The 131,501-nt window shown below is 38.3% G+C and overlaps 3 protein-coding genes across 6 annotated transcripts in view; 2 read left to right on the top strand and 1 right to left on the bottom strand.

Annotated features, from left to right (window-relative positions):
• The window catches only part of FGG (fibrinogen gamma chain), a 5,814-nt gene extending 3,513 nt beyond the window's left edge, over positions 1 to 2,301 (bottom strand). Inside the window, exons 1-5 of the mRNA XM_083834424.1 lie at positions 2,136 to 2,301; positions 1,998 to 2,042; positions 1,371 to 1,554; positions 1,179 to 1,272; positions 86 to 216 (exon numbers count right to left, since the gene is read on the bottom strand). Of these exons, the coding sequence (XP_083690550.1) occupies positions 86 to 216; positions 1,179 to 1,272; positions 1,371 to 1,554; positions 1,998 to 2,042; positions 2,136 to 2,207 (526 nt within the window). The 5' untranslated portion in view covers positions 2,208 to 2,301. The remainder of the gene's footprint in view (positions 1 to 85; positions 217 to 1,178; positions 1,273 to 1,370; positions 1,555 to 1,997; positions 2,043 to 2,135) is intronic.
• An 8,126-nt stretch (positions 2,302 to 10,427) lies between these two features.
• LOC310898844 (uncharacterized protein) lies at positions 10,428 to 72,488 on the top strand. The gene is made up of 20 exons (XM_083834407.1): positions 10,428 to 10,780; positions 10,923 to 11,023; positions 11,322 to 11,391; positions 12,147 to 12,277; positions 13,449 to 13,537; positions 16,234 to 16,333; positions 17,634 to 17,677; positions 18,839 to 18,916; positions 27,695 to 27,891; positions 30,925 to 30,989; positions 32,608 to 32,714; positions 35,562 to 35,673; positions 39,932 to 40,034; positions 51,588 to 51,627; positions 51,863 to 51,914; positions 55,396 to 55,507; positions 59,084 to 59,167; positions 60,685 to 60,808; positions 69,236 to 69,326; positions 70,429 to 72,488. Exons 1-20 carry the CDS (start codon positions 10,618 to 10,620, stop codon positions 70,501 to 70,503), a joined length of 1,938 nt encoding a protein of 645 aa, XP_083690533.1. The 5' UTR covers positions 10,428 to 10,617; the 3' UTR covers positions 70,504 to 72,488.
• A 3,183-nt stretch (positions 72,489 to 75,671) lies between these two features.
• On the top strand, positions 75,672 to 112,469 carry LOC310898845 (putative RNA-binding protein 46). 4 transcript variants are annotated; one of them, XM_083834411.1, is made up of 6 exons: positions 75,672 to 76,288; positions 76,399 to 76,486; positions 94,600 to 94,761; positions 98,994 to 99,461; positions 100,095 to 100,868; positions 110,920 to 112,469. In XM_083834411.1, exons 1-6 carry the CDS (start codon positions 75,740 to 75,742, stop codon positions 110,943 to 110,945), a joined length of 2,067 nt encoding a protein of 688 aa, XP_083690537.1. In that variant the 5' UTR covers positions 75,672 to 75,739; the 3' UTR covers positions 110,946 to 112,469. The 4 variants fall into 4 exon arrangements, with proteins under 4 accessions (XP_083690537.1, XP_083690534.1, XP_083690536.1 ...); XM_083834408.1 differs by lacking the exons at positions 75,672 to 76,288; positions 76,399 to 76,486 and adding exons at positions 91,923 to 92,079; positions 93,617 to 93,787; XM_083834410.1 differs by lacking the exons at positions 75,672 to 76,288; positions 76,399 to 76,486 and adding exons at positions 91,923 to 92,079; positions 93,617 to 93,791.
• The last annotated feature ends 19,032 nt before the right edge of the window (positions 112,470 to 131,501 follow it).

Genomic DNA, 131,501 nt, shown 5'->3' with positions numbered 1-131,501 from the left:
CTACGTATACTTCATTGCTGTGATGCCAACTGGCAATACACGCAACTGAATTAACCCTCTACCATACAAGAAGCATTTTGTGCACCTCTTCCGGTCGTCTCCTGTATTTCAGCAGTATCTCTGCATGGTTCCTGACAGCTTGACTCAAGCTGAGCAATCTTCTGTTTCAGTTGCACGATCCTGTTGGTGTTCGTTATATGTGCGTCTGTCAACTGTCTGGAAACATAAAAATGCCTCGTTGCTTCAGGTGTTTCTTATTGACAGTAATACACATTTCTCTGCACACATGCCTGACTGATGTAGTATGCTGCAACATACATCCCTGCAAAAGGGGAAGACTCTCTTAGCACTGATATTTAAAGTTAGGAAACTAGCCAAAATGGGAAACCATAAACTTAATCTTATGCAAAACTTGACTTGCCTCTAATCAGCAAAACTCAAATCAGCAATTCATGCATGACTGTAATGCTATGGAATGTTTTTCTTCGTTCTCATTAGTAAATGATAAATTATTCTTCCTTAATTGTGGGCACATTTGTAAAACATAAATTATGTAAATAAACTACTGCAATAGTCAGTGTGCCTAAGCCATATTTGATATAGTGTTACAGGTGCAGAGATTTTGCTACATTCAGGTCAAAAAACATATCCTCAAGTTTTAGCCAAGTTAATGGTGTTTTCATTTATATTTTCAACATCAGCTTACAAAAGACTACCATTGATTTTATAATTACTTGTGATTTATGTCTGTGGAACTGAGCTGATATTCTAGGATATATGCAGAAAAACTAGCCAGAGTGAATGACTGTACAAATATTCCATACACTCTGCATTACAAAGCAAACTATATTAATAAATTCTCCCAAGCCAATGAAAAAAAAAAAAAGTTAGAAATAGTTGGCACAGCAAAAGAAACATAAAAACATTGCCAGGCTTCATGACATTCTTATCTTGCACTTCATGCACAATTAATAGATTACGCAGATGACCAAAGAATGTACTATCAGACCCTTATGATCCTAATGTATCTTGCTAGGGAGCTAGTAATGACAGTGTGGGCATAGTGGTGCACATAAGCACAAAAACCCTTTCTGAAGAAGCCTTAATTGCAGTTGATAAAAGTAGAGAAAGAAAATTATTTGGACTGTCAAGTGATATAAAAGGTGGGAGATACCTACTGTATAGTACTTTCATGAGACAAAATAGTGTTTTCATATCTGATAATTTCTTCAATTATTTTCTTGGACTTCTGAGTCAAACCCTCAACTGACTCTAAAACAGACAAATGGATAAAATAATTGCAGTTAGGCAAATTAGAAAAACAATTGACATAATATTTTTCAATTGTGTAGTTATTTTTATATTCTCACGTTGTTGTGGCTGCTTATCTGGAGGATAGAGGGTTTTGATGTGTTGAATCAAATAATCTACTTTTCCTGTGGAGTTAGTAACTTGCTGCAAAATTCTCTCAATTTCCAGCAGTTCGTTATCCGTAGTGAGACGATATTTGTTAAAGAAATCTGCAATGCCACAGGTTGTTGGGCAGTAGCTACCCTAAAGAGGAAAGAATAATAAATTATAATGTTTCAGGAGCAAAAAAAGGACAGCAGAATATTTGGGCAGGAGAGCTCTAAGTCATGGTTTGTACAAATGACTGTGGGTAAAAAAGGGGTAGGCATTTGCCACTGTCTGTGGTGTTTAAATTTACAGAGACAGTTTAGTTTCACACTGTGTATACATGCACACTTAGCAAGAAAACAGTGCATGCTGTTACTTATAGCGTCTTCTAAAATGCTTTTATCAGCAGCGCAGCTGCCTTTTTCAACATATGTTTATAGCTACTAATCAACAACGGGTTTAACCACAGCCAGTTTAATAAGTACTGAAAATAACAATGAGGATCTAATGAAGCTACAAAAGATAATGGCAGTTAATAATCAGTGTAGGAAGGCTTTGTTTAGACTCTTAATATAAAAGGAAATTGTTCATGTACTTACAAATCGTTCATCTAATATGCAGCAGTTTTCTCTGGTGGGAAGGTACTGAAGAGAAGAAACAAGATCATTTTCAGTGAATTTTCTCCAGCAGCATTTTCAGCGCTGACACATTTTCTAACACTCTGCCTCTCCACTTACCGCCAGGCTGGTAGAGAAGAGCAAGGAGAGGAGATACCCCAGTGGTGTCCATCTGCCTAGCTTCAGCCCCATCGTGCCTGCCCCACCGTGTGCTGCCAGCCGAAAGCGTTCAGCCCGGTGCCCGAGGTAGCAGCACCTTTATCGGCAGCCAGTTTTGGCTCAGCACCCGGCCGCAGCGGTTTAAGGGAGCAGGCTGGAGCTGGGGGCGGGCTCCGTGAGGTAGCGGGAAGAGGTGGGGTAGTGGTTTGAGGTGGATTCCCAGAATTTGCACTCATCTCGTACTCCTCCCGTTTGCAGAACTTGCTTCCTACTTGTCCACTTTATCTTTGTTCCAGCCAGGCCCTAAAGGAGGCAGAAAGGTGAAACAAGGACTGGAGAAGCTACTTCTAGTAACACAAGTGTAAGCAGATTCACACGTGGCTTTGGGATGGGGACTGGCAGAAGTGTCACCCAGGTAGCATAGGTAGAAGCCACAGTAACTACGTGAACTGTGTGCAACACCTACCCATAGCCTAAGGTGAAATAATACTAAGAATATTTTGCCCGTATGTAGTACTTTCCCTATGCAGAGTTGAACATGCTTTGCAAAAAGGGCTCAACATCATTCCCCCTACTTGGCAGATGATAAAACCGAGGCAGGTATAAAGCCACATTGAGCAGTGGCATAGCTGCAGAAGATGCCAGTGATATTTCTCACAGGCAATCGAAGCATGAATCTTCTCTATCCTTCATTTCAGGGAGTTTGTTTGAATGACTTTGATCAAAGCTGCCTTGCTGGGGTATTAATGCTATCAGTATCCTGGGATAAGAAATGTTTTCCTTCCTATTGCAACAAGTCTGGAACAAGTGTTTGCAGAAACATGCTCGTTCTAGATAAAAGTGCTATCTCTCCAGGGACAGAGACCAGCTCTGAGATTGTGTTTGTACTCTGCCTCATTCAATACATTTTCAGGACAAGACTCCACCTTTTACGTGGCTAGTTCTATTTGCTAAATAGTGAAAATGGAGTAAATAAAAATGGATAAAAGTCAACTGCTCTTGTGTTTTCTATTATCTCTTTATTAGTGCTGTTAACATGAGCTCAGGAAACTACCAGTGACTCTCCTTGCCATTACAGCTTGCACATTGCTCAAGCTTGCTTGGCTGTATTTGTTGGTGTGAGAATGACACGGGATTCAGAGGATGGTGGAAGTTCAATTTCAGTGGCTGTGCACAACCAGGGCTCCTTTCCTATGCTTGTATAGCACGAGTATGTTCCTGGTATGAACTTTCTCCAATAACTGGGTCAGGTTCAATCACAGATGTACTCTCGAGGGCAGGTGGGCACATAATGTTTGTGACACAATATGTGAACCACATAACACAATCCAGGTAGCCCTTGTCCTTTAACAGAGTAAAGAACATGCCCTTCCCTTTTGTTACTAATAGTAGTACATATATATTGGAAACTCTTTCGGAAGAATATTTGGTAACAGAACATGCAAAAATTTGTCTTGCATCTCTAGGCAAAAATTTCAGGACTCAGAAAAGATGATAACAGTCAACATTGGCACTGAAATATATTTGTTCATTCTGAGAAAAAAAAATCCTAACTTTTTAGAATTAACACACGACAATAGCTGTAATGAAATAATTTCAGTGTATAATATGATAATTTTTGCTAAAGTCACCCATATCTCAGATAACAAAAACAAAACAGAGTTTTACTGCTCCAGATAACTGGCTAGTTGGGTTTGGAAAAAAAAAGGATCATTATGACTACAAAAGGGCTAGGAATGGGAAAACTGAATTTTCACCACATTCATGAAGGAATCAGTTTGTAACATTTCTTTAATGATTACCAAATATCTCTATACTGCATTTATAAGAGCTGCCTAGTTGTATTTCTGGTTCTAAACTCTTTTGCTTCTTAGCAGAAAATGTAACTATTTAAACCTGACAACGTCTTTGTTTGTTTTACTGATTACACGGTCATGGTGTAGCCTTGAATAATTAGTCCTTTCATCTCTTTGCTTCATTCTCTTTAGTTCTATGGTTTCACGTTGCATTGTTTTGAAATAACTTATTCCCACTTTTCATTAAGTCAAAACCAGTACGTGTTCTTAGTGAAATGGCAATGTGATAGTTTTCCTCCTTTTCATACCATTTCCTCTTGGTTGGTCCTGGCTGCAAAATAGCTGACCCTTTTACAAAACAAACGTGTTAGAGACCTTGTTTTACCCAAAGACGTGCCCAACATAAGTTAGCTGTGTTGATTTTCTGGCCAGTTTTTTTTCTTTCCAGTAAACTTATTTGCTGATTTGCTAACAAATGAGGAATGATTAATGTTAGCATGGGCAGAAAAAGGAGTTCTCAAATTCAGTTTACTTTTTTTCTTGCAATTTATTTTTTTAAGCAGATAGTAAAAGTGAATCATTTATTTAAAAGAGTCTTGTTCAATTCAATTAGTTGATTAGTATTTTTGTCAAACAGCCACATGGAGAGTATCCAACACCTTCCCGTTATTCACAGCATATTTTCCCTCAGGAATATCAAGCAGAATATTCTTGTATTTGTAAATTAGTCCTTGAATATCAGATTATTCTTATGACCATCTTAGAAAAACAACAGTTTTCCAAATTTATGACTCCTACTCATGTACTTTAAGAGTCTAACTTGAAATATCAATCTATACAATTTCAGAAATGCTACAGTGATTTATTTTAGCATTTCCATCTTTTTGTTGTTGTTGTTTTAATGGAAACTTAAATGTAAAAATATTTATTTTTAGAAGTGTTGAAAACCCCCAAAAGTAAATATGAAACCTACAACCTACTACCAATATGCGCTACCCTGCTTATACTACTGCCAATAAACTCTGAAGATTAGTGGGCACAATCTCCTTTGCTAGGAGTGATAATTAGGCTGAGAAATTGAGGTGATTAAAAAGCTATCTACTACTAAAGCTATGCTTCTCATATGCTATAAAACCAACTGCTTTACAAATAGAAAAGTGAAAATGAAAAACAAAAAAAAAAAGTTGTGTAAGTCATTTTTCGCTTTTTCTTTCAATATTTAAATCTTGGGCAAAATGCAAATGGCAACATTTTTGCCAATTCAACAGTCCACTCTGTGCAGCAGTCATTCTTCCTCGCACTTCCTGAAGTAAATACCTGGAGGACTGGTTAGTCAGTAAATATTAGTTACCAGTTGCTCTGTGTAGGAAAGGCTTTTATTTCTTTTCACTTATGAAACCAGCACAGATTCAGGCTGTTTCTGTTCCAATATGGGCTGGAAAGGGTTCTGGTTCTTTAAAAGCTGAGTGAGGTCAAATACAATATCCACATGTTTCATGTCAGCTATGGTTGCATTTGGAGTGTTTTGGAAAGAATTCAGAAGATATTTTTCTGCATGCACACCATGGATACGGAAAAGACAATTTCCCTCACTTTAGAATATATTCTTAAATAATGATGGATATTATTTATTTATTTATTTATTTAATCTAAGCAGGGAAACTGCTATGATGTTTGTTAAAAGTCATTTGGCATGTGACTTATGCTATTGTGGTCATCTTTTTCCAGCACTTTTTATACATAATATAGCAACATAAAATGTAGTTCAGATTACATGATTACTTGCTTTATCACTCTTGAGGTTTTTCTGCATCCCAGAACACAATGTTATACTTCAACATACTGAAAATCCACCAAACATACTAAAAACCCCAAACTATCAGCTGGGACAAGTTAAACATCGTTATTTAGCTTTGAGCAGCTTGTGCCTTAAATAGGGGTATTAGGTGCAACATTGCAAATCCTCTCCCTTTACTGATTTACAGAGATCATTTTCAACTGTTGATTTGGTTAGAAAACGTTGGCTTTTAGACTAACTGAAAAAGAGAGATTACAATGTATGCTTTACCTTGAGGGCAAGAGCAATGAACTCCATTTGTTAAACAAAGACATCCACTAATTTGTGGGGAAAAGATAAGTAATAAATTCAAATATTTGCTGAATATTTTGTAATTAGTTAAGAGGACAGAACTTCAATAAATTAAATAGACCCTCCTCTATACAATGAAAAATATTTATTGGTATCTGCTGATAGTATTGTTTTGGAAAGGAACTTATTTACAATGGTGTTAACAGAAATTAGAAGAAATGTAATGTTTCACAATAAAAAATTGGCCTGTGAAATACTTTGCTTGTACTTTTTTTAGTCATTTTTTAGGATGCCTGACTGCCAAAAAAAAAAAAATCCTAGAAAAAGCTAATTTGCTTTGGAACAATGTACTCTGCATTGTCTGCCCTGACTTCCAGGATTACTTCAGGATGATGGTAGAACTAATTTCACATTTCCTTTACACATCCTCTGTGCTCCATGCTGATGCACAAATCTGTTTACAAAGAGGGAAACACAGGCCTAAATTTGAAACGTTAATGGCACTAACATAATAGAATTAAATGGAAGCATTTAGTGCCACTGAATGAAATTGTGAATCTGAGACTGACCTACATTTGTCAATACAGTCAAATACATTTCCTGTATTTGATCAGGAAAATAATGATATTCCTTATTTATTTATTTATTTATTATTTTATTTTTAACTCTGTAACCTTTATCTTTCTCCAGCACAAATAAATAAATAAATAAATAAATAATACAGCCAGGTTATTTTCCCTCTCTTCCCACAATTTACGAGAGGAATTCAAAATGCATATTGTGCTTAAAAGCTGTACATTAAGCAGTAGAGCCAATGGACATGGCTTTTTACCATGCAACAGAGCTATGGCATCTATCAGTGTTAGCCTGCAACACCTATCCAGGCTACAAGTAGAGACATTTTACTAATACCTCCAGGTATGTATTTCACATAGGCTTGTTACTGACTGGCAGCTCCACTACAAACCCCACAGTGCCATCTGATGTCCTCAAAGAGCAATAAACTTTTTCCAAAATCTGTTTAATCACACAAAGGCCAAAATGTCAACACGACAGGACATTGTTTCCCAAGTCTATATGGAAAGGGTCCTCTAAATAACTTCTCTCTGTTTTCATCAAAACAATCCTAAACTCACATACAAAACAATGGGCTCTGAACTGATCGTTACTGCTCGTGATAGAGACCATTGGGATGTGGTAGGTAACTCTATGGAAACATTGCTTCAGTGCTTATTAGCACCAAACCCCAAATAAACCACTGGAATTGCGAGGAAAGGAATTCAGAACAAACCAGAAAATGTTATCACACCCCAGTGTGTACCTGGTTCATTGGTGCCTTGAAAACTGTGCTGGTGGTGGTCCCTATGGAATATATATATATATATATATATATATATATATATATAAACTGGAGAAGGCTCAATGAAGGGCAGCAAATATGGCCACAGGTGTTCAGCATGGGGAACAGTGAGTCAGCTGAGACTCATCAGTTGGGAAAAGGGGTGATTTAGATGGGCTAAGACTGGGGTCCCCAGAATGATAAGTGGCACAGGGTGATTTTTCAGACTGTTTTTTCTTGAGAGAAACAGAGGATAGTGAAATAAGCTAGTAGGAGTCAATTTCAAAACAAAACCAAGAGGTTTTGTGGCAACAAGTAGCAGACCAGTGGAACTGAAGCATGTTCTTCTGGATACAGACTGTTTGCAGGAGCACAATTGAGGGTTAATAAACAGATAGACAACAGCTCAGTTGAAACTAGAGGGTGCCAATTACTCCACAGAATCATCAGCTGCCAACAGTCTCAGTAACCTGCAGTAAACCTCAATAAAATGCAGTTTTGTTCATCTGTGTTAATTATACAGAAGAACAGAGTCTCCAGGACTACGCATGCCACCACAGCTGGATACAACTGTGTTCCCAATGTGAGGAACGTGCCACCATATAACTGCTTCTGGATGACAAAACTAAGACACCCCATGTGATGGTAATGTGGGGTGAAGTAGTTTCATACTACCCTGCATAACCTGCACCCGCATGGACTTTATCTTGATTTTAAGAAAATCATGTCTAATCAAATGAAGAGAATCCAGGGAGTGTATAAATTACTCTCATCAACAAAACGGATAATTTGTTGGAGCCTTACCAACCCTTTTAAACAGCCAATGAGTCTAACCTGAGTAAAAAAATACATTCACTGGGGAAAGGAACAGAACAGTGGCCTTCATTTCTCCAATGCACCACTTCAAATAATGGAAACAACCTAAATCCTTTCCTCATATTTTTGACAGAACCATTGACAGGTGGGTTTTAGTATCTTATATATGTTGCATATTAATTCTCTCAAGCACATGTGCAAGTATTCATATGTAAATTTGATGAAATGGTAATCTTGTATTCATTCGTGAGGGCCTTAAAATGTCTTTTGGCAAAGCACAATCCAGCCCATCACTGAGCCAGTTGCTGCCAAAATCCATGCCAGAAAAAATACCTGAAACAAAATTGAAAGAATAAAGTACCTTTTAGATCCCAAGAGTGTTATACCAATATATGTGCGTGTGGATATTTGTATGTTGATACAGGTAAAATGTGCGAACAAAAAAAATGTGAACAAAGGTTTATCTGGGAAGAAATGCACCCATTTGCCCCCCAGGACGGGTGACGCTGGCTGGACAAGACCGCTCCCCCCGAGGCCTCGGGGCAGGGAGCGGCTCTGCTTGCGGGCAGACACGGCCATCTACCGGCCGCAGGGCGCTCGGTCCCTTTCGGTCAGTAGGGTCAGCCTGTCCCCGTCCAGAAATCCGATTCTGTAGCGTGAAACCTTGGCCCAACCGATTTTGCCGTTTTACTGACATTCTTGGGCTATAAATTATTATGTTTGTCAGTGACTGGCATTCCTTTTTGCATATGTTTAAGGACAGAAGTGAATAAGGACTGCAGCACCTTCACTCCTGGTTGATTACGGAGTCTCAACAAAGGTAAATTGCATTTAAATTTCACTGCAGGGTCTGAGACTTGCAACCTAGGGTGACCTTACCAGGGGTTAGCCCCACATCTTGCTACATTGGAATTATGTGGGAATCTTACTGAATGTATTCTGTACTGAAATGCACATGGACAACACTAAAATATAGCTACAGAGAGTGCTTGGCTTTACGGCTGTATTGATGGCTGTGCATTTTGTACCAGAGTGGTCTTTCTGGTTCTTGCTGTAAAGCTGGTATTTTTATTTCTTTACTTAACGAGCTACAATAAATATACATTGGCGTAATTAGGAAAAAGCTCTCTGTAGTTAGCTATGGATACGTAACAAGGGATTTTTTTTTTCCCTGTTGTGATTACTTGGATGTTTACTAGTTCATGTTTTCAATGTGATAATTAAATACTTTAATACTCAAGAATTAGTTCTTCTCTATGTGTAGGGAACCAATTTTTCTTTCTCTGTGGCCTCTCCTTGTTTCTGTCTGTTTAATAATTTAGGACAGTAATTGTTCATCATTCTTTTAGGCACTGAGAAATTTGAAAATTAGAAGATGGTGCTTCCTAATAACTAAGGTAAGGAATTACAAAAATGAAGGAGTCTCTGGAGATCTTCTAGACTAACTGCTCACCCCTGTACTGTACCCCAGTTGTTTCACAGTTGGTTTGTGTTTCATCATCTTGTCTTTTTTAAAATGTATTTGTGTAGATTTGTGCTAGGTGGTATGTGACTTTACTGCCTTTTTGCAATGGGAAAACACAGCACTTCCCTAAATAAAGAACCAAATCCTAAGATCACAGCATGATTATTTTCTATCTCAACTGCATCATCTCTCATTGCAATTAGAAATTAGACTAACTGAATGCTTTATCAACAGTTTTCAAAAGTACTTAATTAAGTACTTTTAACGTGGCTTTTTCCATCAGAAAATCTACCTCCTAACTCATTATATACTTGGAATTGTTAATGTCTCACCGCATGACATATTTTTTGGTGTTTCTCCAAAGACCCCGGATTTTCTTAGTGTTTCATTTGCGAGAGATGACTCGACACCACCTCGAACCAAAACGTATGTGTCAGGACAGGCCTAGCAGTTATTACACCAGATTTGCATGCAAAACTTTTGGATTTGGGCACAGTCCTTGCTGTATCGGAGAAATGACGTGGGCTCTCCCTAAGCAGGGAGCCTCTGAGGGCCCTGTGCCTTGAATTTGCTGGCTTGGTGGGATTTACCCGACGGTCACTGGCTAGAAATTCAGCCTTCCTGTCAGGACTGCGATACGAACTCACACACACAGTCTTATTTTTTAACCAATACATAGGCACTAGGAACTTTGAGGCCGTGACAACCCTAATGTGTGTGGGGAGAGGGCTTCATAAACCCCCTAACGGGGCCACCTGACTCTCCGCTGCCGCTACCACAACCCTGCCCCTGCTCTCCTCAGGGCTGCCCCCCACGGCTGCCGGGTCCCGCCCGGTGCCGGCTTCTCTCAGCCCGGCCCCTCGGGCCGGGGCGGGCCGCGGGGCGGGCCGGGGCCTGGCGGCCGGGCGGTGCCCGGAGCCCTGCCCGCCGCCACCACCATGAGCTGCGCCGCGCTGCTGGCGCTCCGCGGGCCGCGACTGCTGCGGGCCGCCCGGCCGCCCCGATGGAGCAGGCGGCGCAGCAGCGGCTGCGAGCCCCCGGCGGGGGCCGCGGTGCGCATCGGCTGCGCCTCGGGCTTCTGGGGGGACACGGCGGCCGCAGGTAGGCGGCGGCTGCCCGCGGGGGTGGCGGGGGGAGCCGGGGAGGGAGCCGGGCGGGAGGGCGCTGGGCCACGGCGCCGCAGCCGTCCCGGGCCGGTGGCCTCCGTGCGGAGGTAACGGCGCCTTCCTCCCTGCCCCGGCAGTGCCGCAGCTCCTGTACGGCGGGAAGCTGGATTTCCTCGTCTTCGATTACCTCTCCGAGATCACCATGTCGCTGCTGACGGCCGCCAGAGCACGGTCCCCCGTGAGTAGCCGCCCTGAGCTGCCTCCCCAGCTCTTTTCCCAGCCTGAATCACCCCAATCCGCTGCTTGAAACAGACCAGGCGCCTGCTTTTGTGCTCTTCTTGCCTGCGAGCTGCTGTTTTTATCTGAGGGACGCGTATTTTCAGTGTCCCGCTGTAAAAAGGCATTTTGGAGTCTTTTCCTGTAGCACTGACTAAATGCTTTGAAAACTTGTTCTTCCCTGTTTTGTCCATTGACCAATAAAAGGGGTTTGGGTTGACTCACTCATGACAAACAGCTATGGCTTTTAACTCTTTCAGGATTTGGGTTACACTCCGGATTTTGTCTCCACTGCCATGGCTCCGTATATAAAAGACATTCACAGGAAAGGTACGCTGCCCTTCACGTGAGTGTGTATGTTAATGACCTTCAGCTCTTTGGATGGGTGCTTTTCACCCCAGTGTTTTGCCGTCTTCTGTGTGTAATGCTTAAAAAGTTAGCAAAAAATCCCAAATGTCAAATCATGACTTCAAATGTTTGCCTGTAATTAGAAATATATATATATATATAAGCATACATATGTCTCTGCATAATTGTTACTATATCTTTAATTTCTGAATGGAAGATCACTTTGTAAATCTTAGTTAAAAATATCTAAATCTGACTTTTAAGGCAATCTAAAAATTTGGCAGCATTCCTAAACAGCTCTAGAATCTTGTTTATTTTCCTAAAACTTGCATTGTTTCTGTTTACGTGAGTATACGTTTACAAGTTGCTGAGCTTGGGAGGAAGAAGGGAATTCTTTGAAGCACCCAATACCTTGCTAACAGTTTGGAATTTATAGAGATGAATATTTCTGGTAAAAATGGAGTTGTTTGGAAAGCACAGGTGCCTTGAGTGATTGGTCTCAAATGTCATATCTGTAGGAACTGTTGTAATGCTGTCAGTTTCTGTTAGGTTTGTCTTTGTGGTCAATTTCCCACCCCTTACTTGCGGAGAATGTAGGTGAAATGTATCAGTAACAATTATTTTTCGGTAGACAATTCCTCCTTGGCTTAGCCTGATCCTTTCATTTCACTGACTTGATAGGGTTCATAGTTTAACGTAATTCTAGTGTTTTACTTGATTAGATCTCTTTTGTTTAGGTGTTCGTGTCATCAGTAATGCTGGTGGAGTTAATCCCCTCGCTTGTGCAGCTGCCCTTCAGGAGGTGGCGAAGAAAGCGGATGTTGATTTGAAAATAGCTGTTGTTGCTGGAGATGACCTAATGAGTGAGGTATTTTACTTTGTCAATCTATATGGAGTAAAAACTGTCTTATAGGTGGTTACTTTTTGCATATGTATACAGTATCTTTATACTGTTAAAAGCATTTAAAACTATTTCTTCACTTTGTTTGTTTTTTAATGCATGAAAACAATTCTTGATACTTTTTAAATGTTTCATATGTGAAGGGGGTGAATTTTATAACACTGTGGATCTGCTGTTATTTAGCTTCTTTAAGCAAACTAAATATGATTTAAGGTCTGTACTCCCTTCAGGAAAAGATGGGATGTGCTGTTACTTATTGTTTTTGGCGAAGTTAAATAACCCTGAATGCTAAATATCTTACATCCAAATGGAGTGTGGTTACATCTCAAATGTTTATTCCTTTCAGCTTTTTTTAGTAATTCCCAGGCATTTCAAGTTGTTGCTCTATTTACAGGTAGCTGTTCTTAAGTTTATGGTCTGGAAGGTAGCTTTAACTGGGAGGATGGAAGGTTTACTTTTTTGTTGGTGAAATCTAGGATGAACTATGGCTTTTCTGGTCTGTCTTTATGCATTACAAGAAAGTTGTTTTTTTTTTTAAAGTCTGTTTCTGAAAAAAAAAATGTTTGCCATACATGCAAAGATACTGTGAAAACAGTTTATACGTTGGTGGTAGTTAAAAGGGGATAGGTTTGCATTATAATTCAGTCTGTACCTGCAACGTGAGATTTATTAATCTGTGCAGGCCTAGCATGCTACTGAATGATGAAGGCTGAGTAAATTTATTTGCAAGTTATACCCATACCTCCTTGGTAACCTGACATACTGAGTTTAATCACCTTGAGCTCTGGTATTAACCTTGTTTTCTGGCTGTGCCACCATTGCTGTTATGGCAGACATTTCTGTTGGCAGGGTTTGATTTACTCAGTCCTACAGGAATTAAAGATGATTTGAAAGCCTAAACTACCCATTCATTGTAGTTAATCATCTGTGAATAGAACAACATTGAAGACTGACTTCTTTTTCTGTGTGCTGGAAAAGGAGTATTAAAAGTATCTAGAACTTTTAGTCATTCAACTGATTTATATTTGTTACTAATTAATTTTCTTAGAGTTGTTATGAAATAGATCTATTGTCTGATATCAATAAAAGGTTTACAGTAGGTATTCTAAAATATTTGGTCGTTTGTGTTTTCTAACAGAAAGAAAACCTAAAAGGAGCTGGTATCACAGATTTAGAGAGTGGCAAACAATTTCCAGAGAGCATTCATAGCATGAATGTGTATCTTGGGTGAGTTGTTTTTAACAAGTTGTTTTTAGTATGGAACAAGTTTCATGTAGTCAACATGTTAAAATTCTGTTTTGATTTGCAAGTGGTACCTCGGTACTTAAGGTTCACCATTGTATGATTCAAGCAATAAGGAAAACAAAAAATGCCTTTGTTGTAACCTGTAAATACATTTTTATTTCAGAAATTTGCCAGTTTTGACTTTAGCATTACATCACTTGAGATTCCTCAGGTTTTGATTCAAGCCAATATAGTTTAATTATGACAATTTTTAAAATCCTTTTTTTAAAAGTAGAGTTTGTAAATAATATTTTAATAGTACCAGTGCGTGGATCTGTTAACGATTGTCGTTGGCAGAGTAGTGTAGGAGGAGTTAAGGTGTTGTGATGACGTGCTTTGAATGCTGTGGGAGGTCGCATTAGACTGTGTTGAACTACGTGTCAGTGTTCATACTGTTGAAATTTCAGAAACTGGCTTTCTGGGACAGATCACTGTTCTGAAAGATTTCCCTTGCTTCTTTTATGATACTAAGTACGTCCTATAAACATCTAAACACAGATGTTGTAGCTGCCTATTTGAGACCAGTTATATTTTCATTGTCACCATCAACTTCCTAAGGGGAATCAGTGTCAATAAAGTCCATGGAAGGGGGAGAACTGAAAAATGGGAGAATAACCAGGTGTTTACAAAAGCCAAGCATATCTTCCAATTAATGATCCTGGGATCATGTTTTTGCTTTTCCATCTTCCATGTCATATATGTTATCCTCCTGTATAGTTCTGAAATCTGTGCATGCAGTCTTCCTATTTTACATTAAACATCATAAAAAAAAAACAAAACAGCTGTGCTCTCTCTAGTACCATTAGTATTGCACTTCCAAAAAATGTATCAGTGCAAAACAGCAGGGTATAGCTGTACTTAATGTATATTTTTCTCTGTAAAATGGGGATCTTTTAATAGATGAGTCCTTAAATCTGTATTTAGTGTTTTCTGTTGTAGTTCTTTGATTTTCTTTTAAACCTTCTCTTAACCTTTGACTTGCAAGATTTGCAGATCATGAGTAACTAACTGTAAATTAAATCTAAGAAATAACGGTTAAGGTTTATAGTTACGAGAAGGTGTTAATTAAAGTTTTGGTGATTCATGATTTATTCACAATTTTAAGGAAGTGCAACTGAAAGCAGAGAGAATGAAAGCAGACTAATATGAGAAAGATGCCTTTTAAAAATGTTTTATATCTAGCTCTGCTTCATTGATGGAGGCTAGAAGAGCAGAGTCTTGAGGTTGGTTTTCTAATAAAAGTGGTATTTCTTCATGGGCTCATTAATCTTGGATGTCTTCAAGTGTAAGTTACTAACTAGCCTCTTAAAATGCAAGTTATGAAACTGTTAATTTTCTTTTGACGGCATCTGCTGCAGATGCTTACTCACAAAACAAGTGAGAAATTTATTTATATATATATCTGTAAAAGGAGTCAACATCTTGATGTATTGGGTAAAATCACAAAGTTGATTATTGGTTCAGTGCATAAACTACATCTGAAAACTTAGCATTGAAGTATAGATCCTGAAGTATTTCTTCTGTCCCTCCTGAATTGAGATGAGTTCTATGGATTGAGTTTTTAGTAAGATGCAAACTGCTTAATTTACTGCTTTTTAAAGGTAGCTATACAGGTCTAACATGATCCTGCATATTTCTAAGCAGAAACCCCGTTTGTGCTTCTTAGGTGTAACTTTTAGTTAACAGTATGCCCAGAGGTGTACATTGTTCCTGTATGCTCTGTATGTGATTGTTTCTCTAGCTAGCATCCTTTAATTTATATCATATTGAGATACACAGCATATATATAGCACATATATATTTATTGATATGTAATTTCTTTATATCATTAAGAACTTCTGTGCACTTTTTTTTTCCTTGGCAAAAGCAGGACTAAGTCTATTAAAACTGTAGAAAAATGTTGTTCTTAGTTTATTTTTTAAAGGCACACAGTTTATCGAGTTTGAGTTTTCAAGCTGTCTAATTCACAAAAAATGGAGGAATCTATTATTTGACCAGTGAGTATGGCTCCTTTTGCCTGAGGCTAGCCTGGTTAATTTTGACTGGGCCAACTTCTACCTGACCAGTCTGGAAAACCTGTTGCCTGAGTTTCTTCAGAAATAATGACTGCATAATGTTTTACTTGAAGTTGGCTGATATTGCAAGTTTTATAAACACTTAATTGAGGTTGACCTGAAAGGTTTAAGTTTGGAGGGCAAAGTCACCAACCTTTGTTTGTGAATAACATGTAATCACAGAATGGTTTAGGTTGTAAAGGACCTTGTAGAGCAGGTGCCCTGCTATTGGTCATTATATACTCATCCACAAATGAAATATGATTGATTATTCTTCTCTCTGTAAAACATTTGGTATTTTCTATTTTTGATGATAAGTGACCCTCTATTGCACTACATTCAAGACATTTTCTATGAGCATCAAGGAAAGTATTTCAATCATGTAATGAATTCGATTGGGTATTGTGATGCTTCCTTTTCAAAATTCGCATTGTTTATGCAACAGTGACTGATTAGTTGTTAAAGTTGATTTCATTGATTTTGTGCAGGATTTTAAAGTGATTTTTATCCTGTTTGTGGCAGAGAACTGACTTATAAATGATACATTAAAAAGTTAGAATAGTTATTGTTCTGTTTTCTTTTTAGAGCAAGACCAATAAGCAGGGCTCTTGACCTTGGAGCCGATATTGTTGTTACTGGCAGATGCGTTGATAGTGGGATTGTGTTAGGACCACTCATTCATTCTGTAAGTACAAGTTAATTATAATATGATGAACACATCTGAGTGAATATTTAGGTGTCACTGTGAGCCGTTTTTTGCTACTTCAGAAATTGTCAATACTAAGCTAAAAAGGGTGAGCTCTTTAATTTTTGTTTCTTTTTTATCTATATGCATGAAACTTTGCCACCTTTCACTTCTACTACATTTGTAGCAGGGATATTTACGAACTTAAATGTCATTTAAATATAATGAAAATGGAAATAATTTCAGTGAATGAAGTTGAGGAAATTTTGCCATGTTTCATCACTATTTCACTTTTTTTTTTCCTTCCCAACTTTAAAACTTGGTGCAAGGTTAAGAAACAAGTACTGTATTTTCATTACCACAAGGTGGCGGTAGTAGATCTCACTTTGTGTTGTGTTGGTCGTTGGGTGGTCTAATGTGCTTGTCTTTTTCAATGCGCAAGCAATTTTATTTTAAGAAGTTGAGTTTCAGTGCAACATGTTTCAAATTCCAGGAATTTCAACAAATAATACAAGCAGGATATGTGGTTTGAATAGGTTGTACGTTTTGTGAATGACCACACACTGTGGAACATGAAAGCTATTTTTGATGTATATTTTAAAAATACGTGAGAGTATGCATTACTGTCTAGTTAAAAATGTGCTTTCTAAAACCTAACACTCTTCTGACTTCATGTCTATAAATTATTCTGATGTGTAATTAAACTAAATGAATTAAATGCTATTATGTTATTTTATTTAGCGTGTGTTTTTTACACCAGAGATACCTCATCTAATCTATTTAAAAGTTTAAGACAGGTTTCTCTTACAGGCATTGGGTTTGTTTTGTTTGTTTTGTTTTTTGATTTATTTCTTGCTTTGTGTTGAACTTGGTAAGAATAACCTGTAGTTAAACAGAAAACAACACAAGGATGACTGGTAATAGTCCAGGAACTGATAATCTTCGAAAGTTGGAAAATCACAGTGCTTTGTTTACGTGATGAAAGGTGCTAGACTTTTAAACCTCCAGTGTATGGAAGTTTTGAATAAGATGTATATTACATTTTGAAACTTTTTTGAAGGGGGTGTGACTGTGAGAATTTGTTTGCGTGTATTTAAAAAGAAGGAAAGCTGAAATACGTCAGAACTCTTTTAATGATTTACTGTTTAGCAGCTCAAATCCACCTACAGCTCTTGCTGATTAATTATATTGTTCTTTAGATTTCTGGAGTTAAGTACGACCAATGTATTGTTACTCAAAGCAGTCTTCTGTGCTGTGTAAGACTTATATATAAGTAATATATTTGTATTTTTTCTTCTAGTTTGGCTGGAATAGGGATGAATTTGATTTGCTAGCAGCAGGAAGGTAAATAATATAAGAAGAAATGGGTAAATAAATATTCCATCTCTTATAATGACAGGATGATAACTTAATCATTTAGGGATTTTGCATATTGTTACTGAACTCATTTATTTGGAAGTTATTTCAGTAAAGGTTTTGGGTGCTTTTTTTGATGCTCACTTAATATTCTTTGGAACTGAAAGAAAGTTCATTTTTTTGTAACCAACTTAAAATGAGAGGAAACAGTGAATTATTTAACACTTTCTTTTTCTGTCCATTTTGTGTCAAGAAGTGAAATCTTACGGTGCAGACCAGTGATACCCAGCTTTTTCTGTTTGGCCATCAGTGTGGGTAGTTGAGCAACTCCTATCTTCAAAGATATACAGAAGGAGATTGGGTCATACGTCAGCATTCTTGTCAGGTTTTGCAGAAGCTGAGTATGAATAGCCCCATCTGCAAACCCGAGTTGAAAATCATAAGGTTGAAAAGTTGTTGCTGAAAGCACTGGGTTAATTTCTGGCACCTAATTTAACTTTCTGCATCATCTTACTGCACTGAAGTCCATAAAAATGAGTGACTACTTAAGTAAGCCAAGTGCACTTAGTAGTAGTGTTCTTGGACCTTCCAATGCTTGAGGGGAAAAAATGTGGAAAGAAACTCCCACTCCACTGAACTGCAGTAGAAACGTGTAACCAATTTAGAGAGATCAGGATTTTGCCTGTAATTCTATTGCACATTTATGGAATATTCCAATAAAAGACTTGAAAATCATAATACCTTCTGTTCAATGATGTCCTTCACATTGGAAGGAAGACACACCTCTCGATTAAAAACGGACTTTGCATATTTAGTTACACATAATGCAGACAGTACTGTACTGAATTTAGATCGAAACTTCTTGAAATGACTAACGAAACTTGATTTTTGATGTTATGTACTAAACTCCTAGTTTTTTTCATGTAAAAGTCTACTCCTTGAAATTCTCGCTCATATTTCAGAATCCCTACTTACGTTTAATACAAAGTTTATAAACAGATGTCTATGGAGTAAAAAAAAAAAAAATCAGAATGTTCTTTTATTTAGCTTTATTCCCATTGTACTATTACATGTACTGTTTTTAGGCTGGATTTGTTATACTTGGTTTTACAGAATATTTGGTTGTTTGAATGCTTGCTGTTTTCCCAGCCTTGCAGGTCATCTGATTGAATGTGGTGCTCAATGTACTGGTGGAATATTCACTGACTGGCATGCGGTACCAGACTGGTGGGTATCTGTGACATCAGCATGTATGTTTGTAGTAGATCAAGTATAAGGTTTCCTACTGTTTTTGCATTTGTAAAATTGGTTTCTACTTTGTTCTTTCTGGGGAGGCAATATGTACCCTTTGTTGCTCCGTCCTAATTTTGTTCTTCAAGTTTTATTTTCCCTGTTTCAGTTTTCCTTTCTGGTCAGCTGGGGATTTCCTTTGTTAACTTAAGCAGCTGATGATTTGAAACAATTTTTATCCCTTCGATATTTCTTTTATATATATATATTTTTTTCTGTTTCCTTCTTTATCTTCTGCTTTTTTTTCTTTTGAAAGACTTGTTACTGTTTTAACATAGGATTGCATATAAGACAATACAGATATTTTAGGTGATATTTTGTCAGTTAGATCAGAGTTGAGTACTGTTGAGTTACAAATCTTACACAGCTTACTTTGGCGGGGATAACTGTATTATATAGTCCTCTCCTGCTGTATGACCCAGTCTTCATAAATGTGTTGAGCTGTCAGTGTCTGCATATTCATTACCGTCCTTTCAAAAAGTGTTGCATATGTCTCATTCAGACCTACTGAATTAGACCTTCATGTAGGTAGGTCTTTCTGCCTGCTGAGAATTACCATGAGAAAGGACTAATGTAGTCTGCTTTGGACCAGCTTGTTTTTTAACAGTAGTTTGATAGTAGTCAGTGAACCTGTTTGGCACAAAATGACTGAGTCTGGTACCAATTTATTCCCATTTTCCTTGGGATAAAAGGGAAAAATCTTGACCTGTGCTTTATCAGAGAAAGGCAATACTTGCTTGATTTGATCAAGAGAAAGGCTGAAGAACAGTAGGAGAGATGGAGGAGCAAAGAGTGTCTTTCATTTGGCCCTGTTCCTGGTCCCAGGTTCTCCCTAAGGAGGAGGCAGCACGTAGTCCAGGTGCATGAAGTAGCCACCGCTCTACCAAGTCAGTTCTCTAGGGCTGCCAAGCTTTTTCTCCTCCTCCTACTGTCAGTTTCTGATTCAGATTGTGATACTGAAAGACGCATTCTTAGTTCCTGAGTGCCACTGAAATGCAGGGAAGGCACATGCTTGTGGAAAGAAACAGGTTTAGACAGTTCTTAGGCCACTGCCCCTGAACAAACTGCACTCACTCTTCAGTGCGGAGTTCAACAGGAAATCAAATGAGAGGGTCTGTAGTGATGAATGTGTTGTGTTCAGTTTGGAAAGTAAGTACTAATTTTATTCCTATTCTGATCTATCCATGAATGGTTTTATTATGCAGTATCATTAAACTTCTTAATCTCCTGCAACTGTGACTCCCAACTTGCTTTATAAAAGAAAGAAAGAAAAAAAATATCTTTTCTCATATTAAAATACTTGGTAGCTCCGTATTATTTAAGACTTTCTTTTCCATGAAAAATGTCTGTATGGTTAAAAAAAAAAAAAGAGGATGTTTGAGTGCATTAAGCTATAAGCAACTGGAGTGGGAGTAGTTAATTTTACAGGCAAATATGCATATGCTGTATATGGATAGCTAATATACACCCCCCCATATATACGTATATATACACACACATACATGCATATGCAAAAAAAATAGGTATCTTTATCTAAAATAATAGTAATCATGTAACTTAGAGCTGAATGGTGCTAACTTGAATTGCTGCTAGCAAATGTAGGAGGGCAGCACCTAATACTGCACTGTCAACTTATCCCCATCTATGCATACTTCTAAATCATGCGTGATAGTGTCTGTGCTAGTATAACAATTTGTTTCCCTTCAGTTTAAGGCTACTGAAGCATTAATTACAGCACCTTAAAACTAGTGACTATTTTGGTCTGCAGCTTCAAAAAGTCTTAGGAATTTAATTGATGAAATTCTTAAAGTACAGGCAGAGATGTAACATGTTTTTTTGTAATTAAACCGAAACTAGTTAAAATAAAATAACCTGTAAGCTTTAAAATTATATATTTGGAGAGGCAGAGTAAAAGACTGACTAGAACGGACTTTTAACACGTCTGTTTTGGGAGGAGAGAAGAAAGACTTGTTATACAGCTTTTTCCGGTAGTAGTTTGCTATAATTGGGTCCGAATACATGAAGAGGAAATATTATGAAAGTTGTTGGCTTGCAGATAATTGGCTTTTCCATTTGATAGTGTAGTTAGTAATAATCTGACTTTGTTTAAAAAAAACACTTGATGATATGGATCTATCTGTTTATTTGGGCAATCTGAATCGGTTCTCAATGTGTACAAATCCATGTGATCATATGATAATTCATAGTTTCAATAATGATCAAAACCTGTAGTACCTGCTATCTCCAACATTATTTATATAGCCAGTAGGTCAACAGAGTTCTGAAAGAGTTTGCAGAAGTTACTTGACTATATTCTATTAATAACTTCTGCTTAGTTTAAAGAGACTTAAAGATGTAGCTCTTTTTAAAGTAAAACTATTTCAATAAATCATATAATATGTGGTATTAGATCCATACCAACCCCATGAAGTCATTAAATGCAGGAGGAAAAAGCCAGGTCAGACCTCTGTTGTCATTAACGTGCCTTTCACATACAAATTTCTTACCACCATGAATATATTCATGCAGCCAAGAATGCTTACCATTCAGCTCTGCAAACATTTACTGGACCTTTACACTAACTAGAGTTTGAGAATACCCCCCACGGTATTTATACTGTTTTCTGGTGACTGAACGCTAGAGGGCATCTCGGTCTTGTTTCCTCGTGTTTTATTGCAGAAGGTAGGTTTGGTTATGATTAGGAGTCAAGTCATTTTTTGACTATCTTCCTTTTTGTGTTACCAAGACCAGTAGTCCATGTTGCTGTTCTTTGGCTGCTGAAAAAGGTCTAAGTGTACTGCTAAGAAATACTGATTATGAGCGTTTCTTTTAAATAAAAAAGGGAAGAATTTATCAAATTTTAGGCCTATAAAACTTAACTATTGTTTACGCATAAGTAAAAAGATTTAACTATGTAAACAAGAGCACTTTAATTTGGTCTTTAGTAAAGCCATGCGAGTCAGAGCTTACGCTCCCTGTATATATTATCATACCTTTGAGTATTAAGGTACTGGGTTCGACCTACTTCATTCATCCACTATAGACTTTTTTAAAGGTTTTTTTTTTTTTTGAAGTGTTTGGTGCAGACTGCTTCTGGAAACTTAATCCTACTGCAAAAGGATGCTTTAATTAAGTTAAGGAATGTTCATGTGGCTATATTGTGGCAATGGAATGATTAGCTATTAAAACTTAAGGTAATCCTGCTTTGTTGTCTTGGTAAAGTAGATTTTTAGTGTAAAACAAGCCAAGTGCCTATTCTGGCTCATGACTCTCCAAGTTACTTTAGTTAATAGAAGCTAGGCTTGATTTTTCTGCTGTCCAAGGCAGAATTTCTCTAATTGTGCTGGGTACATCTCTTTAGGTTTTTGACTTAGAGGCAGGAATTGTGAAACTAAAAGGTTTATTCCAGTTTTAATGAAAACAGAGAGAGAGCTAGAGGGGATAGATGCTATTCAGTTTTCCACTGAGAGAGAGGCTGCATGAGTTGATTCCTTGTGTGGATTCTCTGATTAGCAGAGACAATTCAAAAACCCATTAAGAGTGCTCATTAGTCTTCTATCAACTGTTAAGTTACTGATTTTTAGGTAAATGTTATCCAAAAAAGCACTTAATCCTTTTCTGTTTTTTGTGCAGTAATATATATTAGATGGAGAAAAGAAGTGCTTAACACATCACCGCTCCCTATTTAATATCCAGTGCACAGCCCCAAGTAGGGGATTCATGCAGAGAGTCAAAATGGACTGTGATGCCAGAAGTATGTTGATAATGCACGGCTCTGTATTTCATTTTCATTAACCCCAGACACTGCTGTCTCTTACTATTATTTAGTGCCAGTGGGTGACTAGTACGTTGTTTTGTTTTGTTTTGAAATGCAGGAGAGAATAAACTAATGCTGATCAGTAGAGTAATCATTTTGAGGAGATGGTAAACACTGACATTTTGCCCTAAGCCAAGAGTGTACAATGGTTGAGACTGCATAATCCTCTGGCCTGGGATGACCAAAAGGGTAAGTCAGTAGCTGTAGTCTCTTAAGGGCTGGATCCAGATTGCTGATTGGGATTTGCATGCTGGATTCTGTTCCAAGTCCCCAGTTAGGCAATGTGGAACGCGTTTTTCTCTGTAATACCATCTATCTATTCCAGGCAGCTGAAAATGCCAGGCAGTCTGTCTGGCCTGAAATTCTCTAGGCATTTGGAGTTCACATAGTACGTATATTGTGGAATACCCTAGGTAGAGGAGATAGCAAAGTGTATTGATCACATCACCTGAAAGTGGAATTGCAGCAGAGCTTGAGGAACGTGTTGTTACCAACAGGTAGAGATGCATGTTTTACCCATCCCTAAGTACATGCTGACCTTGCCTGACGCACGTTAAGTTTTGAATGGGTTATAAAAACATTGCTGGAAATGGTAGCATTTCCTACTTTTTGCCCAGTAACATTATGCTCAAATAGGTGCCGGGGGAGTTGAGACATGTGGCTTAGAGCTTTCCTCAGCATGGTGTTGGTCGAATCACATCCCAGGAAACTACATTAACTGTAAAGCTAAAAGTTCATATCACAGCTTGTTTGGCCCCTGGTCTACTTACGTGTCACGTGCATCATTGTGGGTTCTTTGTTTTCTTTCTTGCGGTATCTTCCTCTGCAAGTAAAAGTTACACAGTGTGCTGCCCCATCCTTTGTTGCTAGTAATCTGTCCAGTCTACCAGTAGTGACATGCTTCAGGGGTTTGGTACCTTATATAAAATTATGAGGGAAGAAATAACCATCTTATCTCAGACAATCCTATTCCCCTTGAGCCATCCAGGACCTAGTACTAATCTTTTTTTATTTTTAATGCAAACTGTGTAAGATACTGAGCAAAACAAGAGGGAAGGCAGTCTTCACAGCTGTCCAGAGATTGAACAGTGCATTGTCCACAAGTAAACTGAGAAGTCAAGTTATCTGTGTAGATGGTTCTTGTTAATCACCTGCAACGTGCCCGTAAGGTGTAACATTTCTGAGAGCCAGAAATTAAGAAAAACAGTATTTTACATAGGGGGAAAAAAATGACCTAAGAATACATTATTGGCAGGGCAGAGAACTGACAAGAGACTTAACTTCAGAGCCCTGATTCCTATTCAAGTAGGACAGCAGCTGGAGATGTAGGTAGATGAGAAGGTGGCTTCTACAACAAAAACAGTTTGGGGACTTTGTTACCCCTGGAGTCAGTGAGGACCTACTTTAGCTGTTAACTCCTCACCTGACACCAGTTTGGAAGGGGTTTCTGAGGATTAATCTTAGCTTGGATTTATTCAGTTCTGTGGTTTACTAATGCATATAACTGAACTGTAAGATACCAAACCCACAACCTGAAACACCTATTTTGGATAAAGAATGCTGTCATCGTCTTTTATAAATTGATGTATATTACTACTTCTGTATTTTAACTGTTTAAAAGATCTGCTCAAAATGTCTTGAGAGTGGTACTTTCATATTTATTGATGGTATTGTATTCTGTTAATTACATGATCATACAACTTAATTAGAATTAATTTTTGGAGTTTCAGAATTACTTATATAGCTTGATATTGCCCCATCCTACTTTGGGACTTTATCTCTTCCAGTACCTATAACGGGGGCAGTCAAGCAAGCTGGGGTGGGACTCTTGGTCAGGGAGTGTAATGATAGGATACAGGGTAATGGTTTTAAACTAAAAGAGGGCAGATTTAGGTTATATATTTGGAAGAAATTCTTCACTAAGAGGGTGGTGAGGCACTGGCACAGGTTGCCCAGAGAAGCTGTGGATGCCCCATCCCTGGCAGTGCTCAAGGCCAGGCTGGATGGGGCTTTGGGCAACCTGGTCTGGTGGGAGCTATCCCTGCCCATGGCGGGGGTCGAGTGGGGTGGTGGGGAGTAAGAACTAAATGATCTATAAGGTCTCTTCTAACCGAAATGGTGCTATCACTAAACTGATGCAATCCTTTTGTCATTGAAATGTGCCGTTTGGCCACTCTGCTACTTCGGATGTGATGACAACTTGGCTGTGGGTTGTATTGGTTTATGTTGTCATGCTACAGAGCGAGTGTTACATGGTCCATAATCACTCAGCATAGTGGTAAATCAGTCAGTTACTTCTTTCAGTGGAAATAGTGATCAAGGTGACGGTGCGATGGTAGTACGTGCAGCATGTGCTAGAATACCCCACGCAGAAATTTGCAGCTAGGAAGCTCAAACTCTAGGTTTAGATAGCTGTCACTTGACATAGCCTAGTTTGTTTCCAAGCTAAATACTAATTTTTAAGTAATGACTTATGGCAATATACAAAATACATTTTTATTTTAAAAAGGTACACTTTAATGTAAATTGTTACTAGCATCTATTATGAAGTAATACAGGATGCATGTGTTTTTCCTGGTTGTGTTTTGTTTGCTAATGGGTCAGGTCTTTAGAGAGTAAAGGGTAAATCTGAAGTTTAGTCAGTAGTTTAGAACCAATGTTAGAAAATCGAGTGTCTGCAGTTCACCTCTTTTTCCTTCAAAACAAAGTTCACTGGGGAGAAGGTATAGGCATGTGTCCCAGGAGTTGTCTGTGCTGATGACTTAAAGTGGGCTGTAGCAAGGACGCCTGTTCTCAGTGCAGTAGGATGGACTGCAATGTAAAATCACTTCCATCCAGATAGATTACACTTCTGGGTAAGTGATACAAATAAGCTGCATTCAGCCTGCTGGCAAGGCACCTGATGCTATTGGTTTAAGAAAGACAAATAGGCAGTAGGATAAAAGCATGCAAGCGTAGCGCTAAGCATTTAAAAACTCCTTAATTGTAGTCTTGTTCAGTTGCTGATCTTGCTGTGTAGCACTAGGCAAGTTACTTTGCTTCCCGAATTTCTCATTACCTGTAAAATTGGGATCGTTACAAATGTTAGTCTATTATAAGTCTTGAAAGTTATTGTACAGTAATTGAGATGGCTTTTTGGTTATAGTTTTCTCTTGTGTCACTTGTAAATGGCAAGTGTTACATACTTGTTGCTGTCAACTTTCATCCCTTTTCTTTCCCTCCAAAGAAACAAACAAAAAACTCCTACACTAATTGTTCAGAATAAACAATTTTTTATACATTCAGTTCTTTCTATTCACAGGATTTGGTTGGTTGTGTGTTGTCTTTACTTTTTATTTTTTTATCCCCTCTGTTTTGTTTAAATAGTTTCAAAGACCAGACTAATGAAATATAATCCTTACTGATTCATGGTGGGCTTTTCTAGGTGTCCTCCAGCTACCATAGTTTCAAAGTTTTGTATACTAGCGGCATTAAAGTTGCTGATCTCTGGTAACAGAGCTTCTCTCTTAACTCCATTATTTAAAAAAAGGATTAAGTTTTAAGCTTCCCAATGATAAGGAATCTGTTCAAACTCCCATGAACTTTTGCTAATGTCATTTAAGAGTTCACTGGTTTCTTTGCTTACTTCCTTTTAAAACTTTGTGCATTTATGTTATGCAAACTATGGTCATCTAAGCTTTGTTAATAACCAATTTGGTTGTATGTTCAGCACATGGTTCCCTTTAGCACCCAGGAGTAATTAATTTCAGGGATGAACAGATTTTGTGTGTATGAATGACCTGAAGATCATTGATTTTGGGAATGGTGATGTTGAGCACCTTTTTATTAGCTCCTTTTTAGAACAGTTCTGCTTTTACAAGGGGCTGTATCTCCTCTATCTCCTATCTGTGTTCTTTTTCTCACTCATTTGCTTCATTTCCACAAATTTCCAACTTCTGAGAGAGCAGCGAGCCAGGTAGCCTTTTTATGAGAGCATAAAGACTCTGCTTTAATTTTTTGGTGCTTCTTGATTTTTAACTTGTTGCTTCTGCTTAAAGAAATTATCTGTGGATAAAAACCTTTTAACTTGGAAAGCAGATACCTAGATATCTTCCACAAAACCTTGAAAATCCTACCCTACTACTGTAACAACCAGCATGAACATCTTACTCTGAGTTATTTGATCATAGAGAGAATATGATTAGGAGGAGTGTTTTAATTTACAAACGATTCTGTAATTTTCTGTCTTACTGCTTTTATTTTTGTTATGCTTCATAATTTTGCTCTTAATTCTTGCTCTTATTATTGTTTTGAGCTAGAGCTCTTACTTTCATGTATTCTTCTGTTTTCTGATTATAACTCTTGTACGTATAACTTATCATAAATGGGAAATTGTCTTAACATAAGTGATTTGTTTCCTACTTCTCTTCTTATCTGAGACTTCCAGCACAGTTTGTTCTTCCCGCTTTGATATCCTTTTTATGAATCCAGACCGCAGGATGCATTTACATGTCTACACTATCAATGCTGTATGTATTGCTGTAGCAAATTAGGCTAGAATTAGCAGTTATGTTTTTCTTCTGAATTTACCTTCTTAATCATAGTTCTCTAATTCTCTCAGACTCTACTCTACTTTTATTAATTCCATTAGTGTCCTTCTCTGCTCCTGTCTGTTTGCTGTTGGTATCTGATGTTGTGCACTCCTTTGCCAGGCAATAAAATGCATCCTCTCATTATTTTGGTTACCTGATTCAGTGTATTTTCTTGTGCATGTTTCTAAGAAAAGAACCAGCTATGTTCTAACTCTTAATCAATTTTATTTAATTATTCATTACCATAAAATTCTGTTGTGTCTTACTCTTTTATTTCCACTTTCCCTTCATATTTATGGTTTGTTTTCAATGTTTTTAATGTTACAGGCATAACATAGGCTTTCCCATTGTAGAGTGCTCCTCTGAAGGAGACTTTATTATTTCCAAACCACCGGACACAGGGGGGCTAATCTCATTTGGCACTGTGGCTGAACAGTTGGTGTATGAAGTGGGCAATCCTCAGCGCTATCTTTTACCAGATGTCACATGTGACTTTTCTGAAGTTTCCATCACTGAAATTCCAGGTTAGTCCGCTTACATGTTAAGAGATCTGTGCCAATGAAATAGGTTATCAAACTAAAGCTGTTACTTCAGTTTCCATGGTTGTTTTTTTCTGCATATTTCTTGTTGAGTTCTCAAAGCATGATGCTGTAATAAATGATTTTTTTTCTGAGAAATTTTGTTAGAAATTGTTTTAAGAATTTTAACCATACTTTCATTTATCTGGACTTCTGTAAGGCCTTTGACATGATCCCACATGACATCCTGATCGCCAAATTGTAGAGAGATGGATATGAAGGGTGGACCATTCAGTGGTTAAGGAATGGGCTTGAAGGCTGCACCCAGAGAGTTGTGCTCGATAGCTCTATGTTGAGGTGGAGGCCAGTGACCTGTGGCATCCCTCAGGGATCTGTCTTGGTGCTGGTACTGTTTAAAGTCTTTATTAGCGACACAGACAGTGGGATTGAGTGCACCCTCAGCAGGTTTGCAGATGACCCCAAGCTGAGTGGTGCAGTCAATACAACAGAAGGTAGGGATGCCATCCAAAGCGACCTGGACAAGCTTGAGCAGTGGGCTCACACAAACTTGATGAGGTTCAACAGGTCCTAGTACAAGATGCTGCACCTGGGTAGGGGCAATTCCAGACAAGAGTACAGACTGGGAGGAGAACTCATTGAGGGCAGCTCTGCAGAGAAGGACTTGGGGGTTCTGGTGGACAGTGCTTAGGCAGACAATGATAGGAATTGCTTTACAGTAAAAGAGGGGAGATTTAGATTAGAGGTTCGGAGGAAATTCCTCACTCAGAGGGTGGTGAGGCACTGGAACAGGTTGCGCAGACAAGCTGTAGATGACCCATTCCCGGAGGTGTTCAAGGCTAGGCTGGATGGGGTCCTGGGCAACCTGGTCTGGTGCGAGGTGTCCCTGCCCATGGCAGGGTGGGTGGAGCTGTGCAATATTTAAGGTCCCTTCCAACCCAAGCCACTCGATGATCTTGCTGGTTGACTCATCTAAATCTTTTGTCATTGTTCTTTTTGCTTCACTTTTAATGCATGACTAATATCTACTAAGTTTTTAAACTGTTTTCTTTATGAGTAACATTGAGGCAGCTCCACTATGACTTCGCTATTTTGTAAACTTTAACAGCAGTTTATTTGCTCAAAAAGGTGTATTTTTATACATTTTCTTTTGTATGTCATTTGGAATTTAACAATGGATAGCCATGTCTTTCAGAGCATTATTTGATAATGGTGGTTTTCCTAGACATATTTAATTGCATCATCTTAAGTGGTAGAAGCTTGCTTAGGTACATGATATACACTAGAGAACCTCTGTTGGGAAATTCTCTTTTCCATCCTCGAAACTGCAAACAGTCATATGAACAGCCAACAAACTAAAGATACATATGATGTTTGTTCTGGGTTTGATCTTGAAAGCGTAGCAAGAAAACAGGACGGCAAAAACAACTCAAAGATTTGTAAGTTGGGAAAAAGAACTTTTATCAAGCTGTTATCAAAATGTTTAGCTACAGTTACTTGACATTTGTTTTTTTACTGCACCTGTATTATAATATATATTCCTCATTCTCATGGAACTTAAGCTGTGACAATATGCTGATCACCTCTGTAAAACTTAAATAAAAAAAAATAAAAAAATAGAAAAACTTTTATGAAAGTCCTGTCAAATTGAACAGTGGACCGTCTGCTCATGCAGTATAACAGAATGGTTTTCTGATAAGGCTGGCTTGCTCCTCTTAGCTGCTAGTCTTTGTTTAAAGGGGGGTGGGTGGGAAGAGAACCCTAACCTTCCTGTGAACTTTTAGCTTGCAAATGACCCGATATGACATGTTTGAACTTAAAATGAACTTTCACATGAACTTTCAGTTAGTCCTCCTAGAAATATAGCAGATGGAAAAAAGACAAATTTCTTAAATATTTGTAGTTTGAAGTGCTTTGACACGTACACCAGTAAAAACAGGGCATGCTATCTGTTTTTGCTGTTTACATTGCCAATTTTATTGTCCTGCTGGGTTAGTTGCAATGTTTGCACTGAGAGGTGCTTCTGTTTTCTTTTGGTCAATGGATGTCATGCATTTTGTTTTGTGAGTTTTATGTTTGTATTACTCCTTAATCAGGCATATGAAACTCTTCCAGATTTTTACTCTGTCTGTAGGGATATTGTTCTGTATTGACAGAGTCAAGCTAACCTTATGTCAACCTGGTGGAGAGAGTGATGATGTTATTTACGAGTGATACATAAAATTTGTCAGTCTGATTCACTTTTCAAATATGTTCTGAAGGAACTGCTGTTTTAATCTCTTCAGAGTACTTGTGTAAAGCTTTAAACTTGTAAATATTTGCGATCACAGATTAGCTGCAGGTGAACTACAGTATAATTGTTTGTTTGGCGAGGTGTTGATCCTGTGCTGCTAATTTTCAAGAGATTGCACCTATTGATTTTTGTCCAGTTCAAACTCGAACCTGATGACATGGCAGTGTTTTTTCCACTTTATTCTTGGCATTAATATACCTAATACTGAACACGGTAGTCGCCCTGGTGCACACACTCACTCTGTTCTGTTTCTGTTATCAACAAGGAGGCTCATGTTAAATTATTCCACTCTTTTCTAAGCTATCAGTAAAGAAGCTGTCACAGGTTTCTCATCCTTCTTGTTTTGTTTCTTTGCCAAGCAAGGTACTGCAGTCCACTCCAGCAAGATACAGTAAATGTGTGCTGTGTGTGTGCGATAACTGGTTGTTAAGTGGAAAATAACTATTTTCTACTGTAGTTCTAAGGCTACATTCTGTGTCAAGTATTTTTAAGTACACAAATAAACATTTCAAGCATTTTGTTAAAAGGCTCATTGAAGTCATAAATTTAGTCACCAGTCTGCTGCTTGTGTTTCTAAGTCAAGGAGGACTGTTATGTAAAAGATTCTCTTCTGTGGCAGTACAGCTATCAATTACTATTTTTAAGTGCATTTGATTAACATGTATCATAAAAGATTGTCTTTGAAGTTATACTGAAGAAGCTAAAGTATTGATTTTTAACCGCTGTAGGTTTTGAAGGTGGGGCAGTGAAAGTTCACGGAGCAAAAGGATCACCTCCTTCAACGTTTTATAAGGTATTAACTCTTACTATGGAGTGTAAAATGTTTTATTACTTAGGAGAAAATGCTTAATATTTTTCTGCAAAAAAACTGTTGCCACTTTAAAATCTTCATAATCAGCTGGAGTGGGCAGAGGGGTAACAGAAAGCTAAAGACCAAACAAACCTTATTTGATTCTTAAAATCATGTTTATTTGTATAACAGGTAAATCCAAAAATAGTCAGAGAAGGCGGAAATGGTTCTCTTACAATAATAATGAATCTGTTAGCACACTGTCACTTTCATAATACTTAGTGAATTTTGTACTGGCATACCAATCATACTCCATTTCATTATGAAATTTGAAAACCACCTAGCACATAAAAGTTAAATAACGGGATTTATGTGAAGAGAGAAAATAATTGAGATAGATAATTGATTGTATAGTTTCCTGAAATATCTGTTGAAAGAAACCTGCACTCCTAATAAAAGTGCAAAGTTTTATATTTGCTACTAGATTATTTTTTTCCTAGTGGTCTCCATTTCTTGAATGAATTCTAAGATAGTACACTTCTGGCAGTGTACTGGTAGGGGGCTGGATCCTTTTCCTGTTTAAGCTAATAGTAAATCTGACTTTTACAGGAGCAAGGCAGAGTTCAGCAATTAACTGCTTAGCATAGCCATATCAAAAGTGAGTTAACTTAAGTAGTGAATTATGCAGATCTACCAGTACTTATTTGAGTAATATGATATGTGTATAACTTAAAGAAAAACGTTTACTGCATTTTAAAATAATTGTGACACTTTTAAAATCCATTTTATTTAAGATAGAGTATCAGTTTTTAAAAAATAAAATATTTCAAGGATAGTATCACCAAAGAAGGTTTAGTTTTGGCAAATTGTAAAGTTAGCATAGAACTCCCTGCAGGTGCTGTAGCTGGAACATATTGACAAAGCATTTTTAGCATTGCAGATAATTAAGCAGGAAATACTTTTCTTCCTTGGTTTGAGCATGCAGTTTGAAGCAAGACTTTTTTGCTTCTGCTCAGCAAACGTCAGCAACTGTCTTGTTCAGCAGCCTTATCCACCTGTAGTTTTTGTTTTTGACTTTACACTTGTGTACTTTTGTACAACTAAAGGAAATAATTGAGACTTGATACTTTGAGCTAATGAACCATGAAATGGAGTAAAGTAAATAAGCAGAATGAGAGTTTTTTTTATATAGCAGTGAAGTAAGTTTTTATTATTTTATTATCATCTCTTATGTAGGTAATTTTAAATATATCTGTTCAGGAATCATTTTGAATATATCTCATATTTAATACATTGAATGTTGTAATATTCTAAAATATGCAAGTTAGACTTACTGTGAAATGTTTCAATTTTTTTGAAACTGTTAATAGGCGTGTAGTGACAAATGGACATAATGCTTTGCACACCTACTTTAGAAGTCTTCCTTTAGTTTTCAGTTTTACAGTTTTGCAAATCTGAATCTTCCTCTAATACCATTCTGAATTTTAAATAATAGAACAAGTTTCCTGATGATTGTTTCTTATTATTCCACTCCGAGAGCATAAGGAAAATAATTGTCAGAGGCCATTTATAGTATATCAATATTGTCTCCTATATAATTCTGTAATCCCTCTATCGTTAGGTAAGTGCCACTTACCTTGATGGTTTCAGAGCTACTGCTGTCTGTCCTGTGGGAGGTCCAAAGGCAGTACAAAAAGGAAAACTTACTGCAGAAAGTATTCTCAAAAGGTTAGTATTTGAGGCTGGTAAGGGGTTTTGACTTTTTGACTTCAGAAATAATGAAAATAGAACAGTGACCTGATGCTAATCATTAACCTCGTAAGAACCATAGAAAATTATAATCTTCCAGTTAGGAGGACATTTCAAGACATGAACAGTCTGACAACAGGTTTCCTAAACAACTTGTAACTATACTTTACTTGACAGAGGGGGGAAAAGTTGTCAAAAACTGTTCAAAAATAGACAGCTGGATAGTGGAGGGAGACCCAAATTTATATTGAAAAGCTATGGTTTAGACTAAAATTTATTAGATGCCAGTGAGAAACCTACATGAAGGTAAGTTTCATTGATATTTTTTTTTTTCCCCTCACAGAACTTATCAAAAGTCTTGATGCTAATAATATAGGCAGTTTACCAAGTTTGTTTGAAACAAAATATCCTAGTGCCTTGTAAAATGAGACTAATTATTTTGTTTGCCTGAATAATTTTCAAAGACAGCATAATAAACCTTTAATCATATTGTTAGTATATGTCAGTACATTTGGAGGAGGGATTCCTCTTAAATATAATTCCATGTCCTCACAGAAGTCTCTAAGTATTTATTCCCATAGCACACAAACTTTCTAGTTATGTGAGCTATTTCTTTCAGCAATGTTTTAGACTTCTCCTCCATTGTATTATAGACCTGTGGAACAAGCCATGTAGGCTAGACACCTCTCAGAAATGCAAGCTTATTTGTGGACTTGGAGTAACAGAATGCTTATATGCCCGTGTACAGTGCCATGATGAGAGAGGAGCTGTGTGATTTCCCTCAAGAGACATAGCAGATGAGAGCAGGCTGATGCAGAATTTGTAATTAAGCCCTGAAATCCCTTTCTTCAGAGGGCTGTGGATGCTAAAATGGTACATCTCCAAAAGCTACTGAGAAAACTGATGAGAAGATGGGGGGTGGAAGAACCTTCAAGAGTTGTTAAATACAAAGACACTGTGACTCAAATATTTGGAAGTTGGGGTAGGGGGAAATTGGAGGGGGAATACAGAATATAATACATCTAGATTGTATTCTAAAAACACACAATAGCATATATCCTTTTTTGAAACTTTCATGTTTACTCTTGGACACCATTTTAGATGGGACTACACACATCTTTTGTTGGATTGAAACAGATTGTGGTGCTGCTGCCACTGTGAGCTCTAGAAAATTCAACCTGCTTGTTGTGCTGTCCTGTCCTGAATAACCCCTCAGAGAAGGGCTGATGGGAGATAGTCATAGGCTGGTTAACTGGCGTAATAACTGACATCCAGCACATGAGGCATGCCTGGAGCAGCTGTGGCTTGTTATGTGTATTAAAAGTCACAATATACAATATTGACTGTCAGTATATTCTCCTTCATTTCAAACATGTTTGTAAACAATTCAGCTTCTTTATTACAGTAGCAAGACACATTAAAGGGCTAAAAACTACCCACAGAATATATTTGGGACTCTGGGATCTCTAATGTTTTTAGATAAATTATTCTGCCTTATTACAAACATTGTTTTTGCATATTTAGATACCTTAAATCAAGTATTTTTTCCACGTTAATTGAAATAAAATGGCCTCATTTGCAGTACACTGATCACCTTCATCTCTTTAAAATGCATTTCTTTAATTGTTGCGTATTTAAGTCCCATATACTGCTTAAATTTTCAGGTGCCATGTTTAATATTTGTAACAGTGATGATATCAGGATCTTCAAAATGTTCCATTGATGGAAAATATTTTTTTCATCCTAACATAATTCCAGCATTTCAACTGATTAGATCTTTGAAACAGCTAGAAGGTTTCCAGATAAAGATTACTGGAAAACTAGTTTGTGCTTCAAAATTTAACTTATTTTTCCAACATATTAACATTCGCATACTTCTAACAGTTGGATTATTTTAAAGCTTTTTTTTATGTCTCATTTTCTACTGTGACTATTTTGGTTTTTGGACTTTATATGACTATTTTTAAAAGACTGTAAGGGTCATTCACAGTTTATTCAGTGCTTGTGAATTGGACTGTCTTTTAAAAGTTGTTGCTAATGCTCTAATATGAGTATAATATTTGTCAAAAAGTGTTAATTGCTGTCTCTCTTAAGACAGTATGTGTTTTTATAGTGTATTTAAAAAGGTAATGGTCATCCCCATTACTAATCATGACTGGACAAGCTTGGCATTCTTGACACAACATGCTTTTGGTGGAAATGAACTTACAGAACGAGTTTCGGGGATTTCACAAGATGGCAGGCATGAAGAATGAGGAAAAGTTTTCTTTAAAAAACTTTATCTAATTCTTAGCATGTGAGTTGTATGTTCATTAATCCCAACTAATTACCTTTAAGGTTTGAATACAAATTCCTTCTTCAGTTAGATTTTCCTTTGTTGGTGCCCGTGATGTAATGAGGTAGTTTCATGTGTTTATTGGTAGGTCATAATACTTTATAGGAGGAATGAAGATAAGGGCTGAATTACCAGTGTGAAAACCAGGAAGACTGCATGTACTGTAATGCCATTTTCAGCTGCTCTCGTTTTAAAGATTAAAAAAACACCTGAAATTGATTTGTCTTTGCCTGTCATTTTAAAAATAATTTGAATAGAAAAATGGCTCAAATTGAAACCGAAGGATAAATTGAGAGGTGTAACTTTGTAATTATCACTTGATTATATGATTGATACTGCATCACTTGATATAGTATTCAGATGCATTTGCTTAGTGAAAAGTGTTCATAGTCCAGTTTACATCAGAGCTAACCTCTGTGGACCATGTGGGGCTACTTCAAGATAATTACCTCGAGGCAGTTTACTAATTAAAAAACAATCATTTGTTGCAGGACTCGTCTTCTTTTCAGTCAGCTTGGGTATGAAGATTACAGTGCAGTTAACATACAGGTTTTAGGGTCTGAAGATACATATGGACCTCATGCTAGAAGGAGTAGAGATGGTGTAAGTATTCAGTGGAGTGTTCTTAAACTTTTACTGACCTCTTTTAATCTTTCCATATTGTTATCTTTTCCATAACTTTAAAGGAAGTCACTGTCATCTTGGGAATTTCACCCCACCATCTTGCAAAGAATTCAGTGTCATACTTAGTGTACAAAATTATACTGACAAAGACTTTACAGTTTTGGATCTTCCAGAAGCGCTGATAAGAAATCTTACAAAAATGTTATTGTAGTCTGTTCTAATGTTATTCATCTAAAGAAATGTCTTATAAAAGTTCTTATAAAGTAGACTTAAAGTTGTGTCTAGTGCAATTTAAAAGACCACATTATAAAGGTTGTTGAGTCTGGAAATAGCAGAACTATTTTTGCCTGTGCAACTTTAAAACTGCCTGTGGGTCCTATCTGTGAAACAATCCTCAACTACATAATTCTGTGTCATGTTTTGTGACTTGTTATATTCATCTGTAAGAATGTGAATGATGGCTGTAACTACTGCAGCTGTGATACCCAGTTTGTTTTCCTAATCTAGAATGTGAAAGTCCTTTTTAAAGGAAGAAGACTGTAAATCTTGTCCCCACTTACATACACTTAAAATATTTAGACAGCTTCGCTTGTTCTAAAACAGTAGGATTTAATTCTTTTTTATTAATTGCAGTCTTGCAAAAGCATTAACGTACTGGCATAACTCAGCTCTGAGTTGGATCTTAGGAATGCTAACATGTAAAATAGTTGAAAATTTGTATGTATAGAAAATACTGAAAAAGGTAGTGACGTTCTTATTATAGAAATTGTTCATGTAAATGGGGCAAGTTACATATGCAGCTGCTTACTTTAGTGCTTGGACTTCGGTTTCATTCTGCACAGCAGCAAGAGTTGCTTCCTGATGAGCCATCTGTATGATGTGGTCTCTTTCCTTTTAGGACCATAAACCCTGCTGTGTTACTGAGATTACAGAATCAAAGTTTTGGAACATAGGAACAGATTTTCCAGATGTTGAACTTGTATGCGTTCTCTTTGTACTAGCTCCTTATGATTATGAATTGTATTACATTCTGTAATGTTGTATTATGTAAAGTTTTCTGTATTACTTGTTGTATAGAGTGAATAACGACTTGGAAAAGAACAGTTTCTCTGTTCTTACTGTTCAGTTTGCTTTTCTTACAGTTCACTGAATATGTCTGCTCCTAAGTCTTACATATGTTACAAAAGTAGAGCAGAGCATTATCTATGTTGTATGGAAAGCACATACATGCCAGCAATAGGAAGTGAGAGTTAAGGCTGAAATACAGGAAGATGCTCTACTGCTTTACCCCCTTCACCCTGGTCCTTCAACAATTAGAAGAAACCAAGAGTTAGAAGAAACTAACCAGAAGAGTTTTCATTTGGAAAGCGGTGGTAGGAGTGTGAGAAGAATGGGGGAGGAGTGGGCATTGCTCTGCCATTTCAAACAAAGTTGTAGGCTCCTAAGGAAAACATCTGCCCTTTGGGGTTTCAGAATCATGTATTCACTTTCTTATCATGTATTTCCATACAAAATTAAATGCAGTTATTTAGATTGCAAATAACAGTGCTTAAAACCAGAGCCACATTAGGCTAGGCAATGTATTAACAGCCACGGAAACACTCCCTGCTTTGAAGATTCTACCATCTAAACTTAAGAGAGGGAAATATGTCTGTGAATACCAAGACAGGAATTGGGTACCAAACAGTATTTGGAGCTCAGTGTAAATGTCCGGTATGGCTGAATGAATTCCCACACACGTGTTTCAAACTGGATGCAAAGGTATTCCTTTGTAACTGTGAAGTTATGTATATCCCAGACCTAGGTAGACCAGTATAGCATAGTCTGAGCTGATGTGTACAGCATCGACTATTGCTGACAACAGAAAGTAGCCTTGAGGAAATTCAGAAATGCTTGCTTCCTTTCCTTTTTCAGTTCCCCCTGTTTACATAGTTGTTCCTTGACACTCTAATAGCTTGCTTTGTCAGCAGGAGCAAGGGACCTGAATCAGCATGGAGTAGCCCTGGTGGTATATAATTTTTAATACCTCCTGCTCTGTTTTTCTGTTCTTGAGGAAAAAGGGGTTTATGACAGTGTCACAGTATCCACAAGTTCACGATTTAGAGAATACTGGATGTGTTTCATGTGAAAGAGACATATTAATAGGACATCAGATTTTAGTTCATTATATAAAAACTGCGCTAAATATGGATATAAGTAAATTATTTTACTCTTAACAGTACAAGAAGAATGCTTAATTAATTAAAATATGTTAGTTTTTAATAACCCTTTTACAACATATCTTTAAACTTGAAATATATCCTTGGTTTGCTATTTGTGTGTATTTTTTTTAAACTTATGATCCTGTAAGATAAATGACTGTAAAATAGTCTGCGTCTTCAGTTCTGATACTGGATTCACCTCCTGAGAACAGGACTCAACTTACTATTTTCTTAGACCATAGTATCATTCACCACCTTGCATCTGTGGGCATGGAGGTGAACATAGAACTTAGACTACTGAAGACATGGTACAGTTTAGAAGCAGGAAGCAGATGTGAACTGAATGCATAAGCATGCTTTCTGCAAGAGTATTTCCTATTACTTGTTAATAGTAGTAATTAATGAATCTCTTGATAGCTTTGGGAATGTTTTTTAAAAAAATAAGTTGAATTTGTATCATAGCCATATTCTTCTGTGAAGGCCCTTCATTAACTGGGTTTTAGCCGGTCACCAGTTATGATAAATTGGTAAATATCCCTACATTGGTATGAGCTGGCGTCAGTGAGTTTGTTCATTTGGGGATTTTACCATATGTTTGAGTTGGAATACAGAATTCAGTAGTCTGTTCATATAGTCCCCCTCTTTGGGATAATCTTACGCTATCCAGAATGCTTGGTGTAGGGTACTCCAGCGTTTATTATAAACACACCGTTTCAGCAGCTGCCAATAGGAAATGCATCCCTGTTCTTACATTGTTGAAGTTACTTAAATTCCTGAAATTGACTTGAGATTTTCTGATGTTGACAAGTTCTATAGTATCATTTTTTGTGAAAATGTGACAGTATACACACAGGAAAATGATCCTAATGTACAAGACATCAGCATTTCAAAAGCTAAAATTAAATTTGCTGTTTAATTTTACATACCATTTTTAAAGAATGCAGCTTTACAGAAATGTGGGCAATCCAAATAAGTAGCACTAGAGTTAGGAAATGTGTTAAAAGGCAGTTTCAGAGTTCAGATCCAGCTTGGAGTTTCTGTAGTTATTTTGAAGAGGAAAACATATACCTGTGTGTGTGTTTTTGAGTTTAAACTGTTTACTGAAGTCTTAAAATATGAAAAGAAAAAAGGTTGTTTTGTTATGCTATGATTAAATTTAAGAGGACTCTAATGCATAAATTCATATTTTTATTTTTAGGCCTAATGGTTTAGGATTTTTCACTATGCCAAGCTGTGTAAATTGATAATTGCTTTAAGTAAGTTTGGAATTGTATATGATGGTAACAGCTATGTTTGTTTTAGGGAAAAGGTAGGAGATGCTGAGGGACAGACCTAGAATTTGAAACCTGCTTAAAATACTAGAGTTAGAAGTTCACTCTGAGGCTTTTGCCAGTATATGGTTTCCAGTGGTGAATTTTTTCAGTGGCAAAAAAGAGATTTTTACAGAAGAAAAATCGTAAGAGAGAGTGCTTATCTACAGAGGGAATTGTATTGGCTGTAGAGTAGGGACAGTAGTGGTTGGGTTTACATTTGGAGGGGTGTCCAGTGTTTTTGTTGGAAAACTGCTGGTTTAAAAAAGTTCAGTTCTCCTGTTTAACTCCCAAGGATTAGGTTTGATTTCTTTTTTCCTGAGTAGATCTGTTTGCTTTTTGATGATGAGAGAAGTAAACTTGGCAGGCTTACTTGACCCCCAAAGTATTCTCAACGTGCTTAAAAATAAGAGGACAATTGGTTTGCCCATCCCACCGAGTACAGCAAAGTATTTCTTTTCTTACAAATTACTGTTTGTTATAGTGCTTGGTTCTTTGGGATGGAGAAGTTACTTGGTGTTGTAGCAGTCTGAAATTTCCAATAGTTGATTTCATGGTAGCAAAAGAAAAAGATGATAAAACATTAACCAAAATTATAGTGATGTTGGATAAGCACTAAATGTTCCCATTAGATGTAATTTGAATGCTGAGCTACAGTTACTTTTTGATTTGGCAAATATAATAGATGTTCTTCAAAGCAAATCTTACTTATGCTTTTTTTCGAAGCAGGGTCCTCGGGAAGCTGTTATTTGGCTTGCTGTACATCATAAGCGAAAAGAAGCTTTAGAAATCTTCTCCAAAGAGATTGCACCAGCTGGAACTGGCATGGGTAAATACTCACATCTTTCTCTAAGAATTTAAAGTTACCTTTTCTTTTTTCCTGAGCCTGACTAGCACCCAAAGACTTAGTTCCATTCAGTTTCATTGCACCCATAGTGGTAAAATCGTATTTCCTTTTTAATGTATTTGTTGTAGAGATGAGACATACAGACATGTTTTTAAAAAAGAAAAAAAAAAAAACACAGTAAAACGGAAGTTTTGGAAGTCCACTTTTTCTTTCTTTGAGACTTTTCATCCATCTGCTGTTGTCCCTTTCTACATTTTTTTATCATTCGTTTTTATTCTCCTACTCATGGTTACACTGATATGTGACAGTGTTTTTATTCTGGTTTATGTTATTAAAACTCAGTAATCCTATTTAGAACTCACCAGAAATAGATGTTAAAAATGGTAATCAGCTGGCAAAAATTTATCACAATGACTTTCTGTAACATCACAGTACATGAGGAGCTGTATAGTTCAAGGGTTAAGATTCTCTTCAGCACTTAGTTATCTATGTTACTGTAGTGTGTTTTTTATAAATACTACTGTACTTCTAAGCTGTTTAATGTGTAGCTGCTTATGTAGAGAAGTCAAACTTTCAGATCTAATTAAAAGCGTTTTAATATGATACTGCAGTGAGAATCCTAATGGGCTGCATCTAATTCTTTATTCACGCTGTGCATATTAGCTCCCCAACTTAAATTCTGATTCTGCACAATTATGTCTAGCCTCAAATTAATGACTTTAACGTTTGACTTTGAATGAATGTGATGTCAGGCAACCATTGCAAGACATTTTCCATGGACTTGAGAGAGAAAGATAAAGTACCAGGATTTAATTATAAGCCAATCTTAGTTTTAAGTGTATGTAGTCTAAGTATTTGCATGGGGTTGTGAATGATGTATACTTCTTTTGTTTATTAGATGTTTGTTCCAAAAAACTTTCACATTCGTTCTTTGTAAATTTCATTGTGTTCTTGTAGCTTTCAAGAAGGATTTACTATTTGATCACTTTAAGCAAACTCTTCCTTTTTTCTCCTCTCTGTTCTCTTCCCAAGTCACACCTAAGTGTCACCACTATATCCATCTCAGTTGTAAGTAGCACGTTCACATGTTGTGATTTCACTGCTGCTTACGCTATGGACACTTACCCAATTTTTAAAAAATCCATTTTAAATTTGGGCATCTTAATTTTGAAGATGAGAGCTCAGATACGTTGCAACTGCTTCTCTGTAACTTGTGGAGAAATACACGGGATTTACATGGATCTTCAAAATCGAATTACTTGAGCTTAACCTGAATGTCAACTTCCATAGCACATCTAGCATCCTGATTAATGGGGGCTACTTGTTGCCTTGCAATTAAAAAATTAGCCAATGCTTTATTTTTATTGGATTCAAAATTGTATGGAACAAAGCACATTCTGTGTTGCAATTTTTACAGTGGTATCATGGCTGTAGATAATGTATGTTTTTTAAAGCTGTGTTTATAGAGGCGGGGTCGATGAATGGTCACATCTTTCTTCCTTTTTTTCCTTCTCCCTTCTAAAGGATTGAATACAATTATGTAGAATTAATCAGGAATATTTGTGGAGTTGATTTTAAAATATTTTGCACTTTTGAAGGTTGGTTAGCAGATCAGCATTTACCATAGATACACACTGTTTCCACAGTCGGTTTTTCTAATGAATGAAAAGTTGTACTGTCTCAGTTAGACCAAGCTAGCATTTCTAAAACTAGTTAAGGATTCATAACTGAAGTAGTTTCTCCTTTGTCATTATTTATGTAGGCTATGTAACATTGCTGGAAGTAAAGATCTATTCTTGTTCTTCATTTTATATATGCACAGACAATCCCTAGCAGATATCTCTGTGAACAAAAGAAAGCTGCTTGGATTTTAAAACAAGTGCCTACTTTTAGGATCTGATGTTAATGCATATGTTCTTGTCTATCCAAATTCTTAATGTGTGCCTCTTCGTTCACAAGCAACTACTGTGCAAATAAACCTTGTTTGATGTCAGTAGGTGCTAGGTTTGTTAAGGTTTCAGTTTTTCCTTTCTCTACTATTGTCTAAATTGTCTAAAGAACAAGAAAGTCAAAAATCTGTGCTACTCAACTTGGATAGTACAGCATAGTATTATAACTGACTTACCATAGTATGTGAACATCTATTCCTTAAGGTGGCTGGCAAGCTTTCAGTTCATGTTTTCAGAGCTCTTTTTGGAACCGATGTTTTTCTGGTAGTGTCAGGTTAGACAGCCTGAATGTGCGATTGTGGTGATGCTGGCTTTGTTTTGTAAAGGGATAGCTTAAACTTTATAGAATGTCTTGCAGCATTTGTTAACTAAAAAGTCTCCTTCACTTCATAGGACTGCTGCTAATGAGCAGTAGTGGGAAGGAGCGTATTCCTGGAATTATCTGGGGCATCTGGTGATAAATAGCACTTTTGCCAGGTACAGGAATCCAACAAAGTTTTTGGCCTCCTTGAAGTAAATTACTATTATCAGAGGGCATCAGAGCTGTTTACTAGAATGCTTCCAAATCCTTGAACACATACGCATGAATAGTCAGTTTTCTAATTTGTAAAGATTAAGATTGCTTCATACAGTCAATTCTTTCAGTTGCTGTGATGTAGCAGATTTCCATATTGCTTGCACAGATAAAATGTATGTGTAGAGAAGAGCCAGATTTGGGATTTTAAATCTTTAGTGGGCTGCTTGTTGATGTGGAATACTCCTAAGGCAGTAGTTTTGAAGCTTTTTTTTTTTTGCTAAATCTCTGCAAAGAGAATAATTAATGCAACACTGCCAGACATTTACTAGTAGTGTGCTAATCAATGAATCATCTTCTGATGCTTAGTTTCTGACAGTGGTGTAGGTTGCCAGAACATGCTGTGAAGAGCAGAACAAGGAATGCCTGCTGCTAAACCAGACGGGTCCATTAACAAGACTTAAATTTGATCTTTTGTTGGACAGATGTACAAGTGATGTTGGGAACAGAAGCCAGAATTCAGATTGATGTTTCCCTTAGGTGAATTCTCTAATAGCAGGACCTGATGTTCATAGCTTCCTCCCCCCTTTCCCCAAGCTTCTCTCCCTTCCGTTTCACTCAAGGGCAGGAGTGTCCATGGACAGAGGAGGACCCAGAATTCAAAACTCCTGTACCTTGAGTAAGGGCTCTGTGCACAAGCACCTGAGGCCCCATTTTATACGGTGCTGCTTTGCTTTCTCTTGCTGGGCATTAAATGAAAATAGCTGTGGATGCTGCCTCTTATGTGTGTGCAGCATGCCTATCAGATGTGGTTTTGCACATCCCACATGAGTCTGTGTATGTATGTAGAATGAGTGACTTAATTCTACTGAAATGGTGACAGTTGAGGAGCTGCACACCAGCTGAGGTTTTAAGCATGTATTTTTCTTATAAAGAAGTACATGCTTGCACTTTGAGCAACAAAGCTCTGGGTTTCAATGATTGTCAGCTTTGTCATGGGCCCCTGAGCTCTTCTGTGTCTTCCAGGAGGACAGGTAGTGATTATAAGAGTGATTGACTTAGGGGGTGGGCAGGAACAAACACCTTCTTTTTGTCGGCATTTTCAATGAAAAATAAAGAAACAGGAACAAATTAACCATAATAACCAGCAACAAGGGGAAAGGAGGAATTGCTGAATTGCAGGGTGATGTCACTTGACCTAAAACACTTAATTCAATTTTTTGAACATTTTGAGTGACCTAAGGAAACAACATCCATTTGGTCTGTACTAGACAGAAAGTGTGGGAGGGGAACAAATGAGCAACTAGAAAAGTTTGCCTCCTCTACTTGGACTGTATCTAGTGACTGTGCAGTATGGTTCATAACTTCTTTCTTCTTTGACATAATTGTAATATATACCACCTTTCATCCAGGAATCTTTAGAAGGCTATATAACATGACCAAAAAAGCTTTGTAGTGCAATAACACTGCAAGGTGGTCTGTCTGCTGTACAGATGGTTTCCTGATATAGTGGAAGGAAGCATGACCACAAAAGAACTTCAATCAGGATCTTTGGTTCTGCTTTCCCTGTAAGAAATGCTAGAGAGGACCTCCACTGATATTTAAGGGGACCAGATTAGCCGAATACTCTTCATCTAGGAATGAAGAGTAGAGAGAGGAGCTTTAATAGGTCAGAGTAAGGATGGGGAGTCCTAAGAGTTCCTTCTCCAGTACATGAGTTGTTTTTTTGTTTTTTTGTTTTTTTTTTTTTAATATCTTTAGAGGAAGGCAATGTCAAACCCAGGCTCTTAAATTTAGTGGTGTTAGTCAGCGATATCTTTTCTGATGGAATCCAGGAACACTGTCAGTCCAGGTTGTTTCAGCCTGCTAGTCATTTCTTATGGTGCCTTGAGCTAGACTTGGTAGGTAGCTTTAGTTTGGTAGTAATACCATAATATGGGAATTACAAATTGTAGTTAATAAAGGTATTAATTTCATTAGTGGCCAGCAATAAAAACCTATTTTTGGTGGCTTTCACTTAGTCTAAGTTTAAATCACTTTGGTCAAAATTTTTTGAACTCTGCACAATAAAATTTTCAAGGAATTTTCAGATAATTTCTCAGTCTTTGCAGGGAACAAGAGCAAGATGAAAATAAATTCTTGCTGTGATTAAAAGGCATATTGCAACAATGTTGATGAAGAATGATCTTCATAATGCTTCACAGCAGAGACTTAAAACTCTGTGCTCTATCTTGTCAGACACGTGCTTTTTAGTTGTCATAATGAATCTTAAGCCTTAATGTCAGTATTTATTTTATTTTGACTCATTTTTGTGACTTCGATTACTTTAAAATGTTTTTCAATATATTTTTGTATATTCGTATATATAAAGAGTAATAGAACTTAATCCTTATAAAAGGAGAGCTGTATAATTTTTGATCAGTTTGGGATTGCTGTTTATTATTTTTTCCCCTTTATGGTAGATTTCTGTTTCAGAAAATCAGTAGAAAGACAACCATCCCAAAGCGGTGTGCTGATTTGAAATTCCCTGTTTCTTATGAACTCTTTCTCAATGTCAGAAAGAAAAAATAAAGGAATTTTTTTTATGTATGTTGGAATGGGCTGAAGCACGTGTGGTTTTCTGCTCTGCAATATATACAAGGTGTTAGATCTGCAAGAGAGAAGTTTGGTAAGGTGGCATTAAAAAAAAAAAAAACAAGCTTACGTAATAAAGAAAACTAGGATTTTTATAGCTATCTTGTAACTTTTTTTTACTAATGTGTTTTAAATTCCCATTGTTTTTATTGAAGACCACTGAGGCACATAAGCATACTTGCACAGTGCTTACTGTTCTAAAGTACAAATATCTAGTTCATATTATTCAAATTGCAGATGAGATTCTTAAGCCTAGAGAAGAATCTGAAGTAACTGTATATAGACATGCCATACATTAGCGTGATTTGTAGTTTATTTTCTATTTGGGATGGAACGCTTTCATTGTAAACTTCTCTTGAGCCTGGTATTTAGTTTTCCAGTTTAAACACTTAATCAGTTCTCATTTGGATTATGCACATTTAAAGGGCTTAAAGTGATACTTAGTATTAAAAGAAAACAATCTTATCTTTTTTACAAGTAGCACCCGAGATTACTAAACTTCCAATTGGTGAAATAATGCTTTCAGTTTACTAGGTTTTATTTCCCAATACCTTGAAAGTTGTTGTTTCTTTAACATAATAACAATTTTGTCTGATTTTTAATGCACATATGGTCTCCTGAAAAATAAGTTTGTCTTTAATGTTGAGTCTTAATAGCAGGGTTTTAGAGCTGTTTTCTTGTTCTGTGTTTTATCCTTTGCAGTGAAGAATCTGAGATGCATAGGCTCAGATTTTTAAGTCTGTAGTAGCCTCTAGGAGTTCAGCACAGTCCTGCATAGCCCAGTCTATAGAAATGCATCCTCACTTCATAAAAGGTAGTTAGCAGAGACCAGGCTTGTACTGTTCAGTGAAAGTACTGGCGAAAATCACATACAGTCCAATCAGCCTTATGGTTAGCATTTAAACAGTTTTTTGTTGTTGTTGCAGTGTATTTTATATTGTATTTTTTTTTAAATTTGTATAGATCATTCTGAGTAAAGCCTGGTGTAGAAGAGGCTTAAGAAGAGCCTTGATGAGGGAAACTGTCATTTATAGTTTAATAGTTCAGTAGCTAAGAAATGTTTTATTAATAGCTAAAATCATGTGCTGACCCTTATTTCACATTAAAATGACCGGAGTTTGACACTAAGATGACAGCTGGTTAATACAGCTTGAGATTTTAAAGTGCTTGAGTGTATGTAAATATTATGACTGATCTCATAAGCGTGCTGGAAGATACTTCAAGAAATGTCCTAGTCCTAGCAGTTTATTACAGGCCCTGTTTTTTTGAGAATAACATTGCAGAAGATAGTGTATCTGCTGTATTCAGTGGACATAAAATAATTAGAATGTATAATTGACCACGTTGCAGAAGTACATATTTTGTACTTAACTGTATTGTAGGAACTGTTGAGTTACAAATATATGCCACATATATAATTCCTTAGAATATGAAGTAAATACATTTAATAAGCTGTTGGTTGAACTAATTGAATCACCAGAAAAATGAGGGACAAACAGGTTAAGGTCAAAAAACATAAGTTGGTGAACATGAGACAAGATTGTCTTTTGGAACTCAGTGAAGTTTCAAAGAAAGAAGTGTCACCTTTCGTATTTAAACTACTTAAAGCTTTTAGACTTCCACTAGTCAGACCATTTTGATGCTTTTTACTCCAAAACATTTTACAAAAAATGTCATGCAGTATAGCATCTTTCTTTCATATACTGTGTAATGTTTTATTCTGTTGAAAAATACACAGAATTGTGCAGAAATAGTATTTTTGACAAGAGTAAAGGATAAAAAGAAATAAGAAACAAAAATTAGGTGTGGACTTTAAGGTAGGATTTGAATAGGACAGAACAACTACTAAAGAGGGCAAAGTAATAAGGCTATCCCGCCATCAGAAAATCCAGTGGGGAATTATGAGAGCTGTAATTAATGAAGCTTGTTTTGCTGCAGATTTCTCTCTCTAATTGAAAGGTTGCAACAGAAACGTTTCCTGCTGTGGGTGTCTTACAGGCTGTCATATCTCTGGCATGCATTAGAATATCTTAGAACGTGGCAGTTATACATGTTGAAATAGGTGTTCCTTTGGGCCTGTGTTAAGCGCTCATTATTGCCAGGGCTGGTTTTCAGTGGATCCACTCCCTCAAATGCTTGCATGAAAACAAGAGGTGGTGCAGGGGAGGAGAGAAAAGTGTGTGACAAAGGATGAGGAGGGTGGTCACCAGCTGTTGGAGTCATGTGAGTCATGGTACTCTGTGTGATAGCAGCGTTCATGAAATTAGTTGGAAACTTGCTGTCTTTTCAAACATGCCAGCTTTAAAAGCATTGGTATTTGCAAGACCATCCTTCTACAAGTTTTGTTGGGTGAGAAAATAAACGCAGAGGCAGGTGAGGAGTGAAAACATGCACAGGGGATCAGAAATGGTGGAACTGTTGTATTAAGAAGTATATCTTAAGTGGACTTCACCTCATGTTGCCTACATGCACATCCGTCAGCATACTGCTGCTGAATCACATGGGGATGGGAAGGGAGTGTTAGTATACTTTGATATACTTGAGGTTCTTCAGATTTGGAAGAAACTGGCCATTTGGCCCAAAATTTAGCTTGCAGGTATGCTGGAGAATCATGAACACAAAGGAAAAACATTGATAAATATAAAACATATATGTGTACACAGAGAGGATGACATTTTTCCTAAGGTAGTTGGGCTGAAAATTCATAAAATTGAACATAGGCTAGAAGAAGGAGTCAAAGTGAAAAGACAGGGCAATACTGTAAAGATTTACACAGATCAACAGAAGAGCAGGATTTGCTGAATAATAATTTATTCTTTATTTATAGATTCAAACCTTTTTAAGCACCAATACCCAAAGGAAGGGTACTAAACCAGTATGTAGTCACCTAGAAAGAAGTAAATTTAGTGGACGTAGTGCCAGACACTTCTCCAATCATGCCATGTATTTAGGAGTTAATGAAATCAGTGGAGCTTAAGTGGCAGAATCTCCAATACTGACTCACTGCTTTTAGATGTCCAGTCACCTGAGGAATTTGTAGTGTCAGGCTAGGTCCTCAGGCATGTGAGGGGAAATGTTCCTGGAAGCGGCAGGCTACCTGATCAGACCCTTGAGGCAAAATAAATATCATATTCAGTATGACGATTACACCAGGCAAATCCTATACCTACAGATGAACATGAACAGAATATAGATGGATTAAAAAGGTCTCCAACTGTTTTATGAACTGAAAGGCATTCAGCTCCTTTTTGAGCTGAATTTTGTGCGGTTCCGAGACACAAGAGGCTGACAGCCAGACAGCGATGGTGAGTGAACTTCAAGTGAAAGGTCTTGTTCAAGTGGATGACTGGTGGCAGATAGGATGGCACCATGCTTAGTGATACCTTATCTGCCACCAGATATCTGCCTTGAGGGACTAACGAATGGGGTTCTGATAACAGAAGGTGCTCCTGTAAAGTTTCTGGGAAAGGAGATCAACAACTTCAATTTAGCTGAAGATCTTATCTACTTGATGGTGCAGCCTGATGGATGTTCTCTACAAGTATGACAAATTAGTCATACCTCATTTTGAGATAGACCTTCCTCCAGAAAGGAAGGAGGGAGAGCATCTGCACGGATGCTTAAGTAACCAACCAAGCAAGTATGAAGTACAGCACAAGTAGATCTTTTTTTATTTAAAAAAAACCAAAACAAACAAACAAAAAAAAAAAACCACCTGGAAAGTGTCTTGTGACAATTGATCTGAAGAATTTGTAAGTAACTCAGGAGAAATATGTCTGGCCACAGCAGTAAGCCTGCTCTTACAGAGTTGTGCTTAATCTTCCATTGCCTTCTTTCAGTCTTATTTGAGAAACATGATAGGGATCGAAGCCCTGAGATGCAGGAGAGGTTTTGAGCTCTCGTGCGATCTGTTTACACAAATAACAAATCACCAGCCATAAGCCATGATCAATTTAAGATTTGGTTTCTCTTCTTTGCGTGAAGAGAAGAGGAATAGGAGTTACATATATACACATACACCCCTTTATAGGGGAAAAAAAAAACATACTTATGTGTGCTCCCAACTTACTTACATTAATATGAACAATGAATTGAATAATTGTAAGATAGAAATAAATAATCTTGTTGTAGATTTGGTCTGCCATTGCATTTATGTGCAGGGGTAGCTGTAATATGTTTACAGATGACTCTGCTGTTACAGAAGCTTTTGCGCTGCAGAAGTTTGCAAGACTAATAATAGCAAGTAGCAGTACGAGGTTACTGTAGCCTCAAGGTGTGAGTAGTTGATGTTTTTAGATGGATCGTTTTCTTGTTAGTTTTTAGAGAACTGTTTTGTTGTAGAAGCCAAGTTCCATTGTATGAGAGCAGGCAAGTGAACAGCTTTCTTTGAAACCTTTCAGGAAGCTGAAATATATTTTGGAGCAAAATCTGGTACCCTTAATGAGCAGTTCAGCTGCCTAGCAGGAAGTGAGCCATGTGACTATCCACAGATAATTTAAATTAACTTTCTGAACCTATGTTCAACATGACCTTACCATATTCCGCCTCCTCCCTCAACAACCTAAATAAACAAATTAGGAGCATGAATCCATCAGTAAAATAACCCAGTTAGTTTTTAATGTTGAATGGCAATTTTTTGCTTGAAAGAGCACAAAGGTAATATGTGTAGGGCTGAATCTTGCCTGCATCACTTAACATTATTATGTAACTGTAATGTAAGGGGTTAGTTTCTATTCTATCCACTGCCGTGTTCTTTGCAGCAGAACTTTGGGTAGAGAGGTGGTTATTCATGGCTTTTTTTGACAGGGACATTCTTTTTTCCTGTACAAAAAAAAATTTTTGAGGGAGAGAGGGGAGTTGATACTAACCCCCAATCCCTTCAGATTGTTCTCATATATCACCTCCTGAAGCTTGCTGTGGGTTTTTTTTGTTTGTTTTTATTTCCAGCCTCTAGCTGAAGATAGTTCACAAGATAACCATATTTCACTAACTCTAGTTGTAACGTGCAAATACTGCAGTAGCATACTGGCCAAGCTTGCAGAGCTGCTATGGAATAGCTTCAGGCAAGAGATCTCTTCTGTAACTTTAAGACTTACATACTGTAATCAACCATCCCTGAATCAGTCATTCAAATGTGCGCTGACTTTAATTTTTGTTGTATCAAAATATGTCTCTGATTGTAGAACAGTGCAATCAAGGTAAGGACTATATGATTGCATGTCTCTTCATAGACTTCAGTAAAGCATCTTATTAAACACTATTTCAGGGAAATCACTTATCTGGTGAATGTAGATATGGCTAGACTCTGTATTCTGGACCTATGGTGTGTTGCACCAACCAGTGCTGCCAATGTAGTGTGTCTGTCTTACCACGGCACTGAATCCAAGTTAAGACAGCTTGCTGAGAGGTGGAGGTTACTGGTGCAAGCTTAGTACCCTGTAAGTGTGATTACGTGGCATTTGGTCTTTTTGGAGCACAGGTGGAGGAGAGAATTCACACCTGGAAGAAGCATGAATTAAAGTGAACCCGTGTTAGCCAGGATTAAGCTGGGTAAATGCACCATGTGGGTGGCTTTCCACAGCGTTTGTCTCTAGGGGTCTGCTTACAGGCTTGTTAATTCCTAGACTTACCATACTCACTTTACCATTTCTTTCCCCTGCATTTCTGTATGGATTTCTGATGTATCATGTATGCATATTGTTCATGCCAGACAGAAGGGCCAGAAGCTATGCTAGGGAGAGCAGAACTGTTTCTTTCAGAAATAGTGATCTGTTAGGTGGGTTTAATGTCAGTAAAGTCTGGCAACCTGATGTTGAGAATAGATGAGTTTGACCAACGTATGATCCTAGATTTGCAGTAAGTCTATAATAATGTCTTAAGCTCCAAAATTGCCTATGTATTGAAGAGAGAATGGGATCTAGAGTACAGAGTACTGTAAAACCAGCTACATTAGCCTGTGAAAATGCTCAAGAGATGCATATGAAATAGTAAATCTAATAAAGCTGTACTAAGCAAGTGTATGGATTGGGTCAGAGTTGTTCCTCTGCTTTCTTTAAAAGTGAACAAAACAGCACCACCACCACCCCAACCCCCAGACTAAGTTGTTCTTCTACCAAATGAAGACTACCTGACTGACATTGGCATAAAAAAGAAAAATGGAAAAATCTTCCGGTGGTTCTTCCAAAATAGTTTGATTTGCACCCTTTGAAACATGTATTTTTATTTTAAGTCACAGTAATTTTTCACATTTTGCCCTTTTCACTGCTGTATAAAATGTTTGGTTGTATTAATTTGATACCATTTTTAACTTTCCAGATGTTGCCTAGTATTTATTAAATCTGTATTACAGGAATAATTCAAATTATGTTAAGCTATAAGCTTTGGTATTCTGAAAATGTTTTTAACAGTTATTTTTGTGAATTTCTTTTCAATTTCCAGCACCCGGCCTCACTGGAATAGTTGGAGGGCGCCCTAGAGTGTAAGTGAATTTTTTATTTTAAATCAAAGTCTTGCTTTCTTAATAATGAAATTTAAGGAATTTCTGCATTTCTTGGACTTTCCAAAATTGTTTAGAAAATGATTGCTAATCATGGCTAAATAGCTTTTAATTTTCCAAGTGTTTGCCAGTTTTATGAATAACTTAAAGATAACTGATCTGATATTTTCATTGATTTCTGATAAAAATGCATTTATTATTCTTGTTTTGTGTCTAGGTCTCCAGTTTTGAAGCCATTTTTCTTCCATTATCCAAAAAGTGATGTCCAGGTAAGACTTACTACTTTTTAAAGCCTGTTCTATTTCATTTGAAGCCATTTGAAAAAAAAAATATGCTGACTTTGGCATTTTTTCAGCAACTTTGAGTCCTAAAACTGCAAAATATACTGGTAACTTTGAAAAATATCTTTCCAGATATTTTTCCAGAATGTTATTCACACAATATTTTAAAACAGTTGAACTTGCCAACCTTGCATTGTAATTGATGTGACTCTACTCTTTGTATATGCTACTGGAAATAGCTGTTAAATTCAGTGATCTTCCTCTGATTAACACAGATTTCATCAACAGAGTTGGTTGAACCTTTTCCTTCTGAATACCCTGTCTATAAAAATGGGAGTAGTGACTTCTACTTATATTGGAGAAAGTGTAAAATTACAAAAGCCTTAGACACTAATGTGCTGTTGTGATGAGTGTCGTGGAGGAGCCTGTGAATGAGATCTGTGTGGCCCTATTCAGTTCATAAGAATAGTTTTTTTCAGCCTGAAACACTATCGTTTGGATGACTGTGCAATCCTAGGTGAGAAAGTACAGTGTAAGAGGAAACATTAAGCTAGAGCCCTACTTCTTTTCCATTATGCTTGTACCTGTGTGTAGTTTGAAGTTTTCAAGATAAACCAGAGGCAGAAACTGGCTTTACTGAAAATATAAAATGTTTGGATTTTTAAATGTCAGTCCCTGTTTTTCTGAATATCATCCCACAATTCAGTAAATTAAATTAAGTATTTTAATTGGAGACTGCAGACAAAAATATGTATATGCTCTTCCTTTTGAGGCCTTTAACTGACTTTCAGCTATTGCATACATCTTATGCTAAGGCATCCTAATAATTGATGCAAGAGCTTTCTCACTCATTCACTTAATTGAAAAAGTGACAGACTATTGTTCTGTGTCGGACAGCAACAGTGAGTCATGTGTGATGATGGGGAGCCTTAGGAGCACAGACAGCAAGGGAGAAGGAAAAAAAAAACAATTAACGTTAAAAAATAATAATAAATAAATAAAACACAAACAAGCAAAAACACCTTTGAAAAGAATTAGAGAAAATCAATTTAAAGATTCTAAGCATTTCAGGGAAGGACTGCTTCTGTTTCAGTTTTTAACATGTACAGTGCTTAGCACCAATAAGGCTAAATGTTACACTTCTCTTTGAGCACTACTCTACATTGGTGGGAAATAATTTAAGATTAAATTTACAGAGGAGATGCTGTGCAGTTATTAAAACCAAGTGTATTAACTGTGGATGGTGGAGAAGAGTTACCAGAGCCTTTCTTGCTTTTGAAGAAGTTAGAATAGAACGGCTCAGTTGGAAGAGACCCACAAATATCATCTAGTCCAACAGCCTGACCACTTCAGGGTTAACCAGAAGTTGAAGCATGTTATTGAGGACATTATCCCAATGCCTCTCAAACGCTGACAGGAACAGGACATCAACCACCTTTCTAGGAAGTCTGTTCTAGTGTTTGGCCACCCTCATGGTAAAGAAATTTTTCCTAATACCTGGCCAGAACCTTCCTGGTGCAGCTTTGTGAAGTTCAAGCACTTGTCATCTTTATTGCTGTTTATGTTTTGCTTTATATGAATGGCTTGTCTTTGCCAAGTTTAATATGAAATTATCATCATGGAAGTTTAGCCTGCTGTTTTGTTTATCAAACTAAATGTAAAATTATTAATTAGCACTGTGTTCCAGACTTAGTAAAATGCCTGCTGAGATTAAATAGTAACCTAATCCAGCAGGGGAAGAAAGTGGTGTCTCTTACTCTTCTTCCATACAGAAAATCAAAATCCTTGTTCTAAGTAACTAATCTGATGAACATACTGATATGCTAGTAAAAAAATTTTCTGGTGTATTGCTGTTGAAGTGCAGCAAAGGTTATGTAAAAGCATGGTGTAAGTGATTCAAGTCCTTGGTTCAAAGTTTTAGCTGGGTATTAACAGCAAAAGTCTAGCTAGAGATTACAGAGCAAATAAGGTATGAATTAACTGCTTTTCTAGATTGGAATTTCTGTTGAAATAAATCTAGTGTTTGACCTAAAACCAAAAATACCACGTAAGGAGATTTTCAGATATGTTAATGTTGTCACAGTGGGTTCTTTTGTTTTGTGTTTGATAACACTTTTCTGGATTTCAGGTTGGATTCAATATCACATTTGTTGTGTGCTGCTTTCACTGCTCTTATGCAATTGCTTCGATTTTACCATAGGTCACTAGTGGTTTTACAGTGAAAACATCAGTTATTTTCCAAGTGTGCTTTTTTCTTGTTTAAAATGTAACCTAGAACTTTCACTGGGAAGAAGAATCCTAGCAGGCCTACTGAAGGCAAGAACTTTTCTGAAATACTTATTTTTATCTTCTCCTTGGATAAGCATTGGAGGCCTTTGTTGCTATTAGATGTTTTCTTTCATAAGATTGTTCTCAGACTGCTGAGAAAAATGATCTTGCATTTGCTGAGGACTGAGAATGAACGGTAATAACTGCTGCAGCCAAGGTGGTATACGCTAGTTTGCTGTAGCAATGTAACCTGGCTGTAAGTCTGAGTATTTACCAATGGGCATCCTCCAATGCAGATGAAGTGGATGCAGTTAATTTTTCTACGTGGTTATGCTGTATGATGTAACCAAAGGAACCTTTGCTTGCAACGTGTGTGAATTGCCCAATCACCTAATGAAATACACTTTTTTTTTTCAGATTTCTTGGTGTTGAGGTAGAAGAGTTCCTCTTGTATTCATCAAGTTCCATCTCGATGTTCATCATGCAAGATGAACAGCATAGCATCTTTTAGTTCATAGCTTCATCTCAACACAAAAATAAAATACCCAGTATCAATTTGTTTCTGATGATACCTATTCGCCTATATTCCTGACTGGTAGAGGTTATACCTGCTTAATGATGCAGGGTTGAGAAATCTCCCGTTAGGAAATGAAGGAGAAAAGTTACTTCTTTAGTGTGGGGGTGTGGGAATAGATTTTCTTTTGAGGGGGAAAAATGTTGGAACAGGACAGTCACAGAAATAAAATGTACAAAGCTAAATTACCCAAAACTTTATAAATATTGTATCAGATGGACTTATCAGAGCTAGAGGTGAATGCCATAAATATTCAGCCATTGTATGTGTTCCCTTACAAAATCACTGTATTTTTTTTCCTTACAACAGAGCATACAGAACAGTCACTTTACCATATTAAAGTACATTTCATAGTCTTTCTTTGATATACTACAGCAATATGTTAAATTTATTCTATTATGAAAGCACACAATAGCTTTTTGCGATTTCTTCCCAGTGCAAAGATATTTTTAAGATTAGAATGGATCATTGTTGCTTTTACTTTTTAAAAGGCAGGAGTAAAACCTTATCTGCAAAGCTGTTACTAAAAATATGCCAGATAAATATTTAATTAGAAAAATGCTTTATTTGTGTTTTGCACTGGATTTCTGTCTAATTTGACAATTTGGAAATGGGTATTTTTTCCAGATCAACTTATTTTTAAATGGTCAGCATGTTGAGACATTTGAGGAGGATCTCACATTTACATCAGATGAACCTGTTTCCTGTGATCCACCCAAGATTGACAGTGAATTGAAAGGTATGTTCATCTTCTCTTTGTCAATGTATCATTTGCAGTCTTTGTCCTATAAAATCATTTACTAAATTTTGTCCATGAAATATATTTTACCTTATACTATGCATTTTAATTCGTTTTGCAAAACACTTAAACTACTTTTCTTAGGAAGGATGAAGATTAGCATCAAGCAATACAAAATGTATTTGAGGCTATAACAGGGCTATATCAAGTAAATTGTTAATAACAAAAAAACACCCAAGCCATAGACCCAAGAAAACACTTGAATGCTACTTGAAATTGAAATATTGCTTCAGAGTACACAGCAAATTAATTTTGTTAATCCTGGAAATAGTTGGTCTTATCTTAGATCAATATACTTGTGTTCATAATGGAGCGCAGACATACATGTCTGTTGCGAATCAAAGTTCGTAGCAAAATCTCTATCTGTGAGTTCCAACGAGGGCAGTAGAGGATTAACAACATCAGACTGGGTGAGTTAAGGAGTAGGAAGTCACTGCTCTGTTTAACAGAAAAGTTAGCAAAGTTCTTGATTATTTTTTTTCTTATAATTTTTTATCTCAGGGTGACTGCATTGCCAAATATTGGAGAAACAAAAACTGTTAGACTCCTTGTTGCTCTGAAATGCCTTCTTACCATTCAAGAAACCTTTCTGAGGTGCCTGACATCAGCATTTAAGTACTGAATTCTTCAAGCTTTATTCAGGCAAAACTCCTCTTTTGAGGGTCAGCAGAGCTCTGATTCCCCTGAGAAAGACCTCTAAACTTTTGCCCTTAGTTGTAAATAGAAATGTTTTCTGCATGTGACAAAGTACTTACCTACTTATGTGGCTTAACCCATGGACAACATGCATGAGAAATAGACAGATGGGTTAGACTGTGAGAGAAGTAACTTCTGCTAAAACATTTTGTCAGCATTTAGTAAGGAGGGAAGTATTTTTCTTGGTTTTGTGGTTATCTCAAGTGTGAGGGACTGTTAGTTGTCTTTGAACAGATAAGAGAAATATGCGAAAATGGATTTCAAAAATGCTGCTAGATGTGGTTCTGGGAGAACGGAATTTGAATTTACCGTTTGCCCTAGCTTCGAAGAGAATTCTTCTGTAGATTTAAGATGTTTATTAAATGAAAACAATTTCCTGATAAACAGATCATGGAGGATAAATCAATTAGGGTAATAATACATGAGAACACCAGAACACTATCTTGAACCATTTTTGTTTAAATGGAGACTGTCAAGGACTGTTTGTGTGAAATGTTGACGACTTGTACATCTTACATAGTTTGAACACCATCACATTTCAGCCTTTGAAGAAACACTTTTTGTTTGAATTGCAGATTCAATAAAATTATTTTTTAAAAAAAAAGTTATATCTATGGTGTACAGAGTACGGTAGGCTTGTTCAAAATAAGGAATGAGCCTTAAGTGGACTCTTTCAGATCCTCTTCTGATGTAGTTGTTTAATCACAAATAATATTCCTCGGTTAAATAAATATACCATTTAGTATTACCTGGCAAGTTTCATTGCACATTTCTGCTTGCTTTTTTCATGGAAGTGAGTATGGAAAAGATTGAGCATTGAGCTCTTAACAAACCTCTTATGTTAACTCATTTATTGTATATTTTTACCATTTCAATGATTCTTCACTGGTACTACATGAAACTTATGCTAGACGAAGCTTACAATCACTTTCAGCTCGTGTGAAGATTTCAGTAATTCTCTGTAGACAGAGTGGAGTTGAAGGTGGTGACTGCCTGAGGCTGGGTTTATATCATTACCTGCCACAGTTCACAAAGTGCACATCTACCCATGCCTTAATAGTAGGTACACTTTAAATTGAACATACCACTGTGTTAAATTTAAGTATAATTCCAACATTCATCGGTATTCTGAGAATGAATTTAAATTAACAGGTGGTGTTACACTGGTGAATACTTCTTAATATGCCTCTGGCCAGTACACCATATGTGGCAAACCTACAGCGTAACGTCTTAGTATTGGGTCTTTTACTCTCTAAAATTAAACAAAAAACAGCAGTTATGTGCTATTCTCAGCAGAAGCAGTAATGATACAGACAAGGAAGACTGACGGATTTTCAAATTGCATTGACAGACAATTACAGACAATTGAAGGTTGTCCAGCATATTTGATTTCCAAGATCATTGCTTCACTTCCTTAAAGTTTGACTTTTTAATGCATTAGACAGAAAATGTGATGACTCTGTGCCCTGGTCTTGAATTTTCCTTTTAAAAAAAAAAAAAAGACAGACAAAAGACAATTTTAGATGTTTGTCAGCTTCTTGTGGCTGCTACCAACAGTTGTTTCACCAGAAACTGTGACAGAAAGCAGGGAGAATGCCACTTCCATTGTATGAATGTTCGCTCTAATGGGAATTCTACATGCAAAGCAAGAGTGTAGGTGGATCTGTTACAGATATTGGCATGGTGGTGCCAGGAGAGCTGATATGTCCAGAGGGAAGTTGGATCAGAAGCAAAACAGGTTGGAAATGCCTGGATTCTCTCTCTCTCTGCCTAAAAAAAAATAAATATATATATATATTATATATAAAACCTACGTTTCAAGTTTCAGTATTAAGCTACTATCAGTGAATAACTGAAACTTGGTGGCAAGGTGAGCATTTCACCTCTCTCCTTTTGGGAACAGAAGCTAGGTGGTGGCAGCCTACTACTTACTAATCAAGAATTGCAAGAGGTCTGTAGTGTATAACTAAACCATCAAACCTTGTTTAAGGTTTCAACATGATTGAATTTCTGGATTTGGGCATGAATGGGATTGCTTTATTTTCTGATAGATAAATGGTTAAAAATAATACTTTGTGTTCAGTAAAGTGCAATGATACTCAGTGTTCATGAAGACTTGAAAGTCTAATGTTCCAGACAAGTTTAAAAAATAAAAATGAAAATTCAAGACTGCCTTCCTATAGTGTATGCATTTATGACCATGAAATATCTTTTCTTATAAACACTAAGATATTTACAAAATTAGCTATTTGAGAAAGAAATTTGTTGTTTTCATCTATGCAACTGAATAAGGCACCTTCATAGCAGCACCTATGAAAGTGAGAGAGACACATTGTCTTGAAAGGGACTTTAAAATTGTGACTGTTTTCTACAGACAACTAATCATCAAGACATCAGTAGCTGCATGTGTTTTCCACCTGCACTGGAAGCAGAAAGATCTGTGTGTTAAAGGAAAAACAGTTGTCAGCTAGTTAAGAAATAAGTAGCTGCTAAGCCACCTTCACAGATACCACCTTGTTAAAATGGAGATGAATTTTCATATTCAAGGGTGGTGGAAGTTGGGATTCGTGACACAGTATTCAGCTGTATAAAGGTAAAAGAGATCTAGAAGAAAGGTTAAAAATGATCAATTTTTGTGAATTTTGCGCTGGCTTCACAACTTGTCCTGTAGGTGTTCCAGTGGGAAGGAAGCTTTGAATTTTTTTTTCAAGAAAGTACTACAAACAATGCAGAACGTGTACACTTTAAAGGCAATTACTTCAAAATGTACCGTTATTTGTAGCTATCATTAAGATGCATTATTTCTTTTATATTGTATAGATCTGCCAAGTGGTCCTCATACTTATCGCTTAGAAGATCTTGCCTATACTAGAAGTGGAGACAAAGGAAACTCTGCAAACATAGGTATTTTTCTTTATCTTTCTTTCTAAAGTGATGTAAGACTTTCAAATAAGAGTTAGGCATCAAGTGCTCTTCTTAATTTTTGGGAAATCTCTTACATAACTTGATTATTTTATTACCTCAGTGCTCAAAGAAAATGTAATCCATATAAAACAAGGATTTTACTGATGAAATATCTGTAGGTCTATGTTCAGCAACTGTTTGAAATCTGGGGTATTAAATAATATCTTTATCATACCTCAAAGCTTCATTTAGGGTTGCAAAGATCAAGCATCCCAAAGTTAGGAGAAGCCTTCTTTTTAAGGTTTCCTTTACATGTTAGTTGCTGCTACTTCCTGTATATGTTATGTAATGTAATTTCTTGGTTGTCTGAACGTGTATATCATCTCCACATGTGAATTTTATAACATGCGTATGGCTAAAACATCAATAATGTTAGGAAATACCAAAGTTGTTCTTACATGTAAGAGAGTGTTTTTAATTAAATTGTTAATCCAAATGGTGTATTTCAGTGTGAAGTCTTTACATGTGATTGTGGTGCTTCTTGCATTGTTTAATAATTCCTTCTATTCCTTACTTCTGCATGCAACAATTGGCTCTCTTACTTGTTGGAAGATGAGAGCGTGTGGTGTTCAAAGCTCAGTATGAATTAAAAGGTGCGTTTGGGATTTGATTTGCTATCAGCTGTCATGCTAAAAACTGATAGTTTGTTCATTTATATTGAAGGAATACAGTTCTCTTGTCCTTGTTTTTGAAACCTTTTTTGGCTGAAGAACGAAGGATTTTTTTTTGGTTTTTGTTCAATTTGTAGTTGACCATTATTGCAGTATATCATTTGCGAATCATAAACGATGAGTACATTGCTAATAGACTTCCCCAGATGTAAAGAAACTAATCCTTTATTAAGGAACAACAGCAAACTTGACCTATGAGATGAAATTAATGTTGAAGTTCTCAGATAAAAAGATCTGTGACGCAAATCTGCTTTCCTGATCACGCTGTGGAACCTTGGCTTCAACATACAGTTATCCGAAGCTTATCAAAGCATACTTACAGCAATAAAAACTTAATTGTAATTTCTTACACTTAATCAGTAGTGGGGCAAGAACCAAAGCTTCAGTCACCATGCTCCCAGCTGATCAGATTATGCCTTGTTATGGTTAATTGCAATTACTTTTCTAAATCACGCAAGCCATTTAGGGGAAGAGAACTGCATGTGGGTTGTTCATTGGTATCTTGTTGATTTTTCTTCAGGTGTTTTCCAGTGGCAGGGACCACTTGCATCCAGAAAAATAATGGTTAATATCATGTAGTCTAGGAGCCTTCTTCCATGTCATGCTCCTCACAAACTCTCTGCTGACAGAGGGAAAGCTGTCATGCTACTTTATTCAGGAGATCATTAAAGAGGATCCATATGTACAGTTTCAGTTGAGAGGATGACTTCAAGTCAGTTTTGAAAGGATAACTACAATTTGGTTTCAATAGCTCATATTCTAACTAATGCTAATTATACCTAACAGGTGTCATAGCACGGCATCCCCTCTACTATCCATACCTAAAGAAAACTTTAACTGCTCAAGCCTTGGAGAACTACTTCCAACACCTTTTAGAGCGAGAAAAACCCGAAGAAGAACTAGTAACAAGGTGAGTAGCTAGCTGCGCAGTTCAGTTGTAAAATAGATACATGATGGTATCAGAAATTATTTTAAAGTATATTAACTTAAGTTTTGTAAACCTGTGTATATTTAACATTTTTTAAAGTGTGTCTTCCTTTATATTTTTTGAATAACAACCTGAGGGGTAGTCATGGGAAAATAAAATGAATGTATGAATTCGGTTCCGTCCTGAAGCTGGACAAAGGGAGTAAATCAGTTCAGTGAAGGCATTTCACAGAATTGTGGACTGGTTAAGAGGTAAAAAACCTCTGGAGGTTGTCTGGTCCAAACACCCTGCTCAAGGAGGGACACGCAGAGCAGGTTGCCCAGGACCATGCCCAGACAGATTTTGACAATCTCCAAGGAAGAGACTCCACAGTGTTCTGTTACCTGCACAGTACAGAAGTGCTTCCTGGATGGAACGTATTCTCTTCTATTTTGTGTGTGTTGCCACTCGTCCTGGCACTGGGCACCATTGAAAAGAGCCTGGCTCCATCCTCATTGCATCTTCTCTTCAGGTACCCTTCAGGTACACATTGACAAGATTGATGAGCCTCCTTTTCCCCCAGGCTGAACGGTTTTAACTCTCTCAGCCTCTCCTCATGGGAGAGATGCTCCAGTCCCTTAATCATCTTGGTATGACTCTGCTGGACTCTTTCCAGTATGCCTAGAGATCTTTTTGTAGTGAGGGGTCCCAGAACTGGACAGTACTGCAGATGTATTCTCACCAGTGCTCAGTAGAGGGGAAGGATTACTTCCCTTGACCTGCTGGCAATGCTTGACCTAATACAGCCAAGAGTATAGTTAGCTTCCTTAGCATCGAGGGCACATTTCAGTTCTCAGAATTAGTTTTAGTGTTAGGGTTATATTTTTGTTCTGTTCCTATACAAAATGTATCTACCAAACAGAAATCACTTACACTATCCTTTTGAGAAATGTATTTTTCAAATGTTTCTGAACCATTTGGAGACTGCAGGAGCCTTAGTAAAGGAAGCTTCCCAAGCTTCGGAGACACTGCAGACCTGGGAATTTGAAATCTCTAAAATACCATCTGAAAAATATGCATGCAACCAGTGTAGACTGGAGCCCCAGTTTACCTGATCTTCCATCAAAAACATGCCTTATTCTATCACTGTCTCTGCAAAACAATTTAAGAAATTCATTTACTTTAGGGAAAATATTCCTTTAAGTATCTTGCTATCACCTGCTTTTTTGCCACATACACCAAACCAGAATTTTAAGCAAAAAACACAGCTAATTTCTTAAAGTATGAAAGAGAATGCATCCTAGTCCTCTGCCAGTAGACAGCATACATAACATTTTTGTTTTAATGCTACCAAGGGATGATGCTCAGATCTTTCCTGGGGCCTGGCAAGTGAAACATACTGTTCTTGTAGAATGAGGTAGTAGTGCTCATCCGTATATGTCCAGCAAAGCAGTCAACAGGTTTTAAACTTCAGTGTCTCATTAAAAACCAACAAGAACTTCGATACTGCAACAAACTTCAGTCTTCTAAAACCTGTTTTGATATAAAGTCAATTATTCTGCAACAATGGACATTCTGCCAAAATCATGTATTTCTGTGGGTGCTGGGAAACTATTGTCTTTTTGCTTATTCAGAGAGCTTGAGTCAGAAGGGTGCATCTCAAAGCTCAGAATGTGGAACTATTTTAACTCTTGCTTTGTGAGTTGTGCTGTTCTTTCTCTTGATAAGCAGATCAATGCAGATCTCGCCGCTATTTCATAAGTGCTAACAAATCTATGAATCTAATGAATTCTAATATCAAGAAAGAATTGAATTTCCTCTGAAATGAGTGGAGAAAGGGGAAAAAAAGTCAGGCCTCCTAATTATACGTATAGAAATTGATTCATTATGGTTCCTTAATGCTGTTTATGTTCATAAATAAAAGTTGAAATATGCTTTGTCTGGGTAAAGCCAATTAATTTTGATTAATTAGATTATCTGTTCCTGGTTTTGGCTTCCTTTAATGATGTGATAATGGAGCTCTGTGAGTGAATTGAAAAACTACTTGGGGTGGGGAGGAGAATAGATTCTTCTGTGAAAAAGTTTAGAATTATAATGATTATGCTCACGTGCTTCAGACTCTGTAGATGCTTTTGAATTATTTATTTTTAGTTTTTACTGTAATAAAAAGGGCTATCCTATTCTTTCATTTGCCTTCATTTCAAATGTGAGTGGTATAAAAATGTATTATTTTTGATGTTAAAAACATACCAACCACAGTTCTGCCTCAGTATAGAGCAGAGATTGTCAGCCAGTTGCCTTTCATTCTTTTTCCTTAAGGCTATTTAAGTAGATATACCAAACCAGAGTAAAAGAGGGGATTATTTTTGATAGAGATCACTGAAAACTTGGAAGCTTCCAAGTTTTCAGGTAACAAGGTAACAAAAGATAATCATTCAGGGATAAAGACAAGTCTATGCAATTGCCTTCCCCCTCAACCCATGGAGAGTAACTGTTGAGATGTACAACAGTTAATCAGGGTTTTTCTGGTGCATAGCAGTGATGTGCAAGCTCAACATGAAAACTTAGACTAATCTAAGTGAAGCTAAGGAACAGAGAGTTGTATGCAGACAGAAATTGGCTCTAAGTTTAGAAAAGGATGTCAGTCTTGAATTCTGTATATGCACATACAAGTCTTCTGACAGGTACTGCCTTTAAAAATAACATCAATGCTACAGTAAGGTGCAGGGCATCCACAAGATCATGTGAAAGACTTTTTTCATGCATGTGAAAGACTTTTCTTTAGGCATTTTGCCCTCTCTCTAAGACTAGGTTATATGTGTGGTGTTGCATATACGAGTCTTTATAAATGGAGAGGTGGTCATTCTAAAGAAGTACTAGAGAGTGAATATGATTGGAAAAGGCAGAGTTCTTCAATAGATAAAACTTGACTAGCTTATTATATATCATTTGCCATATTGATAACTTTCATCTCTTAACAGCACTAGAATTATAGACAGTATCACAGACTTCTAGGTTGGAAGAGACCTCAAGATCATCGAGTCCAACCTCCGACCTAACACTAAGTACTCCACTAAACCATATCGCTAAGCTCTACATCTAAACGTCTTTTAAAGACCTCCAGGGATGGTGACTCCACCACCTCCCTGGGCAGCCCGTTCCAATGCTTAATAACCCTTTCGGTAAAGAAGTACTTCCTAACATCCAACCTAAAACTCCCCTGTCGCAACTTTCGCCCATTCCCCCTCGTCCTGTCACCAGGCACGTGGGAGAACAGACCAACCCCCACCTCTTTACAGCCTCCTTTAAGGTAACTGTAGAGAGCGATAAGGTCGCCCCCGAGCCTCCTCTTCTCCAGGCTGAACAACCCCAGCTCCCTCAGCCGCTCCTCGTAAGACTTGTTCTCCAGACCCCTCACCAGCTTGGTCGCCCTTCTCTGGACTCGCTCGAGCACGTCCATGTCCTTCCTGTAGCGAGGGGCCCAAAACTGAACACAGTACTCGAGGTGCGGCCTCACCAGAGCCGAGTACAGGGGCACAATCACTTCCCTAGACCTGCTGGCCACACAGCTTCTTATGCAGGCCAGGATGCTGTTGGCCTTCTTGGCCACCTGGGCACACTGCTGGCTCATATTCAGCCGACTATCAACCAATACTCCCAGGTCCCTCTCGGCCAGGCAGCTTTCCAGCCACTCATCTCCCAGCCTGTAGCTCTGCTTGGGGTTGTTGCGCCCCAGGTGCAGGACCCGGCACTTGGCCTTGTTGAACTTCATACAGTTGACCTCAGCCCATCGCTCCAGCCTATCCAGATCCTTCTGCAGAGCCTTCCTGCCCTCGAGCAGATCGACACATGCACTTAGCTTGGTGTCATCTGCAAACTTACTGAGGGTGCACTGGACGCCCTCATCCAGATCATCGATAAAGATATTGAAGAGGACCGGCCCCAGTACCGAGCCCTGGGGGACACCAGTAGTGACCGGCCTCCAACCAGATTTGACTCCATTCACCACAACTCTCTGGAACCGGCTATCCAGCCAGTTTCTAACCCAGCGAAGCGTACGCCAGTCCAAGCCCCGAGCAGCCAGTTTCTTGAGGAGAATGTTGTGGGGAACTGTGTCAAAAGCCTTACTGAGGTCAAGGTAAACCACATCCACAGCCTTTCCCTCATCCACCAAGCGCGTCACTTGGTCATAGAAGGAGAATCAGGTTCATCAAGCAGGACCTGCCTTTCATAAACCCATGCTGACTGGGCCTGATTGCCTGCTTGCCCTGCAAGTGCTGCGTGATGACCCTCAAGATAATCTGCTCCATGAGCTTTCCTGGCACTGAGGTCAAACTGACAGGCCTATAGTTCCCCGGGTCTGCCCTGCGGCCCTTCTTATAGATGGGCGTCACATTGGCTAGCCGCCAGTCAACTGGGACCTCCCCCGATAGCCAGGACTGCCGATAAATGATGGAAAGCGGCTCGGCCAGCTCCTCCGCCAGTTCTTTCAGTACCCTCGGGTGCATCCCATCCGGCCCCATCGACTTGCGCACATCCAAGCTCCGTAGCAGGTCGCCAACCATTTCCTCATGGATAGCGAAGGCCACATCCTGCTCCCCATCCCCTTCCACCAGCTCAAGGCACTGGGTATCCAGAGAACAACCGGTATTGCCGCTAAAGACTGAGGCAAAGGCGGCATTAAGCACCTCAGCCTTTTCCTCATCCTTAGTAACTAGGTTTCCCCTCGCATCCAGTAAAGGATGGAGATTCTCCTTAGTCCTCCGTTTCACGTTGATATATTTGTAAAAGGATTTTTTGTTGTCTTTAACGGCAGTAGCCAGGTTGAGCTCCAGATGAGCTTTGGCCTTTCTAATTTTCTCCCTGCACAGCCTCGCTACATCCTTGTAGTCCTCCTCAGTGGCCCGCCCTTTTTTCCAAAGATTATAAACCCTCTTTTTTCTGCTAAGCACAAGCCGCAACTCTCTGTTGAGCCAGGCCGGTCTTCCTCCACGCCGGCTCGTCGTTGGGCACGTGGGGACGGACCGCTCCTGTGCCATCACGATTTCCTTCTTGAGGAGCGCCCAGCCTTCCTGGACTCCTCTGCCCTTCAGAACCGCCTCCCAAGGGACTCGGCCAACCAGCGTCCTGAGCAGCTCAAAGTCAGCCCTCCGGAAGTCCAATACAGCAGTTTTACTGGTTCCCTTCCTGGCCTCGCCAAGAATAGAGAACTCTACCATTTCGTGGTCACTCTGCCCAAGACAGTTTCCGACCACCACATCTCCCACCAGTCCTTCTCTGTTTGTGAAGAGAAGGTCTAGCGGGGCACCACCCCTGGTAGGTTCACTGACCAGCTGCGTCAGGAAGCTATCTCCCACGCTCTCCAGAAACCTCCTAGACTGCTTTCTCTGTGCCGTGTTGTGTTTCCAGGATATGTCCGGGAAGTTGAAGTCCCCCACGAGGACAAGCGCCGACGATTTTGCAACTTCTGTCAGTTGCCTATAAAACTCCTCATCCGTCTCCTCATCCTGGTTCGGCGGTCTATAACAGACCCCGACCAGGAAGCTAGCCTTGCCGGCCTTCCCGCGGATCCTAACCCACAGGGATTCAACCTTATCATTCCCAGCCTGGAGTTCCACAACATCAAAAGATTCTCTAATGTAGAGAGCCACGCCACCACCCCCTCTGTGCTGCCTGTCCCTCCTGAAGAGCCGATAGCCAGGCATTGCAGCACTCCAGTCGTGGGAGCGGTCCCACCACGTCTCCGTGATGGCAACCAAGTCATAGCCTGCCTGCTACAGCTTTCATCCTCAGTTCTGCAGTTATATATTTCCATTATATAGGATTGTATCTCTATTAAAACTTCTCGCAGATATACAGTTCTTTTTGAGGATTTTTGAAGAAACAGAATAAGAAACTTTTCATTTCTGGTCTCAGGTCAGTAGTTTAAGAAGGATTGCCCATTTATAGTGGGAGAACTTGCTGGTTTTGTCTTCTCTCTCTAAAGTATGGTTATCTTCTCTATCTTTTGAGAACATTCCAGTGCTCAGAAAAACAATATGACAGCTGATTCCTTTTTATGGGATATTTTTACTAGGAGCTGAAAAACAAAACTACTTTTTTGTGGGTACGGATGCTTTTAAATTAATTGATTTTTTTGTATGTGTATTTGTTATATGGGGGGAAAAAAACCTCATGTAGCTCTCTACAGTATATTTCATGTGCAAACATCTTTTTTATGTATTCAGCTTCTGCTTTTCTCTTACAGGAAGAATGATGTCTTTTTATCAATATAAATGCAATAAACAATTTTTATAACATAATTTCTGTGTATTTTTAACAGGAAATTTACAGGGAAACATAACTTCTTTGAATAAGTATGGACAGCACTTTAAGGGAAGTAGTTAAGCAGTCCCCCCCCATTGAGCATAAGCATAGGAGTTTAGCTACAACAGTGAACTTTCATTATATTATTGGTTTCTGTCACAGCCTTATTCTTTGAAAAGTTTGTTTTCTGTGCTTTTAAAAAGCAGCTCTTAAACATTATGTAATTGTGCAATTCAATCAAAAGCTTTTCTTTTAGATCTCACTCAGTTTAACTTAAATTGTTTAATGATGTTGGGTAAATGCATGGCAACGTGATTGGTGTACTGTTGCTGCTTAAGACTATTATGATGGTTGTTTCTTTGTAGGTTTTTCAGAGTAAAATTTACAGTCTAGTGTTTTGGTAGACCTCTAGTTCTCATAGCATATCGTCATTTGTAATTTGCATAGGGTTTTTTAATTGAAAAATTTGCAAGGTTATCTGATCTGGTGGTTGATTATATTATTAAATTTAATCAGTTCCATAGATGACTTATTGTTGAAATTGCTTTATTTTTCATATTCCTGTTGTCTGGTAGAGCACTGTTGGATTAAAAATATAAAATAATTTTAAAAAATAAAATCCTGCTTTCCCAGTGAATATGCCTTTTAAGCATGATAATGTTATTATCTGGCAACCAGATTTAAAGGCAGATTAACAGAATGAGAGCAGCAAATTTCTTGCTAATAACAGCTAATAATGTTAATAATAAAGAAGAATGAAAGAGTAGAATGAATAATGACAAATCATTTCCTGGGAGTTGGGTGCAGACATACTGATTGGTGCTTGCAAGAGCATAACGAGAATGAAGTATTTGCCAGGCTGTTCAACAGAATCATAGATTGACCACATTTGCTTCCACGAAAGGTTTAGGTCATCTCCCAAGGACACAAGGGCATGCTGAGCAGTGAGTATCACCAACAGCTGTAATTTTCACAGTGCTAAAAAGGGATTGGAGAAAAACCTCAGAATGACAGAATCAGCTGTACAATAGTACTTCAAGAAATTACATCTCTTTTGGAGGACAGATTTTGAAGAATCTGTTGCAAACGGAGGAAGATCAGATAGATGACTAAAGAAATACAGGCAGCGTTGGAGGAAATATGATTTAAACCGTAGCAGTCAAAACATTCAGAGCCATAGTAAGAGTTGGACAAGGTCTTTTTCAGTTACTCATATCTTGCCGATGTTCTGATGAAATCTTTTACTAAGGGGGAAAAAAGGAAAGCCATCAAGTCCTTAGATAAATAAAATATTGCAGGAAAGCAAAAACCAAGAAGCACTGGAAGAGTACAGGGAAGAAGACAAAACACTGAAAAACTATGAAGGTATAGGAAAATGGAAATACGATATAGACCTATTTATGGAATTTGAAATAGCTTTGTTAGGAAACCACAAAGCCATTTGACAAACTTGTACAAAAGTTTCTGAATTGGAGCTGCACTAGCCAAAAGCAAGGATGGAAAAATGCTTACAGAGGCAGGCAGTGGAACAGAAAAATGGTCTGTCACACTAAAATAAGATAATTTTATCTTAACAAAGCACATGGCTCCAGTAGAGTGTTGAAGTGTAGCTTTACTTGTTATTTGTTATAAAATCCTCTATGATTAGTTGTAAGAGTTTGAGTTAGTGACTCATGGTTATTTCTCAGTAATGGAGAGCATGACTTCCAAATCAGCGGGCAGACGTCAGCAAAAGTGAGTTCTGGGAACAACATGATTGTATTTTTTAGTATAGGAAGTAGGAAATATTAAAAATACTTCTGTCTATTTTGTTAACTCACACTGGATTTGAACCTCTTGCCTATGGAGCTTTCTGTATGGAGGAGGAGGAGGGATCCTCTTTTAAACCTGTTAAATACAGTTGATTTGGGGTAAGGGTGGGGAACAAGAAGTCAGGGAAAGCCATGGGTTAACCATCAGTTAACTTTTAGACTTGAGTCATCAGTGAGGATGCTACCATGAGCATCCAAATTTTTGCATGTTATCTTTTGCTTCGTGTGCCGTTCAGGTTTTTTTTGTGTGTGTGTTTTCCTCCAAAATCTCCTGGAGAGAAAAGAGAAAAAAAAAGTAAACTTTATTTTACAGGTACGAGTTGCCAGGAATCCATGGATTAAATTTTGTTCTGAAGAATTCCCTTGGTGGTGGTGGCATAGCATCCCTGAGAAGTGACCCACAGGCATGTATTGATTTAATGCACTTATCTTTTGTGACTAGGTATCCCACAGTCTCTTCCAGCTTTATGAGCTGGAACAGTAAGCTCTTGTTTTTGACTCTTTAGTTCCTATTCATTTCCTATTAGTATACATTATCTACTTCATTGTTTTAAGGTTTTAAAACAGCATAGTGAAGTAGAGAGATGATTTAGAATATCTGGTGAAAAAGATATGTACAAGATAACCGATCTGAAGATTCTATTAATAGTTTGTCCTTACCTGTGGTTTTAGATGTACCAGGTAAATAAGCTTTTTTAAAGGCTGTTTTGGAGAATATCAACTTACTGCACAGTTGTGATAATGTTTTTCCTAGTACACACAGGAACTGTGTACTGACTCCTCTAGCTTAAACCATGACTAATATAGTTAAATTATTATTAATATAAATCTGAAAGAGAAAAATACATGCATAGGAGATCTTTTGTGTTGACCACATTATGCGAATATAAAATTATTTTTTTGTAAATGTAAATTTTGAATATTAAATATTTGAAACATCTAAACCTGATGATGAGATCTCTTAACATGGCAGTCCTATAGCTACAGTAAAGCGCAGTTCTACCACCACAGGCTGAGAAATGCTCAAGTGTACAAATAATCTCAGGGTAGTCAATAGGTTTGTTCACAAAGTGAGGTGATGCTAGGTATGAATTGCATAGCAGAGTTGAATAATAATCAATAAATTGATTTTAGCAGTAGGTAACAAATTGAAGGAACTATTCAATCTTAAGAATTAAATGCTGGAAGACTTAACTGTGTAGTATTTCTTGTTTGCCTCACTTGTGAATTTATGTAATTAAATGAAAAGGTAAATGTAGCATATGGAAAAAGTATAATTTGAGTGAATATATAATTCAAGTCTCGATTAAAAACTCACCCAAAATCTCTATAAAGGTATGTAGAGGTAAATACACATTAAACATGTAAAACATGCTGAATTCTTACACTGATGAAAGGACTCTTACACTGATATGAAAAAAAAAATCCCATATTAAACTGTTTTGATTTACAGAGGTTATATATTTAAATAGAATGATGAAGTGTTGGTTGTTGTTTTTCTTACAGGGCAAAGCACTTGGGCAGATGCTGCTGGATTTCCAGATTAAAAATGTTCCTGATTTAAAATCACTGATAGAATAACAGGTGTTTGATACATATATTTTTAACACTGAGTAGTATACAAAATGTTATAAAGAAGAACTGGCTTCTTAAGTCAGACTTATAAAAGCCACAGAGGGGAAATCAGTGACAGTTCTCTCTGAGGCTTAGCTTAAATGGCACAGATTAGCAACTCTTTTGAGTAATAGCAGACTAATAGCTTTGTCTGTGACTGATAACATTTCCTGTCTAGATAATACATTGGATGAAGAATTAATTTATTTCCTGTAAAATAGAATTAAACAAATTGCAACATTTAATTATGAGACAAGATAATCTTTGTTCCATGATGAAAATTGCCTCCTGTTCCGTTCATCTCTTTTCCTTCTCTAAATCTTTATTTAAAAACTAAATGGACCAATATAGTTGAACTCCTGTCAACTGTATTTGACCTGCGCATAGAGCGAAGTTAGGTAACCTGATGTGCGTCACTAAGAAGTTAGCACTGGAGAACAGCTTTCCCTATAGAATCACAGAACCACTAAGGTTGGAAAAGACCTCCAAGATCACCTGGTCCAACTGTCCCCCTACCACCGATATCACCCACTAAACCATGTCCCTAAGCACAAGGGCAGTATAGGGCAGTAAAGAAATGTAATCGTTACCATTTCATAGTGACCGATAGTAAATACTGACCTTTGCTGGTGATTCACTGAACTGCCAGGACTTTGTCCAATTAATGAGATTACTTTACTGTAATTTCCAACATCTTACTAATGAATCCATCAGTTAAAAAGCACTAACCAGTAACAAATTGCGATTCTTGGCAAGGGAATCAATTGGAAAATGCAGACAGGAGAATGGTGTGAGCTACGCTATCTGCTCACTCTCTCTTGTGATGAGGCAGTCCTAGCAGGGAGAAGGGGGGACCAGGCAGTGCAGGTGTGCCTTGTTTTCTTTCAGGCCTGCTAAGTGTTCATTTTGCGTACCAGAGTCCTGTCTGGATTAAGTCTATTTGGCTGTCATTTGCATTGGCTTTCCCACAGAATGGTCCGCAAGCCTTCCACAGAAACGTTTGTCTCCTGCTGTGAAGGAATGAAGTGCACTCTTGTTTCTGTTCTGACTGACAGTTACCACCTCTGCATTTCCTTTTTTGCATCCAGCCTTCTCCCTAGCAGCAAAATATTACTACCATGTTCAAACTAGGATACTCCTAGACTGTTTCACTTACATAAGCAGAAACTCTTAAGATTCTTGTCATGCTGCCTATGACAATATCAGGATGCACATTCTCTCCCAATAGCTGTCTGTATTTCCTCCACAGAAGCCATATGAATATTACTCTGTATGTTCAGACATATTTTATTCAGAAGTTAATCTTCCCCTTTATTTTGGGGAGACTGTATTACTTGTTTAGTGCTGACAATGAGGTGTTACTAATAATATGGAAAAAATATGAAAAGTATTTTGTAAACCAAAACTCTCTTCAACTTTACTAAATCTCAGTCTGTGCTATTATTATTAATTTCCTTGCCTTTTGATTTTAATGAGGACTGCACAAGGAATTGTTCCCACTTTTTTCTGTGGTTTTGTTCATTAGACTTGAAGGTATAAGTGAAAGCTTTATCCATCTAAACATGTTACTCTCTTAGCCACTTGTAAGTTCTACCTGTGTATTCAGCATGGTTCAGTCTATTTGTCACGAAATGAGTCAGTTGCAGAAAAGTATCCAACTTTATAATTTTAAAGGGAAAAGGCTGTGCTGTTTTTATCATGTTTACATTCATTGTTCATTCAGAAAACTTGTTAATAATTTGGAAGCCTGTTAGTTTAGCAAAACATACAAAGGTATTGAGAGGAAATTAAAAAAAAAAAGTGATAGACCTCAATAGCAAACCTACAAGGATAAAAAGGCTACAATAAATATATGTAGTTTACTGTATATGCTGCTTACGTGACTCTGTAAATGTGTATGCAACTGTTTTAGAATTAAAGTATACATTTATAAGTATTAATTTGTTCAAGTCATTTAAGTTGTTTCTTCTCCTGGAAGACAGTGCTACTTAGTTCAGAGGTTCTTAATGTTCTGTTTGGGGGTTGTTTCACTTACTTGCAATTTCATGCTTTGCCTTGTTGGTTCCCTTCTTCCTTCAGATTTTCTCTCTTCTGTCCCTGGTCTTTGTTAAATACAAAAACTGAAAAGAGCAATATGATGTTGTAGAGGGTTGGTCATTTACAGCTCTACAATAGAGTCTGTAAATTGTTTAAAAGAACTGTACGGTGTTCAAGTGGATTGGATATGGGAATACAAAGGGGTTTTTTATCTGTGGAATTGCCCTTTTGGATGCTGTGAAACCATCCTTCACAAACATGTTTTCTGTCCATTATTTCTTTCAGTGCACCAGCTTAAATCAAGTGGCATTGCCTTTCAGATACTTTTCTTGCAGAACATATCCTCCAGAAATCCCTATCCAAAGTTTTTATCCTCCTTAGTATGTTCTGAATTCATGATCCTGTACTTGTTCCAGCAATCCCAGCTGACCTGAAAGCTTGTTAAAGCTGCATTTGCTTGTTAATCTACAGTAGAAGCTGAGCAATTGAAAACAAAGTTTGATTAAAACAAATTGTACTGGAAGGTGAGCGTGCATGCAGCCAGCATTGGCTTAACTTCAATCAGTTAACAAATGCATTTCGCTTGCTTGTTAAACCAGGGCTGTTCCTCTTATAAGCAAGTACTTACCCTTCCAATTGCCTTTCTTTCCTGCTTTTTCCCTGTTGTGTTACCTGTGAGGGCAGGATGGAAATAATGACTACAATTCTAAAAACAAGGATCCTTCTGATGTACTAAGTTTTTAGTGTAATGGAAGCTGGCTCACACCTCTTACCTGGGAATTTGTTGTGCTGCTGCTCAAATGCAATACAAAACAAAGGCAGCATTTTTTTCAACTCCCAAATCTTCATTACTGTCTCTTATGTAAATCTCAAGAATAAATCATGGGGTCTATCATGAAATTGTTCTGTAGCAGCTAACAATCCAAACAAGTACTTTGTTTGCTGTGTTATATTTAACACTTCAAATGATTTTGCCAGCTTTGGGGCAATTTAATCTGTCTATTGAAGGTACAAAAGTTACAGCACAAAAGCGATCCAAGAGGATGGGAAAGAAGTCAGCCACTGGAGTCCCAGTTTGAGACAAAAAGTATGTTTTCAATTTAGCCATCTCCAATGAAACGATTCTTACACTAAAATATGTTGCTTTTTTTTTTTTTTTAACCTTTGAGCAGAGTAAAAAAATAATGGTAAGTATACATTTAAATTTTGTTTTGCATGGTGGCCATTTGAAAGAGGTGTTGCAACCCTTGGAATTTGACTACAGAAAATGGCGTGTAGGTTTTCCTTTCAATATTCTGAATGGTTTAATTCAGAAATGAGTTCGTTATTGTATTAAGCATAATTCAGAAATGAGTTTGTACTGTTTTGCATGCTCAGACAGTTTCAAGGTAGTGATGAAGCATTATTGGGATGGCGTTCGCTTGCTGCCACTGTGTGTGTGTTTAGCTGGAGGAGTGAAGCTGTTTCACAGATTTGTCGGCTGTGTGGTGCCTTTAGTGCTCATTGCATGGGGGTTTCTGAACCTGAAGGTGAGCAGTTTGGGGGGCAGAGAGAGACAAAGCTCATTAGTGCTTTGGGTATGAGGAAATTATCACTGAAGAAATGTCACATGTATCACCTTATTTCTTTGAAACCCTCCCATGCAGTAAGACTTCAAGTCTCCTCCTCATTGTGATTCCTCTTCTTCGGTTTCATCCTGGCTTCCTCTCTGGATTTACTTGAAATGGACCCTGGTGATTTTGGGGATTAAAGCTCACTAATGTTAAGAAAGCAAACAAAGGATGCCTCCAAGTAAAAGATCCAGTTAGGAAATAGCTGTTTCTGTCAGGGAGTTCAGCTGAATTCCTCTCCCTTCTGTTGTGTAGGACAGGCTTTTAATTTCTTCTTTTTCTCCAAAACCTTAAAAATGAACTGAAATGCAAAGAAAAAACTGTGCCTGTTTTTATTTACTTGGAGGCATGAGCAAAAGCCTCAGACCTTCCAAATATGTTTAAATATCTGGATTTTAAAAGATTTTAAGTAGCTGTGTGGCTGGTGGCTAATCCACAGGGTTCCTACCACCACCATGAACCACATCTACAAGGTATTTCCTCCTTTGTGAGTGGTGTGGGATGCAGTAGGGGGCTTGAAAGAGAGCTAAGCCTCTGTTGCATAAAAATTTGGCTGAGACTCTCCAGAGGAAATCCCAAATGCCTGATCCCATTGATTACAGGCCAGAGCCTCAGCACTTGTTACCAGTGGCTAAACAAGGTTACTGTGGACCTCTTGTTGCAGCTGAACCAAGCAGAGAATAACCTTGTGTTTCCCAGGAAGCTGCTCTTTCTGCTGGGAGCAAGAGGCAAGGGGGAGGGTGATACTAGTGCTCTCGTTTCCTGTTGATGAGCAGCGGGGTAACCCACACCCATGACATATTTTCTTTACTGGGGAGTGGTGGAAAAATCGCCCTGGGTCAATGATAAGCCACATCGTTCTTGTCCCCAGGATCCTCCCTGGGCCTTGGCTCAGGTGGTAGGAGGCTCTCACCTGCTGGGTCCTGCCTGTCCCCTCTGCCTTTTATTTGTGCTGGGGCTGTTTCCTAGGGAAAAGGGAAGGGATGTTGAAACTTTTTTTTTTTTTTTTTTTGCTGGAGTGATCAAAGGAGTCCTACTGCTCGAAGGCCTTACAGGCAGTGTCTTGGCCTTAAGCCACAGTGAAAGTGGATCACAGAAAGCGAGTGGGGAGCAAAAAGCAAATTGCTGTGTGAAATGGGTTTGTCTCCGGTGAGGTGGGATGGTATTAGACAGCAGTGTTGCTCCTGGTTCAGTGATATTACACGGGGCACTGCAGCAGCCACAGCCAACCTGCTGGAAGGCAGCGGGATGGGGAAAGCCACACCTTCAGCCCCAGCGGGTTGTCGGGGCCAGGGGGGCTGTGGCCGCAGAGAGCGGCTCCTCTGCGGGTTTCTTGCCAGGATTTACCCCTCAGATCCACGGAGGCTGCTTCCCCGGGGCCACCCGCCGCCCTGCGGCCCGGCGGGGCGGTCTCTCCCCGCTCGCCTCTCTCCGCTCGCCGCTGGCCCGGTGGGCTGGTCCCGGTGGCCGCCCCGCCCCGCCCGGCAGCCTAGAAAAGCGGGGCCGGGCGGCGGGGCCCTCTCGGCGGCGCCGAGGTGTCCCGCGGCCGGCCGGCCATGAAGAAGGCGGTGCCGCAGGCGGCTACGCTGCTGCTGGAGAAGCTGCTGCTCCTCGCACACCTCCGGCCGCTGCCCGCCGCCGACACCGACCGGGGGGAGCCGCCGCCGCCGGCACCGCCGCCGCCGGCCGCCGGGTGCTTGCAGCGGGGCGACCTGCTGGAGGTGCCGCGCACCCTCTTCGTCCACTTCGGCATCTACCTGGGCGAGAACCGCGTGGCCCACCTGATGCCCGACATCCTGCCCGCCCTCACCGACGACCGGCGGCAGATCCAGCGGGTGGTGACCAACAAGCGCCTCATCCTGGGCGTCGTCACCAAGACGGCCAGCATCCGCGTGGACACGGTGGAGGACTTCGCCTACGGCGGCAGCATCCTGGTCAACCACATGGACCGGCTCTTCAAGGACCGCCTGCTGGGCAGCGAGGAGGCCGCCCGCCGCGCCGAGAAGCTGGTGGGAGCCACGGCCTACAGCCTGCTCTGGAACAACTGCGAGCACTTCGTCACCTACTGCCGCTACGGCGCCCCGGTCAGCCTGCAGACCGACAAGGTAGGGGGGCGACAGGGAACCGGGGGGCGTAGCGGGGAGAAGCCCGTCTGGTGTTGCCTCCTGCCCCTCTAACCCTGCCGCCCTGCGTTTGTCTGCGTGCTTTTTTGCAGTTCTGCGAGACCGTGAAGATGATCATCCGCGACCAGAGGAGCGTGCTCGCCTCAGTGCTGGTGGGCTTGGCGGCGGTGGTCTGCCTGGGCCTGGCGCCCTCTACCACGCTGCCCACCATCCTCATTACCTTCTTGCTGTGGATGGCAGGCTGACAGCCTTCCCGAGGGCCCGCGCACGGTGCCTGTATATAGGATGTACACTACTGTATTTATAAAAGCACAAATTACTCACTGGCGTTGTGTAACGTTTCTTAACCTCGTGTGCTGTTTTCCAGGACCGCTGTGTCTGGCATACAGCACGCGAGGCATAGCTTACTGTGTAAGCCGAGTAATAGATTTCCTGAAAATCTCAGTTGGTACATTCTCATGCACCCTTAAAATCACTAAAAAGTAGGGGTGTGATGCAATTCTGCTCCTTGCCTGTAGCCATAATTGATTCTGCTGATATCCTTCATGTACTTTAATTTCTTAGCTGCATACCTGGGTGCCTCAGCTATTGATAAAATGGACAATGCAGTGCCACAAAGTGATGGATGTTGAGAACAAACTACTTGCCTCTTACTTGCCTTTGACAGATATGCTTAATATTCAAAAGTTACTGTCTTTTTTAAAATATCCTTTAGGGGAGGTACAAATAGATAAACTGCCTCTCTCTGATACCAAAAGCACCCCTCGCCTGGGTGCTCTGTGCTGCAGTAGTGCATCTGGCTGCGGTCCTCTGAGTTCCCTTCTAGGAAGTGCTCACAAATCTCTCATTTGTATTGATTGCATAAACACTCGCTACGTATCGAACAACTTTCAAGGAAAGCCTGCAATACCTCAGCATTCTGCTGCTGGGAGTGGTTGGTATGGCTACAGAGGGGTTCTCAGTGGTACGGGAGGAAAACAGTTTGCTTTTTGAAAGCTAGTGTCATATAAATATCAGAGATTTCCAGTCTTCCAGGGCATGTGTCTGGGAGGAGGAAGAAAACAAATATGAATGCCCATCTAGTTCCTACTTTCCCATAGCAATTGGAACTACATGGGTGCTGTAAAGCATCAGGCGTTGGTGCAGTTCCTGTGGTCACTGTATTGTTTTGGATATTGCCTTAAAACACGATGCCTCTTTGTGAAAGAAGGCATATTTTTATACTTGTCTGTTGCAAATAAGTTGTAAGCCAGCAGTTGGTGCTAAAAATCTCCAGTGTTTATGCCTTTTTATCAAGAATGTGTAAAGCTGGATTTGAAATCAAGTTCATCTAATTGTTTCAGTGCTAAAAAAAATACTGTTTTGTTGTCATTTTTCTTCAGCAATGTCTTAATGTATGCAGAGAAATTGTTCAGCTCCTGGAATGGCTTGCTATACATGCGATTACACATTCATGCACTATGCTCACCTTCTTTTCTAGTCAAAGGCAAATACTACGGTGTCTTCAGCAAGGACTCAAGCTCAGATTCACTTCTTTCTCAGCCGTGTTCAGTATCCTGATCAGCTCTGCTACCAAAATTGCCACTTTTTCCCATTTTTACAGTAAGACTCTGTTTAGCTATATTATAACCCCCCTTCTCCCTCCCCTAGACCTACAGCTGTTTGAAGATTGGGTTCTTGAACTGTGAGTCTCCTTGGCCGCTCTCTAATCGTCTTTCTTCTTCTGGCTCCTCTGCTATAACCGACAAAGAATGTAAAGACCGGGGTGAAATTCCAGTCTCATAGGAAACAACAGCATTATTGCTGCAGTCATCAACTGAGAGGGGATTTCAGCCTAGCTTTCAGGACACGATCAGTCTGCAGCCCAGCTCCAAAGCAGTTGGATATCAATTACTGTTGGGTCCTTGTAAACAGCTTCTGTTCTGCTTTCAAAGATTGTAATGCTCCACATAACCATGGCTGGTAACCTTTTTAAAGTTGAGGTGTTTTTTTTTTTTTTTAAATCTACATGAATTGCTTTTTCATAATGTATGCATTAGTAATATTTACGTTAAATTCCAAGGTGTTTTTTTTACTTGCTGTGCATAAGGTATGAACTGTAGTCACTACTGTAATTATATAAATAGAATTTATTCATTTGAAAATGTCTAATGGTCTCTTGATATGGCGTATAATGCTGTAGAATTTCTCTTACATATCCCAGAAGGGCAGTGAACAGTCCATTAACATGCAGTTACATGGTGTCTGATTACAGGTGGGCTTTTATTTTCCCCTTTATTTAGCTGGGATTTATAAGAATTCCAATAATTCTTATGATTCACTTATACAATAAACAGCGGGGTCATGACCAGTAACCAGATTGTAAGTGGGATTGTTGGAAGGCAGAGAAATATTCCTGCTCTAGGAACAGTTTTGCTGATGGTGTTGAGCAGGAAGCATTCGGATTAATCTTCGGGACTAAACTGGGATTTTCATAGGGGTCTCTACAAAAGAAATGAAGCCAGCTCCTTGTGGACTTACAGAAGCATTAGTAGAGAACTTTCCTTCAAAGCAAAAAGTTTTAAGAAGCTTATGAAATACTATGAAATAGTCTAGGCTATCCTGCTGGGTCTATTCATCAGAGACCAGTAATAGCATGGGCAAAGGCATAGAAGTTCAGCTGCGTGGTAAGGAGCTTTTCCTATCAATAGTAATTCTAGAAGAGATCTGGAAATTTTGTGAAAGTCAGGCATAAGTCAAATCAGTCATAGTCTGAGGGGAAAAACGACTAGCAGGCATGAATTCTCATGTTCAGCTCAGCGGGTGGTGTATGTGCTCTGAAATATTTTGGTAAATGTCAATGTCAACTTTTTTCTGTAATTACTTGAGTAAAAATAAGCACTTGCCCTAGGTGGAGCATTGCATTTCAGGCTTGAGCTCAAGCTATCATGCCATTGAAATGAAGGAGCTACTTATAAAAGAAAACCACGGAAAACTGTGGAGCAGCTCCGCTGCTTAAAATTGTGTGCATTTAAGAGCAGCATTGTTCATTGGTGACTGTAAGTGGTGGTGATGGGAAGTGTAAATCTGGAGCTGCAGGTCTTCTAGTGGTGGGGCTGTTTTGAAAAGTTGTGTGGTTAAGCCTGGATGTGTAACGGGGGAGTGTAACCATCACCCCAGTGCCACTGGGAAATGCAAGACATGGAGTGAAAAGGATAGATGTTTCACTTCGGGCTTTCCAAAGAAAACAAAAATAAAATGGGCATTCATAAGGCTCGAAATGTTTTTACAAAACGTGTGTTTAAAAGAAAAAAACAAAGTTGCTAAATGGAGAAAGCCATTAGAACACTGAGCTTTCTGTTTTTGTTTATTTTAGCTCGGAGCGTAAATGATTACTCATTTTGTGGGTGAGCACAGCAGTCATCTGCTGCTTGATTTCACCTTTGGGTCCTCCTGTGCTGAAGGAGAGTGCTACATCGAAATACCATTGAGGCTTTTAATAAAAACAAAATCATAGCAATACTTGCTGGGGGGGAGGGAATTAAACCTGTGTGACTTGACATCATCCAGACAGGTTTTAGAAAGCAAGCTGCATCTACAAGAAACATTAGAGCTGTGATCTCTACGTATTTATTGCATGTTCTCACATTAAATAAAGTGTCTCACACCACTGAAATATCCAGAACTGTGTTAGACGGTCATTAGCTAGCATCTCCTTTTACCATTGAAATTGAAAAGCTCTCAGGTGACACTCAAAGCCATTTGTGATGTGGGCTTTGTAATTGCTCAGGACTGATCTCGCTAAGCACTTAATTGCCGAGAACAGGCTTCCTGCTCTGAAGGGAAGATGCTATGGCTGGCTCTTTGCTGGAGTGCATTGCACTTTCTGGTAAGCGTTACAGAAAGCTTTCAGGATACTGCACTATAAAATAAACCATCTCCTCTACCGTAGGAATATATCACAAAGTATTTGAGGGCTGTTTTTTGGCATATTTTCTTAAAACTCAATTCTTGTCTGTGTATCATGCCATAGCTTCACTTCTGAAGTCAAGGGAACGCTTAGGGTACGGTCCTGAGTGCACAGAGGGTGAAGGGGAGGAAGTGGGGCAATCTTTAGGATACTTAAATCACAGTTACACTGACTGCAGCACAGCAGCTCTGTCTGGGACAGAACTGGCGGTTTTACACTTATAGCAGCTTCTGTCTCACAGGTTAGAAATCTTTTTGTGAGGTGCTTTGTAGATTGTTTGTTTGTTTGTTTCCCCATTTATTAGAGTACTTTATCAAGCCCTGTGCCCATGTTTTACTTGCTACCTCTTCTTTATAGCATATCTGTGAACTGGAAAAGAATCACTGTCTGCTCTGCGATAGTGTGATTTTGATCAAATCAGCTGCCCAGTCCCCTACAACTGCATCACATTCAGACTGGGCACCCAGCTTTAGGTGTTAAGGCAGTGAAAGTGGGGGTGGTAGGTAATGTAGGTTTTCTTTTACTTGCAAAGTCAGGGCATATTAAGCATGCTGGAGGACCAGTCAGTGAGGGCTGTGTGCCTGTGAAGACTGAGACGCTGCTTGGTTAGGCATGATGGGCACAATGTGTCTGCTCTCCTGTCCCCAGCTGGAGCTTAGGGGGCCTGAAATGGGGTTGTGTTAGGGCTGAGACTAAGGAAAGGCAAATTAAGCTGTTTAAATCGAGAATTGCACCATAAATGCCACAGGCTGTAATCTAAACTGCTCAATAAAATGGGCTAGAGTCCATCTTTTGACACAGTGGTGGTTCGCTGTGACTCATGCCTATATAGCAACACCCTCACCAGCACAGCGTGGCTGCGCCTCTCACAGCTCTTGGAAGCTCTCCCCCGGCCTGTGCTGTCCCAAGGCGAGCTCCAAGAGAGCACTACTTACTGTGGGCTGCATCTGGGATCATGCAAACAGCCAAGTAGTATGAACGACCACCACACGAATAGACAAACCTGTTCTATGACCTCCTTTCATTGATTAACCTTGCCAGAATTTTAAAGTAGACCTGGCTTTGCCCATTTGTTACCAAAAACCTTGAATTCCTTCATGGAGCAGCATTTGATTGGAAATAGCATTACAATTTTCTTAGGTGTGCAAAAATGTGATGTCTACAGCATTTCTGGGGACATGGGAAGCCTGGTCCTAGGACCTTCTCAGTCTGCCTCCAGGAGAATCACCAAACTTTGGATAAAACTGTGAGGTGGCTACCCTTCACCTTTCCTAATTTTATCTTATGATTAGGACAGCTGATGATTGAAGTACTTTTATCAGGTTGGGCAGCACCTGTGGCTCCGAGTTTGAAGGACAAAATGGCTCCCTGATCCCTCAGAGTTGGAGCGGGTTCTGTTGCGGCTCTGTGTGTTTGGCACCCCCAAGAGGGCTGTTGGTCCTCATGGTCCGTGGGCCCCAGTGAGGTTCTGAGTGGGAACCAGGTACCTAGGCTTAGTCAGGAACTAGAAATGCTAAGTTTGGGATGTTTTCCTACTTTGACACAATGTGAGCTTTCACGTAGAAATAAGGAAGAGCTATCAGGTTAGATCACAGGTTTGCTGCTTTGGTGTAGCAGGACTTTTTGGTAAAGTGTTCAGATACCTGCTGTAACTAACTATTGCCTTTAGTTTTTTTTCTCTTGCTCATTTTATTTTTTAAATTCTTTCCTATGTCTGTAACTGAGACAACAATCATCTTCCTGTCTTCTTGCCAGCTGCAAGACTTGGTTAATATTTCCATAAGGTTGTGAGTTTCTTGCATTGGACATACCAAACAAATGAAATACCTGGGTCCTTACCAGAAGGCAACCTTGTTGCTTGTGAAACCTGAGTTTTCTGTGAGGCTAAGGAGATATACTACTTTATATAATTAAGAATACCAGCAAATTAAAGGTTATGCTCTACTAAACTTGTCAAGCTACAATATTCTGTACAAAGCTAATGTTCTGCATAGTCTTATGCCAGACTCAGACTTGCACCTGTGTTCTTGCAGTTTTGTTGAGAATACCTGCACACTTCCACGTAGCACTACACAGAAGCACAGGGAAGAGTGGGTCTATTACTGCCACATAGTAGGAAAGAAATTAGTAATTAATTCTACTCGAAAATGGAGAGATGTGTGCGTAAAGGTAACGAGAGGTCTCCCACACCCCTGGTTGAAAGATTTAGGGAGTTAGGGTTAGGTGTTAAACACAGTAACTTTTGCTATTTCCATTTGTGAACAAGACTGTACTTAGCTCCAAGGAAATGCTCAGAAGCAGGGAGGCTCCTGGTTTCAACCACATGCATTCAGAGTCATTCTAAGCAATGTGTTCATGCACAGTAGAAGTAGCCCGGAGCCAATGATGGCATGGTGGCCTCCAGAATCTGAAGCGTTATAGCTGTGGAAAACACACAACTGCATCTAGCCTTAGGGGAAGAAGGCTATTTGGTTTGACATCATGCTATTGCATCTCTGTTGCTTGTGGAACCTGAACAGATACCCTCTCGTGATCCTGTCCTGTTTTGTAGTCATACCAGCTCGCCTGAAGTATGAGCTTAAGCTCTGATTCATGCAAATATGCCCCAGACTCTCAGTTCCATGCCAAACCTCATGTTATTCATGAGTTACTTTCCACAGGCTGTAGCTCAGCCAGTTTCCGAGGAGTCCTTCCTGAGGTATCTAACTCTTCCAAGTTTTGGAGGAGAAGACTGAATGCATTACTCACGGCTGAGAATCATCCCAGACTGGAAGGTGTGTAAGGCCTAAAGTATACTTGAAGATGTAGCCCACGACACAGTCACATTGCTGTGTCCCCTTCCTTAGTCTTCAACAAAGCTTGGGAAGCTCCTCTGGAAATCAAGGTGTGTAATAGATTAGGACATGACCTGGACAAACAGAGGTAAAAGTAACCTCTCCTCATCGAGCGCATCAGCCATTGAGCACTGACAAATGCATGGAAAAGGTGTGACACTTTATTTTCCTTTAGGTTTTACTCCCAACTTCTGTTGGCTAGCAGACTGCTTTGGTCACACCGTAAGAACAACTCAATTGTCATTCTAAATAGTTATTTGTATAATTTGATCATTTGCAGACCAGGGTTAGACTAGAAATGCCTTTCAAAAACTTGCCTGGAGAAAGCAGTATTTCTGCTTGGCCAACAAACTGAAATTCCAGTGAGGAATGGAGCATTTCTATTTCTGATATCTTTGAGCAATTCCAGTAACTCCCAAACTGTAAAAGTATTGAAAATTATACAGGCAGTAGACCTGATACATAGTCATGAAATGCATTTCAAAATTATAATGAGGTTTTTATGACTTGTAAAGAGTTTTTTACAAGCAGGCTGAAAATATCCACCCAAACCAGTTATAGAAATTACTTTCCCTCAATAACTTTCTAGTTTGCATTTTCAGTTTAGGGAATGTATGTGTTAAAATCTCTCTCACAGACAGTACTCAATCCTGCAATTAAATACAAATCTGTGTTGGCAACAATCATTTTTTCTTATGGGAAAGACACTGAACTTGTGACGTTAGTTGTGAGCTCACTGTATATCTGAGCAGGAAGGGAACATGGGACAGGAGTGAGACATCTGCTTATACAAAAAAAACACATTTGATCCTAACAAAAAAATAGGTTACTTAAGAGTTTAGAATACTTTTTTTTTTTTAAATATCACTTTACTTGCAATGCATATTTAAAAATACCCCAGCAGGACACGTTCTCAGCAATTCACCAGACCCACCACCAAGTACATGGTACTCCAAGCTTTTTTATTATAACAACATCATTCAGTTACATTTCTTCCAGCTAAAATCAACAGTGGCTTTGTTACTGGCTTCACAGGGAACAAGACTAAGTATGACGTACTCCCTTCCATTCCCTGATCTCCCCAATATCTTGTGCCTGTGGCAATGTAATGATGATGTTCAGAAATAAACATCCTGATCACTAAGGAACTTGCACTGAATTATGATTTGAAGAATCTTACAGGCCATAAACTGAGCAGCTTTTTTATTTTTCATTGTTTTTCAAATCTATTCAGACGACTGCCTACAGCCAGTTGCTTCTGTGCTGCCACTTGCATTTCTACCTAGATTTTTGCTAGTTTAGGCAATGCACCTTTCAGCTGGCTTCCCAAGGTCTTTTCCTGTGAATACTACTCCCATTATTTTTTAGGAAACTTGGACTCTCAATTCAGAGCTGAGACGAGCATATCCTTTACAACCAGACACTGTTAGCAACTTAACTACCTTTGAGGGCCCTGAGCTTATAGCGGAGGGCCAATTTTTTTCAGCAATATGGGAACAGAGGAATGAACTTGGCAATATCCAAAGGTCGGTTTAGCCCAATATCATTCTCTGTCAATGAGCAAGAGTGAGTGCTTAGGTGCAGGGTATGGGTACAGGCAGAGTCTTGATATAGTCTCAAAAATTTCCATAAGCAACAATTCATGATGTTCCTGTTCTGAAGCCTGCATTCATTACATCAAGTTTAATGCTCACCAATGAATTTACCCTACATGAACTTCTCTTATTTCTATTTTAACTTCTCTGTGTGGCCTCCAAATGGTTCAATGGCAACATTAGTTAGGATTTATACAGAAAGGCACTTTATTTTAAAATGACTGTCTGATGATTACATTAGCTGTTCTTCCCTTCTTTTACTACAGGGAACAATGAATATTCATTTTGCACGCCTTTTCTCCACTTAGCCTTAGAATTCTCAGATGTTCTTGGTACGGAACTCAGATTTAGCGCTTTCCACACATTCATGCTGGGATTCTTCTGAAAATGGTTCAATTGGCACCATTCTTACGGTACAATGGCTGCTTTCAAAAATTTATTACACATTACACCTCTCAGTCCCACAGTATCATGCTGGAGTTTCTTTAGCCTTGAATATGCCCAGCCTTGCCGGTTTGTTACTTTAAGTTTTCTAATTCCTCTTAAAGCGGCTTCTTTTGACCCCCTCAGTTTAGGACTAATGTGGGGATATATTTCCTGTAAAAAAGAATTGTGAAAACAGATGGCTTTACTGTGGAAACCTCTACCTTTTTTTTTTTTTTTTTTTTTTTTGAATATTGCTGATATATATGCATACATATATACATACATATATATATATAAAGCTGTGGCTAATCACAGAACCACAGAATGGTTTGGGTTGAAAGGGACCTTAAAGATTGCCCAGTTCCAACCCCCTGCCATGGGCACGGACACCTCCCACTAGATCAGGTTGGCCAGGGCCTAGTTTAACCTCACCTTGAACACCTCCAAGAGTGGGGCATCCACAGCTTCTCTGGGCAACCTATTCCAGTGCCTCACCACCCTCTTAGTGAAGAATTTCCTCCTAACCTCTAATCTAAATCTCCCCTCTTTTAGTTTAAAACTATTCCCCCTTGTCCCATCATTGTCTGCCTGAGCAAGAGTCGCTCTCCATCTTTTTTATAAGCCCCCTTTAAGTATTGAAAGGCTGCAATAAAGTCACCCGGGAGCCTTCTCTTCAGGCTGAACATCCCCAGCTCTCTCAGCCTTTCTTCATAGGAGAGGTATCTTTCCCCAAAGGCCCTTTCTTTATCATGTGTCAGTTCTCTGACTCTCTGGCAAATGCCTGACTTATGGTTTATTTCAATGAGGCTTTTCGTTATTAGCTTTTATGTTAGAAAGGTGATCTGAATCTTTTTTATCCTTGGTCCCTGGGGTTTTTGATGTAATGAGCTTACTGCGCTCCCTGTTTGGGAGAGTTGCCCTGTCTGAAGGGCAGCTCTCACAGTAGGCCTTCGCCCCCTGTGGCTTGGGGCATGGGAAGGAGGGTGGCTTCTCCCCGGTGCTCTGTGTGGACATGAGCATTGAAAATCCCCCGTCGGTCAAGACCTCGACATGCTATGGATGATGCTACACCACCTGCAACTGATGGGAGAAGGGAGTTGCAGGCCTCGCTCAAAGTAAGAACAGCCTGGGCTGACAGTCCTTCTGTTAAAATCAGCTAATCCCACCTAGTGGCTTTCCAGGGAAGGTCTTACAATCTTTCTTTACCCATGTTCTCCCACAGCCACTTCAGCAGAATGCTGTGCCGGGCTTTTCAGCAAACTGGGATCACTTATTGCTGCCACTGGCCCATAAAGCACCAACCAGTACATCCCATGCTTTCTGAGTCGGTGCAGCTGAGTAAGTACAGCAGCTTACTGAGGAGGTGCAGAAATGTTTATGCTGAATTCCCGTTTCACTGGTGTAACACCTAACCAGAAATGGGGACAGGATGGCTGAGCTGCAGAAGCCTTTGATTTTCTTCTGTCCACAGTGAGGTGGTTCCTGGTTTATTTTTTTTATTGTAGTTTTGATTATGTCTCTTGGCCTCATAAGGAAAATAAGAGTTAGGGGGAAAAAAATATATATATATTTAAATGCTTTTAAATAATTTAGTTATAATTTTTAAAATAATATTTAAATAATGTTGTTAGCTTTACTTAGTGAATAGTATCACAAAAATACAAAGATAAGTGATGCGTGTATAATATATGAAAGCATATAATATGTGTACCAATGAAAGAACCACAAAAAATGCAGGTTGCATTGTTTCAGACTTTCTTAATTATGTCTCTAAACATAGCACTATCTCCTTAAAGTCTCATGAAAAATACAGAGAAAATTATAAGGAAGCATCATAAGTTGTTTAATTGTAATTGGCATTGACAGTCCTGAGTTTCCCGAGCGTCCTGACTTAAAAGCTAGTTAGCAGCTCACAGCAGCTGGATAATAAATTAAAAGGATGTGAGCTTGATAAATCAATGCCTTTTAGGATTGTGAGAATAAACTGGAATTCAAAGCCAAGTATGAACAGCCTAAGGAAACAGTGGACATTCCACTTTTTAAGCTACCACGAACATACTTTAAATATTTCAATATAGGAAAAATAAAAACTGAATCTTGTTCTCCCCTGCTGCACTCAATATAATTTATTTCCAGAATGATTAAATATTCAATAGGTAAATCCTATTGAAACCTTGTAAACCTTCAGTTAATATCTAGGTCAGATCAGATATGACCAAAGACTTTACAGTTTGATGCCTGTTTGGTTCCAATGCTGAAACCATGTTATAAAACTTTCACAGAAACTACCATAAATTAAAATATTTTCTGACAATATTTGCAAAGAAACCAAAAAGTAAGCAGTGACTGAGAGGGAACCATCTCTGATCTTTCCAAGTCCTCCAGTGAGGACTGGGACACCAGTGGTGTGACTAATGGAAGCCTGCTCTGCAGCTCCTTGTGCTTCACATCGGTGTGGAAAGAAAATTCTGGTCTCAGGTTTGTTACAACAGTATTTCAAAAGTGCCAAAAAAGCCAAATTTCTTTAATTGCTGCTGTTGCAGACATGCAGGGGATATGCTGCCATTTCAGGATATTGTCTGCCTAAAAAAGAGATGGAAAAGCATTGTGTAACTGTGTAGAATCAAAAGACTGCAGTACTAAAGGAAAGGATTCTCTATCTCCTGCGGCTCTTCCCTCCTTCCCGTCCTATCTTCCCTTCTATTTTTTGACATTTAGCTCTTCTTTCACCAACCCTCTGCAGTGTTACTTTTTTCAGCAATTCCAAGCTGCTCCTTCCCTTCTCTGGGTCAGCTGCGTTCCCAGAAAACAGCCATTTCAGTGATTAAAGGTATGGTTTTGTCGCACAGGGTTTTGAGAGCAAGATACAGAGGAGGAAGAAAGCAATAGCTCTGGAGGTCATGAGGGAAAAAAATGAAGAGATTTTATACACCTCGTTATGTACATTTTACTTCACTGCACTCAGCGATATTGGTTTAAAGTTGGTTTGGTTCAATTTACTTCAATAAAACTGTTGATATTCATGTTGATCTAGGTGAGCACAGAACATGCTTCAGAAGTTATATTTTTTTCATATTCATTGCACATCTGCATGTTAAAAATCATATGACGTGTGTCTTGAAGTGGTTTACAAAGGAAAGAAAACAATTCTGTATGATGATTTCTCTACAATTAACATTGTTGCCCCTAATGCTTCTTCCAGCAATATCAGATTTTATAATTAAAAAGGATTGCAGCTCTTCAGAGGCAAAAAGCTGAACAAGCGCAAATGGTACCTTTCAAGAAAACAGACCCTTCAGGCACGAGGATGCCTTGTTAGGAGGATCCTACTAAAACGGCTACTTGATGAACTGGAACCCAAAAGAAAGTGGAACGACTGACTGAAATTAAGTCTTTCTGGACAGCTTGGTATAATTAGATTTACAATCATATTATGTCTAGGTTTTCTACAAAGACCTTTGTTTAAACTTCAAAGGATGTCTGCTTCCTTTTAAAGTATTTCCACTACCTACATATCAAACCTGTCAGAGTGCAGAAATACTACATACCCTCTTTTCCCGCTCCAGGCCATAGTAAAATTTATTCTGACCAAAAGAATAAAAGAAAAAGAAAAAGAAAAAGAAAAAGAAAAAGAAAAAGAAAAAGAAAAAGAAAAAGAAAAGAGAAAAAGAAAAAAGAAAAAGCTTATGCTTCTATTAAAACATATTACAACTGCAGTAGTAGTCCACTCCAGGAATATATGCTGGGGCTTGCTAGCATTCCAATGAAACAGAAGTTAAAAAACATCAAGGACTTCTGTGTTACAGCTACCTAAAATAACTTAAAGGAAAAGAAAAGCAACTGTCTGATGCAGTGCTATAAAATAAAATGTGTAAGAAAAAGGCCTCTTTCACGTTTTCAAATTTAGCCAAAGGAATAAATGTCATAATCTTGGCAGGACTCTGCTCTCATTCCTCATCCATCATTTTTGTGACAGTTTCAAAAAGACATTAATGAAGAAGCTAACTCTGTGTCTCCTTTATATTAAGAGGAATTGAATAAAGCTTCAGGGCAAATAGCACATTATTTGCAATTTTAGGTAATTTTCTAACCAGAATTTATGCCAAATACTTATGACTCTGGTAAAATAACCCCCAAAAAAGCTTCTATTTATCAGGCTTAAACATTAAACAGCTATGTACTACAGTACCAATTAAATAAGGCAGTAAAAACTAAGTTCTCTGATAAATAACAAACATTCTTCTGAGCCTGGTCCTCTTTCCCATCTTTTAGTAAATCTTCATTAAAAACAAGTGAATTAAAATATGTCATGTCTTTGGATGAGTGGTATTTATATATGGGGATGGGGAGAAGAGAGAGTAATAACTGAGAGAAACTGTCTCTTTGCTGTGAAGAGTTATCACTCCTAGAAATGAGAATTAAAATGTTCATTGACCTTCTCCTTCCACCATACCTTTACAAATGATGGCTACTGAAAAACGAGCTGTCTTTTGACTGCACAATGCAACCCAGTACTATGTGAGACAAAGGGGAAGACATGAAAGCAAGGCAGAATTCATTGGTGGCAGTGCCTATCTGGAGGAGGAACAGAGAAGGCTTGTCCCCTACAACTGTTCCAAGTTACTTGACACAATTACACGTTGTTAAAAGCATAAAATTAACTACATTAACTTTTTAAAATAAAAGATTGACTGAGAAGGTTGCTTGTTGAGGACTCTTCTAGCTCTAATACAAGAAAAGCAATGTTTTTTAGTGTTATCTGGGTTAAATAACTAGCTTTGTTTTAGCCCTGACATGTTTTCAGCTATGCAAAGTCTTTTTTTGAATACCTGAAGTTATCTGATATGCTGTTCGATATACTAAAAGTGTTGTATTCCCTTATAAATACTGCCTTACTGTTAGAAAAGACTTGAAAATATTAAGCTCAGACTTTATCACGTTTAACAAGTCACAGCAAAATCCAAGACAAATACAGGTTAGAAACAGCTGTTCATAGTAAAACTTAATTATACTGAGCAATTTGGATTGTCAGAAAGAAACAGCTAGCACCTGTGGGCAAGGGGGTAGTGAGAGCTCTAATACCCAATTAGCACATGTGGAACAAAAGAAGAAAAGGATCTTAATTTCTTTTAAATAGGGAGGGGTCAGCAAGAAAACCAAATGAGTCTTTAGTTCCTACAGCTGACTTTGATGTTTAATAAGAAATAACAATTAAGACTTTTTGGTTATTTTAGTTTTCTTTTCTTCATGTCATGCCATAAAGAGGAAGACCTGACAGCAAAGTTGTGTGTTTCCTTGAGATCTGCTGCTGTTGAATTACTGGAACGGGTTAAAATTCCTTACTGAGCAGCTGCTCATCAGCAAAGTGTAATTTGTACCTCAGAAATGGTTGTGCATGGTCACCTGCCCAGTAAGATGTCAAATTTGTGAAATTCAAAGAAAATGCTGAAGAGGTTTTTCGCTTAGAAGTTGTTCATGTTCTTTCAATTCTTTCCACTAGCAATTACAAATGAAACGCATAGGGTTTTCTGCCACAAAATGAGGAGTCTCCAAGGTAACAGTGACACTGAGTTACAGACAAAACACACAAAACTTTATTTACTGTAGTATACCTCTAATTCATTCCTATTAGAGGTTTCACAGCTGAGTTAGGTGCGGTCAAAAAACCAGCAGGCACCTGAACGAAAAAGGTGGCGGCACTTAATCTTGAAGGCAATAGCATTTTTGGCCATTCAGGACTTTTAAATGGTGTCGTATCATTTGTAAAATACACAATGAGCATATCATGCCATTATTGATAAAAAGATAAGCTTTTTCTTTAAAAAAAAGGAAACTCAAATAGGTAAACATTTAATATGCTATATTAAAATACAATTTTATGGTAGTATATATTTAAAAGTAGACTGCTAAAAACTCTATGATATATTTGTAATAAAGATGAATTTGCATGTCTCTAAACTAGATTTCTTGGGATTTTCTGGCATATTCAAAAGCAGAGTTTTTTGTTTACAGCTTAGGGAAGGTGTATAAGGAAGGAAGTGAAAGTCTTTGCTCAATGTTTCTTGGCAGTGAGTCTTTGGTTTGCTAGATATGGAAAACAGGCTACAACGCTTGGATAGCAACAAATTAAAGAACTTCCAGGGTAATCCCATACTTTTTATTGACAGCTGTGCACTTGATGCATGCCCATCAAAGCTCTGTGCCTGCAGTGCCTCTGAGGAGCTTTGATAGGGGATTCAAAGCAGTGCTAAAACTGCAAAGCCTTCAGAGCCCCACTGCTTTGGGAAGGGCCTAGCGTTGTTATGGCACTAATGATTATGTTATTAGGGCTGGCTAAAAATTGAACTACCACAGCAGGGATTGAAAACAGATTTATTTCACTGAAGCACTGCGGTGGCCAACAGGAACCAGCACAACAGTAAGCGCATGCGCGCATGCTTACACCACAGCCTATCCTAAAGGCCCAGATAGGTCTTCCAAGAGTGGTTGTAAGCCAAAAGATACAAAAAAGCTGCCTCTGAGCCCAAGGGTTCCTCCTGCCTAAGGGAGGAAAGGAGGCCGGCCCGAGGGGCAGCAGCAGACCACGCACGTCCCTCAGGTGGGGCTCTAAGGGGGCTGCCATCCCTCCCTCATGGCGGCCCCACCTCACGCTCTAACTGTCCCGTCGGCCACCACGCGCCCTAACGGCCCTCAACGGCCGCCATTTTAAAGGAGCTCGCGTGCCACGCCCCGCTGCCCTCTGTCTCACTCTGACTGGCCAGCGCCTGCTGTCAATCACTCCCGCGCCCACCTCAGCCGGCTGCTGATTGGCTGAGTTGGGGCGGGGAGAGGGAAAGCCGTGGCGGTGAGGTCGCCTCTGCCTGGCAGCAGTGGTGCGGTGAGGGGCGGGCGGTGGTGTCTGCCGGCGGGTGTCCCGCTCGGGTAGAGGCGCCCTGAGGAGAAGGACGGGGCCGCGGCGGCGGTGAGGGGGTATTTGTGGGCTGCTGGCCGCGTCCAAAGCTCGTTTTTTTTGAAGTCAAGTTTTAGGGGATTTTATTTTTATTTTTTTAAACTGTTCTGTGGTGGGCATCGCGAGAACGTTATCTGTCCAAAATGGTTGCTTACATAGGTTCCTGTCCCAGAATGAACACCTGGTTGATAGAAAAGAAAAATGCATATATATATTAAAATAGATATTATTGTTACAGATTTATATAAATACATAAGCTAGATTTTATATAATTATATACACAACTTATATTATTACTAAATACTTATATAAATCCATAAGCTAAATTATGTATAATTATATACACAAAACCTTTCTTTTTCTGGGATGGAAAAAAAGGAGTTGTGTTTATTTTATCAGTGTTCTAATTAAGGGACGTGTACAGGCTGTTAAAGCATCAGCTGTTGTGGAAAGACTGCACTGAAGAACAGGGCCATGATTCAAAGCTTGGTTAAAGGGACTAAGCTGTTGGGCAAAATAATGCAAACACAGAACAGTAATATCACAGCATAACGTGCATTAAATGTAGTGGTGGAAGGGGCTTAATCATTAAAACATTCTAGCCATAAGTAGTTATGGCATAAATCTTCTGAAAAACTTCTATAAACTTACACAGACTTATTTTAGATAGAGGAACTGCAGTAGTTTCAATGGAGTATCTAAGTGAAGAATAGTAAGACTTCTAACAACCATGGGGCTGGTTAATGTCTTTAGTATAGAGGCAGGAACTTGGTCAGTGTGACAAGCAATCATCTGAAAACCCTTCTATATGAAAGGGTGGGTGGGATAACTTGTGCTACGTTACCCATTATGTATGGCTTTATTTTTAGTAATTCTTGTTTCTGGTAGCAGTAGGAAGTTATCTGGATGGCTGTTGTGTGAAAAATAAACTGTATAGGTAATGGTGCTCGTTTGGATAATCAAGCTAGATGTAAAAGTTCGCTGCAGTTTACTTTATACAAAACAACCAAGAGCAACAAGATGAAGAGGGCAAGGTGACTTCTGCTTCAGACTGTAGAAAATGGATGCAATTATAGCTGCTTTGGGATACTTCTTCCTTCATTTTCGGCAGCATCGATCAACTTAATGCAGCAATGGAATTAATTCAAGTTTGGTGCAGCACTTGAGCTAATTTGTTTCTTGGGACCTTGAGTAATGGGAAGTCCAGCGAAGAGACAGGCACGTGACAGTTTACTCTCTGTGGTTTAGTTTCCTTTATTCTCTGCTTTCCACATACTTTGCTAGTGAAGGTCTTAACTAGGTCCAATGAAGGAAGCTTTGTTGTTCAGCAGATAACTTGTGGTTTGACGAGACATTTTGTGTGAAATGAAGTCTGGTATTAGCTGTTACTCATGGTGGGGGTGGAGTGGAGAATTCTTCAGGATGTTACTTAGCGAAGCTTCAATTTATTGAAGACAAAGCAAGCAGAAAATATAAAAGGCATTAAAGAACAAACAGTTGTAGTTGATGTTTCTCATGGTGATTTTTTTTTTTTTTTTGGCTGCATGTCTTTTGGAGAATGAGGGACATACCATGTGGACAGATGACTTGGACCAGGGATTGAAGTGTTGAAGAAGATTTCTTGGCTAAGTACTGTGGACCTTACGGCAGAAGATCTTGGGAAAAGAAGAAAAAGCAGGGCAAGGAGAGAAAGTCAGTGAAAAAATCTGACTTTAAAGTCAGACTTTTGTAAGTGAGTAGTGTGATTAGTAAAGTTCTTAATTACTGTGTGGTTTTCTTGGTGTGATTAGTTTCTGTGACCTAGATAACAGAAACCTAAAGCTGTAGTAGGAGAGTTTGTCATGTTGGGCAATAGTGGTCATGGCAGCAACAAGCCTTTTGCTAAAGACTTGATATTGATAAACCTTTTTCAGTTTTGATGTAAAAATGAATAAAGGCATGAAAATAAGGACCCTGGGGTGGAATTATCTCAGCCTCTTAGTTTTGACAGACAGTTCTGCCAAGTTTTATTATATATTGGTTTTAATTAAATTATTTCTGTTCATGAATTCTTTGAATTCTTTACATTAATTAGACATGGACTTCGTGCATTTCTGAAGTCTTTTTTTTGGACTCAAATCCAGTTTTAAAATCAATGGTACTTCTATAAAATAGAGTAATAAGGAAGAGGAATTTATCCTTTTGAGTAGCGTTCAGGTCTCTATACAACTGTGATAACAAGCTTTATGAAAGAATTCATTATTGTAACTTGAAGGACAGCATACTTAGAAAATAGTTGTGATACCATTTGTATAAAAAAAATACAGAACGTATAGTTGCTGCTTAAAGTTGAAGATTTATTACAGCTACGGAACAATGTTTTGAAAACAAGTATGTAGATGATGGTAATTGCACATAGGATTGCAGTTTTATGCTAAACGAAGTCACATTAAATAGCCAATTGTAGCATGAGTTGTGTTTTTCAGTGCTTTGGTAGTTTCTGTATACAGACAACAGCTTAGACTTACCTGAACTGAAATATCTGTGATATTCTGTTGAAGCTGTTGCAGATATGCATGAGGAAAATACAGCTGCAACAAATGGATGTGGCAAAATCAGAAGTAGTACCCAGAATGAGGCTGCCTTACTGGCCCTGATGGAGAAGACTGGATACAGCATGGTTCAAGAAAATGGGCAAAGAAAATTTGGTGGTCCTCCACCAGGTAAGTATTTCATTTGAGATCACAAAGTTGAAGTTCTTGTTTAAGGATAGCTATATAGAATTAGACTAAAAATTCTTGTAGCATTGTGTCCTGTATATTGTGTAAGACACAACATGTATGGAGTCCTGGTATGTTTTAGTTTTCAAACGTTTAAGATCTCTATCTTGTGCTAGACTATGGTGAGCATTCACTTGTGATGGCCTTAAGAAGTCACAGATTTAACAGCAGTTAAGGTTGACAGGTGGCAAGGCAAATGTGGAATTGAAAATACTGTGTGCGTTCCAAGTGGCTGAGAACATGTTTTAAAACATGTTCAGTGGCACAGAAGGGACAAGTCAGTGGTTACAGGCCTAAACTGTATTTCCTGTCACACCACTTGCATTGGCCTCAGCATTTTTTTTTTTACCAAACCTCTGTTTTCTGAGTAGTCAGTGGTGAAGATAACCTAACTCAATGTTTTCAGAGTTGCCTAATCTGTTCTTCATATCTAACATAACCTAATCTGCCTCCACAACAAAAACATTCTGAAATGAAGAATTGGTAAATACAGAGCTTGCAATTCACTGGAAAAATCAACTACAACAGTCAGTTTATTGTTCATACGTTGCTGTTCTTTCACTTAATACTCTGAAAAACATATTTTTATGTGTATATCTGTGTGTAAGCAGAAAATAAGAGTTGATAAAAAAAAATACCACAGGATAAGGGAAACTGCATTCATGCTAATAAAAACTACAGTAATCTTCTCGGTTAACTTATGGTGGTTTGGGGTTTATCACGGTACAAGCAGGAGACCTCTTCATTGAATAGGTAACTCGTTGCTGCAGTGAAAACAAACTCTGACACTAAAGTGTTTTTTGTATATGCCCAATTATATTTTCACTTAAGTCAGTGACAAAATAATTAAAATTAATAGTCCTGCAGTATATGGAATATGTATATTGCAATTTGGAAACAGTGGCTGTAGTACTGGGTTTAGTAAATACTTTTAGGAATGTTACTGCGTTGGAAGACTTAATTTTTGTGTAAATACTATAACAACAATAAATCTTGCACCTTAAAATAGCCATATCCCTTCCTGAAATGCTTTTGTTGGAACTGCTGCTGCGGATTTACTTACAGAAAATGAGTAAAACATTCACAGGTAGTGCAACTAGAAGCCTTTGTTCAGCACTTTAAACTTAATTTCCAAAAAAAATTTAAATGAGCCTTAGTTTTGAGTAGAACTCATAAGAGTGTTTTTGTTTAAAGATGTTGCGAGATCATTCAACTGGCATGATTATGGGGATGCATGAAACTAATGGGTTTATTTTGTGCTGGAAATGGTGAAAGCTTATGAAATAAATGGATAAAACCCAAAGGAATGATTTTTGTTGTTGTCATTTTGAGTGAAGAAACTTAAATACAGGAGGAGGCATAGTTCACTAGGTGTCTTTCTTAATTACATTTTTTTCATTATTCTTGTATTCAAGAGTTAAAATACATGGTTTTGTTTTCTTCTACCAAAATGTCATTGTGTTTTTTATTCTCGGTGTTCCTGAGAACGTTTTAAGAAAATAGGTGGTTTCTAAATCATTTAGTTTCAACTTCTTGGGTATTTACTTTCTCCTCCGTTACTGCTGTGTTGAGTCTGACTTTTTTTTTTTTTTTTTCCAAAAATGCATTTTCAGAAAAGTATCTGGCTTTGATTTTGAGAGCTCTGGAAGATGGGTTTATCTACTCTACTCTTAGCTTGTTAAAATGGGTAACGTCTTCCCTGCTGAATTTAGGCTTTTTTTTCTAGTCTGAAATAGTTTCTGAGTTTTCCTGATAAGACATCTAGTACCTGCCATTCTCTCTAATAATGCTATCAGTTACTTATATATAATAATATTGCCATTAGTCTTGCCTATAACTCTCTAAATGCAGTAACTCTTCTTTTTGAGACAGATTATGCACTTACACAAGCAGAAAGATGGTAGATTCTTTGTGCCACTGTTTTGGATCATTCTTCCTAGTGACCTGTGATCCCATGGCTTTAAGTCACGTTTGTAAGCCTGAGCTCTACTTCTCATTCCTACATGCAGTTTAACAGACAGCTGCATCAAAATGATTGCTATTTGGAAGCTTTTCCTGACTAAAATTACCTGCCTACTTTTATCAGCATTGGTAAAATAGAAGAACAGAGCTGAATGAAATTCTTTTGAAAATGGCCCTGAATACAGAACTGCAGGGCTTTGCTGGCTGCTTTCTGAGACTTCAGCCTGTCTCTATGCTAATAATTTTTTTCTCATAATGAAAACATTGTGGAATGTAAAATTACAATTTTAATTAAAACGTTATACAGTATTAGGTGTACTCCTTTGGCAAAAATTATGTTTATTAATGGACTTCGGTAATCTTTTCTGAAATGAGATCTGTTTGACAAAAGTATTTTCCATAGATCTGTTCACTGACATTAATTATTTGTCTACTTCTAGTCTTCATGTATTTTCGTATTTTCTTAGGCTGGAAGTTGCCCTAAGTAACTATGAACAGTTTTCTAGGACAAGTGAGACTTGGATGTTTGAGATGGTTTCTGAGAAACTACAATTACTATTTGCTTTTTTTTGTGATTTTTGCTTATGACATAGTTTATATAAGCTTGTTTTGCTGTTGGAGGAGATATCAGCTTTGTTTTTCTGTTACCATGCTGTTTGTGTGGCTGTTGTATTATCCGGAGCAAGCAGTTGATCTGGCTCAACATTAACCATAAAAACTGATTTATTCATTATTTTTAATTTTTTGCCACCTTCACTGTTAGTAGCAAGGTTCTTGTCACTTATGCCACTCGAGGAAAGTATATCAGAAAAGTGTTTTTGAAGAAACAAAACAATTTTCATTGCTTTGTTTGGGTCCTCTGCTTAGATTGCTGCAAACATAATATTCTTATGTGTGTAATTTGTGTACAGTTTATAAACTTAATCTGCGAGAACGCAAAAATTCTGTAGTGGTTCCGTTTAAAAAAAAAATCAGGAGTAAATTACTTGTCCTTTGGTGATACTTATGTGAAGGAAAAAATTTAAGTTAATTACAGAATTAATCATATTTAGGTAATCGTGAAATTCAAGCCAAAGTGAAACATTTGATTATTTTTCTTGTTGTAACTTGATAACTGTCACATTTTTCCTTTGCCTCCTTATGCTTTGTCATTTCATACTAATACTTAGTTACCAAATTTTATTTTTTTCTAACAGCTTTATACCCCTTCCTTTCTCTTCTGTAGAGAACCTTTCTTGTCAAAGCTTTCAAAAAAGATACTAGTTACGATTGAATGATTTGTCTGTATTTGAAACTCTTTTCTAATTTATTGGCTTATTTTTTTTTTTAAGTTAGGCAACCTTTTTTTAAAAAATGCAGATTTGGGGAAGATAAATGACATAATTATGGACCATTACTCCGTATTTTTTTAAAAGTGTATACTCATTTTTACATTATCTGTTGAACATGTCTTTTGGCATGTATGGCAGAGATACAGTCTTTATTATACATCAGTGTGCTTGGCATAAGGACAAGATGCATGGATCTGTTCTGTGGATTTTTTGTTTCGCCCCTTAGCATCCAGTTCCAGCCTGTGAAAACTGATCCATTTTTAGGAGGAAAAATATTCAGTGTTCTTGGGTACTGAAAAAAAAAGATGGTTTCATATCCTACCGTCCTTAGGGATTCTTGTTTTAGTGGATAAACAGAGATGGTGAAACCAAGATGTTGGACCTTTTGAGTGCTGTTGAGGGGGGGAAAAAGGCTCTGGGGGCTACTAAAAACTTCTTAAAATGTGGGTAAGAAGTGTGGTGAAAGTTTTGCAAATTTAAAATGTTAAATGTAGAAAGTATAACAAGTTCTTTCTCTAGCAATTGAGTTACCTCATATCAGTTGTACTAATAAGTAACACATAATTTTAAGGGGCAAAAAATGATTGAAATGTAGACTGACAACAAGCCTGCCAGTGTTTTAAATAATGTTAGTTTCAGTGGCTTGTCATCCAAATTTAAGTGAAAGAAATAGAAAAGGAATTTAGAAAAACAACAAAAAAGGAAAGAAAGGACTATTGCTCTGTGTGTACAGTTCGTATTTAAACATAAATAAATAAGATGAGAATATACCAGTTTTAAACTGACTAATAGTAAGTAAATAAGTTCTAACCCCAAATTGCGTGTGGAGTTGTGCCTGTCTGGCATTTGTACTAAAGTTTTTGTTGGACAATTCATTTTAAGGTTGGGAAGGTCCCCCACCGCCTCGTGGATGTGAAGTTTTTGTGGGTAAGATTCCTCGTGATATGTATGAAGATGAATTGGTTCCTATTTTTGAGAGAGCTGGGAAGATCTACGAGTTTAGACTGATGATGGAATTCAGCGGTGAGAATCGAGGCTATGCTTTTGTAATGTACACTGCTAAAGAGGAAGCCCAGCTAGCCATCAGGATTCTTAACAACTATGAAATTCGTCCAGGGAAGTTTATTGGTGTCTGCGTCAGCTTGGACAACTGCAGGCTATTTATTGGAGCAATTCCAAAAGAAAAGACGAAACAAGAAATACTGAATGAAATGAAAAAAGTTACAGAAGGAGTGGTGGATGTCATTGTTTATCCAAGTGCCATTGACAAAACTAAAAATCGTGGCTTTGCTTTCGTAGAATATGAGTCCCACAGAGCAGCTGCAATAGCTAGAAGGAGGCTAATCCCAGGTAAACCTCTTTTTTTAATTAAATCAAATTCTGGGGCGGGAGTATATGTGACTCTTTTTTGGGGGGGGGATAGTAATCTCTTTTCTCCTTGATTTATTGTACTTTGAGTTACAAAACTGCAGTAGTGCCTTTCAGCTAAAACATTTTTTTGTTTATGAATCGCTTTTTAAAAGAAGTGAAATTTTAAGCAGTTCTGAGAACAAAACAAGCAAGCGTTTGTTTTATGAACACAAGTTACTGCAGTTTACAACAAGATAGATATTTGCTTGGGCATGCATCCAGTCTTCATTTGCATGTACTACTCCCTGCACAGGAATTCTTTTAAAGCTGAGCTTGAATTGTGTCCCTTGTTTTCATTGAGGGGTATGAGTGATGTTACTGGTATTTCATATTTTAAAGATGGTTGAAAGCAGGTCTTTAATATTTTAGTAGAGAATCATTTTTATGATTATTTTCTTTAATTATTTCAGGTAGTAACATTTTACAAATTTTGCTTAAGTGGATGCAGACAACAGAACTGTCTGATTCTGGTGGTGTGCATCATGTTTGTTTGCTTCTTATAGAGGTAGTCTATAAGAATGGCTTTGTTTTCCTTTGCATCTTTCTTATTGATGTAATGCTTCTTTGCTGTAGGAACGTTCCAGCTCTGGGGTCATACTATTCAAGTAGATTGGGCAGACCCGGAGAAAGAAGTTGATGAAGAAACAATGCAGAGAGTCAAAGTGTTGTATGTAAGAAATTTAATGCTCTCTACTACGGAAGACACAATTAAAGCTGAATTCAACAAGTTCAAGCCAGGGGTGGTTGAACGTGTAAAGAAGCTGAGAGACTATGCTTTTGTTCATTTTTTCAACCGAGAGGATGCAGTTGCTGCCATGTCTGTAATGAATGGGAGGTGCATTGATGGAGCTAATATTGAGGTAACACTGGCAAAGCCAATTAACAAAGAAAGTACTTGGAAACAACATTTTAATGATCAGATAAGTCCCTGTTCTGAAAGTCTCTTAGGGTTTCCCAGCAAAGAGGATGGTCATCAAAAATCTGCCTGGAAACCAGCAGTTCGTCTTAATGGTCAGCACAGTCCAAGCCCCCCTGAAGTTGAAAGGTGTATGTACCCATTTCTTCCAGGAACAAAGCTTACTCCAATTAGCATGTATTCTCTGAAATCTAGTCACCTCAGTTCTGCAGTAATGCACCTGGATTATTTTTGCTATAAAAATAACTGGGTACCACCAGAATACTACTTGTATTCAACCACGAGTCAGGATGGGAAAATACTCCTGGTGTACAAGGTACTTGTTCCTAGTATTGCACATGGTTCCCACAGTTACTTCATGCCAGACAAACTCTGTACAACATTAGAAGATGCAAAGGAATTGGCAGCACAGTTGACACTTCTACATCTAGGTAAGCATAAATGCTATTAAATAGTTCTTAAGAAACAAAGCTAAAAACGTTACTTTAACATTGTTCTTTGTGTATAGTTTTGGAAAGGTTTTTTTTCGTTGCTCTCTATAGACATTTTCAGCACTATAATGGTATCATTGGAGGGTTCTTGAAGTAAAAAGTGCTGTTTAAATTATTTTTTCTAAACCAAGAAAGGGAGAAAACTGAGATGCAGTTATTCTTAATTCTTTCGAAGTCCAGCATCTTCATATGTATTTATTTCTTAAAACTAGAATGTGGCTGCTAGAAAGCGGAAGTTCTAATATAAAAATCTGTGATCTCTGTTCTTCTTGTAACTGAGAAAGCAAATTACTGCATTTCTGACAGTCCATTATCCCTACTTCTGTTTGAAGTCAAAATACAAAAATAATATAAAATGTAACGTTTGATATCTGGTTCCTGTCCAGTATTTTTCAATTCTGTAATACTGTGCTGTAGCATCCAAAACACAGAACTGATTTCTAGTGCCACGTTGTTTCATTAGTAGTTGTAGCCCTCATCTGATAAAACATTTGAAATGAAATCAGAATTTTGGCTCTTTGGTAAATAGATTTGAAGGCTGTTACACAGACATACCATATGCTTTAAAAATTTGTGTTTCCAGATGAAACTTTGTGTAATTTATTTCATGTACTCTTATCAGCAATTGTGCTTTCTCTTTCCTTCCTTTTTCATCCTGGTGTTATTTCAAGATGAGATAGGACTGACCTTTATAGGTTTGCAGGTATTATGAACCATCACTTGACTTCTCTGATCCACTGAGTAATATTCCTGTGTATCTGTAGCATGCTTTCTTTCAGCACGCCTAGGTCTGTAGGTGCTGTATTGTGAAATTAATTCTTGCTAGACTTTTGTGCAGCAATGTGATTATTTTTGTCATTAAAAAATATTTCTAGTTATTTCTAGAGCCAGAGGTTTCCTTTCTTTCTGTGAAGATTTATATTGGAGATGATAGGCTGTTAGCTAACACAAACTAGTTTCTTGTCCTATTCTATGTAAAAGATTTTTAGTTAGCTTTTATTACCATTTAGAAGAGGAGCAAAGCAAGAGTTGTTTGGGCCAAGGCATAGTTTGGGTTTTGGAATGGTCATAGATGAGACTCGTAAATAACGTGCCTAATATCTAGGAATTTCGGGCAGTTTGTACTTCCGTTACTTTTATTTCAGTGTATTAAGAGACCACAGTGTTTTTTTTCACTTTCTAGTTTTAGGAAAAGCATGTGTTAGAATGTCAGCCTTCTGAGGCATGAGCTTGCAGGTTGAAAGGCACGAAATTCCTTATAGGCAGCGTCTGAGGCATCGGGCTTGGTGATTTTGGATCGTGCAGCTCTAGATAGCAGCATGGTAAGATTGCACAATGCAGCAAATAGTCATTTCTGATTAGCTGTGCATGCATGCAGGGCTCAGCAATGTATCCACTTGAATAACAGTTAAAAAAACAAGTCAAATTATGTATGGCTTGCTGCTTCCTCTTCTCAAAGTATCTTCTGCTGCTGGTTTTGATTTTTGGTTTGATTCTGCTTTAGATATGAAAGGAGGATAAATGAGAATAGATAAAGAAGCGTTTATTATAATGGCTTTACGTAATAATTTTGCTCCAGTGACCCTAAATTTTCAGAGAAAAAATAATAACGATAAGGTTAAGTGTGCTCCTCTGTTAGTGACACTTCTGTTCCTAAGAAATGCTTCAAGACAGCATTCTCCATGCCCTGCTTTGTTTCCCTGCATATCTGGCCGTGCATATCTGCCCATATTGTGGCTTAAAGCTACCGTTATAAAAAGTTTTGCTTGAAATTGTTTTGGTGATTCTTTCCCAGAGGAGTATAGGAGAGAAAATTTTAAACTAAGAATGCTTATCCACAGCTGTTATCAAATCCAGAATGCAAAAAGTTTCAAAAAAATAAATAAATAAATAAATTGAGGGAAGTGTGTGTTGAGCTTTTTATCTTCAATTATAGTTGTAAGTGCTATAAGGGAAAATGTTTTAAAGTGAATTTAAACTAACAGTATTTTCAAGCTTTGTAGCATTTCAGGGTTCTATATGCATTGCAAATGATGCGAGTTTTTACCAGAATTCCCAAATTCCAGGTTTGGATTTTTAAAAGCCACCTAATGGCCTGGTACTGGTAATGCTGTCTTGTTATCTTTGAACTCTGAATGTTCTTTATTCTTTTGTTGCCTCTGTGCATCCTCTTTTCTGAGGATTTGGTTCAGCACAGAGCATGCACAGCCTTCTTTCAGAGCAAATGTGGCTGACTTCTGAAAGATACACCTTTTTCATGTTGATCTAAAAACCTCTGGTGTTTTGCGTTGTTGTAATACCGAAACATAGCTTTAAGGACTCCAGAAATAGTGCTTTGTTTTTCTGTTTTCCCCCCCATCTAATCTACAGAAGTTTTTGTTCTATGTTAATGTACTCTGTTGAAAGAAATACTTGAGGCTGGATGTTGTTGGATGGGACAGAAGATTCCTCTTACTCAGTGAAGTGTCTGTCATGTGGTCTGACATGTTGAATGATGCTGCATGGGTATGTGTGCTTGTAAGTAGCAATGATTTTGAGAAAAGTTTGTGTACTTCATCTCAGAAGCAACTTGCTATAAATACAAGTATGCAAAGATGACCCAGAATAATTCCAGCTGGTAAGTAATTTTCTTATAGGAACATAAAGGTGTTGCCTGCTTAATTTTCTATAACGTTTACAGTTTGTTGTTTCTTTTAAAAGTCACGTAAGCAGATTAAGGTGAAAGGGCAGAAAGGGATGCCCTGAGAGAATTTGAAAATAGAATACATGGATAAAAGCTGTTAGAAACCAGAATGAAAAAGTCTTCTTTCTAGTAATCTGTTCCATGCTAAAGTCCAGAGACTATCCAAACAGTGGGCAAGAGTTTGACTTTTCCAGAAGGTGTAAGAGATAGCAGCAGAACATAATTTTTGCCTTATTTTAGGAAGAGAAAAGGAATTGTGACTGTGAAAGTTAAGAGAATATCTGTACGTATATTCTTTTATGTTTGCTGTTTTGCCAGTTTAGTAGTTGACTTTTTTTGGTGTGTTGTTTGAAAGGCAGAGTCAAGGTTTTGTCATCTTCCCTTTTTTTTTTGTCCCATAATGACTTGCACTAGGGTTTGAACGGTGTATTAAGTTGAAGACTGTCTTTCTGACCTTTATGCAAAAGGATTGAATTTCAGGTTCCTTGTGCGATCATTTGTGCTGGGCAGTCACAAACTTTGCAGCTATATACTTCATTTGGTGTTGATAGACAAACCGTTGGTAAAGCCAGGCTTCCCCTAATCATTTTTTCCTTATGTCTTGTTTTGGTTTACTTGGTACATTTCAAGATGTATTTTGTTTTCTAACTCTTTAGACATTGCTTCTTAAACCCAAAATACGTGATTCGACAAAGTTTCTTAATTCTGAAAGACAAAGAAGATGCTCTTAGCTAGTCCTATTTCTTGCAAAGGTAGACAAAATTTCAACAAGATACATCTATTTCTTTTGTTGATAAGGAGATGAATTGGAGTTACTTTGGATTTATTTACTTTTTGTGTGTAGACTAACACTGAGCTTTAAGAAAGCTGTAGATGTTCTGCAGAGTAGATAGCATTTTAATAGCTTACTGCAACTCTTTCCTTTTGAGGTGTGCAGCCCCATTCCCCAGGTGACATCTCTGAAGTTACATGGTGTCAGAAATACTGTCAACATCTTAACTCTGTACAGTAGCAGTAGGTACAAAAGCAAAGCAGCAGGTTGTGGTCAGTCAACACCTCAAGGCTGGTATGGGGTAGGTATGCCATTCTTGGGAACCTGCTAGAATACAGGAGAAAAAAAAGGCGTATACTGCTGGTGTTGCTACATAATGCAGAATAGCGAGGGGCAACCAAAGTAATGCTGCACTGTTCCAAACAGTTTTCATGGTGCATTGATCAATGCTGCACATAGAGCATGGGTAATCTCCATGAGAAAAGAGAATTTGTTGGTATTTCTCTCCTACCATGTGTATGTCTTGGGGTATACAGAAGGACCTTGTAGATTCAGAAGGGTCTCTGTTCCTCTGATTTGGTGTATTCTTGTTTGAGATCATCTGGTGATCTAAGATCACATTTTTACACAAACAGTTCTTTTTATGTAAACATTTACATTTTGATCAACTTCAGTTGAACATCAAAACAAAAGTCTTTTTTTTATCAACTATGTTATGCACCTGGTAAAGTTTGGAGAAGAAGAATACTCAGTCTGTTTTTCATGAACACTTTGGGTGTACTGTGTATATGGTCAAGAGAAAAAAAAAGAACTGAAACTGCAGGAATAAAGGTTTTCAGAGAAAAAATATTGTAAAAATAATCACTGAATACTGATAGTGTAAATTCAGTATTTTTCAGTTGGTCATTGCAAATAGCATATTTTTTATCTAAATGTTATACTACAAGTAGAAAGTTATTTTTTAATGTTAGAGCAGTTTTTTTATCAACACAGTGAGATATATAAAATCAGGATATTCACACAGTAATGACATCTTTAATAATCTTCTGTATCTAGTATAAAGAACTCTATTTTTAAAAATAGGTATTTCTGTATTAACACTACTTGCTTGTTGCCATATACAGTAGTCCTGAATAGATAGCAGTACAACAATTTACCACTTGGTGTCACCTAAATATTTTGAAAATGGTTCTTGGATAAAACACAGACACTTATGATTTCAGTGAAAGATAAATAAGCTATATTTTAACGTTACTAGATAATCCTGGAGTTTTTTAATTCCTTGTTCTGTTCATGATTTATTTAAATATATGGAAACTATATATATAGGTGTTCATTTCTGGGATATGGAGCCGGGCTGCATGTTGAAGTTCCAGAAGAAGGTGACAGTTCATAGTTTGGGTTGGGAGGGATAGGAAGGAAGGAACAGAATAGAAAGAAAACTGAACGCCCTGTAGAAGAAATAATTACTTTCTCCATTATTTTGAACATCATTTCAACGTGGGTTTGTCTCTAGAAGTTGCATGACACCTTGGTGTTAGCAAAGTTATGCTTTGCTGTCAAGTGTGGTGCCCATGTAGAAAAACATGGTAACACTTCCAACTCTTGCCTTTTTGGACCCTGTCCTTCAGGCCAGATATGAGGCAGCTCCAATTTTGAGACTATACAGCTGTGTTAATTAATGCAGAAGTTGCTTCAGGACCAGCGGTGAAATAGTGCAGAGCCAAATTGAAACTAAAAAAGTCTGAGAGGCATTATTTATCTGTCAGCTATCTTGCATCATTAATACAGCTTTGTAGGTTCTGGAATCAATTTGGCTCATCCAGATGACTTTGAAGTACAGGTAAAGGAGAACCTGAAGTTGTGTAGATTTGAGTTGTAGGAGAATTTCTACCTCCCTTTCTTCAGTGAAGGTAAACATCTGAGGCCTGAAAAAGCAGATCATTCTTCTGAGAATTATTTCTGGTTTTACTTACTGCTGGTGGAACTCCACCGGTAGAAGGAAATTTTGATTTATTTGTTAGGTTACACTTTAAACTGACTTTATTTTAATTGTGTTCATAAATTTCTTGTATAAGAAATGGATATAATTGCTTGTTAAATTATACCCAAATAAATTCTTAGACACCACATGTTTTCTTCTGAAATGCTAGCTTCTGTTTGAATGTAATTGCATAGATGGGCATTTATTTTAGAATTGACATCAAAATGGTGTTAATTGTAGTAGTGCATGCAGGCATAAATACAGAGTTAGGTAGCTGTGACCCCTATACTTAGTAAACATACAGGTGCTTTAATATTGAAGAGTTCTGAAAAGCTTTTCTGATTCAACTGTAGCACTGAGGTCCATTGTGTTTACTAGTGACTTCTCTGCTTGGTTAGTGACTCTGGCTATTGATTTTCTATTTATTTATTAAAAAACAAAAAACCACATCCAGTGTTTGGTTTCCTGCTTATGCTGTACTCGTGTCCTATCTGGAAGTGATGGAGATTTCGGGAAGGTCCCTGCAGTTGTAGATATTCCTCTCCCATCTTACTCATTTGCGTGATCTGTTTTGGAGGCTGGGGATAGGCCCTTCAGTTTCCTTCTGTTACGAGTAAAAGGAGTAAAGCTTTCATAGTCTTGCACTAAACTCATGTTATAGCAGGACTCTGTTTTACATAGTCCCAAAATAGTGGTGGTTTTTTTTTGGTGGAAATTACATCACTGTGCACTAGTAAGTACTCTGTTAAAATCTTGTTAGTCTTAGAATATTGTGATAGCCTCTTTAAAAATTAGTGTTGTTTTTACTGCTGTATTTTGGAGAGAGAGAACCTGAATTGTAATTCAGATGTTTGACAAATTCTTGTTTACAAAAATGCAGGAGTCTATATTGTTATTTAGCTAAAGGTTTTCTTAGTAAGATCACAGTAAACAGCTCTTTCCTCTCTTTCTCCCCTAGCTGAAACTAAATTTAGATGGAAAAATACTTGAACTATATATGGTCCAAGTGAAGACTTCTTCATTTATTTAAGCAAGTTTAAAAAAAAAAAAAGCATTGCCTTTCTTGGTAACAAAACATCAGATGTCTTGTAAAACACGAAGATAGACAAAACATTTGGAAACTAAAGTTTTATTTGTACTGTTTATCTGCAAAATTAATTACTATTTCTGTTTTGTTCCTATAAATAGTTAGCATTTAAAATGGAAAACTTTGTATGTTCTACAAAAAATGACAACTTTAGCATAGTCAGTTGGAAGGAACCTACAAAGGTTGAGTCCAACTGCCTGACCACTTAGTGTAAGAAATAAGGTACTCAATTCAAAATTAGCTCTTTTAGGATTCTAAAGCATTTAGAAGAGAAACCGTATGGTTTGCTAATGTTCAATGTTTCCTGTGTAGCCTATCTGATTTCAGTGGAACATTGTGCAGAATAAATTATGTTTAGATTACCAGGGGTAATAAAACATGGTTCTTGACTGTAGTTAATATAGTCCCTCGACTTGAAACAACTCTTTTGTATTTACCAGAGAACTCCTTTAATTTTTTTTAAAGTTTTGCTTTCCTTAAAAAAGTTTAAAAATAATAATAATAAAAAAATCCTCTTAATTTCCAGCAGAGCTCTGTACTGACATGATGATTCATCCCTGCCCATGGCAGGGGGGTTGGAACTAGATGATCTCTAAGGTCCCTTCCAACCCGAGCCGTTCTATGATTCATTCTATGGTATTCCCTATATAGTAATGGGAAACAAAAAATGAGACTTCAGGAAACTGCTCTATTAAAAATGTACTGTACATCACATGTTATTTTTCTCTTCAGAAGAGACAGAATTACAGTTTTGATGTCTTTATGGAACAAGATACAAGTGTTTTGTATCTTGATTTCTTTTAGACTTTGCCCAAGCTGCTTCTCCTTCATCTTGTGTTGCAAGGTTTATGAAGGGCTGTTGCATGGCTACGCAGCAGTTAGTGACTTTTTTTCTTGATTAGACATTCCTAAAAATCAAATTTCTTCACAAATCTGGTGAGCAGACAGAACTACAAATCCTATACTGTCCTATAACAATTAAGTAAGCTTTGCTACTATCCAGCTGGATATTAACAATTTGGTTCATACAGTGTCAAGGTTTGTGTTACAAAATGTGTATGATTCTTCCAGTGCTGATGCAAAGTGGTCTCTTGAATTAACAATTTAAAATTTCATTCAGGGAAGCTCCATCAGCACATGTGGACCTATGCAGCACATCAGAAGATGGTAGCACCTCTTTCTAGTCCTTAAGATAATACTCTCTGTAGCAAGAGGCTGGGTCCTGGGAGGTTTCTCCCTGCTGAATCTCACTTGAGAGTTATGGGGAAGAAGTTTTGTTAAAATTTCCTCAGTTTTAGGGATCTGCCAGGTTTTAGAAGTGTATTCCACAATAAAATATCCTTTGTTCCTCTGCACCTACTATTCCATGTGACATCACACTGTGACACAATTTAAGAAGTTAATTTTCAGGTAGAAGAAAGCATTCAAAAGTACTAGAAAAGTAAAGATACTAATAAATCTCTGAATCAAGGAAAAGCATTTTATTGGCTAATTAGAGCATATAAGTAGCAGTTTAATTCCAGTTCACCATGTGGTATTGTTTACTGCGTGCATTCTGAAATGAGTGGATTGACTTTTTTTTATCTTACTATGGATTCACTTGTTTAAGCTTCTTAACTATTGCATGCAGTAGCAATTCACAAATGAAGGATAAAACTTACGTAAACTAGTTCAAGAGTATACTCAGCATCTGGCTTCTTGAACGGCTGTATTGGTAGACTTCTGTCATGGATTTGGGACATTTAACTTAAAGGTGTCAAATTTTTTTTTACTATTTCATTATAAACATTTTCTTTACTTTGATAGTGCCTTGGTTTGTGTTATAAAAATTACCTTTATTGCTGTTCAGACAATTAACAGCTGAGTACAAAATGTAAGATCCTTAAAAAATTCATAAATTACTGGCTTTGTTTATCAAATACAATCGTAAGTGGTGTTTGGTATTTTTTGTTTGTGATTTTTACAATGTAGTAGTATAGGATGTTCCTTTACAGTATGAATTTAAATCTTAAATATTTATCAAATAGCTTACACAATTGTTTTTGTCACAATCCCTAAGCAAGCATATGCTTTTTCTGTCCCTAAAAGCAGCAGTGAGATAGTAGGAATGAGCAAACCTCCCAAGATTGCTTGCTGCAGTTTTCTTTACCTCAAAAACATTCTCAGCTGTACTGTTTGGGCTGTTAGTTAGAGAAGGTGGGGGCGTGCATATGGCAAAATAACCTTGAGACCAGCAGGGCTCTTAAAAATACTCAGTCCGGTCTCATTGTTTTCAAAGGAGAGCGTAGCACTCCTGTTACAGACCTGCTGATGGATCAGCCAGTCTGATGTTTGCTTGGATAGTACAGCACAGAAGTTAGGGTTTTAATTCCTAGAATGACTTTAAACTGATCTCTGAATCACTTGCATTTCCAGATAAGGTTTAGATTTGTGTTAAGAACCAGAGTTGTTATTACATTGATGACGGGGGCTATTTCTCTGGGTAGTCAGTTTCATGTAAAAGAAAGTCTGTGTTCCTCCTCTCATTTGAAGAAAAGAAAAATAGCATTATTTTTAACTTTCCGGATGTTATGCCACAATGGTAAATGTTCTCTTTTTTGGTGTGTGCTTCTGTGGATGAATTTAATGTGTCAATGCCTGTCACTGCTGAGGCTTTGCCCATTTTGAGATAGGGATTACCATTTTCTCTGAGTGTCGTAAGACTGGTTTTTAAAAGCTTATAAGGGAGTTTGAAAATAGTGTTAAATCCATGCTCAGTGTTAACTTCATTGCTGGGAGCTTCTAATCTGAGTCACCCAGGATTTGTCTTAAAGATTGTTATTTTTCTGTCCCTGCTGCTTACAGACAGGGACCATAAGCTTGTAAATCTAGGCCTGCGTAGGAGAACTTGAAGAAACACAAGTCAGAAAGGCAGAACAAGGTTGGTCTGTTTATGCATGAAATAATTTGACTGACTTCAGTAGAGTCAGTAACTTCAAAAAAAGAGTAAATTTAATGCCCTTTTCTAGTCAGTTGTTGATTATGCTGAAGACAGAGTTTGTTTATGAAGTAGGGCTGGCAGAACATAGAACTTCATTGTTAATGCTCACCTCGACCTAAAGCATTAATGTGAAAGACTGCTGCTGTGATAGCGTTACATGTAACAAATTGAGACAATTTAGAACAACGATCTAATAGGCATATTTAAGTTTTCTTCACTAAAAATTTGTGCTCGGTGGAGGTAAAGTAGTATGGTTAAATTTACTTTCCTTAAGTATTTGAGTTAGTATTAGGGGTGCAGAAGAAAGGGAAGAATGCAGCATTGGGATAAGACACCGAATGCTTTCATTACACCATTATCGTAAATTCCTTATTAGTTATTCCTTATTTCATCTTTGAATAGGTAATGCATTATGCTTGCTGAAATTAAGAGTCTCTCTCTTCTCTCCCCCAACTTTTTTCCCTTTTTTTCCCCTTTTCCTGCAGGCAACTGTACGCTCTATTCGGCTTGAATTGCCCTGAAGAACACAGTTGAGGAGTTGAAAAGTTTGAAATTTGTTACATTGGATCTTGCCATGGAAGGAAAAAGAACACCACACTGATGCACAATTACTGGAAATTCAGATTACACGTTTATTGATGAATTACTTTTCAAAGTACATGTTTTTTTTAACTTTTGATTTTTGAAGATTAGTGCAATTGAATGTTAAATCATTTTAGTTAAATTTGTTTTGAAGAGATAACTTGTTTAAAAGATTTTTATTACCTGTAATAGTTTATACAACAGGAGCTTATCTTTAGTGTTGAAATAATTCGGTACAATTCCAGCCCTTGTATTGTGAGTTGCATGCAGAGTATTTTTTCAGTTTCAGTTGTAAGTAATAAATCTGAAGTAAACACTAAAAAAACAAACTGGCAACCCTGCCTTTTAGTACATAAACATAATTCCCAGTATTCCAGTTGTAGCTCAAAGATGAAATGCAAATGCGACACTCAAAGAGTTGTTTCTGTAACTTAATGCCAAATTTTATAGGAAGAACATGTCCAATAAAATCTTTTGCTTCTGGAATAGCATTATGTCAGTGATGGAGTGGTATTTTGAAGGGCCTTACATCAACATGCTATCAGGCTATGTAAGGTATATTGCTGTAGTCATAACACAGGTTCAACACCTTAGATAATTCCTGAGACAAAAATTGGCAAAAGAAAAAAGTGTGACACAGAAATTGCAGCTTAGTGAGCTGTACGTAAGATAAATGTCCTAGAAGAGAGACAATACCAAATACACGTATGTTCTGAGTTCATGGAAGCCTTACTTGTATCTAGGTTATTCCTTGTAACCAGCAGTTCTACTTGCCTGTGGTTGTCACGTTGAACAGCAGCTTGCTCACTCTCTAATCAGGCCATATGCTTCTTCAAAAAAGATCTCCTAGCATTAAATGGAAAATAGTTCTTAAGTTTTTAAATCGGGTATATGTAATTCATTTTGAGTGAGCTATCTTTATTCTTGTAGTGTTAACTATTCAGCATTTCTCAGTGAAGTGCCTTATTTATTGAATGACCAAAAAAAAATTTTTTTTCCTTTTATTCCTGAAACAAATACAGTGGATCAACCTCCTTTTTAAACTTGGTATATAGTTTCAGTTCCTGGTCAAGGAATGGGCCAAGTAGCTTATGTTAGAGAGTCTAACAGCCTGGTTGTAAGCTGTTTTGTTTGAAAAGCTTGTTAAGAAAAAAAAGAATATTATGTAGACAGAAAACAATGCAATGGAGAGATTTGAAGCTGAATATTTTTTCTTAATGCAAATATTGAGGTCCGTTACATATTTTAGTTGAACATGTCTCATCAATACATTAAATTTTTGTGTTAATTCAGATACAGATAGAATTCAGATACAGATAGAGGAGTTAAATTTTATTTGTATTTCATATTAGCTACGTAGGTGTTTTAAGTGTTGTAATTTTTAATGTTGAAATCATATTTTTGACTTCTGTACTTGAATTTGAACATTGATATTAAATTTATGCTGTTAGTATTCTTTGTGTTTACTTAAATATTAGAAATTTACATATAGTACCTTCATAAACATACTTTGTAAGGTTTGCTTTGCTTTCTCTAGGAGCAAACTTTGGCCAGAGGCTTCAGTTCAGGTGCTTTGCTGAACACAAAAGCCTAGTGGCTTGGTGAAACCTTGAAAAAAGAAAATGAAAACACCCTTTTTAAAAGCATGTTTGCTTAGTAGCTTCTGTCACACTCAAAAGCTGTTAAACTCCTAAAGTTTCTTAAGAAGTTATGTTGAGAGGATAGAAGAGGGGGCTTGCTTAGCTTTATGTTTAAATTGAGTGGTCCCTGAGGCCAAGACAAAAATCAGTATCTGAGGTAGAATAATACCATATCATGCTGATAATAAGGTAGGGGGGAACTCAGTTCAAAGTAGTGGTGCCTGGTAGCTTGAGAATTCCCCTCTACAAGCTGCTGAAACAAGCTTTGTTTTTGTTTGTCATGAATCTTTGTTAAGATTCATGTTCTTATGGCAAGGTTTTCCAATTGACATCTTTTATGACACCTTGAAACTACAGTAGACTTTTTGCATGTGCAAGAAAGACTTGATAAAACAATGTTCTGTTGTCCTTGTAAAGGAAACCAGAAACAATAAGCATGGTTAGCTACTTATGGGAGTCGTGATGAAGTACACAGAGGTTGCATAGTACCAAAGCACTTACAGGAGGGTTGGCTAGTATTGCAGGTGTATAACATCCTTCCTATCTGGGTTTGTAACCTTGCACCCATATTGGAAAGTCTTGTGCAAAAAGCAGTTTTGCTACAAACCAGCAACTCCCATCATTATTAACGTGAGCATGTACCTTTTGTGATTATTTTAAGTATTCCTAGTACTCTTGACTGTACAAAAGCATGATCAAACATTTGAGTGTAACGAGTACTGGGCAGCTGTAAGCCAAGTGCAGCCTTCAGCCAGAATTTGGTCTTTGTTTTGCAGATAAGAACAAAGGTGTAAGGAATAAGCAGCACTAGCACTAGGTTGCTGAAATTCAGTGTTTTTGAAGTTTATTTAGAACACATCATTAAAACTCTCTGTAATCAGTGTTCAAAAATGCAAGCATATTTTTCATATTTATAAAAGTCTCACTGGAGCTTATTAACCTTTTGGAAAAAAATGTATTTCTTTCAAAAACATTGCAAAACCATATTCTCTCTTTGTCACGTATTTTACAGTACTATTGTATAACACTGATAGAGGTGGATCTATGTAGCGTCCTGTTCTAAAATGGGTGTAGAAAGTAGAAGTCCTTCTGAAAGTAGAGGTCACTGACTTCAGTGAAACTAAGTTTTGCTCAAGTTCCCTTGCACTAAACCCACTGCATTTAAAAAATGCCCTGTATAAGAAAGGGTGGTCCTTAATCTTAGTTTCCTTTTTATCCATTTTTTTTAAGCCTTGGCACATGGTTATGCCAATGTTGTGAAGCAAGTGTATTGCAGGCTACAGCCTGCAGCTTCCACCCTGTTTTTTCTGGGGGAAGCTAAGGCCATTTGTCACCAGCAGCTAGTGTCTTTTTGAGTAACACAAAGGGAAATTGCTAAATTAATGGGAATTTCTTTTTAATGGAAAACTAAAAAAAAAACAAGTCAGCTGGTAGTTATTAAATTAACACAACCTGAAGATAAAAGCAACCCCCAAGACGTCAGTTTTACAAATCTTTAGCATTTAACATTAGCATTAGATTTAGCATTGTTAGATACAAGTGTCCTGCACTTACAACCTTAAAACGGTCAAGATGAAGGAAAGTTTAGAACAATCAGAGCTCCTTCTTCCACCCCTCTCAGTTTTTCACCATGCTAACAAGGCTGTTAGGAGATGCCACAACTTGAAATAGTTGTTAGTTACCTGTGGGTGTACTATTAAGCTTAACAGTCAGAAAAAGTAAAAAGCTGTGCCCTCCTTCCTCCATCACCAGCTACACTCAGTACTACAGTAACTAACACCCAGAACATCCTCAAGAGGTAAAGCCCGTGTTGCCCCATGAAAGCAGTGCTCAAACCACCCGATGGCACCAGGGCATCAGCAATGGTGCCAGACATACAGGACCATGGCAAGGGCAGGCCACTTCCAAAGCCTCAGGGCCATACAAGCAAAGGTGACTGCAAAACTACCACAGAGAAGCATTCATTAGCAAAAATAATTACCCAAGTGTATCTCAGTAATAGCTTATTTTTTGTTTAAATAGTCTTCCATCATCCAAGTGGCACAACTTTGGCCTTACACACAGAAGGGCTTAATTTTTATAAGCTTTGTCCTTTTCTTGAAAAGAGGCTTTTCTGTCTCAAACTGTAAGCAACGGCCGTAGAAATAATAATAATATAAAAACAAACACACAGTTAAACCAGGTGGAATTTTTAGGACTCTAAAATGCAAATAGGTGTTCAGAATTAGGAAGAAAGTTATACATACTGCTCAGAGAATGAGTGGAATTTCAAGAAAGGTGAGGACACCTAAACATCTTCAAAAAGGCGGCGGCAAAAATAAGATAGTTTGGTCTCAGTTCCAGTCTTACATTTGGAGAATGCGGTGATACTGAGATAGCAGGTAAAGTTTTAGACTTGAAAGAGGTGAAAATACAGGGTAATACCCATTGGGAACAGTACTGGTTTGTAGATCAAACAGTAGCGATCACACTCTGCACTTATAAGCTTGCGGTGCTTCAGAAAGAAGGCATAGTATTGCCATTTTTATGTGGGGGGGAGGTCATTCAGGCACAGGAGCTTATCACTGTCAACAAATAGTTGACCATCAGAAATTGAAATTAATCAGTATGAGAATCAAGTATTTACAAAGGCAAACTGCAGCTCACTGAGGCTGGTCTGTATGCTACAGCTCAATTTAGGTAGGGAGTCAAGTTCCCTTAAAAAGCCACGGCAGAGCATGTCTGCCATGAACACCTTTTCTCTCTATCCTGCTCTCATCCCACCATACAAAGAGGTTAATATTTGTAAGCACCTTTGGCCAAAGTTATAATATTCAGAGTGGATATTGGCAGAGTACTTGCTGTCAAGAGCCAGTGAAAAATCTGTGAGACTCAATGGAAATACCTTGATGGAAAACTTAGGTAAAACACAGCCATACCACCAGGGCAGCTGGCCAAGAAACAGGTACCCGTTTCTTTAACTACATGAATTACCACTTCAGGTCTTGAACATTTTTTTGCGCTATCACAGGCTACAGCTGCTATTGACTTACAGTTTCCTGCAGAGGGAAGTATTCACTAATGTATAAAAACAAATACTGAGTCAAATGATCTTTGTCAAAGCTGGAAATGTCGCAGTGTGCAAGTGAAGAGCGCAGAACTAGAATGTCAGGAACGGTATTCACTGAATTAGTTTTTACAGAGAAGTCAAAACATTTCAAGGGATAAAACTGTCAGCTTTCCGAGCAAATGAAAACTTATTAAATCAATGGGAAATTAAAAATAGGTGTCTTAAATCTCACCCCTTTACGATTTAGGAGCCTAACTCAGTGCTTTGATACTGACATTATTAACCTAATTAAGAAGAAAAATAAGATCTTTAAAAAGAAGAGCCCTGGAGGTTCCTGTGTTTCCCTGGATATATGCTTCCATCTCAACTCTGTATTCCTTTCTGAAAAAAAAAAAAAAATATATATATGTATATATATATATATATATATATATATATCTGCCTCTTGTTTTTAAGGAGAGGATGTAACTCCTGACTCCTGGCCTGTCCTGAGGTGTGCGAGCATTCCTGAGGCAGCACGTGGGACTTTGCTACCTGTGCTGAGTGTTTCAGGTGGTCCCTGTACCAACAGGGCCCTTCTGTTCAAAATCTTCACGTCTCCCTTGCTCTGTTCCACAGATTCAACAGCAAGGGTGAAGAAAAATGTAAGAATGTTTCTTCCCTTTCCCCAGGGCCTCTTCCTAGCCAGAACTTATTATTTGCAATGCACTCCTGGAGAAGACAGATTAGCAGGTTGGATTCAAACCGATGAGGGAAGAGTACTTTCATCCCTCCCTTTCGTTTTGAATAAAAGAGCAATGAGGATCATTTTGTTGTTTGTAGGTACATACTTTAACACATGAACCTGCATCATAGGTAAATTGTGCTCTAAAATGTGGGTAGACCTGTGCGGTATCAAGAGTTGGACTTGATGATCCTTAAGGGTCCCTTCCAACTCAGGATATTCTATGATTCTATGATTCTATGAAAAGAATAGGTAGAGTAACATCTATCAGGAAAGTCTGTTCATGCTTTCAGAAATGAACTGGTTCTGACAGAAGAGGAACTAAATGGCAAAGAAGGGCTTGGGTGCATACAAAACAATCATCTCACGACGTCCACAGGATGACAAAGATTTTGAGGAGCACACAATTTTTTTTTGGACTAGGTAACTTGAAAAAAAAGTAAAAAAGCCACCTTCATCGTCTAAAGCAACGTTCATAAGAGAAAGCTACCTGGACTCCTTTGAACACTACAGGCGTATATTTTGATGAAATTTTCATTACGTGTTTTTCCTTTAGAAAAGCATTCAGTTTTCAGCTACCATGAAATCATATTTATTTTATTCATTCATCCTCTCCAAGGATTTAGGCTATGGAATAGCTAGATGAAGACCAGAGGAAACTCCTATCACCCCGTTCAGCCAGCAACACAAACATACACACTGCTGAATTTCATTACATGCCCTGGAGCGAGCCCAATAACATACCTAATGAAAGCACATCTTCCAGAAAGGCATCAGAGCCCACGAGGTGCCAAATCTTGCAACATAAATTGGATCAGGGCTTCTTAACTTTGAACAGAGGCAGTACTTTATTTGCAAAAAACTCGATTTCTCCCACACACAGGCGGCATTTGCTAAGTTCCTGAGAGCTCCCCTTGGCTCAGGAAACTTTGAAAGCTACCTACCACTCTTACATGCTGGTAACAGCTTGTCTCCATGAATACATCAGCTACATTTTCCTGCTTCTCTTTCACAGCTTCGTGTGAAGTTTGTCTAATATTTCAGTAGCTACTTAATGCTGCTGTGAATAAAACTGTGGGAGTATTCCATGAGCACGTGGAGATCAGCTGTATTTAGCTCTGGCTGAACCTGCACCACAGAAATGAGTTTAGTGAGAGTTAAAGCTTTTCCAAAGCTAACTAATAATACGTCAATGCTGTCGGCTTTTGGGAGCTCAGCTTCCTGTCCGTGTACCCCCCCACACCCCATATTCAAACCCCACTAAAAGAAAGCAGCCACAGCTGCTTCTTGGGCTAGGGAAAGGTTGGCACAGGAATCCTATTTGAGTAGTGGCTCCCAGAATTTTTGCACTCATGCTCCAGAATTACATGCCAGAAAAGCCATTTTTCCCATTTCATACTGGATTTGTGCTTGTTAAACCCATTTCAATTGCATGATATTCCAGTATGTCAGAACGGAAAGAAGGTGTACTTCTGTATAGTTAAGATTTGACTTCTTGGCTATTCTTCCTTAAATTTACATTAATCCACTGGGGTACAGAGAATTATTTTTCATTTTTCTTCCCTTAATAGAGCATTTTGCATATTTTGAGGGTTCTTATGTTGGTACTGAGCTTTCCACATCCCTTCTTCCCTCCTCTCTGTATACTAGTTCTGCAGCTTTTCAGCTTCAGGAATAATTAAATACATGGTGGGCTCCCAAGATGTTAGAAAACTATGGATAATTATGCAAAGGACAAACTGTTCGGACACTTCCCCAGGTTTTTAACAGCCTCATTATTACAAGCTAGCCAGAAATAATTTTAAAGCCTCATCTCCTTTGGCTAGGAAAACAACAACAGAAAATATATTTTGTATGCTTACATTCAAATAATTGTGTACCGCTCACTAAACAGGAGCGGCGTCTAACCAAGTAAGAATATACTAGCAACCTGAAGAGGAGGATCAACATAACTAAAGGAAGCTTCACATGAGTATTTTGTTTAAAAGTTTATGAAAGAGTTCGTTTTTTTTTTTATGCAACATTTAAAAAATTTTACTTTAATGGAATTTTACTCATGTTCCTGGTGGTTTAATAGTTCATTAAAAAAAGCAATTTAATTACTATTGCATGGGAGGGAGTTGCAGAGAAGATGAGAAAAGTGGGGATAAAAATCTAAGTACCAGTGAACAATTTTTAATTGCATTTACACGGGTAGCTGCTTCTTAGCTTCATTCAAATTTGTTGGATTTTTATGATTCATAATTCTAGGGTAAGCAGATGTTTGACTATAAATGAGAATAGCCTACCCAAACAATCTTAGTGTAGATAAGACACAGATGTATTACAACCCTGGAAAGCAAGCTACGATTAACTTTTTCAGTATATTTTACCTTAAGTATTTCAGAAATAATTGAACATATTTCAGTAATTACATGCAGTAGCTGTTTAATGAACAGTGTGATGTAACTAGTACTAGCAGTTACTCAGTTTTTGTAACTGCTGAAGGAAACGAGCTATCTTCTTTTTGAAAAAGTTGTTCTGATTAAAAAATAAAATAAATCACATGTCTCAGCACTCCTTTTTGCCTCCCCCCGGATAGATAAGAGCACCTCACAAGTCAAAGGAAGTAAATCAGCATAAGCCAATGAGCCTGAACGTGGAATGAAATCCCTGGGGTAAGCGAAGTAACCTGGTAGCAAACATGTAAGACGACAGTGGTGGTTCGGCCAGCTCTGTGTATGGGAGAGCTGTAAAACATTTGCTGCATCATGTCATCTTCACTTTCCTCCTTCTCAAGGAACTCAACATGACAATGCTTCAGAAGTTGCTTCATGCTCTTTTATTCCTCTAATGGGAATCCTTCCATTTAGTTTAAATGTTTTCCAATTCAGGCCCTTCACGTTGTACTGGAGAAAGGCCCAGGAATTGAGATTTCTTAATGCTTTAGGCATCCCAAATCAAATGGTTGTGCTTGAGAGCGGGCCTGCAACGCAGCCTCCCTTAACAGTACCAGGAAGTCCTATTCCTAAGCTCCTGCCTCAAGACCAGCGAAGCAGGGAGGTCTCCTCATATAAAAGAGGGCCAACAAGGTGGCCACCAATTGCCAGAAGTGTCAGACCACAAAGTGCAGTTTTAATGTTCAGTCCATATCAAGAGAAGAATGAGATGGGCTGAGGGGAACCCCACTGCAGAGGAGGGATCTCGGGAAGCTGGTACGATACTCAAACTCCACTGACATGCGCCTACTTGTGTAAAAGAGGGTGTTACACACAGGTTACTAGTGACTCACACCAAAAATAAATAAATAAAAGTCCTGAGAAAGAAAACATTTGCTGTTTTCGGCCTAATTTCCAAGTCAGCTCAAACAAGCTGTACCTCAAGCTGCATTACCTTTCTTGTCAGCTCTCTTTAGATTTTTCTGGTTTCATTTCTATTGTATCATTTTGTAGACCTTAACGTGGCATTTTTCCTGCCTTTTGAGGACCTTTTTCTATGTCATTGACTTTTCTCCCACAATAGACTCCAGGCTACTACTGTATTTAAGTGAAAATTATTTGCTGCTTCTTTCTTGTCAGCTCACCCTTTTTTCTTTAAAAAGAAATCCAAAACCCAGCACACCCCTTGTGTGTCTATTCTGATTCTTTTACTTAAAAGCTTGCTGACTGCTTGCAGTTGCAATGTTCACTATCAACCTGTTCTCCTCATATGGGTTTCCACACTATTTCCATACAGACTATATCTACCTTTAGGGTTGCATTTGAGATAAGATAGTAGAATATTACTTTTCGCATTACCAGTGTACAGACTTCTGCCAGCTCAGATGTGTCTGTCACTGGTTATATTTTCTCCTATCCTTAACAGAGCTGTGCTGTAGGAAGCCTACATTACAGACTTCTGCTAAGTATCAAATATAATCTCAGCTCTTTTCGTTATGAATAATATTTTAGAGATGTTATTTTTTTATTTTATTTTTTATTTATTTTTTACAAAGAGAGAGTTTGATACAACTATCACATGCATACTCTAATGATCCTCTTTGCCAACAAGATACCCACCCAATGGAAAAATGGTCCCATGTGATTGAGAAATATTTTATATTGATATAACTAATAAACAGGTACTGTGGTAGTACAAAAAGAAAGGATAAAAATAAGTTTACTGGCTGAGGATTTTGACATAGGTACTTCATCACATGCTCAAAAGAACTTATTTCCAGTTACTTCACCTGTAGGCACCGTCTGTGCCATCTCAGTTATCAGTGTGGTATATGGGGTAAAAATCCCCAAAGCTAAGCACAGCTTTCTGAAATGAGAGTTTGAGCTAGGGATGCAAGAAGGCAGCAGCTGCAGAAGGCACTGTCTGCACAAACCCAGTACATAACTAATGCTTCTGGGCTGGATTCCCTGACTGCGAACTCACCCAAGTCTCCAATACATCCATGTTAGCTTCTGTGGTGGGTTGGGTTTTTATTGTTAATCTACAATTTAACAAGTTGTTATGCACCGAGACATGCATTTTTGCCTCTACTTCGTTTTCATTCATTTTTAGCTTCCAATCTTTTTGGACTTGCCTGGTGCTCCCCAACACCCAGAGGCATTAGGTTGGGCTGCTAGGACCTAGTTAGACAGAGTCCCCGATGCACAAAGCTCAAAGAAGGGAAGAGAGAGGTTTCAAGCATCTGACTGCAGGAGAGTCACGTGCCGAGGCACTGGGATAATCCAAGGTACCCTGCTGAGAGAGATAAGGGAGGCCCTGCAAGGCTCTAACCAGCCCTCAAGGTAGATCAGCCTCTGTAATTGTTCTGCTAAGTAAGTAAGGGGTGGAGAACCAAAAGGGCTGTAAACAAGTCATGTTTAAAGCAAATGCCGGCCCAAAGCAGGAAGAAATACGTGGTGCATGTGTGTTATTTGCTGATGCACACGTGTTAAGTCCTGACCTACATGAGAAAATACATGCATTATTGGAGGTACAGAGCATCCGCAGCCTGGAAACGTTCCAGTCATCGATGAGAACAATGTACAGATCCAGGACAGAAAGTAACATGTTTTTCTGGCTGGAAAATATGGAAACTATTACCTCTGGGGAAAATAATCCAAAACAAAGACATTCACAGGGAGCTCAGAGAAAAGCATCAAAGTGACTGTGGATTTGGAGGGACAAATGTATGAGGAAAGATTATGAAAGCTGAATATGAATATTTGGCTAAGTACCAATTTAATAAGGGATCAAGAGATAAGTCTACAACTATTTAATTCACAGAATGTTAATGTCATTGGTGAAGCAGACTTTTTTTTTTTAAATGCACCGAGAAGTTTATTTTCTAGTGGATATGCATCCGAATTTTGGAAAGCAGTAGGAAGAGAGTGATTTGTTCAGTGTCCCATTTAAACATTAAAGTCAGTTCTTAATCAAATCTTACCTGAATCAGACTTTAAAGTCTTGAGCAATTGAACTACAACATGGGGAAAAAACATGGAGGCTAGTTTGTGATTTCTTAGCTTGGTTCTTCTACAAATTTCTACTAGTAGCAAAAAAACTTTAATTCCAGGAGGAGTTTAACACCATATGCTGGCTTTAACTGGAAAGGCACATTATGCCTAGGCCAAGAAGAAACTGAACACAAGCCTGACGAGCAAAACAACAATAACCAAAAAACCACAAACTGACAGCAACAAACCAAAACATCACCTACTTTTCAACCAACATGTGTTTTAAACTGAGTTTCTGATGCAACTGCATTATCCCTATTAGACTGAATCCTGATGGAAGTCAGGGGAGTAAAGTCAGTAGCTCCAGTTAGACTTTGAAGACAGCACAGCTCAGTAATAGCAAGTGAAAGATGAAACACGGTATTCACAGTGAGTCCTTGTACTTGCAAGGTACCAGACTGAGAGCACGATATAACATCACTCGTTATTAATATCAGGCTACAATGAAAAGACAACCAATGGTAATTTAAATTAGTAAGACAATGAAGACTCTGATTATTAAATTAATTTACAGCTTTTTGAAATGGAAGATAGTCTAATTTTTTAAAGGTGGGTTACTTCTATCTCCATCATTGTAATACCTGATAGTAACTGAAGAATTTTTGAGGTTTTCGAGAAACATTCTCATGTGAATGAACTTATTTAATATTCCTTCCCTCCCCCCCCCCAAAGCTCTTGTTCATGCTATCATACTCAAAGACAGTCACTGCAATAAATTTACAGAATAAGTTCTCACTGAACAAAGCCTCTATACTGCAACTAATTCATATTTTTTGGGGGGAAGAGAATGAGTTTCACAAGAGGACAATAAGATCAGTCTTGAGCATGCGTTGGCTTTGTTCAGCTATGGTGGACCAGAGCCTCCACAGCCAAAACTCAGCACTAAGTTTGCCAGCATCAAATGTCTAAAATGGCATCTGATTTTGAAAGGTGTACACATCTAATAAGCCTCAGACTTATGCTTTTATTTGTGCATACATCCTTTTTTTTTTCCATTCACTGAGGGAAAAAAAAAATCAAACAATAAAACCAAACACAACAGAAACAAATACCTTGCAAAAGTATTTTCTTCAAGATTTTTTTTCCAGACCTAGATAATAGAATTCCACAAAGTCTGTTCTCAGGATCAAATCTTCTCCTCCCCTGTAATATCCAGGCAGGGTAGAGGAGAGGCAAAGGGGATAGATGCAAGGCTTGTGTTGAAGCCTATCTTTGCTACTATTGAATACAAGCTTAATAAAAATAGTTGAGGGACTGGACAGTGACAGTGATATCCCAAACCACGCAGGGGCTGGGGGTGCTGCCATTGCCAGGTCCCCCTGGCAGCAAAGGGCATCTCCCTGGGAACACTTGCCTTAGTGGGAGCCCACTTTTGGGACAGCAAAGGGCTGTTGCTACACAAAAACTCCCCTTCCAGCCATACTATAAATTTCAGCACTCTCAAAAGGTGGGGATTTGGCTAACTCCCAGTTTTAAAGAAATTAAAAATGTCTTTCAAGTCACTAAGGCAGTCAGATCCTATCGGTTCTCAGTGTGCTTTGAATAACAATGCTGGCTTCTGTCCAGTGGGAGCAGCTTGGCTTTTTCTGCCACACTGCTGTTATTTTGAGCTGGGGCCTTAACACACAGACACAGAAAATGAGGTTTTAGAAGATTAATAATAATAATAAAGTCCGAATTGTAACACTATTGCTAAGAGATTAATCTGATGGAGGGGAAAAAAGCCATCTTAATTACCTGACTTAATTGGCCCAGATGGATGAACTATAATTCTGCAGTAGCCTGACATGTGAAGAACAAGGCATGTGCAGGTGCTGCGGGGCACCCCTGGGCTCCGAGTGCTGGGGCAAAGAGAAGGAAACATCCAAAGGGGCAGCCCCTGCAGCTGCAGCACCCTCTCCCACTTGTCCTGCCCCTCAGATTTCAGTGGGAATACTGAAGCCAAAAAGCTTTGGCCAACAGGTTTTAGCACAGGTACTGGAAGCATGGCCATTTGATGTGAGTAAGCTTGGAGTCCTAGCTCTGTGTCCCCTCCTGTATGTTTAGTCTGCCTTGAATGGATTACTGGAGACCCTTCCAATCCATTGCACCTCGAGGTAGAAATCCCATCCCTGCTTTTTCTCTGTCCCCCACCTCTCCGTCCACTCTCCTCAGGCTTGAAGTACCTCCAGCTGTGAAAGGGGACAGCCGCTGCAGTAGCCTGGAAGAGTTTAGATGCAAGTGGCAAGGAAATGGGGGTAACATTGCTTGCTTTCTGTGGAGCAACCCACCACGAACTTGTTACGGAAATTACCAGGAGGCAAGACAAACGGAAACTTACTCTGACACGGGGAAGAATTTCACTGAATTATACCAAACTGAATTCCCCACAGGCAACGCACTTGCATTCCTGACTGATCCAACCTTCCTCATTCAGCAGAAAAAGGGTGCAAAGGAAGCTCAGCAACAGCAGGATTATTAGCAAAAAAATCCCATTGACTTCAGTCAGCTGGTATTTCAATGCTGAAATTTTGTTATGCAATATTTTTTTTTTAAAGTAGTGGATTAGAAATATGCTATTTTGTGTTTCTTTCCCCTAAAAGGGAAAGGGACAACTATTTTAAGCTTCTCCCTGGCCTTTACTTCATAAAAAAAGTTAAAAATCAAAATAAGTGTTAAGCGAGACTTGCTGGAGAGTAATTAAAAATACTTGATGATTTTACAGTATCGTTTTTATCATTCAGGCACCATGGGCTCTGAACTAAATAGTAAAGCAACCTATAAATAGCACTCAGCTTCAGCAACAACTTGTCAAATTTTGCTACATTAAGAAAAGGATTAAGTCGCAGCTTTTTGATCTACTGAAGGAATGTTATCAAACCAGGGTATACACGAATACTATGTCAAATGCATATTATTTACACATAGCATGCCAGCGATAGGATGGAGGAGCTCAGTTATCCCAAATCACCCAGCATCACTCTGGAGCACTTCTTTACTGTCAAATGTTGTCCTCAGCACGAGGTGGGCACTAATCTCATCTACACAGTGATGCAGAATGTGAGCGATGGAAGTGTGGTCCGTGCAAAATGGGATTCAGCATGTGGGGAAAAGGATTACATGGTAAACTAGAAGACAAACTCAGTCATGCTGGGTAGCTGCAGCATGCTGGCTGTGCATTCGGCAGCACAGGCTGGGGACAGACTTGCTGGAGAACAGCTCTGCAGAAGAGAGGGGGTGTTCAGCACAGCAAGTCCCTGGCAATGCATGCCAGGTAAGCCCTCTTGTCACTGGCCTGCAGGAAGAGAAGCCTTTAAAGATTTCGTCTTGTAGTGTCTCAGCTGCACAAAGTTTCCTTTCTTTTCTGTCCTGAATCTTCAATAACCTCTGCAAGTTTGAATTCCATAAATAAAATATTTTTGTTTACTTTAACCTTAGCCTGGCTTGTATTAAAGTGAGTCTCACAGTCCTTAAAACCGAGGCATCATTTAATCACATCTGTGTACTCCTGTCCAAAAAGTTATAAACTGCATCCCCCCGTAACTGCTTTGTGGGAGCAAGGAGCTGGTATGTAACACAGTGTCGATGTCTGTGTGGAAGAGACCAGTTGCCAGCAAAGGGCATAGCGCAGAAAAGTCCAAGGGTGTCCTAACAGTAGGCTGACACAACAGCAAGCAGGGCACCTCAACCCTGAAGATCTGAGGACCTTTTACCATTTTTCTTAATAAATTGCGATAGTTCATTGAGAACTGGGTGTTAGGGAGAAATAAACTCTTATTTTTTATTTTAATAGGTCATGCACGCACATCAGCTTTTCAGAGAAGTACATTTGTGAGAGCACGCGTCTTGTTGGAGATGGCATCAGATGGGAAAGGTCACTTTTATTCACACCAAAATATTAATTGCGTTTTACTACACTATACTTCGAAGCAAATGATTGTATGAGCCTTCATTTAGATGGTTCAAATCCTGTTTCTTCTCTCGCAAGTTATATCAAAGAAAGTTTGAGATGACCAGAATATTTGAAAGAAAAAAAAAAAAAAAGGCTGTGAAGTGCTTAATGTTTTAGACACATAACAACAACAAAGCCACAAGCTAGAATTAAACAAGTTCAAATTACTTTTCTTTGTTCTTTTTACATCTCCCAAAATCATGCCTGGCCAGCATCGCAGCATAATCTGAGAGACTCTAATGAAAGGCACAATCTAACGCATGCAAATAGGGCTGTTACTCGATACACAGTTAAGTACTTTATAGATCATTATTGGTTTACATCTCAAAGAAAGTTTCACAGTCTCTTACTGTGGAGTAAAAATGAGAGAGTTTAAGTTAAAACATTTTGATCTCCTTGTAGAAGCACTTGCTGTTAACAAAAAGCATCACTGGGGGGTTGCCACAAAGGAGGTTTCTCTTTTTAGGAAGACCAGGATCCCTGCTAAGACACTCATGGAGAAAGCAGAGTGCCAGACTCAGTTCCTTTCATGAGCCCAATAACCTTCCTCTCGGAGGACAACTGCTGCTCCCGTGACTGTTGCAGGGGCTTGTACAGAGCTTTGCTCTTCTGAGTTAGGACTTTCTCAAATTTTGCAACCAAGGCTTACTCGCAGCCAAGTTTTCTCCTGCTTTTCCTGACAATGGTCTCTGAGTTACATAGCTGTTTACTCACTGAGGTTCACAGGCAATAATCTTGTCCCCCTTACATTACTAAAAGAAACAACTGACTTTGTATTTTCTAATGCATTAATTCAAATTCAGTACCATCAGCTTTCACAAATTTGCTGAAACTTTTTGTCATAGGGTCCTCCAGCTGCTGGAGGGAAAAAAAAAGTGTAGCCAATTAAATGATGTTTTCCTACTGACTCTGGTTTCAAAGAAAAACTTGTAAGTATGACTCAAAGGAACTCTGGAATCTCAAAAATCAGAAGGTAAATTTTTAACAAGACCTATGAACTGTGCTGTATATTATTTTAGTGCTATGGTCATGAAGTTGGAGGGATCTGTCTCATGAGTTTGGTAGTATTGCAGTAAGTGCATGATTTTGAGAGAGTTAGTAAGTCTGAATGTTTTCTTTCAGGTGGTTGTTAAAAGTTAAAAATCACATAGTGCAATGAACGCAGGAATTGTTGGGTACTTTTCATACACACAGTTTTCTCCCCAGCTCCCCAAAGCCATCTCTGTCTCTACAAACTGTTTGAGGAAAGCTGTCTATCAAATGCAGCAGCAAGAGCTTTGCTCCCTCGTTGAAGTGGCTTTCATTTTGGTGACCTGATGTTACTGGACCATTGCTGCAGAAGATGTCAGAAACATACTAGTTTTTCTTCAGTGGTCTCCTCCCACCCAAAATGGAAGTATTTCAGGCAATTTTTCCATCGTTCAGTGGTGTTTAAGACCCTGAGGTGTCACTCTTTGTGGACTGTCCAGCAATGCATTAGTTCATATCTCCTTTCACAGCAGGAAAACCTCTGCCCAAAATGGAAGCCAAGTAGGGCTATGTTTGAGGCCACCCTAAAGGAGCTCCTCTCAAACTTCCCTACTCCATGACTGGATGCACCCCCATCTTAGTACAGCAGGAAGCCCCCAGGGTCTGGAGCATGCTACTGCTACCAAAGAAGTCACATCTGTCTCACAGCCTGCTCCTGACAGGCCCCAGGAAAACTGGCACGCTGTCCTGGATAATTGCTGAGGCACCTTTGTTCTAGGAGATTCGCTATCAATCTCCTTTGTTGGCACAATGCTGCGCTATAAAACCCTGAAAAGCAGTATAGAGGAAACTGCTTGCATGGAGTTTCTTGAAATATGCTGTTCAGTTTATTTCTATTCTCCCGTTGTCTGCATGAATGTTTTGCAGAAGGAGTAGCAACAGTATTATGCCTTCACTGTCCCCTTTGCACTAGGTGCCCCCAGTATATTTTAGGCCCTTTCTTCTTCTCTTTCCCCACCTGCACCCATTCCAAGTCTCCCTCCTCTTAGTGGCATTATTACCAATAATCTGCAAATCTCTGACAGTACCAAAGTCAAAAGCAGAATTCATACCAATTTCATCAACATTATTATATATTATTAAATGTGGGGAGACTCAAGTGGACAAATTTTAACTATAGTTGCCTTGTACATATCACTCGATACTGGTGTTAAAATACCTCATTGTACTGTCATACACGTGAACCTTCCCTCTCGCTCTTACCCATGACTGCTGGCATAAACAACAGCCAGACACAAACATCTGCAATTTTTGATCTTAGTGTGTGTAATATAACGCTTCCTGAGCCATGCAATTACTGGCACACATGCAAAGCCCAGTGGAATACATGACATAGATATTTAAGTACAGGCTTGCCTCTGTAGGCTTGAAGCCCCATGAGAACTGCTGCAGCTACACCATCCTTTTCAAGCAGAGAAATATAAAGGACTGCAATACACAAGCAGACTGCTTGGAAGACACACCGACTGTATATAGCCAGAGCCAGGACAAGAGAGGATAACAAGGCTCTGGTTAAAGCAGACTGCTGAGAAAGCAGGACCAACGGAGGAGGAGAACATCGATGGTGGTCCCTGTGAGCCCAGACTGTCAGCATCTCTCAGGATCAGACCCATGGAGAGGGTGACATAATTAGAAGGAGTATTTATAGTTTGTTAATAAAACAGATGAAATGGAATGAGGATTAGAAAGGATCTTCTAATCCTCTTCGCAAATAATTTTTTTTAAGACGTAAAACTAGTATGTGATTTATAACATTCAAAATGAAAGACACATTTCTGATTAAGTTTTATTACTACACTAAAAATGAACTTAGTCATGATGAATTTTTCTGATACTAAAACGATATAAAATGCAAATCCAAAAGGATTCTTCATCTGCTTACTATTAATGTCCATCTATGAAATCAAATTTGTTAAAACTAATTTAAGGGTCACTCTTTTAGGAAAAAGAATCACCATTTTGGGAAGCTGTGTCTATTTTTCAGTAGCACAGAAAGTGTTATAACTCTCTTGGCTGGTGTAGCTGTCGTTTCAGATGAAAAATTATCATCTCAGCAGCCATTGTCAAAGAAAGAAAAAAGGCTGCCCATGAAAACAACTACATTAAAAATCTTAATGTTCATATACATATGCAAAATTTATTTAAGTTTTTTTAAAAGTTAAACATGATTATGACCTCTCTGGCAAAAAGACAAAACTTAAATGGTAAGTTTAATATCAACTCCCATTTTTACACTGGTGAGCATCTGCTTGAAAACAAGAAGATATCTCATGAGAGTGCAACCCACAGTACTAACTTCTGGTTCGTTTGTATGTTCTCACACGTTGCTCAGCATCAGTCAGGCTAAAGCAAGACGAGGGAGCGAGACAAAATACCATAGTTTGTTCATCTTCTGATGCTCAGGAATACCAGTAAGGAGTATTTTTTTTTTTTTTCAAGTTAGTCATTGAGAAAACAAAATCAGCACTACCCCTTGGTCTTTTAGTTTGTGTATGTATATGCGTTTACTGAGCAACAAGTTAAAAATTAAGCTTGGCTAATTTTAGCAGAGATGAGTCATACAGATCCCCAAGAACCAGCCAAATTCTACATTCAGCAGTGTTCTTTGCTTCTCGTAGATTTTGGAAGGAAAAATTTGTTCCACATGTGTACAAAGCAATTTGAAAAAACAAAACAAAACACATCATTGTATGGCTCAGCTAAGGACTCCACTTTTTTCCTTTCCTCTGCCTGTTCCATGCCATCATTTTGAACAGTCAAACAAGCTACCCGTGTTTGTGGCCAGACACCTCCAGTATCCTCCTGTACCAATACCGGACCAGCAGTAACACACCACTAAGCCAATCTCCAAGACTCCCAGTGAAAACTTTCTGTAGAAATCAAGTTATCAAGTGTCTCTTAACAAAATAAATGCTTCACACACACGCAAACTTTTTTTTACTGAGGAGCAGGGAAGTCTTATGCTCCACACTCAGGTTTGAGGCAGGGGTGAGTGTACTGAGGCAGGTTTGAGTGGTGTTGCTAATAACTTTCACTCAGACTAGTTTTGTGCCGTAGCCCTTGGAGGCTTCAGGTGCTCAAAGCTTCATACAAACCCTGGATGCAAAGCATTCACTATTACCCCTTTGAGAAGAACTTCATTAAACTGTTCAAAACCGCTGGCTTTCTTCCTTGCTTGGGGGGAAACTTCACACTACATCAACAACTTAACTTCACATTTCTGAAGACTCGTATTTAAGTATAGCTAGATAAATTTCACTTATAACTGAAGGAGATGCCCAAACAGTGGCACCCCTAATCACGAAATCTGCTATGCAGAAGCCAATGAAGAAAATCAGACATTTGCCTGCTATAAATGGGTCCCACTGGCCCAAAACATAATTCCAAACCTAACAGAGTTTAGCCACATTTTTACAGACCATTTCCAAATAAAGCAGGAGAGACACATGAATGTATCTTTCTATAAATGTTTCCCTCCCTTCTGCATTTCTCAGAAACCATAATTCAAACACGGACCAGATCTAGCAGACCAGATTCAGGCAAAATATAATTTGCATTTAAATCAGTGAGTGCTACTGGTGACTAGAAGGCAGCATTAAACCACGTGTACTTATTAGAGTCCTAACAGAAACATGTATTTTAAAACAGATGGTAGAAGTTGAAAGAAAATTGAATCACAAAATAGAATCATTAACATAAATGCTTCCTCTTGTAATTAGCTACCACTCTGTTGGTATCAGCTAGGGTGTTGGTGGGTATCATTCATTTCCTCATCTCAGAATCTAAATGTATGTGTTGTTTCACTCCCGATTTCTTTCCTCCGTCTGCACAGGTGCTTTATTTTCCTCACAGTTTCCCTGGTTAGTCTCCTTAGTCACTGAAGGCATCTGAGCAGACCAATTTATCCTCTCTTCTCCATCCCACCAGTAGAGTTCTCCACACTTACTGAAAGAACTGGTAGGTGTTGACAGAGGGGGATATTCTGGGACTAGTTCAGACATATTTCTCCATATAGCTACCTCACACATCACAGCACAACCTTCCACTTGCAAACATGGTAGCCTGGAAAGACAGCTTGGGAAGTACAAGACTAACGTAAAACAGCAGAGCATGGTCAGGAAGCTCTATTTTTTTCCCCCTTTCCCTTCTTCCTCCTCAACAAGATTTCTGCAGCAAGAATTAACTACCAGTTTGGCTGATTCATGACCCAGGACATCACTTAATCTGCTCTTCACTGCTGATAACAGCGATAACTGTCTTGCTGGTGAAAAACACCAATGGGATTTCGAGTGCCAGTAAAACCCGGTCCACACAAGAAACAAGGACACATAAGTACACTAGCACTAGTATAACACAGAGCATCAAAAAGGCTCAAAAACATCAAAGTTCAAAAAGAAGCCATATAAAGATGGAATTCCCTTACCTGACGGAGCTCTCAGCAGCATACATCCAGCATGTATTCCCCCACAACAAGAAGCATGCTCCTGTGTCTCCTTATCGAGGAGAAAAGAAGCTGAGTGCAGGCTCCTGCTCATCTGCAAGCTGTTGAGCTGCCTGGCTCACACCTGAGCCCCAGAGGAGCCCCAGCTGCCAGTGATGGGTACTTTGCCCTGCAGGGCCTTCAGGCAGGTAACACCACCT

The sequence above is a fragment of the Anser anser genome (assembly GCF_964211835.1).
Source record: "Anser anser genome assembly, chromosome: 4".
NCBI lineage: Eukaryota > Metazoa > Chordata > Aves > Anseriformes > Anatidae > Anser > Anser anser.
The sequence above is the reverse complement of the archived record's forward strand: the minus strand, read 5'-3'. Positions and strand labels throughout refer to the sequence as shown.

Bases quoted from the DNA above. Each gene is read 5' to 3' on its own strand.
- LOC310898844 (XM_083834407.1), top strand. From the start codon at position 10,618: ATGAGCTGCGCCGCGCTGCTGGCGCTCCGCGGGCCGCGACTGCTGCGG. The intron at 12,278-13,448 runs GTATTTTACTTT...GTTTTCTAACAG, and splicing joins GAGATGACCTAATGAGTGAG to AAAGAAAACCTAAAAGGAGC. The intron at 69,327-70,428 runs GCATGTATTGAT...TTTTTCTTACAG, and splicing joins CCCTGAGAAGTGACCCACAG to GGCAAAGCACTTGGGCAGAT.
- LOC310898845 (XM_083834411.1), top strand. From the start codon at position 75,740: ATGAAGAAGGCGGTGCCGCAGGCGGCTACGCTGCTGCTGGAGAAGCTG. The intron at 76,487-94,599 runs GCCTGGCGCCCT...ATTCTGTTGAAG, and splicing joins GGCGGCGGTGGTCTGCCTGG to CTGTTGCAGATATGCATGAG. The intron at 99,462-100,094 runs GTAAACCTCTTT...TCTTTGCTGTAG, and splicing joins TAGAAGGAGGCTAATCCCAG to GAACGTTCCAGCTCTGGGGT.